At 43.5% G+C, this 144,179-nt stretch overlaps 1 protein-coding gene across 1 annotated transcript; it reads right to left on the bottom strand.

The window, feature by feature from the left end:
* Positions 1-55,975: 55,975 nt before the first annotated feature.
* On the bottom strand, positions 55,976-116,078 carry LOC126204295 (uncharacterized). The gene is made up of 4 exons (XM_049938683.1): positions 116,008-116,078; positions 76,593-76,698; positions 73,336-73,562; positions 55,976-56,194 (listed from the first exon to the last, which is right to left on the bottom strand). The coding sequence occupies exons 1-4, from the start codon at positions 116,053-116,055 to the stop codon at positions 55,976-55,978; spliced, it is 600 nt and encodes a 199-aa protein (XP_049794640.1). The 5' UTR covers positions 116,056-116,078.
* Positions 116,079-144,179: the final 28,101 nt, after the last annotated feature.

Raw genomic sequence — 144,179 nt, 5'->3', positions numbered from 1 at the left:
AAAGGTCCCCAGATCTGTGATGTGATTGTGAAGTGAAAATTCGAAGCATCAACCATAGCTAAACCAAGACCAATGTACTGGCGGACAGGGACCATTGAGCATTGCAGAGGGTGGTTGTAAAAGATCGTATAAAGTCAGTGGAAGAAATCAGTCATGAGTTCATAACTGCTATCTGCAGTCCAGCTAGCACAATGACAGTGGGCAGTGAGTGAAAAACAATAGGATACAACGCTCGAGTAGCTCCTCATAATTTTTTGTAGTGAAGGAAGGCGACGCTTGAGGTAGTGTAAAGAGTGACCCTAAAGGACAGTGGATGACTGGAAGCGAATGATTTGCAAATCGATGGAAGGGTTTGGCTTTGGCGAATGTCTGGAGGACGTTATCTGCCGTTAGTGAAGTACAGAGGATATGGTGTTGTGGTATGGCATTGTTTACTTGTTTGGATATGGCCTCCTTATTGCGCTTAAGCAAATGCTGAATGTAGAGCGACATCAACTCATTTTGTGGCAGTGCGTACTGCGTATAGTAGTGGAACATTTCGGAGACAATGGCTGTTTGTACCAGCATGACATGCACCCTTCCATAAAGCAGCATCTGTGAAGGAGACGTCTGTGAGGCAATGGTTTGTCGACAATAACGTTTCTGGAACGGACTGGCCTGCCCAGAGTACCAACCTGGTACTGCAGTGCGTCTCCCTATTGCATGTTCCATGGTGCGTTACGTGTTAACACTTCCCACCAGACGAGGGTACATAATGCACCCAGCAGCACTGTTGAACATGATCATTTCGGCGAGCCCAATGTTATGGCTGGGAAGTCAGTACGTCCCATGAGCGTACTGACTACCAGGTCTTTGAAAAAGGTGCACTCATCGGTTAGCATTACAGTTACGCTGTAACCCATGAACATCTTTCCAGGAATTCATTCGGGCCTGACTTCATTTTTATGGATAACAACGCGCGATCGCATAGGTCTGCGCATTTGTAGGAGCTCTTCGAGCGAGGGAGTATTCGACGAATGGACTAGCCTGCCCGTTCTCCCGACCTAAATCCTATAGAGCAGGTGTGGAATACGATGGGCAGCCGTACTGCAGCCCGTCCGCGTGCATTATAACCATCTAGAATTTTTCATTCGTGCTGGTGGAAAAAATGGAACGCCCTTACCCAACAATTCCTTACCAACATTGTAGCTATTACGGGAGTAAGTTGCAGAGCGTCCACTGCCGTCTGCGGTGACCACACTCGTCATTAAGAACTATCTCCCCATCTTGTAATATCAATGGGCTCCATTATAAATCGCGGTGACTTCAGTGTAACTATTGTCTTTGTGTGAAAGTGTCTTTTCTGTTCATCACATTGTGAATTCTTTCATTTTTCTTCTGTTCCATAGCAGTTCCTTTTTTTTTTTTTTTGTATATTCCAAGTTTCATCGAGCTATGCATTTTACTAGTACTAGTTACTAGGTAATGGTGCGCCACTGAATCAAAGACTTTCCGAAAGTCAAAAAATGCGGCTGCAGCCTGAACCCCTCTGTCTTTGGGCTTCTCATTAAGGAGAAGAACAACCTAAGTTTCACCCTACTGCGATTAGTTAAAACCCAGCTGATTCCTACACATGAGATTTTCGTGGCGTGTACTCGGAAACGGCAGAGTAATGTTCCCCAAAACGTTTTGTTGCAGAGCGTCAGACGTGGTGGTACAGTGGTAAAGGACGTACCTAGAAACCGACAGATCGAGAATTCGAATACCGTTTGAGAAACGTATAATTCAGACGTACTTTAACCTAGTCTTCACCTCTCAATGGCGTATTGATCACCCAGGAACAACAGGTGGTTCGGATTCCACCTTAAAATGTGGGTCCCCTTTTATCCGGTCGCGTTAAAGCAGTAGATTAGGGACACCCAAGTCACCAAAGTGGCAACCAATTGAAGGACTCTCATCATCCTGGTCAACCATACGCAATTATCATTATATCTATAGTAGGGCGTTTTCACAACTGCCAATGACGTTTTGGGACTGCATACTTTACCAGCAAGAGTTCAAAAAATGTCGTTCCTGTAAAACACAGCTGGCTTTATTCCCACAAAGTAATGAGTATTATCGGATCTAAAATTGATTCTGTATTACTAGTTGTCCAGGAGGTTTTTGAGACAGTTCTTACAATCGACTTCCAGTCGAGCTGTGTCCCTACGGAATATCGCCTGAGTATTGCTACTTGATTCGTTATTTCCTGCTAGAAAGGTCACAGTTAGTAGTAGCTGACGGAAAGTTATCGAGTAAAACGAAAGTATTATTTGACGCTCCCCACAGAAACGTTGTAGGCCCTCTGCTGTAAGTAACGTTCGTAAACTACACACATGTTCAGAAAATAAATAGAACACCCCGAACGACTAGGTATAGGACGTTCACATTCACAGAACATGTACATTAGGATGTTCTGCAAAAACGATTAGCATTTGAACCATGTCGGCCAGCGGATTTGAGGTCAACATTGATATCGCGGCGCAACAGCACCCACAGGTAAAATGTGGCTTCAGCTCTTGTTGTCGCTGTAAACCGAAGGTAATGGATCAGTGTGACATGGGTTACGTGTTTTTATCCATTTCTCCACCTACACGCAGTACAATACACTTCCTAAACCAATCTGTTACGTGTCACATCTCTGTTCATATATCTACATCTACATCTACATACATACTCCGCAATCCACCATACGGTGCATAGTGGAGGGTACCTCGTACGACAACTAGCATCTTCTCTCCCTGTTCCACTCCCAAACAGAACGAGGGAAAAATGACTACCTATATGCATCCGTACGAGCACTAATCTATCTTACCTTATTTTTGTGATCTTTCCGCGAAATGTAAGTTGGCGGCAGTAAAACTGTACTGCAGTCAGCCTCAAATGCTGGTTCTCTAAATTTCCTGAGTAGCGATTCACGGAAAGAACGCCTCCTTTCCTCTAGAGACTCCCACCCGAGTTTCTGAAGCATTTCCGTAATGCTCGCGTGATGATCAAACCTACCAGTAACAAATCTAGCAGTCTGCCTCTGAATTGCTTCTATGTCCTCCCTCAATCCGACCTGATAGGGATCCAAAACGCTCGAGCAGTACTCAAGAATAGGTCGTATTAGTGTTTTATAAGCGGTCTCCTTTACAGATGAACCACATCTTCCCAAAATTCTACCAATGAACCGAAGACGACTATCCGCCTTCCCCACAACTGACATTACATGCTTGTCCCACTTCATATCGCTCTGCAATGTTACGGCCAAATATTTAATCGACGTGACTGTGTTAAGCGCTACACTACTAATGGAGTATTCAAACATTACGGGATTCTTTTTCCTATTCATCTGCATTAATTTACATTTATCTATATTTAGAGTTAGCTGCCATTCTTTACACCAATCACAAATCCTGTCAAAGTCATCTTGTATCCTCCTACATTCACTCAACGACGACACCTTCCCGTACACCACAACATCATCAGCAAACAGACGCACATTGCTATCCACCCTATCCAAAAGATCATTTATGTAGATAGAAAACTACAGCGGACCTACCACACTTCCCTGGGGCACTCCAGATGATACCTTCACCTCCGATGAACGCTCACCATCGAGGACAACGTACTGGGTTCTATTACTTAAGAAGTCATATGTCTTTATGGGCTTTCTTGTTAACAATATTGAATCCTTCAGACGGAAGTGCAGCTTATATTGAGCGAACACTATACGGAAAAATAATTTACTCTTGGGTGATACTCCCTTAACGTTGTAAAGTAAAGTGCAAGTGTCCAGTAAGCTTTATTTCCAATATGCTTCTAGCAGGGCAATGAAACCTGAGTGATAAAAATCCAAGCATTCAAATCCAAGTTCAAAGGTTTCCTTGTGGCACGTTAATTCTATTCTGTACGAGAACTCCTCGCAGTAGTTCAGGACTCTCCTCTGCAACGTGCTGTTTGCTTGTATACTACTTCGCAATTCTTTTTTCGTTCTGTAAACTGTGAATCGACTCGTTCCATGGAGAAGTATCACTGGCTTGCATGATCCCACGGAAACGAAAGAAATAAAAATAAAATATATAGGAAACATGATATCAACTTGAGCACCAGTATACTGGTTGGTCAAACCAATGTGACAACCTATTTCATAGCGTGCGCCAACGGCCTTTCCGTAGTAGTAACACCGGTTCCCGTCAGATCACCGGAGTTAATCGCTGTTTGGCTTGGCTGCCACGTGTATGGGTCACCGTCCGGGTCTGCCGAGTGCTGCTGACAACCGGGCTGCACATAGGCCTTGTGAGGCCAATTGTGGAGTTACTTGATGGAGAAGCAGCAGCATCGGTCACGAAAACTGTCAATGGCTGGGAGAACGGTGTACTGACCACATACCCCTTCGTATCGGCATCTGACACCTAGAGGTGAGGATGTTACGGCGGCCGGTCGGTATCCTTGGGCCTTCAAGGCCTATTTGAACGGTATTTGTTTGTTTTATTTAACAGCGTGTTTGTCTACTGCAGCGACTCGACCTTTGCACGAATTCAATAAGGCCTCGGTACTTTTCGATGGGATGAAGCTCCCAGTGTCTATGCACTGGTCGCACAAATCTCTTAAATTACAAACAAATGTTTTGTGGGCGAGGAGGTTGTGTCCATGAGTGTCTCCGATGTGTTCCGTCGTGTTCAGATCAGGCGAATTTGTTGGCCAAGACGGCAGTTCACAATCAAGTTCCTCAAAACTATGTGGCACGATTCTGGTTTAGTGAGGCGCACAGTGATCCTGCTGACGCCATTCCTATCACGTGGTCCGCAATAATGTTCACGTAGTCCACAGCTCTCATGATGCATTCGGCGAGTACCACAGGTCCCATGTGAGCCCAGCATAACAGTGCTCCCACTGGCTTGCGTCCCTGGCGCTGAGCATGTTTCTGTATTCGATACGATCTTGCAGTGTCTGTGTTATTCTGTTACGATGCAAAGTTCTTTACATTAAATGTATTCGCAATTACGAATATGGAGAACCATCAACTGTAGAATGGAATCACGACAGTGAAAATTTGTGCCAGGCCTCTACGTTCTGTGATTAGGCGTGGGCGTCTAAAGGCCTACTCCCGTTTCACTGCCTTTCAGACAATTGGACAAAGTCCGTCCCCGGTAGCTGAGTGGTCAGCGCGAGTCTGTCAATCCTAAGGGCCCGGGTTCGATTCCCGGCTGGGTCGGAGATTTTCTCCGCTCAGGGACTGGGTGTTGTGTTGTCCTAATCATCATCATTTCATCCCCATCGGCGCGCAAGTCGCCGAAGTGGCGTCACGTCGAAAGACTTGCACCAGGCGAGCGGTCTACCCGACGGGAGGCCCTCGTCACACGACATTATAATTGGACAAAGAATGTAGTGCTTGTTTGTCACAATATTTATTAAAGCCGCTGCCCTCGCATATTGAAGTTGCCCGCCAGTTGCAGTGAGTGCTCAAGCTACAGTGGGCACCACAACATCCTGAACAAGATCCCAGCAGGGAGTTGTAAACGTTGATTGAAGAGATATGGCGCGTTCTAGCAACCCAGCTTATAGAATGACATGATGTAACAAGATATAAGAGTCGATAGGCAAATTCAACATTCTAAACAGAATTTAAAAGAGCTTTGGAAGACTTAGGATCAAATAAATCAGAACGTGTAGATAACATTCCACCGGAATTTCTAATATCGTTGGGGGAAGTGACAACAAAACGATTATTCACATTGGTGTGTAGAATGTTTGAGACGGGTGATATACCATGAGACTTACGAAAAACGTTATTCACACAATTGTGAAGACTGAAAGAGCCGAGAAGTGCGAGCATTATCATACAACCAGCTTAACAGCGCATGAATCCAAGTTACTCACAAGAACAATATACATACGAATGGAAAAGAAAATTATGGATGATCATCTTGGCTTTAGGGGAAATGAAGACACCAGAGAGGCAGTTCTGACATTGTGGTTGACAATGGAAACAAGACTGAAGGAAAGTCAAAACACATTCATAGAATTTGTCGGAGTATTTCATCTAGTAACAGCGAATACTATGTTCAAGAGTAACAAGAGGAGGAGATATACTTGGAAAAGACCGGAAGATACAAGAAGACTTCAGTTAGATTACATCATCGTCAGACAGTAGTTCCGAAATCAGATACTGGATTGTATGGCGCACCCAGAAGCAGTCATAGATACAGATCACAATTTAGGTGATGAAGTGTAGGCTGAAGTTTAAGTGTGTAGTCATTAAGAATCGGTGGTCAAAGAAGTGGAATACGGAAATACTAAGGAATGAAGAGATACACTTAAAGTTCTCTAAGGCTATAGATATTGCGATAATGAATAGCTCTGTAGGCAGTTCAGTTGAAGAGGAATGGACAACTCTAAAATGGGCAATGACAAAAGTCGGAAAGTAAAACTGTAGGTAGAAAGAAGGTAACTATGAGGGAACCATGGGTAACAGGAGAAATACCTCGGTTGATCGAGGAAGGAAGGAAGCACAAAAATGTTCAGGGAAATTCAAGAATACAAAAATACATGTCTCTGAGGTGAAGCAAATCGGTAGTGCAGGGAAGGTAAGAAATCGAAAAAGAAATCATTGTCGGAAGCACTGGCTCAGCATATAGAAATGTCACAATAGGAATTCCACAGTTAAATGAACAGGAGATAGCTGATAGGTGGGAAGAGCACATTGCAGGACTTTATGAAGGGGAAGGCTTGTTTCATGAAATGATAGAGGAAGAAACAGGAGTCGATGTAGAAGAACGACGGGATCCAGTATTAGAATCATAATTTCAATGAGCTTTGGAAGACTTAAATTGAAATAAGGCAGCAAGGATAGATAACATCCCATCACAATTTCTAAAAGCACTGGGAGAAGCGGCAACAAAACGATTATTCACGTTGGTGTGAAGAGTCTGGAAGTATACCATATATTAACATCCACATAGTTCTGAAGATTGCAAGAGCCTACAGGTACGAGATTTACCGCACAACCAGCTTAACAGCTCATGCATCCAAGTTCCTGAAAAGAATTTACGGAAAAGTACACTGAGGATGTGTTATATAACGATTACTTTGGATTTAGGACAGATAAGGACACCAGAAAGTTAGTTCTGACGTTGAGGTTGGTAACGGAAGCAAGACTAGAGAAAAAATCAAGACTCGTTCGAAGGATTTGTCGACCTGGAAAAAGCGTCCGTCGATGTAAAATGGTGCAAGATGTGCGAAATTCTCAGAAAAATAATGGTAATCTACAGGGAAAGACAGGTAATATACACTTGTGCAAAAGCCGAAACAGAACTGTAAAAGTGGAAACCCAAGAAAGAATTGCTCGGATTAAGATGGGTGTAAGGCAGGGATGTAATCTTTCGCCCCTACTGTTCAATCTGTACCTCGAAGTAGCAATGACGGAAATGAAAGAAAGGTTGAACAAATTCAATTGAAAGAATAGCATTGATAAGATTTGCTGATGATATTGCTATCTTCAGTGAAAGTGAAAAAGAATTTCTAATCCGTACAGAATATGGACTGAGAGTAAATCGAACAAAGACGAAAGTAATGAGAATTAACAGAAATGACAACTGCGGAAAACCGAACACCATAACTGGTGATCACGAAACACATGAAATTAAGCACTTCTGCTGCCAGCGAAATAAACCAAGACGGCAACGACATAAAAAGCAGATTAGCACTCGAAAAATGGGCAAGTGCATTCCTGCCCAAGAAAAGTCTAGAATCAAACATAGACCTTGTATGTATGTATATATTGACCTGGGGACCTAGAACAACGGAGAGGCTCCGTTCCCGCTGTAGCCCTCAGTGTTGCACAACCCAACAACAGGCAACAGGCTGCAGCAGTCCACTCACCCCATCCCCACCCACACCGAATAGAGGGTTATTGTGCGATTCGGTCCCCAGTTTTTATATATTAAAATATGCCAAAATGTTGATAAAAAAGTATTGTTGGCAAATTAATTTAGGATACTCACTAAATGTTTATCGGAGGCATTTTGTCTTTACTCTCTGAGAAACTTCTATTTTACCCCTAGTTTAGGCCCACGGCGTCAGCACTCCACCACTTGCGACGTGTGGCCGCAATATCGCATAGTAACCCTGTCAACGAAAAAAAAAAAAAAAAAAAAAAAGTCGGCTGGTAGAAGAAAATTCGTGCAGTCAGATGTTGTTGACTGTGGTAGGGAGGGGGAATGTCATGAACAACATACCAAAAATCCTGACCTGTGTGGTGTGGGAATGGTGGGCGGAGGGTGTGTAAAGAACAGTTTTTTTAAGGTTTTCCTTGAATCTCTCGAAAACCACGGCATCTAGAGAAACTGTTTCACGCTACAAAACTACACTAAACACACCACATTTAATGGTATACAATTCGGGATTATTTGTAACTGAAGGGTATTAAGAACAAATGTTAAATGAACACTGACGAACCAAAACATTATGACTACCTGCTTAATCACTTGCTTGTCCGTCTTTGGAACGAAATACTCAACTGATTCTGAGTATCAGAGTTCCGACAGTATGTTGGCAGGTTTCTGGAGGTACGTGGTATTAGGTGTCTACGCAAAGGTCATATAATTCGCGTAAATAACGGGCCGCTGATTTGCATGCGAGATGATGGCGCTCAATAACGACCCAGTTGAATTCCATAGGATTTGCATAAGACGAATTTGGTCACCAAGACATGAACGTGAATTCACGATAATGTTCCTCAAACCATTGCAGCACTGTTCTGGCTCCGATACGAGGACAATTATACTGCTGAAAGATGACATTGTCGTCGTGAAGACATCAACCATGAAGGGACGCAAGTCCTGTCAGCGTGTTTTCGATTACTACCATAGGTCCCATGCAAGCGCAGGGGAATGTCTCCCACAGCATAATACTGCTCCCAACACTTTCCGTCCGTGGACCGGAACATATTTCGAGTCGCCGTTAATCTCGATGGCACCGTTTGTGGAGACGACCATTTACCTAGTGTAGTAAAAACGTGATTCACCCGAAGAACCGACTCATTTCCATTGCTTGATGGTCGAATCCCGACGGTCCCGTGCCCACTGCAATGGTAATGGACGATATCGTTGGGTCAGCCTGTGAGCACGTAGCGGTAGTCAGCTGCAGAGCTCCATGTTCCACAAGATATGATGAACGGTGTGCTCCGAAACACTTGTGCGTGCACTAGCATTGTGCTCTTTAGGCAGAGATGCCACAGGTCACCGTCTATCCTACTGTACAGAGGATAAAAGCCTCAGAACCTCACTTTCGGTGAAGAGTCGTGGGCGTCCAACCATTTTGCGCCTAGTGGTAATTTCGCTGTCCTTCTACATCTTTCGGTAGACGGTCAGTACATGAACATTCGACCAGCTTCGTGATTTTCGAGATACTCGTACACAGGCTGTGCGTAATAAGAATCTGCCCTTTGTCAAACTCGTTCATCTCAATGGTTTTCTTCATTTGTAGCCCATATCTTCGCTAGAGTTGTCCCTCGTTCGTGTCTGCTCCGCTTACACACTCTTGTTACGCATCACGCAACGTTATCAGTCGGCAAGTAATGTCGCGGTGGGCATTGGACGTAATTGTTTGACTGTTCAGTGTATGTACCACACGTAAGTAGAGCAGAAACATATTAAGAGGTATTCCATGCAGTGTTGACGCACTTTGTGGAAAATAAATACCCTCTTGCATGTCCGCAAACTGCGTCGTGAGTGCTTCATAAGGCGAATTGTGCCGGCGCGCAGTGGCCGCGAGGTAAGTGGCGCAATGTCATGGATTGCGTGGTTCCTCCCGCCGGAGGTTCGAGTCCTCCCTCGGGCATGGATGTCTATGTTGTTCTTAGCATAAGTAAGTTTGAGTAGTGTGTATGTCTAGGGACCGATGACATCAGCAGATTGGTCTCTTAGAAATTCACACACATTTGAAAACAAGGTGAATTGCGGATGGGTAGGTATAACTTTGTGAAACACCCAGTAGTTGCTCTATGTGATGTAGTGCGGTAGAGAGAGCTAGGAATTGCCTTTTCGCATTTCATTTTGTAGATCTATGAAGGAGGGAAGTGTATGACAACAATTCAGCAACCTACGCTTCTAACCTCCACCGTAGCGTTTCCATCATGTTACCCTCAGAACACAATTAATCCCTTAATACTGTTCTACTGAACTTAGATCTGATAGAAATATTTGTTCTTAGCCTGTGTTATATAACAATGTACATTAATGTACAGTCAACAATATACATTAATTTTGTACAATTGAAATATGGTTTTAATAATTTACGATTCCTACACCACTATTTGTCTTGAAGCAAAAATGCGTATGATTTGACTTTTAGGAAATTTAATGTAGTTTAATTTTATACTGTCTCGCTCCATCTCCCCCCCCCCCCCCCCCCCCCCCCCCCCCGTGATCCAACACCATACTGGCTAGCATTTTTATGACGTTACTTAATTGCTTGTTCCATAGATCATTTGAACGATTCCTTAATCGGAACGATATGGGTGAGTTTACAGGATGTGTGTTAACATTAGCGAACACGTTATTATTTTCAATTCTATTCCTGCAACTACAACCACACTTTCTTTGCTGGGTATCAGTTTTTAGGCAGTAATTCGTCGATGGAATAGAATGATTTGCCCAAGAGAAATAACTTTAAATCTGACTAAAAGTCTGCTCCGCTGTCAGACATTTTATGTTATTCGGCTAATAATCGAGATTTTTTTTTTTTGCTGGATATTGAACTCTTTTCTGAGCCATTGACAGCTTTAAGAGTGGGTAATAAACGTCATTTTTCCGTCTAATGTTGTAGGTATTGACATCAATGTTGTTGTCAAATTGTGATGAATAATTTATAACAAATTTCATTAGCGAAATACGTGCTGTGAAGATACGATTAAATGTCTAGCTCCTTGAAGAGGTACCTACATGACATCCATGGGTGGACACGAAATATTATTCTTACTGCTAGCTTTTGTGCAATCAATACTTCCTTTCTAAGTGATGCATTATCCAGAAAATTATTCTTTAAGACATTATTGAGTGGAAATATGCAAAATATGCCAAGAATTCGATATGTTTGTTTCGAAGATTAGCGTTTATGACGTTAATAGTTTCAGAAGCTCAGTAATGGACTTCTCCCAGTTCAAAGTTTCATGAGTATATACACTCTACGTTTTTTAGTATTCTACCCTGTTTACTGGCTCCTGTCCATGTGCTACATCAATTTTTGGTATTACTATTTGTTGTACAGATCTGAATGTGATGTTTTTGTTTCAAAATTCTGGGAGTGTCCAGTTTGTGAGAAACACTTAATAATTCATAATTCTCTGGAAAATATTACATACCAAGTTTTCTGTGGAGATTTATTATAAAATTAGTATCGCCTGCAAAAAGTACCAATTTTCTTTGAATGATAAGTGGAAGGTCAGTCACATATATAAGGGATGTGAGTGGACCCAAAACTGAAGCTTGTGGGACTCTTTTCTTCCACTAGCCACTAAATTTTCTACCTTTCCGACTTTGTCTGAATTATTCGCCACAACATTTTGCATCCTGTTCCTTATGTATGATCAAACCAGTTGTGTGTAAAACCATTAATTCCGTAAAACCTGAGTTTTCTAGGAGAGTAACGTGATCTACACAGTCAAACGCCTTGGAAGATAACAAAAATTCCAGCTGATGATATGTGATTGTGTAATGCTTGTACTGTTTGATGAGTGAATGTATAAATAGTATTCTCAGTCGAGTAACCCTTCTGGGATTCAAACTGTGATATGCAAACTAAATTGTTCCCACCTAAGTGCGTGATTACTATTGAGTACATTACTTTTATGTTATTCCTTACTCTCCCCCACCCAATGTACAAAAATTTTCGACTGCACGAATTTTTCCTTAATTGTCCTTCCTTGGCTGGACTATTGCGGACTGATTAAGGCTGCTGATGCGCAGCACTTGGCGTCTCGTGTGCGACTGACTGCTTTTATATCGACCAGCAGAGCGGCGCGCCTGAAGATGCGGCTGGCGGTCTTTGCGTGCCGAACAAACGATCCCTTTGCACGCGACCCGCCGAAATAGCCGGACCAAGGTCGCCCTCTGAAGGCGATGCTATAAGGCGCGATACATGGACCCACGATGGTGGCGCTCCGATCCTCAGCAGGCAATCCACCACCCAGGACCGTGCAGAGGTTGTCTTACGTCCATAGGAGACACGCCAAAGCTGCACCTCCGCCCCACTTACAACGGGATTTAAGAGAACTGTAACCCATATTTGAAGTCGTGACTGGTAGATACTACGTGTTTTGATCGTGCAGCCACTATGAATCAAGGCACAAAGACATTAGCTGCCAATGGGCTTTGATTTATATCAGTGAGGCAATTTGAAAAATTGTTGCACACTGAGTTTCTAGCCCGGGCCTTTTGCTTGCTAGGCAGATGCACTGACCACTATGCCATTTAGACACAGTGGTCACCTCAACCGCATGGAGTATCTTAGCATCCTATCCATCAGACCCAAATTTACAGTGGCTGCAGGATCAAAATTGTATTTGTTCTTTCGGACATCTCCGAAACTACAGAAACTACACATATATGACGATGATTAAGGCCAATGATCCCTTCACTGCAGATGCACACCAAGTTCGAACTATTACGGGAGTTAGCGAGATGCCGTGAGTAATGAGTCCAATGAGCAGAGGCACTACATCAGTAATCAATAGTGTGTGGTTTAAGCTGACAGTTTGACGGACAGGAGGCATGCTAGGGTAGTCTGTGTGGTTGTGGTGACCACTGTGTCCGGATGGTGTGGCGGTCAGCTTTCATCACGTATCCTGTTTCAGACTTAACGCCAGTCGGCGTGTGTGTACGCGTGCCTTTCGGTTACCCGTCACTGTGGACTGGCTGCCTTGTCAGTCCACTACAGCTGGTGATAGATCATTAAAACATATCGCCTCAACAAAAAACGCCTTTATTTTCTTGATTGGCACCTCCACTCCCTTATCATATCGGTGACAGTCGCTACCCTTCTTCGTGGTAATATGAAGTTCTTTCGACTTTTTCCATGTCCTCCGTCAGTCCTAGCTGGTAAGTATCTCAAACCGCAAAAGTATAACAGAGGGCGGAAAAGTCCAGCGTAGGCAGTGTCTTTAGTAGATTTTCTGCGTCTTGTAAGTGTTCTGCCAAGAAAACGCAGTCTTTGATATATCTTCCCCAACAGTATTATCTATGTGACGCTTCCAGTTTAAGTTGTCCGTAGTTGCAATACTTAGGTTTATAGGTGAACTGATAGCCTTTACAATTGTGTGATTTGTGGCGTAACCGAAATTTAATGGTATCTTTTGGTTCTCATATGGATGACCTCACAGTTTTCCTTATTCATTTTGATCTTCTGATGTTTTTAACATATGGTAAGTGGCAGCGTCATCTGCAGACAATCTAAAATGGCTACTCAGATTGCCTCCTAAATCGTTTATCTTGGCCAGGAACAGCAGAGAACCTATAATACTACCTTGGGGATCGCTGAATAGCACTTCTGTTTTATTTTATTGTCGATTACTGGGTACTGTCAACCTCTCTGACAGCAAATGAAGAATCCAGTAACAGAACTGAAGGGATAATTTACAGGCATGCAATTTCACTAGAAGTCTCTAGTGAGGAACGGCGTCAAAACTCTTCCGGAACTATAGAACTGTGGAATCAGTTTGATATGCCTGTCGATAGCACTCATAACTTCGTGAGAATAAAGAGCAGGTTGTCCTCCACAAGAACAATATCTTCTGAAACCGTCCTGGGTGTCAGTAGGCCGTTTTCGTCAAAATAATTCATAATGTTCGAACACAGTGTATGTTCCCTACTCCTACTACAAATTGATGTCGGTGATATGAGTCTGTAATTCAACGGATTACTTCTACTTCCTTTCTTGACTGTTGGTGTGACCTGTGAAACTTTCCAGTCTTTTGGGGACGGGTCTTCGTCGAGTGATTGTATGGAGCACGATCCGAAAGAAGCCTTTTTATTATGCTATCTGGACAGGAAGATTTGTCTTTATTAAGGTCTTTTTGCTTCTTCGTTACACCGAGGACTTCTAACTTCTGAGTTACTCATGTTGGCAGCTGTTGTCGATTCGAATTCTGAAATATTTACTTCGTCTCTTTCGCTGGACGAATTTAGGAAAACTGTGTGTGTGTGTGAGGTCACCGATTGTACTAGCACTGGTAACCCTCAGCGAATTTATTGATTGTGTACTTTGCATACGACCAGTCTCTCTTTGGATTTTATGTCAGATTTCCAGAGAGAGTTTCATTGTGAAAGCTATTAAAAGCTTCTCGCATTGAAGTCTGTGATAAGTAAACAGCTCCAGTCTTAGAGATTTGGTCTTCTTTTACAGTGGGCGTGCTTTTTTCATTGCTTCTGCAACAGTGTTCTGACCTGTTTTGTGTACCATTGTTTGCCAGTTCCACCTCTTATTGATTTATTTGGTATAAGTCTCTCAACTGCCGTCGATACTGTTTCTTTCAGTTTAAACGACCTGGTGTGTGTTTACATGGTTCGGAAGAAGTGGAGACTGTCCCTTAGGAAGGCGTCAAGCGAATTTCCATCTCGTTTTTTAAATAGATATATTTTGCGTTTATTTCAGGTGTGTTTGGATGTCACGGTAAGCAGTCTTGCTACAGTAATGTTGTAGTTACTAATCCCTGCGTCCAACATGATACCCCGTGTGTACTCAGGATTATTTCGTGCCAAGAGGTCAAATACACTCCTGGAAATGGAAAAAAGAACACATTGACACCGGTGTGTCAGACCCACCATACTTGCTCCGGACACTGAGAGAGGGCTGTACAAGCAATGATCACACGCACGGCACAGCGGACACACCAGGACCCGCGGTGTTGGCCGTCGAATGGCGCTAGCTGCGCAGCATTTGTGCACCGCCGCCGTCAGTGTCAGCCAGTTTGCCGTGGCATACGGAGCTCCATCGCAGTCTTTAACACTGGTAGCATGCCGCGACAGCGTGGACGTGAACCGTATGTGCAGTTGACGGACTTTGAGCGAGGGCGTATAGTGGGCATGCGGGAGGCCGGGTGGACGTACCGCCGAATTGCTCAACACGTGGGGCGTGAGGTCTCCACAGTACATCGATGTTGTCGCCAGTGGTCGGCGGAAGGTGCACGTGCCCGTCGACCTGGGACCGGACCGCAGCGACGCACGGATGCACGCCAAGACCGTAGGATCCTACGCAGTGCCGTAGGGGACCGCACCGCCACTTCCCAGCAAATTAGGGACACTGTTGCTCCTGGGGTATCGGCGAGGACCATTCGCAACCGTCTCCATGAAGCTGGGCTACGGTCCCGCACACCGTTAGGCCGTCTTCCGCTCACGCCCCAACATCGTGCAGCCCGCCTCCAGTGGTGTCGCGACAGGCGTGAATGGAGGGACGAATGGAGACGTGTCGTCTTCAGCGATGAGAGTCGCTTCTGCCTTGGTGCCAATGATGGTCGTATGCGTGTTTGGCGCCGTGCAGGTGAGCGCCACAATCAGGACTGCATACGACCGAGGCACACAGGGCCAACACCCGGCATCATGGTGTGGGGAGCGATCTCCTACACTGGCCGTACACCACTGGTGATCGTCGAGGGGACACTGAATAGTGCACGGTACATCCAAACCGTCATCGAACCCATCGTTCTACCATTCCTAGACCGGCAAGGGAACTTGCTGTTCCAACAGGACAATGCACGTCTGCATGTATCCCGTGCCACCCAACGTGCTCTAGAAGGTGTAAGTCAACTACCCTGGCCAGCAAGATCTTCGGATCTGTCCCCCATTGAGCATGTTTGGGACTGGATGAAGCGTCGTCTCACGCGGTCTGCACGTCCAGCACGAACGCTGGTCCAACTGAGGCGCCAGGTGGAAATGGCATGGCAAGCCGTTCCACAGGACTACATCCAGCATCTCTACGATCGTCTCCATGGGAGAATAGCAGCCTGCATTGCTGCGAAAGGTGGATATACACTGTACTAGTGCCGACATTGTGCATGCTCTGTTGCCTGTGTCTATGTGCCTGTGGTTCTGTCAGTGTGATCATGTGATGTATCTGACCCCAGGAATGTGTCAATAAAGTTTCCCCTTCCTGGGACAATGAATTCACGGTGTTCTTATTTCAATTTCCAGGAGTGTATTTATCATAACCATTTACCCTTCGAGTGGGCTCCTGAGCTAACTGCTGATCAGTATCACAGTACCATAGTACTTAAATCACAAGTGACAATAAACGTTGGCCTTGGAAGTATGCTCTGGTAGCCTAAAGTTAATGTGATTTAGTGAAAAAGAGAAGAGAAGAATAAATCTACGCTTGAGTAATGTTTCATACTGACTGATACTTTTCAGGACAGGAGCTCATGTGGAGTGGAATAGAAAAACAGTGTAGCGGAGAAGTTTTATTGGGAAAACCCAGGGCAGAGGTCGCGCAAAGTAACACTCAGCCGCAGTCACAGAAAAGCATTCTTGTCCTGGGCGATGCACGTGTCTATCCCTGTGTTCGGAAGGGGCGGCCAGCTCAGTCGGCCCTCGCCAGTCGATCAGCGTTCTGGCTGCCGCCTCTCTGCCACACAGCGCGGCACAGCAGTCTTCGACCACCAAAGCTCCTCACAAGGTCTTCCATAATCAGGCATGTGTGGTTATATGCAACAACACCAAGAGGCAAAGAGGCAAACGAAGAAGCAAAAATCTCATTAAACAGGAAAAGGGCTGCATGAACCGCTGACTTTCAATCTCACAGTAAAGAGAATAAAGAAGGAGGCGTAAAAACATAGGTACAGGTACTTCCCAAGATTCACTGCTTCAGGAAAGACGCCGAAGAAGGAGGAAAAAAAGTTTCATATTTTGGTATCACTGATGAACAGGATGTCGGGGCACCAGATCACAATTTACATCTGACATTTTCCTTATTACATCGTCACTATCGTTGTAAGCGACTTTGTCAGCCACGAATCGTTTTCTTTACCCCTTTCTTGTTTAATGTTTACCCCTTTCTTACGTAAAGCATATTTAGGTTTGCAAAACTGGAAGAGGAAATGTCGTGTAATGGAAGTTCCTATAGAACAAGAAATGACTGTACTCTGATCTTCGCTGATCAACACATGGAATACATAGTTGCGAATAAAGATAAGCGGGAATATTTGGATATACGATCCTGCCAAATTAAATATGTCTGTATTTTAAAAGTCTGGGCTTCACTTTTACAACACAGAGAGGAATTACACAATCACTAAAAGCGAAGCAAAAAAAAAAAGTGTAATTGGCCAGTTTGATTCTATGGTGTGGAGTGTCAACATCGCAATGAAGGTCTTGCTATGCAAGTCAGTCGCAGAGAGTATCACTACAGCGATGAAATATGGGAGCTACCCAAACAGGAGGAAAATAAACTGATGTCCTTTGAGATAGATTTATGGCGAAGCAGTTATATCTCCACATTAGAACACGCCAGAAATGAAACAGTACGGGAAATTATAGGTCAAAAAGACACTATTCTGGATGCCATAGATGGTAAAATAACTTGGAGCGACCATCTCCAACGAACGGATGATAATAAATGGCCGAAAAAGATCTATGAATGGACATCAGCTGAGCAAAGGAAACGTGGAATAGCATATTGAAGACAGATGCATGACGTTAATGATGCGATGAAGTCAAGCGGTTTTCAGGAAGAAGACTAGACAGATAGGAAACTATGAAAGTTAAGGATCCGAAGATGGCGGCCCTCGTAAACAATATGTATCGTACGGGCTAAACATACAATAATATAAAATGTAAGAACTTGAGACGTACTGAGATATTTATTTATTGGCGGTTTGCTACTACATGTTTGATAACTCGGATTTCATGGTCGAGCGGCTGCTCATAAGGCCACATCACGCCAGTAAGTGCCAAAGGACGCCTTGCTTGGTGTAAGGAGCGTAAACATTGGACGATTGAACAGTGGAAAAACATTGTATGGAGTGACGAATAACGGTACATAATGTGGCGATCCGATGGCAGGGTGTGGTTATGGCGAAATCCCGGTGAACGTCATATGACAGCGTGTGTAGTGACAACAGTACAATTCGGAGGCGGTGGTGTGGTCGTGTTTTTCGTGGAGGGGGCTTGCATCCCTTGTTGTTTTGTGTGGCATTATCAGAACACAGGCCTACATTGATGTTTTAAGCTCGTTCTCGCTTCTCACTGTTGAAGAGCAATTCGGGGATGACGACTGCATAATTCAACACGATCGAGCACCTGTTCATAATGCAAGGCCTGTGGCGGAGTGTGTTACACCACAATAACATTCCTGTAACGGACTGGCCTGCACAGAGTCCTAACCTGAATCCTGTGGAACACCTTTTGGGATGTTTCGTGCCAAGCCTCACCGATAGTGCAGCTCCCCGTGAAGAATGTTTTTTTTTTTTTTTTTTTTTCTTTATTGTATTTCAATTCCCCTTCGGGGCAGGCTGGCAGCAGCATATGCGCTGCACTTCAGCCGAAAGACATATGACAAACAATAGAAGACATTTAAAAATTACAAAGGAGAGAATATGGTGAACATAGATATAAAAAAGGGGGAACATCATGGAAGGCAATAGACAATAAGCGGGGTGACTGTAAAATGGAGATAAAAAACTGTTTAAAAGTAGCACACACAAAAAGCTACACACTGCGACAATTGAAAGAACACAAGGCACAGTATGACTGGAGCATAAAAGGTATCGACAGATGGCGTAGCACATAACACTGACGGTGAACCTCAAGGCAGTACACAATTAAAATCACACCTCTTGATGCACAGGAGAAACAGCACTAAACACAACACTGATGTGGCACACTGACAATGATCAAAACGGAGGATCTTCCAGACGCAAGTAGATGAGGGAGACCGGAAGAAGGGAGGGAGGGGGGGGAGATGAGCGGGGGGGGGGGGCGCTGAAGAGAGCCAGGCCAGGTAGGGAGGGATGTGGGAAGGAAAGAGGCAAGTATGGGGTGCAGGGTCTCAGGGGGGGGGGGGAGGAGGAAAATCTGCTCTGGGAGAAGGAGTGGAGAGGAAAAACGGGGCCCTGGGGAGGGGGGGGGGAACAAGGCCAGGTTATAGTTGGAAGGAAGGGTAGATGACACGGTGAAGTTCGTCATCTGGGAGGGGGAGGCGTTGGAAATTGCCCTGATGAAGGTGGGTGTGGAGGTGGAGAGAGGGAGGGATACAGCGATAGAGGCGCGGCAATGGGTGGGGGGGTGGAGAGGAAGGAGGAAACCAGAGGGTGGGGGGGATCAAGCCTGCGGACAATGTAAAGGATGCGGAGATGTTGGAGGAATAGGAGGAGGTGGGGGAAGGGGATCACTTCATACAGGAGCCGTTTGGGGGAAGGAAGGCAGATACGGAAGGCAAGGCAGAGCGCATGGCATTCAAGGATTTGGAGGGCCCTGTAAAAGCGGGTGGGGCGTGGAGATCGCTGGCATAACAGAGGATAGGACGGATGAGGGATTTGTAGGTGTGGAGGATGGTAGAAGGATGCAATCCCCATGTCTGGCCAGAGAGGAGTTTCAGAAGGCGGAGGCGGGAATGGGCTTTCTGCTGGACGGTCTGGAGATGAAGGGTCCAGGTGAGGTGTCGGTCGAGGGTGAGGCCAAGGTATTTCAGGGTGGGAGTGAGCTGGATGGGACGACCATAAAGGGTGAGGTAGAAATCATGGAGGCGAAAGGAGCGAGTGGTGCGGCCTATGATGATTGGCTGGGATTTGGAAGGGTTGAGATGGAGGAAGCACTGGTTACACCAAGTGGTGAACTGGTTAAGGTGGGTTTGGAGGGTACGTTGGGACCATTGAAGGGTAGGATAGAGAACCAGGAAGGCGGTGTCATCAGCATACTGGAGAAGGTGGACTGGTGGGGGTGGCTTGGGCATATCAGCTGTATACAAGAGATAAAGGAGAGGGGAGAGGACAGAACCCTGGGGGACGCCAGCCGTGGGATAAAAGATACGGGAGTTGGTGTTGTTGAGGGTGACATAGGAAGGACAGTGCGAGAGGAACGAAGCGACCACACGGACAAAATTGATAGCCAGGGCGTAGGTTTGGAGTTTAAAGAGGAGACCAGGATGCCATACACGGTCATAGGCATTTTGGAGGTCAAGGGAAACAAATATGGCAGAGCGATGGGAGTTGAGCTGGAGGGACAGAAGGTGAACGAGGTTGAGGAGTTGGTCTTCAGCAGAGAAGGAGGGTCGGAAGCCACACTGGGTAAGGGGGAGGAGGTGGTGTTGAGCAAGGTGCTGATGGATGTGGTGGGAGAGGATAGATTCAAAGACCTTACTGAAGACGGAGGTTAGGCAGATGGGACGATAGGAAGAGGCGGCAGAAGGGGGTTTGTTAGTTTTGAGGAATAAGAGGACGCGGGAGGTCTTCCACAGGTCAGGGTAGAAGCCAGTAGAGAGGATGACATTATAGAGATGGGCGAGGACAGTCAGGAAGGAATAGGGGCTTTCTCGAAGGTGACAGTAGGTGACACAGTCGTGACCAGGGGCTGTGTTGCGTTTGGACCGGAGGATAAGTTTTGTGCTGTGATGGGAGTGTTTATGTTGGAGGGAGGCAACTGCCCCAAGTACTGGAGACTACGAGCAAGTGGAGCGACCAAGGTATTGGCACGTTCCATGACAGTGGGGAAAAGAGAATAATCAAAGTGGGGATCATCGGGGATGGAGAAGACCTCGGAAAGGTGGGAAGCGAAGTGGTTGGCTTTACTGAGGTTGTCAGGAATGGGGCGATCGTTATGGAGAAGTGGGTAGTGGGGAGCGGAAAGGGAACCAGTAAGGCGATGGGAGGCGGACCAGTACTTGGAGGAGTTGATAGGGAGGGTGGCGTTGAGTCGTGTGCAGGTCTGGCGCCAGTCTCGGCGTTTCGTTGCTGTAATAAGGTTCCGTACGTGTCGCTGTATTTGCCGGTGGCGTTGGAGTGTATCTCTGTCGCGAGTGCGCAGGAAGGAGCGATAGAGGCGGCGGGATTCACGGAGGAGGAGGACAGCGCAAGGTGTGGGTGGATGGTTTTAGTAGGAACATGGGTCTCCACGGCGTCAGTAATTACCTTCTGAAGGAAGGACGAGGTGTGGATGATGTCGTCAGGATGGCGATAGGTAGGAGGGTGGCTTTCGAAAATGGTTCAAATGGCTCTGAGCACTATGGGACTTAACATCTATGGTCATCAGTCCCCTAGAACTTAGAACTACTTAAACCTAACTAACCTAAGGACATCACACACAACACCCAGCCATCACGAGGCAGAGAAAATCCCTGAACCCGCCGGGAATCGAGCCCGGGAACCCGGGTGTGAGAGGTGGCTTTCGTCCTGGGTGGAGATGGAGACCCGGTAGGCATCCCAGTTGGCACGGTGATAGTCATGGACGACCTTGGGAGGGGGTGCAGGGTGCGGAGCCGGAGGGGGGCAGTGAGCAGAGGTTATGGTGAGAAGGACAGGGAGGTGATCGCTACCTGTGGGGTCAAGGACGGCGACAGTGATACGCCCAAGGATGTTGGCGGAGGCAATGACAACATTGGGGATGGTGTCACTTTCAGGTCGGGTGTGCTGGGTAAGGGGAACAAGGTCACCTTGGATCGTGGAGAGGAACTGATGCCACCGCCGTAGGGCAGCAGGAGTGCAGCTATGGATGTTGAGGTCGGCGGCAATCACATAGGTGGAGAAGGTGCGGTCAATGTGCGAGATGAAGTCATAAGGAAGAGGAGCAGTGGAGCGGACATAGATGGTGGCACAGGTAATGGTGAAGGAGGGGAAGAAGACGCTAAGGATAAGGTGTTCAGTGGGGTCATTGAGGAGAGGTTGTGGCCGGACGGGGATATGCTTAAGGTGGCCAATCACGACTCCACACTGCGCACGAGGACCAGGAGCGTCAGTGCGGTGGAGGATATAGGGAGAGGTGTGGACAGAATGGTGGGACTTGAGAAAGGTTTCGTTCAAGAGGAAGGTGTCGACCTGGTGGTGGGAGAGGGTGTTCATGAGGAGGTATTTGTTGGAGCAGAAGGAGCGAATGTTCTGGAAGAGGATGCGATACTCGTGCCGCTCCATGGCGGGAAGGAGGGGGGGGGGAAGAGAGGGAAGGGAAGAGACTTAAACTACGGTGTCGAGGCGGGTGAAGGTGAAGTGGGCTTGGTTGTGGGAGAAAGTGGCGAAGGTGTTCAGGTGGAAAACGGTGCGAGCGGGGGCGCTGAAGAGGGTGAATGTTTTGGAGTACAACGGTAAGGAACCGGATGATGTCCTCGGCCGTGGGGGGTGGACGGAGGGAATTGTTGGGATGGACAGGGGGATCGACGGGACGAACTGGGACTGTAAGCTCAGGGGTGGCTGAAGGGGGTTTAGCTTTACACTTGTGGGAGTAGGTGGGATGGGAGCCATTGCAGGTATTACAGGAAGGATCAAGGCTAAGGGTGGGCCAACACCATATTTAATTCCAGCATTACCGGTGGAGGGCGCCAAGAACTTGTAAGAAATTTTCTGCCAGGTGTTTGGATACTTTCTGTGGCGTCGATGGTTACGATGGAACAACGTAGGTGCACGTTCTCGTAAGTTGGCACTACGAGAGAAGACCAACTACGCCGACCACAGCGCCCTCTGGCCGACGCTGTGGAGCTCATGGAGTGCCATGTCGGCCTCATTTCAGCAAGAGCAGACGGCCTGGAAATATGGCTTCTACTACCGAGTGGGTTAGCTTGCTCTTGAGACTTTGTATTACTTACGTTCAGTTAAAGTTTGGACAGCAAGGAGTATTTGCTAGTTTTGAGGTTATACAGAAGTCATCCTAACTTCAAAGAATTAGACATTGACTACGACTTCACACCTACGTGTGCCAAATTTATGTATGCATTTGATATTTACTTGTGTTTTTGACTCTATTAAAAGCGTTAAAGTTACAGGCAACACCGAAGTGCTTCACCTCTCCTGCTCCTACTCGCTTCCTTCACTCTCGGCCTATATTACAGAAGCAGTTCACAGGAGCAGACCCACGCGTCGCCTGTCCAGGCGGGATACAAATATTTTGATCACATAGTGTATATTTAATCCGGACAGCCTGTATATTGTTCATATTGACATAACCTGTTAAGACGGGTTGCCGTCTTGCTAACTGTATCTTACAAGTTAAGCGAGATATACACTGGCCATTAATATTGCTACACCACGAAGATGACGTGCTACAGACGTGAAATTTAACCGACAGAAAGAAGATGCTGTGATATGCAAATTATTAGCTTTTCAGAGCATTCACATAAGGTTGGCGCCGGTGGCGACATCTACAACTTGCTGACATGAGGAAAGTTTCCAACCGATTTCTCATACACAAACAGCAGTTGACCGGCGTTGCCTGGTGAAACGTTGTTGTGATGACTCGTGTAAGGAGGAGAAATGCGTACCATCACGTTTCCGACTTTGATAAAGGTCGGATTGTAGTCTATCGCGATGGCGATTTGACGTATCGTGACACTGCTACTCGCGTTAGTCGAGATCCAATGACTGTTAGCAGAATATGGAATCGGTGGGTTCAGGAGGATAATACGGAACGCCGTGCCGGATCCCAACGGCCTCGTATCACTAGCAGTCGAGATGACAGGCATCTTATCCGCATGGCTGTAACGGATCGTGCAGCCATGTCTTGATCCCTGAGTCAGCAGATGGGGACGTTTGCAAGACAAGAACCATTTGCAGAACAGTTCGACGACGTTTGCAGTAGTATGGACTATCAGCTCGGAGACCATGGCTGCGGTTACCCTTGACGCTACATCACAGACAGGAGCACCTGCGATGATGTATTCAACCTGGGTGCACGAATGGCAAAACGTCATTTTTTCGGATGAATCCAGGTTCTGTTTACAGCATCATGATATTCGCATCCGTGAATGGCGACATCGCGGTGAACGCACAATGGAAGCGTGTATTCGTCATCGCCATACTGGCGTATCAACCGGCGTGATGGTATGGGGTGCCACTGGTTACACGTCTCGGTCACCTATTGTTCGCATTGACGGCACTTTGAACAGTGGACGTTACATTTCAGACGTGTTACGACCCGTGGCTCTACCCTCTCATTCGATCCCTGCGAAACCATACATTTGAGCAGGATAATGCACGACGGCATGTTGCAGGTCCTGTACAGGCCTTTCTGGATACAGAAAATGTTCGACTGCTGCCCTGGCCAGCACATTCTCCAGATCTCTCACCAATTGAAATCGTCACAATACGCCAGTCACTACTCTTGATGAACTGTGGTATTGTGTTGAAGCTGCATGGGCAGCTGTACCTGTACACGCCATCCAAGCTCTGTTTGACTCAATGCCCAGGCGTACCAAGGCCGTTATTACGGCCAGAGGTGGTTGTTCTGGGTACTGATTTCTCAGGATCTATGCACCCAAATTGCGTGTAAATGTAATCACGTGTCAGTTCTAGTATAATATATTTGTCCACTGAGGACCCGTGTATCATCTGCATTTCTTCTTGGTTTAGCAATTTTAATGGCCAGTAGTGTACATTTCTGCTTATGCTTCAGCTGTCGAATTGCACGTTTCCTAACTGGTGGTGGCCGTTCACAACGGAGTCCCCACCGCTACCACTCCGTCTGAGCAATTATGGGCCAAGTTATTCTGTTATACATTGCGCACAGGCTCAGCAAAGTGTAGTGTATTCTTCAGTGTATGTCCTGCTGGGGCATTCAATGTTACCTCGAGTCGTGTTCTGGGTGTTGTGTAGGCGTTGCTGGGAGCGGCAGTCGGCGTGCCCCATCCAGAGGGAGAGATGACGCCGTCGCTGGAGCTAACAGTGACGGCGATGCTGCCAGTGGGGGCAGCTCGCGGGGGCGGCGTGCAGGAAGCAGAGCGGGGCCAGGTGCTGGAGCTGCTGGCCGGAGCGCTCGCCCCCCGCCTCTCCGAGGCTCTCCACCGGGGGCGGCACGGCTGCGGCGGCAACTACACGGCGGCCGCGCTGGAGGCGGCCATGAAGGCTCTGCTGCCCCCGGAGGCAGAGGACGCCGAGGCAGGCGGCTGGACGCAGGAGGCGGCGCCGGCCGGCTGGCGGCGGCTCGTCACGCACCGCCTGGTGCGGCTCAGCCCCTCCGCCGCCGACGGCAGGCTGTTCTTCGACGACATGGACCTCTCCTACCAGTCCATCATCACCCTCATCGTCGAGATGTTCGCCTCCATGGTGGGCCTCGGTTGGGGCGCCTTCTCCACCTTCGCCAGCGGCTAGGTGTGGCCGCCGACGCGGGCATCGGATTCGTGTAGCATCGCCTCCACTCTCCCTGTCATGTATCTACCATCTCTAAACGACAGTTATTTCCACTACCAGCCGTTAACTACATCATATTCCCAGTTTATTGCCAGTATCACCAGTTAACCTGTTACTCGGCTGACCTATGACTCGAGGTTCCTCCGTGTTCGTCGTGCTTATTTCGTTTGCTGGTCACATTCTAAAGGCTGCCTACCAAATATTTGCTCTCTGTAAGATGCGCCCAACTGAAAACGAGACTACAGATAAACGTAAAAAAACATTTTAATTGCAGATGATTATACATACGTGTATCATTATATCATCATGAAAATCCCCATCTAGCGATCAGAGTCCTTGGTGATCCCCTCTACCGATGTAGTCGGTCCTTTTAGTTTTCTGAAACACCCGTTTGGGTTAAGAACCTCTTCCAGCTTATGCCGACAACGCAAGTGGGCGCGTTTTCAGTCGGTTTCCTTCTCTGCCACTTGGCAGGCACACTGGATTCGTATGCTTCTCTCGTTATTCCTAATACAACACGCAGATATTGCATCATATAGTTCTGGATCGTTCGTTGCTCTGCAAACTCCAGTCTCGAGGAGGTCCGAAGATACATTTCATCACCCTTCTTTCCAACTTTCTTTCTGCCCAAAGGCACAGAGTACAGATGAGCGAAAGATGTTTTACAGACTTTTTCTGTATTACAACAATTGGTTTCTGAAGCAGATCACATTGGGTAAATTACAGAGTAGATAAATGAAAGGAAGACAATATTTGGCGAACAAACCAAAGACCTTCTAGATATACAGAACTCATGCGGCGAAATAGCTGACAAGTGTTTTTCAGTACCAAAGCATTGTACGATTTACTGATGTACAGTGCAATTCCTTGGCAGTCATGTATGGAACAACACGTCTGGTAAAAGGTCGCCAAGCCACACGCGTGATCTCCTGGAAGAAATGCTCAGTTACAGCTTTGCATGAACCTCGTGGTACTACGTTGATACAGCGTTCAACTTCAGCCTTTAATGTTTGTGTGGTCGTGGACTCGTTGACGTAAATCCGAGACATCACAAAAAGCCAGAGGAATAAGTCCATATATCTTTAACCGCGAGATCGAGGCGGCCAGTTACGGTCACTAAAATTCTTGTACAACCGTTAATATTTTACGAGCGACGAGGCAATAAAACCATTCTGTTGAAACCACATGTCTTCATGAGCGCTACTATATGTCTACAAGAGCACTTCCAATTGAGTTACAAAGATGCCTCTATGATACGTTTCTGAAGAAGACTCGCCTCCTGCTATAAAAAAGAGTAACAACTTTTTGTGCTACTATCGAGGAATCCATCATGCATTCATCCAGGGACATCAGCTTTCCATTAATGCAGAATACGAGGCGAAATCGTTCACTATTCGTGCTTAGTTGGGCATAACGGCACGTGGTCTGTCGGGATGTACATTAACTGACAGCGATTACGTGGTGCAACGCCGGAACAGAAAATGTCTCCTTCTCACTTGGGTGCGCATTGAGTGCTGCAGTATCACACATTTAGTACGGCACTTTTTTCAGCGCTGGCAAGGCGGAGTCATCAGTATCTCAGAATGTAAAACCTTAGCTCCTCTCGGTATCTCGTTTTTGTACTTCATATTTATTCGTGAACATAAGTGACTGTGCAGTAACTATGACACCTGGGACATATCACTAATCATTCTTTTGAGTAATTGTCTACCTCAAATAGGCACCTTTGCCGAAAAACGTTAATTTATTGTAGAATTAATCTTTTGTGTCTGACACCTTTCTTTGTCCAGTGACATACTGTTTCATGATGTTAAATCTGTTATGCAAATGTGAAATAAATAACTGTCCAAAAATGTTTATTTTCTTTCTTCACGTCGCTCCTACGCACATGAATATCAATGTGATTTAAGCGTACAATCCACGCTGGAAGCTCTACCGCTCTTTGCACAGCATGTAAAACGTAACTGACTAAAATCTAAAATTGTTAGCAAAGTTCGTAGAATTTCATCACAGGTTCATTTTCCTCGTAGCAAGTCACCCAGATTAGTGTGGGTATATACTTAACCAAATTTCATATTAGACGCATTATCGCTCAAAAGTATTTTGTAGTTGAACTAGTAGGTTTTGTAGGCGCGTTTATCTATACACGGAATCAAAACAAACCGGTCGTTCAGACAGAAGACCGCTTGATCTAGTCGCGCTTACACGTACCGATTTTTGGGGGTAGGTAAGTATAGACTTTAGCTGTAAAGAATGTTTCGAAAGCGTTCATAAATAGTTTGTGGAATGGAAAGGCTGCAACAAACCCAACTACATCAAGAAAATATAACTCTAATACCTTTATTTACTTATAGCACTGTCTGAAACTAAAGAGTATACAATAGATATCACACAAGCTACCTTAAACAGCACTGAGTCAAGGCCAAACTCAATCCTTCATTTCGAAGGTGTTTGGCATCTGACAACAGCGTGTGAGTGCCTCACCTTCAGCAGGGGTGCGTTACAGAAGAATCATGTCCATTATAACTATCCAGGCTGTTATGCCGTGGTCGGTTGATGAATTTTGTCTCAGTTTCCAATGTTTCGTCTCCGACTGCGGGAGACATCTTCAAGGGGGTCCGTAGATCGATGGAAGGTCCAACACACCCACTGGCTCGCTACTGACTGTCATTAGCGTGCGAGTGGGTGTGTTGGACCTTCCATCGAGCTACAGACCCCCTTGAAGATTGCAGAGGACTGACAGTCAGTAGCGAGAGAGTGGGTGTGTTGGACCTTTCATCGAGCTACAGATCCCCTTGAAGATGTCCTCTGCAGACGGGGACGAAACATTGGGAATTGACACAGAATTCATCAACCGACCACAGCATAACAGCCCGGATAATTATAATGGACATGATATTTCCGGCCGTGAAAGTCTACATGTTACAGAAGAATGTCTGACCGGGAGATACGAGATCATCTACAGGTAGCCACGGGCTGAAAGTCCATGTTTTGACAGTTAAAGATCACTTAGCAGGTGTAGATCTGAATGGCAGGCGACCTTCTCGAAAACCTGTAACAAGTGTGAAAAATAGGAAGGCCAGATAACAATTTGCTAAGCAGTACGCATCATGGGCCACTGGAGACTGGTAAAAAATTCTATGGAGTGATGGAAACAATTTTAATGTCTTGTCATTAGGCGGGGTACTGTACGTTCGCCGGCCGAAAAACAAGAGGAATGACAGAGTACCAAGTACACATTATGAAGAAACGGAAGTGGTGCACCATGGTATGCGGCTGTTCCTCACGAAGTGATGTAGGTCCTCTCAACGGAATTCATGGGGTAATGGGTAGTATGAATGATGCATGGTGAAATACGAACAGACTATATGATACCTCACCGAAGACCTCTAAGTGACAGTTCCATTATGACAACGGCCCGAAGCACGCTTATGGCCGTGTGAAGACACTTCTGAAGCAGAACGAAATATAAGTTGGAATGGCCATGCCAAAGTCCAAATAGAGCATCATCTAAGCGAGCTGGATAGATGTGTTTTCCAACAAGCAAGGAGGCTTTTTACAACGAAGTGTGTGAACAATGGAAAGGTATATCCCTCAGACACTCGTGGATTCTGTGCCATCCAAGGATGCTGCAGTCGTAGAAGCAAAGGGCTGTGCAACGAAGAATTAAGACAAGAAAATAATGGGTCGAGGCCCCATTGTTTGTCTTCTGATTAAAAAAAAATACTTTTGAGCTCATGTAATTTGTTCATTTGTGTATTATTATTGACGCAAAGGTTAGAATTGTACGAGAAAATAAAGTGGACTCTGTAAAAATTTGGTAACTAAGCTCTTTCGTTTAAATTTTCTCCTAAAGAATTTGATTTCCAAGTTTATTTCCTCTGCAAAATACTTCTGAGCGATACTGTAGCTAAAGGGAAAAAAATCATGCATGATTAAACTTACGTATTTAGTAAATGTGTAAACATAGTACACTAATGAAAAAGTTCTTACCCAAATGCGTTGTAATGGCAATTTTACACAAACTATATTATGTATAATTATGAGGTAATTATTTAAGTATAAGAATAAATATATTCTTCGGCGAATTTATCCCCAAGGAAGGAGCATGAAGTTGTGAAGTGTCACGGAACTGCCACCTATCAGCGTACCAAGACTAAAAAACTATGAGTTTAAGGCTAATGTAGTTAGCTTCCAATTGAGTTTGCATGCCACCTTTTCCCTGTCTCCGCTTCATCTCCTAACGGAGCTATCTACCTTTGCTCCTAGATAGTACGCTATATATGTCCCATATTTCTACAAGCGTTCCAGAGTTATGCTCACGTTCCACTCTCTTCTCTTTCTTATCCCCATCCCTACCACTAGGAGAGCTGTGGATGTATCAGTCGAATAATTTAGTTTTCAGACAAAAAATCATATATGTGTACCCCCAAATTTGGGTGAGCTTGCTGAAAGCGTTCCTGAGTTACGCTTTGATATCACCTGTTCACCACCAACTTCAGCAACTATGGGTTTAACACCAATATGGTCCATGTTTGGTAATGTTTACGTGTCACCAGCCCACTTCCGTAGCTGAGAGATCAATGCAGCCGACTGACATGCAAGGGATCCGGCTTTGATTCCCAGTATTGCCAGGAACTTTTACTTGGTATGAGGACTATAACGGGATGCATTCAGCCTTGTGATGCCATCTGAGGAGCTACTTTACCGAGTGGTAATGACTATGGATCACGAAAACTGCTAACGGCTGGGAGAGCAGTGTGCTGACCTGACGCTACTTAACACCGTTTCTAATGATGCCATTGACGCAGGATGACACGGCGGTCCGTCGGTAGCTATGGGCCCACCAGGGTCTGTGGACAGAGTTAACGTTTATGATACGGTAAGCGACGGTTCTCTCTCTTGTAGCGTTTATTTTCTACAAGCCACGAACTTAGGTCATGTACTGCACTATTTGAAACCGAGCCAGAGTTGCACACAACATCCTTTACTACCAAGCTAGTGTTATCAGCAAACAGAAATATTTAAGAGTTACCCGTAATACTAGAGGGCATATCATTTATATATATAAGGAACAGCGAAAGACGTAATATGTCTACTATTCTGTGGGACCGACAGTTCCCAGATATTGCCATCATCATAGCACAGCCCACAAACAAAGTGTGCGATTATTCTCAAATTTCGTCTGCCGTAGGCTTCCTACTTTACTAAATGTCTCCTCGGCTGTCCTCAGATTCGCCTTTTGTGGATTTGATGTCGCACAGGCCCTGTCTTGACGACGGTTAATCCCTTGTTGTCACTACAAGAGCAGGGAAACTGAAGTATGCTTCGAATGAAAGAAAAGTAGGAAGTGGTAACCAGAGACCTCAATCGGAAAATATACTAGTAGTAACATTAGGGCACAAAGATTACTTGCAAGTATCATCTACGACACAGCTAAGTTCAAAAACTGGTTACTTGGCCCTTACTGGGCGATCAGCCAGCACCTAATTTAGAGTAGCATGTAAAGTAGGGATGAAGGAACAAAGGAAATAGTAGTGTAAGTAATGAATGTTAGGATGCCTTCGTCGTTACCAGCGCATCGGTCTCTTCCTCTTACGGAAGCTCTGATGCTCTGTATATAGCTTTGTGGGTTGCTGTGCCGCAGTTCTGCAACATTAGCTGCAATGTTCTCTGCTGTACCGACGCCTTTCAATATTGCATGGACCACTTCCATTTATTGGCACGATGAATGTTTTACTATGGAAGCTTTCAAATCTCCCACATCGCTGTTACTGCTGAATTATTAACGTGTTTTGAAAATACGACATGGCGACATGTCTAGCGGCTGCTGCGCACTTTCACTTCGAAATGGCGGGTGATATAGATGATCTAAAAAGTTGTCGATAAAACAATTTCTACGAAAAACGAAAAATATCAAAGACCATTTTGAATACGTAATTAACTAGCCAGTGCGAAAATGTATGTGACGGCTTAATGATGACTGCTCTTTCACACCGTACTATGTACACAAACACTTCGTGATATTCCGGCAGGAGGTGAAAACGCTTCGACGCAGATGCAAAGAGCTTGATGATATAGAGAGACTTAATTACATAATGCGAGTGCGTATCATTATTTAAATGTGAGCATCAAATGTTGTTTGGACAAAGTAATCATTTGCTCCTATAAACTGCGAGCTTCAGTAAGTGCTGTGGAAGAAAGATTCAGAGAAAACTTCGAAAATATCGCCGGTAATATTTCTGATTATTCTACTGTGATGAGGGGAGGTTTCAACTTGCCGTCGATACCAGATTCGAATTTTGATTAATGTAGAAAAAGGAATCATGAGTGTTATAGGATCAACGAGGACGTCAGTTGATGGGTGGGAAGATATATCTGCTTTGAATTTTTTAGAGGAAATAGATTTTCGAACGGAAAACTTAATAACTTAACACCTGTCTACTATAGGGTTTTTGTAAGCCAGTGTACATTTATGATTCACAGATTCATGATGGAAGCTTCCGTTTGTCTGCATGGACCTTCATTACGATGTCAATATGCCAGAAACTCCAATCTGCGAATTGTGTTGATTTATTTTATGTACAGCATTACGATGAACATTGTAATGACGGAATCATGAAGGGTTGGTTGCCAAGGAAAGAAATAAATAAAAAGAAAGGAAAAATAAACATCTAAGTATGAATATTAACAGTAAGGCTTGTAACCTAGATAAAGACGTACAATGCAAGCCGCTTTCGTCAGCTCATTAAGAGATAATACACACTGCGAAACCGCTGGTTTCATGCTAAATGATCGCGAATTGGAGGTAAAAAGCAATGCAGTCACGTCCCATCTGTAAGGAAACAGACCCAAACGCAGTAAACAGAGTCCTTCCGCGCCAAGTAGGCAGAGTTAGAGAGAACGAGAGTTCGAAAGTCCAGTGATCAGAAGAGTTCAGCATGGGATGAGCGAAAGATACAACGGATACCACTTGCGTGAGCATTGTACTCAGTTAAGCCTGTACACTAAGAAGGACTTGCAAAGCTTGCCTGCACGTACCTCGGCGCTAGGGTTGTTGGTTTCCATCGCATATTTGTCTACGTGTAGCTACGCCTGCATGGCACTTCGCCGGCCGTGGTGGTCTCGCGGTTCTAGGCGCGCAGTCCGGAACCGTGGGACTGCTACGGTCGCAGGTTCGAATCCTGCCTCGGGCATGGATGTGTGTGATGTCCTTAGGTTAGTTAGGTTTAAGTAGTTCTAAGTTCTAGGGGACTGATCACCACAGCAGTTGAGTCCCATAGTGCTCAGAGCCATTTGAACCATTTGAACTGCATGGCACTTCCATTCTGATGAGTTGTTGAGCCTAAGGACTGATTAGGGAATAGAATCTGGTACTTCCATGATTCGTGGTCTGTAGTACGATATGTTACTACATATTCCTGAATCGTAATGAAGTTATAGGCCGAAGCGGTCTTTTGTTCTGGCAGTTTACTGGATAATCCAATAAGCCTCATCTTTGTTTTACACATGCTGTTGTTATAAACTAGTGCCTGTGTTCTTCTGCATGTCCACTGAAACACGTGAATAAGCAATAAAAAGCAGACTAGTAAGCCAAACCTATCCACCACATCGACATCCTTAGCCTAAGGCCGAAGTCGGTCTGTTCCCGTCGCCGTTTCAGTCCTACACGCAGCTGCTCGTGTAGCGAGAAACGGATAACAAATCCCGCGTCACCTCTGATCTGAGCATGGAACTCTAAAGTATGTATACATCGACCCCCGTCGGTTTATGACAATGTACAAAGTTTCTTAAGCTCTTTTAAGAATAAATATAATGCAAGAAATACACTGAAAGGACTTGTAGTGTTCCTAGTCACGCATTAGGAACCTGCACTCTTCTAATATGTAACATTCGCTAAGGCTGACTGATAATACTTTACGGCTGTCATTTCAAATCCAGAGTTGGCTATGAATGAATAACAGTGTTAAGCTTGTCTTGTCCTACAGCCTCAATAATAGGTTGCTTTGGATACAGGAAATATGGTAGGTTTTTCCACATAAAAACTTTTTTGGGACAGATCTGTGTTCCATTGTGGATTTTCATGTGCATAGGCGAGATGGTTTCCGCCGTTGCCATTGTTCAATGTTGACTGCATTCCTACACAAACACGATATCATCTTAGAACTGTAGTTCCCAGCCTACAGGTAAATACCCCTTCAGGGAATAAAATTAAACTTTTTTAGGGGTAAAAGCAACAGAATACAATAATATTTCGATAACGAAACGGAATTGTTTATTAAAGGTCATTACTATTGTCGCTATTCTGTTAGAATGCAGTACTGATTCCATAAGTTAATAATAACTTTCCGAGGGGTAAAAGCAACAGACTACAATAATATTTCGATGACGAAACTAAATTGTTTATTAAAGATCATTATTATTATCGCTATTCTGTTAGAATGCAGTACTGATTCCAAAAGTTAATAATAACTTGTTCCAAAACTGTACTTTGTACTTCGTGCTAAACATCTGTGATGGTGGGACTGAGATACGTAACTCAGTTGCTGAAATGCCTCATGAACATGCCTTCTTCGAGTTATAGACAGTTTCGGAAACACACTAGAAATCTCGTTATTAGTGACTTCGCAACCATAAGTGATCTAAAAGTCCAACATGACAGGAACTATGTAATGGGTATTACACTGCGGTGTGGCCTACACAGTACTATTATTATAAGTTCAGTTGTTATTATTTTAACTACTGTTATTACTATTATCAGCATTGCTATTATTACTATTATTGTTGTTGTTATTACTACCACTATTGTTGTTATTAATGTCAGTGATCAGGCTCAAAGCATAGGCAGACTGAAGTCTCCAGTTTTAAGAACAGTGTATGCATTTTCACTTGGATTATTTGAAATGTGGGTGCAGGATGTGGATGAAGCAAGTGTCGCTATGGAGAGGAGTGTTGGTGAGGAGGCATATTTTATAACAAATGTCCGCCCTCACTATGGATAGTTAACTTTCTTTTTTGAGAAGAATTGTAGGTAACACTCGCGATTCACCGCGAATTGTTTCACCGTTTTATATAAAAAAAGGTTGTTAGAAATAAGCAGTAGCAATTATGTCACTGACTCATTAGTTGGTGGTTACATAAGACAACTAACTATCATTTATCTTCCGTAATTTTAAAAATGATAGTATAAAAGTAAATTATTTTCTTTCTAAAGTTTAGTTACGTGCTAGTGTATTTAATAATGAGAGGAGGGAAAGGAGGGGAGGGAGTACTAGCTAGTATCTGATTGCACTTGGGGGTAATGGCATCAGAAACGATGGGAACCACTGCCTTAGAAGCTATTGTGTTCTGTAAAAGATACCGAAGTATAGGAATCGGCAAATACCGTAAGGTTGCCACTCCCTTAGAACCTGAGTTCATAAGATTATGAACTCGCTTTGTGCTCTGGAATATACTCCAGTAATGAATGAAAATCATTAGCAGCGTAACATGACTTCAAATTTTAAGTTTAGAAGATGATGAAACTTACACAAAGTGAAAACGAGATTATTCGGATATAAAGTCTTAGATTAGAATTAGAGTATTGACAGCAAGCATCATACTACAGTAGTGGAAATCGGTGTGAAGGCAGGGTTCCACGAAAGTAAGAATTTCTGAAGCATACATGCATCGAATTTACTATGAAGTAGTAGACACGTATAAGACATAAACACTACGACGAAATTACATAGTTTCTTTCATAACACTACTAACAAAATAAAGCGTTTGCATTTACTGGGAGGAAACTGGTATAAAGGCACATTCAGTCCTGTTATGTTATTGCATTGTTGTTTCTTTGTCAAACCTCCGTTCTTCTTAATTAAATGAAAAATTCGATGTTGATTTTATTAAGCTTTGTAGTTCTCGCCGTGAAATTGCCGCCCACTCTTTTCACATAAGGCTTCTCATTGCCTCATATTACGATAAACAAACCTAGCACGTATTCCTCAAAGGTTTCCCCCGGCGTTCAAATCCGGGCCAAGTGCAGGCCAGCGCAAGATATCGTTACCTTCAAATCGCTCTTTAGTTGTAGCAGAAAGATACACAGATGCAGCATATTATTGAAACATTGGACTTAAGCTCCCAAGTCCTCACACATTCTAATCAATTCTGTCTCTAGCATCTCAGTGTAATATTACAGTTCATTCTAGTTTTCAGCCAAGCAATACATGACTTATCTTTAGAGCAGAAGGCTGCCCAAATCATAACACGTCCACCATCAAAATTTCTGTCCATTCTTATCTGTTGCTCTGTTTTCAGATCATGCCAATAATACTGAAATCCGACCTGCTCATCTAAATTAAACTTCTTCTTATTATCACTGAATATTGCTTCATCCCATTCTAAAGTTCATGACAGGCATATGTTTTTCAGCTTACTCCTGCCTCGACTGTTTCCGTTTGGGTGTTAATGAGCAGTGTTTCTGCAGTCGTTTCTTGAATGCAAGATGTTTGTCATGTGACAAAATTTGTAGTACACGTCTGACGATTACTGACAACTCTAAATCATCAAGAAGTTGACAAGAATAAAGGTTTGTGGGCCTTGCTTTGCCAGAAACTAACGCTGATAATGCCTAAGGTAATTTTCCACTCTGCCCGTTCTGTCCACATCGTGCGACCCCTCTAACGAAATTATCAATCACTGTACTTGAACAACTAAACTTCTTGGTAGTTCGACAACTAGAGTGTCTCATTTCCACGTATCGTACCGATTTTTTTTCTTTTTCATCACGTAACTGTTTTCCGCGACGCAATGTTACAATCGCTTTTTGTGTACACAACACGCTCTGTCACTAACGGTGCATGGTTCATATTTGCAGTAAGGGCAGGTACGAACACACGATCAAGTATACATGCATTACTGAGCCGACTTTATACTGAGGCCAGACTCTACCACCTGAACCGTTGATGTCTTGTTGTATACTGTACTACTGACATCAAATGTTACACCATTTCACTGCATTTGTCGGTATACTGGATTTCGTGCTACTGCATATACTATACAATGCGCACAGCTATTTCGGCCGACAATATTTTTCCTGTAAATATCCATGCCTTTATATTGCTTTCCACTGCTGTGCACTGCTTTAATGTGTTAAAATAGAGCCTCGTGGGCTCAGTGCGTGCAGGGCAAATTTATTTGTCATCTGTGTACTACACTACCTAATAACGTGTAACGGAGAGCTTGTGTGTGGAAGCACTGATTTAAAATGACACCGTCTCTGCCGCTGTATATCTCGAAGCACTACATTTGCTCTCCTTACCTGAATTGCTGTAATGTTCTTATGGAAGATAATGGTAAGCGGCGATTACACGTACATTGTAGCCCCTGCGCAAAGTTCATCGTAAGTGACTGAGGCTAAACTGAAATATTCACACGTGTAGTTAAAATACACATAGTGGGAAAAGGTGTAGTAAACCCCTATCTCACGAAGTGTGGTCCTCTACATCGCACGAGAATATTTTCGAACTCATACGCTAATGTCTGCTTCTGCATGCCACGTACCCTCCTCAGTCGCCAACTCAACACTGTATTATTGTCAGTTGCATTCTCACCTTGTTTGTATGTTGTCGCCACGAGCTGCTGACACGCGTTGGGACTTCTAGACCACGCTTCGTGAACTAAGTACAGTAGAGTACAAAATGTCCTCGCAGTTATGCGTCAGTTTGAACGATCCTAAGTTTGTATGGAGGAAGATGTAAGTGATATAGCTCAAGAAATAGACGAAAAAAGATGATGGTTTTGCAACAGCGAGTAATCACAAATCTGCTAGCGAGAAGAGCTCGTTCAGAAGAAGAACTTCAGAGCAATGGTTAAGGGGACCATCCTGTTTCACCAATGACATACTTAAAGAGATAGTTAAATCAAAATGTGTTCTGGGTGGTCGTAAAGCGAAATTTAGATCCCTGAACTGAATATCAATTTTGCACACTTTCTTTCTGTACCTGCTGAGTGAAATTTTTATGTACAAGTTTAAGGTATGGAGTTTTGTTTAGTGTGAAAATTTACTTTTACAGAGATGCTACTATTTTTCGGAATGTAAAATTCAGTTCTCTAACAGTTCGTTTATGTGTACTATTTAAAAAAACCGCACAAATGTACTTCTATAAGGAATGAAATATTGCTGGCTTTATCTACTGAAATAAAATCTACAAAGAGTTCCCACTCACTCACTCACACTCACTCACTGGCCATACCGGACTAGGGAGTTCATTACCGCAGCAACGTATTTTCGCCGTCTGTCCCTGTCTTGGGCTATTTCCTTCCATTCACCATCAAGACCTAGGCTTCTCAAATCAGCCTTCACATTGTCCTCCCATCTACGCCTCGGTCTCGCCAGAGGACGTTTTCCCTGTAAGTGCCCTACCAGTACTCTGCGCGCTGCCCTGCCCTCATCCATTCGAGCTACGTGACCCGCCCATCGCAGCCTATGTGATTTAATGATACTGATTATGTCAGAGCTTGAATAGAGTTCGTGAACCTCTTTCGTTATGCAGTTTTCGCCACTCTCCGCTAATGTTATCCCTTTTTGCTCTGAAAATTTTCCTCCAAACTTTTTTTTTCAAATACTCGAAACGGCTTTTCATTTTGCACAGTGAGAGACCAAGTCTCACACCAATACAGCATAACTGGTAGAATAATAGTTTTGTATATTCTAATCTTTAAATTCCTAGACAATATCCGTGATGAAAGTAATCTATTCAGTGAGAAGTAGCACGCATTTCCCGCCCGTTCTCTCTTCTTCAGTTCGGATTCAGTCTCATTTCTCGAAGTGATGTCCACGCCTAGATACTTAAATGTGTTCACTTTTTCAAACTGCATGTCTCCAACTCTTAACATTTCCTGATCTACTGCTGTTGGCATTCTAGTAGTAACCAGGTATTTAGTTTTGTCTTCACTTATCCTTAGACCTACATCTTCACTAGCCTTGATTAACGCATTCGCATTTGCTGTTACAGATTCTTTCCTATCGCTAATGATGTTCAGATCATCTGCATACCCTAATATATTAATATTTCCACTTAGCTCCACCCCCTTTGACTTATCTGCTGCCATTCGTACAATATATTCTAGGACTAAATTAAAAACTAACGGAGATAGGGCATCTCCCTGCTGAAGTGCGTTCTTTATTACAAATTCTTCTGACTCCAATTTCCCCACGCGTACTCTATTCTTTGTGTTTTTCAAACTCGCTTCTATAAGTCTAACATATTTCTTTGGTATTCAAAGTTCCAAAGGAATTCTGTACAATTTTGATTGCAATACTGAATCTTATGCTTTTGTAAAACCTGTGAAAAGATTATGAACTGGTTTATTGTATTCCCATTTCTTTTCCAAAATTTGACGCAGGGTGAATATTTGGTCTATAGTTGATCTTGCTTGGCAATCCCCCACAATTTCATCTGCATATGGTGTGAGCCTGCTTAGCAGAACCATTATCATCAATAGAGTTCCAGAGGTTTTATTATCACACGACCGGTTTCGGGCTCTCAGAAGCCCATCCTCAGGTGTCGAGCTTGATGCAGTGGCCCCCGAGCACCGCGGTGGACGTGTATAGGCGCCGTGTCCAACATATGAGTGCAGAACTCCCTGAAATCTCCGACATCGCTGCGGCCGGAAAAAGATCCTGCAAGAAGGGGACCAACGACGGCTGAAGGCAGAAATTGCAAATTGCTTCAGATTTCAATGCTGGGCTGTCAACAAGTGTCAGCGTGCAAACCATTCAACGAAACATCATCGATGTTTCGTTGAAGGCGCATTTGTGAACCCTTGATGACTACACGGCACAAAGCTTTACGACTACATTAGACTGTTGATGACTTGTCGGATGAGTCTCGTTTCAAATTGCATCGAGCGGATGGGTGTGTACGAGTATGGAGAAAACCTATTGAATCTATGGTCCCTGCATGTCAGCAGGTGACTGTTCAAGCTGGTGGAGGCTCTGTAATGGTAAGGGGCGTGTGCAGCTGGAGTAATACGGGACCCCTGATACATCTGGATACGACTCTGACAGGTGACACGTACGTAAGCATCCTGTCTGATAACCTCCATGCATTCATGTCCATTGTGTGTTTCAACGGACTTGGGCTATTCCAGCAGGACAATGCGATGCCGCACACGTCCAGAGATGCCTTGCAACGTTCTATTAACAAGAGATCTCCACGACCTCGTTCTCTTAGGGAATTATGGACAGCCCTGCAGTAATCATGGTCTCAATTCCCTCGAGTTATGAGGTAGGTGTACCAATTTATTTGGCTCTTCAGTGTATACGTGCCATGTGTATATACGGGTAGAGCCACAGGTAAAACGTTCATCCTAAACCCCTGGAACAATTTCCATCAAATTCGGCACGCATGTTAGATACAATATGGAAAGAAATACTGTAGGGGTAAGAACCACCAACCTCCTATTTGGATGAGCGTAATAACGTGTAGAGAGATGGGAGAGGAGAACATGGATATCAGAAAGGAGAAAGGAGGATATAGGCACAGAGAGGAGGAGATGTTCAGAGAAAGGGGAGGGGGAAATGGACAGAGAGAGGGAAGAGGAGATTAAAAGAGGCAGAGGAGGAGATGGACAGATAAAGGTAAGAATATTAGGTGGACAGAGAGAGGGGTGAAGAGGAGATGTACATGGAGAAGCGATGAACAGGGAGAGGGAAAAAGAGGGGATGGACAGATATAGTGGTAGGAGGAGATGGAGAGAGAGGGAACTGGAGAAAGAGAGGGGGGAGATACGGACATAGTGGGAAGGAGTAGACGGAGAGAGAGGTGAGGTGCAGATTGACAGAGAGGTAGAAGGAGGAGATGGACAGGTAGAGGGGCAGGAGGAGATAGACAGAGAACAAGGGGGCTAGGAGGTGGACAGAGAGAGGGCCAGTGAGGAGGTGAATGAGAAGATGGACGAAAACAGGAGGAAGGAGGAGATGGACTAATAGTAGCAACACCATGAACTCAGCTAGTCCACTATAAATGTAAAGTAGAGGCTGTGCACACATAATGTCTGCATACATAATGTCTGCCAGCCTCTTGTACATGGAAGGCCGATAGGTACGGAAACTCTGCACGTGCTAGTTGAAGAACTACATACTGCTAAATGAATAATGTTTCCTACTACTTCCACATTCCACTGACTTGCACGTTTGGTGAAATGTTACAGTTTAGTCGAAACTCGGGTAAGCGCTTCTGAATCTTCTACCTTTTGCCTTTTCCCGTTTCTCTGCCGGGCCATTATTATTATATAATAGTTCTGACAGTGTTAGTGGAATGTGGTGAACGACTGATGTTCCTGACGCCACCACTCCTTCTGAGAAGGAAACGGAACACCCTATCTCTCTGTGTATAGTGTAGATTACAAGCTGATGCAAGAAAATATTTTCTAAATTTTATGTGGCATGTATCTTAGACGGGAGGAGGGTAGCAGCCTGGTATTCACCTAGTGGGATATGGGAAATCGCCTGAACGCCACATCCAGGCTGGCTGGCATACCAGTCCTCATCATTAATTCAGTCGGGAGCCAGTTCGTCGCCCCGTGTAAGCGCTCTCAGCTATCCAGACAGGTTTTGAGTTCGGTACTGTACCGTTCAAAATCATCTACCGTACTCATTACAAGCAGTAGCAATGTTTCTATTATAAAACTCATACACAAGGACCATATTAACATTCCCAGCATTTATAAATAGGTGTGGCGTGTTTAAATGATACAACAGAATTGGCCAACAATCACAGTTGAAAACTGCAAATATGTAAACAGAAACACATCTTCAAAATTTTTTAAGTTTTAAAACAAAAATGACAGGATAAAAATCACATAGGAATAGGACTATCAATACACGAAAAAAAACCTCACCTCCGTAGAGGTTGGTCGCACGTGTTATTCAAATTAGCTCCTACTTCAACCTATTAAAATATTTACGATTCCTTCGAAACACCCTGCATAAGGAGTGATAGAAATAGCTCTGAGGGTCCTTTTCACATATAGAAAGGTTAAAGAGCTCCACGTAAACGTTTATTTGAAACTAATTTATTTTTTGGGTTATGAATGTTCTCCAGCGAGAAATTATAGAAAATGTTCCGCATTTGTTTCTGCATATCCTGTCACTCGTCAGTCATCGACTGTTCCACACCATTCGTTACACAAATAAAATTATATGAACTTTATTACAATCAGAAAATTCCTGATTACATCACCAAGTTCCTTGACACTATAAAAATTAACAGGGCGTTAAAAAAGCCAGTTGAATTTCAGAAGAATAAATTTCTACTCCTACGTCACCGGTTAACCGGGACGCTTCACATGCTAGACTGGTCAAGGAACTCAGGCTCCATCTCTTTCTAAAACGCAGGAGTAAAACAACCTTGAAATGCATGAAGTAACAAAAGACCACATTAAACATATTAACTAGTTAGCAAGTAGTTGAGAAGGGAAATTAAATGTGCACAAAGATTAACAGCAAATGTCCCTGCAATTTGGGACTATACATGCGCTCGAACAACACGCACTTATGAAGTGTGAGAGTAATCTCGCCAAGACGAGTGCTGTAACTTGGGCTCAACAGTGGGTAACTCTGGTCGCCATGGACTTCATGTCAATGCCACACAGATATTACTGCGGTATCAACTGTTGTTCCTTGTGTGCACTGATCGGTAGTCTTCACTGTTCCTTCTTCGAGGGTCATACAAGAACAGCGATTTCTCTGTGCAGGTTCCTGAGTTGGTGAGTGGAGCTGATAGTATGTACACCCAGGCTTGACTTCTGTTGGATCAATTGAGTGCTGACTAACAGAAGTCTGTTTCTGTTTGTCAGCATGGGGTGTTTGGTTCCTGAGTATAGCCTTGGCCGAAGCAAGACTCCCTGAATGTGAAACTGAAATAAAACTGAGTGAAGACTCCTGCCTTAGATTTCTGTGTTGGAATCTCTGTTCGAATCATTTGTTTGGTTTTACAGGGGACTGATCTTAGGTTTGTGGTCGTGAATACTGATGAAAAGGCTATTAAATTTGCTGATATCTCTTACACAAGGCACCACGAGGTCATACCTGGGCCTCGAGTGATGATCACACCAGCTGTTGACTGACGTCGACGTCCAGATCCTACTCCAGTAACGGATGTCGTACCAGAGCCAAAGGATGTGTATTTCATTAGCAATATCTAATAACGTGAGTGTTAGGTAAAATCTGACTTCTGTGTATCATCGGTGCCGTAATGTGATCATGCATACATGCATACATTAACTTTTGTTCCACAGATCATGAAAACGACGTTTCGTAATGATGTGGAACGAGTCACTTTAAGATAAATTTCTTTACACAAAATAATTAATTAATTATTTTTTAATTTTTTTACAGTTAATTGTTCATATCTAAGAATTCAGCTATTGAGTAGAATGAGTTGTCATCCAGAAATTCTTTTAATTTGCTTTTAAATGTTGGTTGGCTATCTGTCAGGTTTTTAATATTATTTGGCAAATGACCAAAGGTTTTTGTGGCAGCATAGTTCACCCCTTTCTGTGCCAAAGTGAGGTTTAATCCAGAATAGTGAAGATCATCCTTTCTTCTAGTGTTGTAGCTATGCACTTCGCTGTTATTTTTGAATTGGGATGGATTATTAATGACAAATTTCATAAGAGAATATATGTATTGCGAAGGTACTCTGAATATTCCGAGTTCCTTAAATAAATGTCTGCAAGATGATTTTGGGTGATCTCCAGCTATTCTTCTGGTTACACGTTTTTGAACAATGAATACTTTCTCTTTTAATGACGAATTGCCCCAAAATATGATGCCATATCGAAGCAGTGAATGAAAATAGGCGTAGTAGGTTAATTTACTGATATATTTATCACCAAAATTTGCGATCACCCTAATAGAATAAGAAGCTGAACTTAAGAATTTCAGCAGATCATCGATGAGTTTCCTCCAATTCAATTTCTCATCAATGCACTCACCAAGAAATTTTGAGTATTCTGCCTTAGCAACAGACTTCTAGTTCATAGTCTATATTTATCAATGGTGTTGTGCCATTTACTGTACATAATTGTATAAACTGTGTTTTCTCAAAATTTAGTTAGGGTCCATTTGCAGAGAACCACTTAATAATTTTCTGAATGACATTATTTGCAATTTCCTCAGCTGATTATAGCTTGTTGGGTGTGGTTACTATACTTGTATCATCAGCAAAAAGAACTAGCTTTGCATCTTCATGAATATAGAGTGGCAAGCCCTTAATATATACTAAGAACAATAAGGGACCCATGACTGAACCCTGTAGGACACCATTCTTGATACCTTCCCAGTTAGAGGGCTCAGCTGATTTTTGGAGACTATCTATACTGTTAACTTCAACCTTCTGCAATCTGTCAGTTAAGTATGAATCAAACCATTTGTGTACTGTCCTACTCATACCTTAATACTTAAGGTTTTCTATGAGAATTTCATGATTCACACAATCAAAATACTATTGTAAAGTGATTTTGTGTCTGATGATGCATGGTTACAATAACCAAAGAATTATCATATGCACCTCAGTGTACTGAACATTTATATGTTTTGTGACAGTTTTGCTATTAACTTTTGAATGAAACTATGTTTAAGACTACTTCGACTTATTCCACAAACAAACCATTTCACAAACAATCTGTGGAAAGAACACTGACATTCCTCTTTTTTGATAAATATGTGACATTTATTTTTGTTTCGTGACATATTCTCCATCCATGGTGATGTCCTCGCTAGGTGTAAGAGAACAAAAATTGTATCTTGACTAATCATAAGTAAATTCGCCAGTCAGTTTATGAAATACTAATCTATCACGAGAAAATTTCAAATGCTGAAACACTGATGTGTCTCTGATTATCATATTCTGAAATATCTCCATGTCTGACAATACTATGAAAAGAGCAGACTGCTACTCACCATATAGCGAAGACATTGCTTCACAGATAGGCACAACAAAAAACGGTAAAACAGGTAGGCTTTCGGCCATAAATGCCTTCATCCGAATTAGACAACAAACACAAACACACACACACACACACACACACACACACACACACACGGATACAAACGCACGTACACACACACACACACACACACACACACACACACACACACGTGACCATAGTCTCTCCCTGCGGAGGCCAGACTTACGTCCACGTATATCACAGTCAGCCATTGACGCATGATTAATTATCTTGGAGTCTGATCGCATAATGTCTTTACAGTATACGGAGGGACTTCAGTGAGTAAGTTACATGAGTAGTCCCAGGCTAAGACCATTGCGCAACAAGAGCAGCGCATTGTTAGAAGACAGTACAGGTTCCTGGTGTCTTGCAGACACAATTCCACAGCGGAACGGACAACAGATGCATCACAATTCTGGTGTGGAATGGCTCTGGAAAGGTACTCCGAAGTTGAACTACGCAGGACAGTATGATTCTTGCGGGCAAATCATATAAATTTCACAACGATCCACCTTGAAAATCTGGCGGTATACGGACTAAATGTAATGTCGCTTCCATCCATAGGCAAATAATGCCAATAATATGACCAAGGGCGCACAGACGTGAGTGATGGTGATAGGGAAGGAAGGCATCGAGGTTGACCTTATGCGATACTGTCAGGAAGTCGAGGGACTGATCCAGAGCCACGGCAGAGCGACTATCGCGCACATTGCTCAGCAGATGCGCGCCTCTGTAATCCGTGTTGATTCAACCCTTCGAGGCCGTCTGCAGTATCGATGACAAATTTGGAAACATCCGTCTGCAAATGTTCGAATGCGTGTGAATTCCTAAGGGACCAAACTGCTGAGGTCATCGGTCCCTAGACTTGCAAACTATTTCAACTAACTTATGCTAAGAATAACACACACACACACATCCATTCCGGAGGGAAGACTCGAACCTCCCGCGAGAGGAGCCGCGCAACCCGTAACATGGCGCCCCTAACCGCTCGGCCACAACGCCGCGGCTCCTGCGACTTCAGTACAGAACTTGTACCATGCTATTTCCATCCAGTCGGTAAGCTGAAAGAAAAATGTGAGGGAAAAGATATTTTCCAACGACGAGGACGTTCATACAGATGTTCTCGGATGGCTCCGCGACCAAGGAGCGGATTTGTTCTTCCAAAGAACTGAACGATTGATAGAACGTTCCGAATACTTGGTGACTGTGTTGATAAACAGTGTCGTTTTGAAGAGCACTGCAGCCTCCAGTAAAAGTTACTTGGCCTGCAGTAATGTGTAACTTTTCGGAGTCTGTTCATATCAGTTTCTGTCTCTTAATTTTCGAAGTCAGTTCATATCACTTTCTGTCACTCAAATCATTATTATATTTCGCGAGAGTCAGTAACGCTAGAGCACACTATATATTTCCTAGACAACTCAGTATCCATTTTGGTAACTTTGGTCGCCAGAATGTTGTTGCTAGTCACAGCAACCTTAGCTATCAAACAATACTTTGTATACTTCCATTTTTAAATCAGTTTTGGATGCTGTGCTGCGCAGTGTGATTATTTATGCTGAAATGAACGATGAAGTGGTTGCTGGGCAATCTTGGGTGCTACCTGTGGCTTTCCCAGGAAATAATTGGCTTGGCTTGGTTCAAATGGCCCTGAGCACTATGCGACTTAACTTCTGAGGTCATCAGTCGCCTAGAACTTAGAACTAATTAAACCTAACTAACCTAAGGACATCACACACATCCATGCCCGAGGCAGGATGCGAACCTGCGACTGTAGCGGTCGCTCGGCTCCAGACTGTAGCGCCTAGAATCGCACGGCCACTCCCACCGGCAGGAAATAATTCACAGTACATTTGTTCTGATAGGAATATAAAAATCACTTAACAGCTTTTTTATACTCTATGAAACGCCTTACGAAGATTATTACGTTAACTTTCGCAGACGATTGACGCAAAGCACAAGACAGCGGCAGCTGACCTGCAGCTGGAAGGTGGAGCTTGCTCCCTTCACACCGCTACCCTTGGTATGACGGTCTGAGGGCTGGGCAAGAGCTTGCTTCCTCAGATCTCACGGATCCCTCTATCACGCACCAAGAGAAAATGTGCGTATAGTGAGGACATCTCACTTAGTGAGTTAGTACAGAAAATCAAAACCTTACTTTTTTTTATCAATCATCGTGTGACAGACATATCAAGTTTTAAATTTTGTACCATGTAGTTAATCACCACCGTACTTAAGTTCCACCGTACTTAAACTAACCGTGTATGCAGAGTTGTAAACAAACTTATAAGAGACAGTCAAGTGAAAACGAGGCAGATGGGAAAAAGTTAGTAAACTGTTTATTATTTGAAAAGTAAACGCCATAGCTGTTAATGCAATGTGAGACTAGACCGTCGGTGCATTCATGGAAAAAGGTTTTGGTTGCCCACAGAACCACCGAACGAGGTGGCGCAGTGGTTAGCACAGTGGCTTTCGGGAGAACAACCCGTCTCCGGCCATCCCGATTTAGGATTTCCGGATTTCCCAGATCACTTCAAGCAAATATCGAGATGTTTCTTTTAAAAAGAAACGGCCGATTACCTTCCTCTTCCTTTACTAATACGAGACTGCACTCTGACTCAAGTCGACGCCCCTGTATGTCTTTCTATAGGGCTTCAAAACTATGGAAATCACATTGGGAGAGATCGGGACCCACCTGTTCCCACGTTTTTTTTTCGACTATGCTCAGTGGGACAATGTATTAATAGTTACAGTGATTGCTTCTTAAATAATAAGCAGTTTACATACTTTTTTCCACATGCCTCATTTTCATTTGATTGTCCATTGTACCAGGTGGTTATAATTAAAGTGTAGCTACTCACAGAGGTCCAGTGTGGGCTCTGATTATCGTATGACAACGAAACTTCGTAGATATTCTAATTCATTAATGAGGAACCGATTTGCACTGGGAAAAAAACTGTTCCAGTTTGGCTAACAGGTGCAAACACGACGTTGTGAACGCAAAAAAGAAATATAAAAATATTTCCAGATGTAATGGATTAGGAAAAGGGATGTGGTCAGAAAAGATAAAAAAAGTCAGAAAGGCATAATATTGATTTTATTATTAGCTGCCGATTACACAGTTTGTTCAGTATGAGTACCGGAGGCATCGACGAGATGCTGCACAGCGCAAGATTTGCATCTGGTGGCCAAAATGATAACTAATTTTTTCCAGAGTAAATCGGTGCACATAAACGCATTAGCCTATCTATCGAGTTTCGCCACTACATGATAATTACAGCCCACAAAGGACTACCGTGAACAGCTGCACTTTAATTATAACCACCCACTGCATAGGACAGTTAGCTCAGATGATGAATTGATCTATTGTGTTCCGTAATTACAGATTATTGAGAAATGGATTTATGCTCACAATTATTCTATATTTTGCTACATACATTGTGTCTACAGCATGGTCCGATCGGCAACAAATGTTTTGAAGCAGAGTTAATTGTTGTAGATATTGTTATTGTCCGTGTTTAAACGATCTCCATCGAACATCCAACACCATATTTCACTAATCATTATTATAGTCGTACAGAAACATAGTTACCCATGTCCTGAAGCGTATTTATCTTGTATATTAATAGCGGTTTTTCTCGTTAAGAGGAATATTGCGCTTAACTCTTTCAATGTTAATTTTTGTATATATACGTAGAGGAAACTTGTGAAATTTTTGTGCAGAATTGTGTGAATGTAAAAGTTGTTATAGTTAATACTATTATTATTTGTACGTTATTACTATTATGCTGTAGTAGCCCAGAGAGAAAAGACGCGCGTTATTAAAAATCAACTGCGATATTAATTGAGTTTTGTGGGATTGATTCTGATAAACCTTCTTAAAAGGCAGTCTACCTCTTTTTTTTTTCACTTTCTCTGCAATTGGCTCTTTTGACTTTGTCAATGTGTGTGTGTTATTCAGCAACGCCAAACTTTGCTACTGAGGTAACCTATGTTTCCTTATCTTAGGCGTATATTCCTTCGTGGTCGCTGGAAACAACTGTTATAGTACCCTACATTTCCCTTACAATAAATAGTGGTTCTAACCATGCCATCGATGTATTCAGCGCTGTACAGACCAGGCGGCGACTTTGAAAAATGTCCTGTTAATTGTTCCATAAAATGTAATGAGCCCTCAACACTCTATTATCAGTTTTACTCATCTCATTGCTACTAAATTATGAGAGTCACAATGTGAAGTTCGGGTTTAACAGAGCACCATTTACGAGTACTTTCGTAGTTGTACCACCAAACTGAATTCATTCGTAACTCGCAAGTATACTCTATCATAAATTTCAACTATTTGGTAGTAAGTATTTGTAATTCGCTTAAAGAATTTAAAAAACCTCCTACACAAAAACACATCCGAAAAGAAATTGCATGGGAGGTTAAATTGAAATAATAGGAAATAAGGAGTATGGTTGCAAAAATGCAGATAGCTGCGTAAATTTGGGAAGAAACGTGTTTAATGTACACAAAATACAATTCTGAGATCTGTCTTAATTTCACCTCTTAAAAGTACTGCTTATTAAAGACGGAACAAATAACATGGTTCGACAAGAAATCTCTTATGTTCATTAATCTTAGAATAAATTTCTAAAACAATTATTTTGTGATTCGTTTTATATTCATCTATTTGCGTAAGTCACAAATCTAAACTTCGCTCTCAGCGTCTGCGTAATCAAGATGCGTTTTATGGAATATCAAGTGCTCCACATCGTCCGACACACCAACTTGCACTTTACAACATAACGACAGAACCAAATGCATTCTTAGCGCCGCACGGGGTAGCTGCGTGATCTAGTGTGCGTTGTCACCGTTCGCTCAGCTGCCCCTTCGGAAGTTCGAATCCTCCCTCGGGCATGGGTATGTGTGTGTGTGTGTGTGTGTAGGTCTTAGTGTAAGTTAGGTTAAGTAGTGCGTAAGCTTAGGGGCCGATGACCTCAGCAGTTTGGTATCATAAGATCTTATAACAAATTTCCAAGTTTTGCATCCGTAGCCAACCCGAATAATAGATAACGATCTGCTATTCTTTTAATTAATAAATTAATTTTAATCTAGGGTACTTTCTAATAATTATTGCACATTATGGAAAACTTACCTCCAAAAATTTTGTCAAACTAGAAATCAGTTTTTCTGCTCAGTAACTCACACGACGTCCGGAGACGAGAAGGACTCGAACATTTTTAAACAGTTCATGCTTGTCCTGCTGCGGTACTCCACTTAAAGGAAAATAAATTGCGGTATTCCGTATGCCCGACTATTCCGAAGTACCTGACGTTTACCTTCTTCCTTTTGGTGACACTTCACATTTTATTTCGCCAAGAGAAAACAGTTATTTAACCTACTAACTTCCCTGTAAATATTCCTCCTGATTACTGTTTCATAGGAGACAAAAGCAGTCATCAAATGTCCACAGAAATTTTCCAGTACAAACGAAGCATGCTGAATATGCTAGCGCTGAACGCGGATAGTCGGGTCCTTCATTTCAGGAGCTGATTTTAATGTGATAACACATTTATTTGGAAAAGAAATTCAAAACGTTTTACGAAATTACCTTTTCAGTTTATACCTAACAAACAAACGTCAAAATTTCGTTATTCCATCTTGAGCTTTCCAAAACCATTTTCTCTCTGTCGTCAAAGGTTTTACTAATCACTGTTTCTTGTAATGGAGTAGTGTTTTACGTCTGGAAAATGTGCACCAAAGTGAGACGTTTCATGCAGTGTACATCGCTTTGCGTAATCTTTAGCAAAATTACAGACTGAATGAACCGATTTTTCTGTTTCTATTTTTGTGTTTTATGAGTGTGAAACGGAGAGAAAGGAAAGGAACATCAGAAACGAATTATGAAGAAGATTAAACAGACCGAAGATCTTCCATAGAATGATTAACATCTGAGAGGAAAAGTATTAAAAGTACCTCCAGCTCTGAACCTCGCAGTTAAATGAGACGATTTGTAACTTCTTAAGCAAAGCTTGGGCCTGCTTTGCTAGTGCCCCGTCTCTAAAGAGAAAAGCGGTGCAGTCAGCCACAAAGTTCTTTAACAAACGAAAACCAGAGCAGCCAGCCACAAATTCATCTAACAAACAATTTACGCAGACGTATTTCAGTTTCGCGCTGCAGCTTCATACTGCTGCTCACGTGTTTTTTTGGAAAAAATGCGTACTGTTACTCCAAATGTGTTTATACATAAAAATACCTCTGCTTTATCGAAACGCTAGAGTACTGTTAAAGTGTACCGTGTTATGTCTTAATGGTGGCTACCATGGTTGATAAATTTGCATTACTTGTGCGCCTACACAGTCACTGTATTGTATGGTCGATACCTGCGACAGTTTGTAATTACTTGTGATCGTGTCAATGAACAAACAATTTTGAAAATACCCTATCTCTCGCGAGCAGGGATTACTAGTATACTTCCTTTGATCGCCAGTATAATTTATTTTTTAAGCGTTTATCAGCTCGGGATACGTTTCGTGATAACCTTATCATCAGATCTGTGCTATGACAAATACAATATAAGACAAGATACTAAAAGCCATATATTGCACCAAAGCAGTTTAACCGTGAAACAAGTCAATACAAAGTTCTTGTCACTTTAAATCAATTCCGAAACGCCATCTGTGCCAAAACTGGCTAGCTAGTACGGTATGGCACGTGGTACAGTTGGAGGCGATAGTGGTAGTATGCTTATGATAATTGACAAAACTTTTAAATATTGAACACAGCAGAATAAACACAAAACTTAGAAACGAAGAAGGAAGGGATCGGAGACACTTATTACGATTGCGAGGAACCACAGCCAGTTGGTGGCCTGGTGGCCGGTAATGCTGTCACTAACGCCACCTAAAGCAAAATGTACGTTGTACCACGTCGAACTGCCTACGTCAGTTTGGGAATCGACTGTGTTACGGAATGTTGTAGCAACCGACAAGAACCTCGTACTGATTTTAAGAGGTACTTTTTCAGCTTGATTGTGTTGTTGCAATGTATGATTTTTAACTTCTGATCTTATATTGTTTGTTTCATACCACAGAACTGAAGATGGGGTTATCTCGAAAAGCGTTATGGGATGATAAAATAAACAAAAATTATATTTGCGACCAGGATAAGTGTTTTAAGATTCATTGCCAAAAATGATGGCATCTCTCGTGAGAGACCTTTTGTGGAAAGTGATAAAGCGGAGAGTAGCATTTTTAGAATAACACGGAGTAGAGAATACGTTAGGTGCATCGTACTCACTATCCTGCCTGTATGTGTTTGTAGTCTGAACACATAGTTCATTCGACGAAATAGTAATTGACTCCTTTCTCATTACCTTGGTTACAATTCCAAAAGGTCAGAGAGTCCACCAGATATTGGAGACAAAATAACATCGCGTCACATGTTTATTCGTCCTCTTGCATATATGTACACTACTGGCCATTAAAACTGCTACACCACGAAGATGACTTTCTACAGACGTGAAATTTAACCGACAGGAAGAAGATGCTGTGATATGCAAATGATTAGTTTTTCAGAGCATTCACACAAGGTTGGCGCCGGTGGTGACACCTACAACGTACTCACATGAGGAAAGTTTCCAACAGATTTCTCATGCACAAACAGCAGTTGACCGGCGTTACGTGATGAAACGTTGTTGTGATGCCTCGTGTAAGGAGAATTGCGTACCATCACGTTTGAGACTTTGACAAAAGTCGGACTGTAGCCTATCGCGATTGCGGTTTATCGTATTGCGACATTGTTGCTCGCGTTGGTCGAGATCCAATGACTGTTAGCAGAAAATCGAATCGGTGGGTTCAGGAGGTTAATACGGAACGCCGTGCTGGATCCCAACGGCCTCGTATCACTAGCAGTCGAAATGACAGGCATCTTATCAGCATGGCTGTAACGGATCGTGCAACCATGCCTCGATCCCTGAGTCAACAGATTGGGACGTTTGCAAGACAACAACCACCTGCACGAACAGTTCGACAACGTTTGCAGCAGCATGGACTATCAGCTCGGAGACTATGGCTGCGGTTACCCTTGACGCTGCATCACAGACAGGACCGCCTTGCGATGGTGTACTCAATGACGAACCTGGGTGCACGAATGGTATAACGTCATTTTTTCGGATGAATGCAGGTTCTGTTTACAGTATGATGATGGTCGCATCCGTGTTTGGCGACACCGCCGCAAACGCACATTAGAAGGGTGTATTCGTCATCGCCATACTGGCGTATCACCCGGCGTGATGGTATGGGGTGCCATTGGTTACACGTCTCGGTCACCTCTTGTTCGCATTGACGGTACTTTGTACAGTGGACGTCACTTTTCAGATGTGTTACGACCCGTGACTCTAGCCTTAGTTCGATCCCTGCGAAACCCTACATTTCAGCAGGATAATGCACGACTGCATGTTGCAGGTCCTGTACCGGTCTTTCTAGATACAGAAAATGTTCGACTGCTGCCCTGGCCAGCACATTCTCCAGATCTCTCATCAACTGAAAACGTCTGGTCAATGGTGACCGAGCAACTGGCTCATCACGATAAGCCAGTCACTACTCTTGATGAACTGTGGTATCGTGTTGAAACTGCATGGGCAGCTGTACCTGTACACGCCATCCAAGCTCTGTTTGACTCAATGCCCAGGCGTATCAACGCCGTTCTTACGGCCAGAGGTAGTTGTTCTGGGTACTGATTTCTCAGGATCTATGCACCTAAATTACGTGAAAATGTAATCACATGTCAGTTCTAGTATAATATGTTTGTCCAATGAATACCCATTTATAATCTGTATTTCTTATTATTGTAGCATGTTTTAATGGCCAGTAGTGTAGTAATAAGGCCGTTTATGTTCCTGCTATCAAGGAGACCGTAGTTCACTCATATTCACTGTTTCCGTGCAGAGAATTATTTTATTTTCTTTGAACGTTACAGCTCAGCCCAGAGGGAGTGCTAGTGATCGTTAGTGAGAAAAATTACGATGGAATGAGAACGGAAGAAATGTTACAAGTCGTTGGAGTCGGAGCACTTGCACCTCTCGCCAAGTATGGGGAAGGAATTGTACTGCCTTACTTCGAATTATTTCGTTATTATTTTCGAGTTTTCGTTCCGAATAGATATTGACACTGAGTGGATAGTTGTGCAGTCGCCACTTCAAAAGTGAGCACTTCACCACCTCACTCTGTGTTGGGCAGGCAGATTCATTTATTCAGCTTTAGGTAGTTAATGAATCAGTGATGCAACATTTATTTGTACAATATCAGAAAATCTAATAAAGGATATAGTAATCCTATTATTTTGTTCAGACAGTGGCTGGAGGCCCTTGGTGTTCTGAATTTTGTACATGGTCCTGTGTAGCAGTGTCCTCGGCTAGATACCTGAGATCTCAAAGTTAGTAACTGGCTGGAAAACAACTAAAATGTTGCCTTGAAGAGCGCATCATCCATGTGACGAAGACAGTCCAGGAACTGATCAGACGAATGGTCCCCTTGCATAGAACCCTTTGGCTTTTCAGATGAAGACTTTGGGTCTCTTGTATAGTAGTAGCTAATTGTTGAACTGGGCCTTCTGAAGCACGGCTGGTTGAGACCTGAAATCATTTTATAGACTTTCCAAAATGCGGTGAGATCACTTTTCTTCAGGGTAGTAGTTGAATGAGTTATCTGGATTTGTTCTTATTAACTGAACCTCACCAGCTAGCATCACTTACCGGAATCTCGAGCTGCATACTATATAGGCTGCAAGTTCGACAAAAAATACTGGCCCCAAATTTTGAATGGGCGCAATGAAGATGATTTGTTTGATCCAGTTGAGTATCAGCTGATGAAAGATAAACAGTTATATAGATTTACGATTGAGAAGCATGCTACCTTGTTGTGTGTTCATTGGAGACAAGGAGAGGGTAATCAGTAAAGGCAACAAAGTCGCTGGGCTCCAGGTTCATTTGTACTCCCACCCTAAGATTTTTTACTGGGTTATGTGTACTAAAGTAACCCTCAAACGTTAAGAAAGCTACACCAGGACACTGGAAACACTGCTGCTCCCGTCTCTCAAGCAGATATGTCACGCACGCCTCACAAATTGATAAATCACAAATCACACCAGGTGCAGTCATTTCCAGCATAGTACGAGAGGCTTTCAATAAGCAATACGACACAATTTTTTTCGGCCAATTTCTGTAGAAAAATTACGTATTTCGTTGTGGGGCATCTTGGAGTATTCCCTTCTCAGCCCCTGTAATTTCATGAAGTTCCAATTGGTGGCGACGCTACATTTAACCTTCGAAATGGCGTCTGTAAGGAGGTGAGTTCCAAGGAGAGAGCTGGCATTCATTTCGGTGGAAAACCAGAGTACCGTAGATATTCGTAGGCGCTTGCAGGCTGTCTACGGAGACCTAACAGTGAACAAAAGCACGATGAGCCGTTGGGCGAGGCGTCTGTCTTCATCGCAACGAGGTCGCGCAAACCTGTCCCATCTCCCGCGTGCTGGTCGACCACATACACCTAAGACTGGTGCAATGTTGGAAACAGCGGACACTCTCATTCGAGGTGACCATGAAACACCTCGCTGCAGAACTGGACGTCTCTGTTGGTGGTGCTGAGAAAGTCGGCAACCAGTGGGGGTTATGTTACGTTATGTTACGTTAACCGGGGACCTAGAAACGACGGAGAGGCTCCGTTCCAACCGCATCCGCAGTGGTCCGCAACCCCACGACGACTACCGCAGTCCACTTCACTCCTCCACCGCCTCACACCGAATCCAGGGTTAATGTGCGGTTCGGCCCCCGGTGGACTCCCCAAAGGAACGTCTCACACCAGACGAGTGTAACCCCTATGTTTGCGTGGTAGAGTAATGGTGCTGTACGCGTACGTGGAGAACTTGTTTGCGCAGGAATCGCCGACATAGTGTAGCTGAGGCGGAATTAGGGGACCCAGCCCACATTTGCCGAGGCAGATGGGAAACTGCCCAAAAACCATCCACAGACTGGCCGGCTCACTGGACGTCGACAAAAATCCGCCGGGCGGATTAGTGCCGGGAACCGGCGCTCCTTCCCACCCGGAAAGCCGTGCGTTAGACCGCACGGCCAAGCGGGCGGGCAACCAGTGGTGGTACTCAAACGTGTGTGTCCTTCTGGTTCCTCGCCGCCTAGCAGGAGACGGATTTCGCGCCATCCGACTTACATCTATTTGGCCGAATGACGAATGCTCTCCGTGGGAAGCAGTAAGTGGATGCTGAGAAAGTTATTGATGAAGCGTTGGCTCTGACGTCGACTAGTGGAGTGGTACCACTTGAGCCTACAGAACATCCCAGTAGCATGCCGTATAGCATCGCATTGAACGGAGCCTATATTGAAAAATAGGTATTGTAGCCAAAAGAGTGGTGTAGCCAAAAGAGTTGAGAATAATATGGTGTTCTTGAATCCTGAATAAAACCAAACTGCTTTCAGAAAACATGTGGTGCATTACATATTGAAATTGCTTCGTATATAAGGAGCCCTTTCTTAGGAAATTTTATATATATATATATATATATATATATATATATATATATATATATATATATATATATTACATAGTGTCACTTGTAAACTTTTTTCAGGAGCTTTATTTGGACCACACTGTGGATTTACGGCAGCTACTGGGTGTAGCGGAGCGTCTGCAGCGTGGCCACTTCCTGGCTGAAGTCGCTCTCCGGGTTCTCTAGCAGGTGGACGGCGTCCTCGACGAGGCGACGGCTGGCGTCACGACGCGCCTCGCCCTTCTCCAGAACCTTCTCCAGCACCGCCCGCAGCTGCTCCGCCGCGTTCAGCTGCGACGTCCCCTCCAACCAGCGTATCATCGCGTCAGAGAAACCCTGCGGCCACAGACATTGTCATTGAGCCAGTGTGCAGCCGTGAACGTTAACGGAAAGTCACGCAAGAGAACTTTGACTGTCGAAGATATACATCACATTCATAGAAGACTGGAATGTTACTATGTACTAGATGGGTATTGCTGAACTCCGTGGGTATTGTTATACAAATACTGCTCAGGGAAACGTTTTTTTTTTTTCTTTCTTATTGTCGACTTTTCAATCAGGCCCATATACTGCGCGAGTATTTGTTCAGTTAGTGGCATTTTATATGATGTATGAATGACTTTATACACACGAGGTGTGACAGATATAAGAGCAGACATTTTGACATGTGGTACCTTAATACATGCACACATCACTGTGTTGTTTGTTGTTTCTCTGTTTCTGGAAGATACTTGGTCGCTGAATGCATGTCTGATTTCAGAATATCTGTATCGGCCTCAGCTTCCGTATGATACTGGTTCCTGTAAATACTTACGTCAGCCTGTGTATTAAGGCATTATATATGTATGGCAAAAGAGAGCAAAAACATCTATGTTAGTACACAAATTAATCAAAGAATTGAGCCACGTAAGAGTAACGAAAAGTTAATAAACAAGTGTAACGGTCTTTTCTGCCCGTTTTCCTGCAATACTTCGCCTCAGGGACGTCTCTTCATTAGGTTTAGCATTAGTAGGACAATAAGAAAGATAGCCATTCTATTTTTTCACTACCACACAACGAATCAAAGAAATGTTCATCAGCCATTAATTCCTTTATTTGCTGTCCTACAAATATTCCTTCCTTAGTTTTTGCTTCACTGATCCTTGGAAACGTATCACGCAAATACGTGAATCCATTGCTTTATCTAAGGCTTTGATAAAAGCCAACTTTATTCGTAGCGGAGGCAGACGCATATTTTTCGCGTCAGCAGGTGGAATCTTCTTCTCTCCAGGTAGCAGTTTTTTCCTAGCAGTCCATTTTTTCGAAGAAGAGAGGTTTTTACCTGCTCCTTCCGTCCCATTCGCATATAAAGCAGCAATACTTTGTGTAGCTGAGCTACAAGTCGAGCACAATTGCAATAACCTCACGATCTCCACCTATGCCATTTGTATTTCTCGAGTATGTGTGAACAGCAGTTTAAAGTTCTCAGCTCTGCTTCATGTTAACGGTATGAACCATCGGAAAGGAAGGAAATTTGTTACCATTGTGGAGAAGTATTGCTTTCAGACTACAAACAATAAACACTCACTCTCGTATCAGGAAGTAGATTCCTTTCTTTTAATCGTGAAGCTAGAAGATCAGCCTTTTGCTTAGACACTATTAAATCACGAAGAAGGTCGTTGAGATCCCTCGAGAAAAAATGTGGCTCATTTGATTCAAAGAGAGGGTGTGTGTGCAATTGTGAGTTTACATACCCTATGGATGTGATCCCAGATTATTTGGTTCACAAAAATTACAGTCTGTTGTGTGATCCGTTGGTTCGCCCTCATCATGGAGACACCAAAGGACATGTGACGTGATTCTGTTAACTAGCCGGACGGGAGTGTAACACATGTCAAACAGCCTGTATCGGAGGCCCATTTTTTGTCTGCTTCGCCAACCTTGCAACCAAAATAAAGTTCATTGCATTATGTACTTTAGAGGGTTATGTTTTCGTTTTTGTGATTTCAGAGTTAACTCACCACAGATATAACGAAATGAATTTGAGTTATTTATACAGGTACTAGGCATTTCTTCTTTTAAATTCACGCATCACACAAACCTTCAGCTTACAAGGGCAGAGCTCCTCACTACTGAGGCTGCTGCGACAAACACAACGCGTTGCAGTGCAATGTGAACATCATTCATCGGCCTCTTTCGTATCCTAGTGGTCACTGTCGGAAATGTGGATCATGTATGGAATTCCTTGCATATACAGGGTGCTACAAAAAGGTACGGCCAAACTTTCAGGAAACATTCCTCACACACAAAGAAAGAAAATACGTTATGTGGACATGTGTCCGGAAACTCTTACTTTCCATGTTAGAGCTCATTTTATTACTTCTCTTCAAATCACATTAATCATGGAATGGAAACACACAGCAACAGAACGTACCAGCGTGACTTCAAACACTTTGTTACAGGATATGTTCAAAATGTCCTCCGTCAGCGAGGATACATACATCCACCCTCCGTCGCATGGAATCCCTGATGCGCTGATGCAGCCCTGGAGAATGGCGTATTGTATCACAGCCGTCCACAATACGAGCACGAAGAGTCTCTACATTTGGTACCGGGGTTGCGTAGACAACAACTTTCAAATACCCCCATAAATGAAAGTCAAGAGGGTTGAGGTCAGGAGAGCGTGGAGGCCATGGAATTGGTCCGCCTCTACCAATACATCGGTCACCGAATCTGTTGTTGAGAAGCGTACGAACACTTCGACTGAAATGTGCAGGAGCTCCATCGTGCATGAACCACATGTTGTGCGTACTTGTAAAGGCACATGTTCTAGCAGCATAGGTAGAGTATCCCGTATGAAATCATGATAACGTGCTCCATTGAGCGTAAGTGGAAGAACATGGGGCCCAGTCAAGACATCACCAACAATGCCTGCCCAAACGTTCACAGAAAATCTGTGTTGATGATGTGATTACACAATTGCGTGCGGATTCTCGTCAGACCACACATGTTGATTGTGAAAATTTACAATTTGATCACGTTGGAATGAAGCCTCATCCGTAAAGAGAACATTTGCACTGAAATGAGGATTGACACATTGTTGGATGAACCATTCACAGAAGTGTACCCGTGGAGGCCAATCAGCTGCTGATAGTGCCTGCACACGCTGTACATGGTACGGAAACAACTGGTTCTCCCGTAACACTCTCCATGACAACTTCTCTGACGCTGACATTAGGGTTATCGTCAACTGCACGAAGAATTGCCTCGTCCATTGCAGGTGTCCTCGTCGTTCTAGGTCTTCGCTAATCTCGAGTCATAGGCTGGAATGTTCCGTGCTCCCTAAGACGCCGATCAATTGCTTCGAACGTCTTCCTGTCGGGACACCTTCGTTCAGGAAATCTGTCTCGATACAAACGTACCGCGCCACGGCTATTGCCCCGTGCTAATCCATACATCAAATGGGCATTTGCCAACTCCGCATTTGTAAACATTGCATTGACTGCAAAACCACGTTCGTGATGAACACTAACCTGTTGATGCCACGTACTGATGTGCTTGATGATAGTACTGTAGAGCAACGAGTCGCATGTCAACACAACAGCGAAGTCAATATTACCTTCCTTCAATTGGGCCAACTGGCGGTGAATCGAGGAAGTACAGTACATACTGATGAAACTAAAATGAGCTCTAACATGGAAATTAAGCGTTTCCGGACAAATGTCCACATACCATCTTTTGTTTATTTGTGTGTGAGGAATGTTTCCTGAAAGTTTGGCCGTACCTTTTTGTAACACCGTGTGTATACACTACTGGCCATTAAAATTACGACACCAAGAAGAAATGCAGATGATAAATGGGTATTCATTGGACAAATATATTATACTAGAACTGACTTGTGATTACATTTTCAAACATTTGGTTGCATAGATCCTGAGAAATCAGTACCCTGAACAACCATCTCTGGCCGTAATAACTACTTGATACGCCTGGGCATTGAGTCAAACAGAGCTTGGATGGCGCGTACATGTACAGCTGCCCATGCAGCTTCAACACAATACCACAGTTCACCAAGAGTAGTGACTGGCGTATTGTGACGAGCCAGTTGCTCGGCCACCATTGACCAGGCGTTTTCAATTGGTGAGAGATCTGGAGAATGTGCTGGCCAGGGCAACAGTCGAACATTTTCTGTATCCAGAAAGGCCCGTACAGGACCTGTGACATGCGGTCGTGCATTATCCTGCTGAAATGTAGGGTTTCGCAGCGATCGAATGGAGGGTTGAGCCACGGGTCGTAACACATCTGAAATGTAACGTCCACTGTTCAAAGTGCCGTGAATTCGAACAAGATTTGACCGAGACGTGTAACCAAGGGCACCCCTTACCATCACGCCGGGTGATACACCAGTATGGCGATGACGAGTACACACTTCCAATGTGCGTTCACCGCCATGTCGCCAAACACGGATGCGACCATCATGATGCTGTAAACAGAACCCGGATTCACCCGAAAAAATAACGTTTTGCCATTCGTGCACCCAGGTTCGTCGTTGAGTACACCATCACAGGCGCTCCTGTCTGTGATGCAGCGGCAAGGGTAACCGCAGCCATGGTCTCTGAGCTGATAGTCCATGCTGCTGCAAACGTCGTCGAACTGTTCGTGGAGATGGTTGTTGTCTTGGAAACATCCCCATCTGTTGACTCAGGGATAGAGACGTGGCTGCACGATCCGTTATAGCCATGCGGATTCGATGCCTGTCATCTCGAATGCTAGTGATACGAGGCCGTTGGGATCCAGCACGGCGTTCCGTATTACCCTCCTGAACCCACCGATTCCATATTCTGCTAACAGTCACTGAATCTCGACCAACGCGAGCAGCAATGTCGCGATACGATAAACCGCATTCGCGATTAACTACAATCGACCTTAATCAAAGTCGGAAACGTGATGGTACGCAATTCTCCTCCTTACACGAGGCATCACATCAACGTTTCACGAGGCAACGCCGGTCAACTGCTTTTTGTGTATGAGAAATCGGTTGGAAACCTTCCTCATTTCAGCACTTTGTTGGTATCTCCACCGGCGCCAACCTTGTGTGAATGCTCTGAAAAGCTAATTATTTGCATATAACAGCATCTTCTTCCTGTCGCTAAATTTCGAGTCTGAAGCACGTCATCTTCGTGGTGTAGCAATTTTAATGGCCAGTAGGATATATATGCCATCAAGAAACTATCTACCCGTTCATCCCCCCTTATAGCAAAAACTGAAAGGAAAACGATGAACATTCACTCTTGGAGATAACTACTTTGCTAACAATGATACGTGCATGTAAGTAGCACAATGAAAAGTGTTCGATGGGCCCATCGTTCGGTGTCGTCAGACGCACATAGTAAGCTGTAGTGTCAAAGTTGCGTGCTGAAGTTGCAGTTTCCGTTGGTAGCCCCGAGAGCCGATTACGTCAGCATATTCCCTCACACGTCTGCGCTAGCCGCATAAAACTAATCTTGGCCTTTTAGATTATGATGATCTTTTCCAGCAACTGTTTATGAACAGTGCTGATGTGAAGAAATAGCACACTAGTTGCATTAAAAATTAGTTTTTACAGCAGCTGGTGTGCTATTTCTCCCCATCGTACATCTTGTATTTCCATTCACACAGGCAACCCAAGTTCAGTCGGACTTATTTTTTGTGCCACCTATTCTTGCTTCACACAAAGAGAAAGATTGACTTCACGGGAGCGCAAAAGGTAGTAAATCCCCTTCACACAGAAGAAGTAAAATTATCTTCTACTTCAATTTCAAAGAACAATTTCATGTATTTACCGAAAATCGCGAAAAAATATAATAAAAATGTTGGCGCTCAATATTGCCATTTCGAAATCGATATATAGGGGAAACAGGCATCGCCGATATACTGCAAGCTGTCGCTTGCGTTTATCATAAATATATGGCCGAGTAATGGTAAATGTTATTATATTTAAAGAAAAGCATTATCTTCTCAATAACTTCAAATCATGAGCTACAGCCTCAATTTTTGTATATGAAATTAGTGAATTTTTGTTGCCTGTGTCTGAGGTCACTTTCAGAACTCAAATTAACAATCAAATTAACTGAAATGATAACACTGTACCTTGAATTGTTGGTGTGCTCATGTATCACCACAATAAAATAAAAACAGTGAATAATTGCGAACAGTGGCGTACATAAGTTTACAAAAAATTACAAGTTTTTTCTTTTGTGATTACAGTTAGCTGACGTATCTTACAAAAAGAGCGAGAAACACAAATCAGAAAAGAGATGGTGCTTTTTTTGGCAAAACAGTCATTGTGGTACAAGCTATACAAATTCTCCCGTGAGTTAATCCCCTTTACAACGCAATTTCACTTTCCACTGCGAGATCCAATTCTATTGAAATGGAATCCACTACAAACTATGGTTTCCTGGAGGACAGGGAACCGTGAATGTCATTTAACAACCCTACGCCTGTGCGGCAATGCTTTACCCTTTGACCTGGATTCAGGTGACAGCGGCAATGTGGGCGAGAAGCGACGCGCTGCGGCAGCTGCAATGTTCTGACTCGTCCACTGAAGTTTGCAGACTACGTGGGCTTGCGTTATTAATAGAAGGTGGTGAACTTCCGTGTCAGAGCCCTGAAATCCCGACAGATTTTGGTGCGACGTGCACCCGTTCGGTGCTCTGGCAAAACCAATTTGACTCACAGGCACGATGGTGCATGCTGGAATTGTCAAGTGTCAGACGGCCAACTCAGGATGAATAAGTTCACCCTTGTGAAACACGATATGTCCGAGATGATATAATTTCCAAAATTCATAGATGCCTCCTGAGAAACTTGCGGACCAGCATTCGTAGAACAAAGGGTCTTGAAGAGAGAAGACCTAGCAACAACCTGGGTGATGTTTCCATAATCATTTTCACTCTACAGTAGAGGGAGAGCTGATATCAAACGGCCTGGCAGATTAAAACTGTGTGCCGGACGGACACTCGAATTCATGACCTTATCGTGCTTGGGTAGCTCAGTTGATAAACCACTTGAAACTTCCTGGCAGATTAAAACTGTGTGCCGGGCCGAGACTCGAAATCGGGACCTTTGCCTTTCGCCGGCAAGTGCTCTACCAACTGAGCTACCCAAGCACGACTCACGTCCCGTCCTCACAGCTTTACTTCTGCCAGTACCTCGTCTCCTACGTTCCAAACTTTACAGAAGCTCTCCTGCGAACCTTGCAGAACTAGCACTCCTGAAAGAAAGGATATTGCGGAGGCATGGCTTAGCCACAGCCTGGGGGATGTTTCTAGAATGAGATTTTCACTCTGCAGCGGAGTGTGCGCTGATATGAAACTTGCTGGCAGATTAAAACTGTGTGCCCGACCGAGACTCGCACTCTGGGCCTTTGCCTTTCGCGGGCAAGTGCTCTACCAACTTGGGTAGCTCAGTTGGTAGAGCACTTGCACAAGTAAAGCTGTGAGAACGGTGCGTGAGTCGTGCTTGGGTAGCTCAGTTGGTGGAGCACTTGCCCGCGAAAGGCAAAGGTCCCGAGTTCGAGTCTCAAGATTGAAAATCTCATTCTGATAAACCACTTCATCGCGAAAGATGAAGGTCCCCAGTTCGAGTCGTGGTCCAGCACACAGTTTTAATCCACCAGGAAGTTTCACATCAATGCTCACTCCGCTGCAGAGTGAAAAATTCATTCTGGCCCCGTTGACTAACAAAATTTGGTTAAATACATATTTTCGACAGGAAATGGACCTCAAAGAAATGTGTATTCGTTCTGCGATACAAACGTGTGTTGTCCAGTCATTTCAGTCTGTATATGTGGTGCCTAGTCATTGCAGTGAGTAGAATTTAGCATTACAACACCGAATTCTAGTGTTCGAGTCAGGGTCATGGTGAATTCTTCTTTTGTTGTTTTCTAATACTGGCCTGCCCAATAATATTGTAGTACCGGTACATTGTTTATTAAAGGGCACATATCCTTCAATTGCAGTTGTTTTAACGCTGGAAATAATAATTATTGATCAGACATGGTACAAATAGTTATAAGCAGTTTAAAATAATGATCAGAAAACCAGAAGACCCTGAAGACTGGAGATAGGACCTTCTTGTTCACAGGACATGTACATTAGTATGTTCCGCAGAAACGATTAGCATTTGAACCCAGCTCAACATCGATATTGCGGCGCAACACCAGCTACTGGTAAAATGTGCCTGCGGCTCTCGTTGTCGCTACAAGCCGAAGGTAACAGATCAGTGTGACTTGAGCAAGCGTGCAGGCGTAAGCGTGGACCGTAGCGTCAAATCAGTGATTTTGAAAAAGTTCGCATTACTGGCACGAGAGAATGTGATACATCCATCCGCGAAACTGCCGCTCATGTGGGTCTAAATGTTTCGACAGTGCAACGGGTGCGTGCAGAATGGTTCTCGGAAGGCCGTGGACCACAACGAAATGGGTCAGATAGCACCAACCAGACCCCCCCCCCCCCCCCCCCCCCCGAGAAGATAAACATCTCATCCTGACAGTCCGTCGCCATTTACTACGGCATGGTTTACGTGGGGATCGTCCTACCCTTGACGAACGTGCAGAAACATACTACACGGCAATGGTGTATGGAAAGACTTCACTGGGGACAGGAATGCATCAAATAGTGGCTTGGACGAATCCAGTTTCCGTTTGTTTGAAAATGATGACCGCATTTTGGTTTGCCCAAAACAGGGGGAGCGGCATCACGGTGACTGTATTCGCACAAGACATAAAGCACCAAATCAAGGCCTTATGATGTGGGGTGCTATTGGGTACAACCACAAACCTGTGACCACCGTGACCTACGTGAACGACATCCTGCGACAAGTAGCCATACAGTTTCTGCACAATACCTTAGACGCCATTTTTCAGTAAGACACCGCACGATCACATGTTCCTGCACGAACTCTGGCCTTCTTGGTGTCACAGGATGTCAGCTTTTCGTCCTGACCCACCAGATCACCAGGCTTATGGCCAGTAGAAAATGTAATGTAGTGTAACGGGGGGTGCTGCACTGCGACCCAAGGCCAACCACCAGTGATGAATTTTGGAACCAGTTGGAAACAGCATAGACGGCTACGCTTTATACCCGTCGATGCCACCGCGCACGGAACAAGTTATCAGGGTCCTTGGCGGACCCTGTGCCTACAAGGAAAAAGGCACATAGTTAACTATGAAATGCTAATCATTTCTGCAGAACATAGTAATGTCCTTGTCCTAGGAGTAAGAATGTCCCATCTCTACTCGTTCAGGATATTGTTTTTTTCTGAACATGAGTGGAAATCGTCTCCCATGAGACAGAAAAAGACTGTTTCAATGCACATATGTTAAAAACACGTACTGCATTCAGTGTGTCTAGAACTTCATTCACTTTTTCATGTCTTCTTCGCGGGGGGCGGGGGTGGGGGGGGGGGGGAGAACAAGTGAAGAAAAGGAAAGCTATGGTGACAACTGAGTGGAAAGCATGGAGTTATGTAGTGCGTGGAGGAGTAGACAGCAAACGTTTAAAACCCAAATATCATTAAAAGTGAAGTGTGAAGTGATAAAAACAATTGTACTCCCAATTCTGTGACGTCCGAGTATGCCAGTTTTCGTGTGTACATACAAAGGACAACAGCACTTCTGTCACAACGAACGTGAAATTTTCGTTAGCTGAGAATTACTGAACTCTAGAATGAAATCTGATTGAGACTGTCGGGCTCCGTTTTCGTGATACGTTATCCTCTATCTATAAAAGAACTTGAAAATGCTGCTCATTGATTACTTTGGTATTGCTTTATTAATTTGCATTCATTTATTGCAGATGTAATTGTTAATAAAACAGAAATGATGACTAAAATACACTGCTGGCCACCGTAAATGCAACACCAAGAAAGACAAGAGGTAGCACAAAAAAATTTATTTTGTAGATAACATGTTGACCAAGTATCAAATGATTACGTTTACAGTCGTCTGTGACATGTGGTTCCTGCCAGAATCAGTAGCCAGAGTAGCCGCCATTGTTGGAGATCACCGCTGCCACACGTCTCGGCATTGAGTCAAAGAGACGTTGGATGTGTTCCTGGGGTACAGCAGCCCAAGCAGCTTCCACACGTTGCCAAAGATCATCTGGTGTGGCAGCTGGGGATGTAATCTGGGTCACTCGTTGAGCAACCATGGACCACATGTTTTCTATCGGCGAAAGATCCGGAGAGCGAGCCGGCCAGGGAAGCGATTCAATCTGGTTATTGACGAAGAACCTTTGGACAATGCGTGCCACATGTGGTCGCGCATTATCCTGTTGAAATATGGCTGTGGCCGAGCCCTGAAGGTAAGGAAGGACAACTGGATCCAGCACCTCGGATATGTAGCGCCGGCTATTTAAAGTACCGGCAATGCGTACTAGAGGCGTGCGAGAGTAATATCCAATACCGCCCCATACCATAATACCCGGTGCAAGACCAGTGTGGCGGTGCATAATGCAGCTGTCCAGCATCCTCTCTCCACGGTGTCTCCACACTCGAATCTGACCATCGTGGTGCTGCAGACAGAATCGTGCCTCGTCAGTAAAGACAACGTCATTCCATTCTGCCGTCCACATCCGTCTGTCATCACACCATTGGCGACGGAGACGTCTGTGGTTCTGCGTCAACGGTAGACGAAGCAATGGACGTCTTGCGGACAGACCACTCTGCTGTAAACGGCGTCGAATGGTACGCGCAGACACTGGATGATGCGTTACAGACGCAATGTGCTGTGCTATGGTTCGGGATGTCACTGAGCGATCCGTCACTGCCTTGCGCACAATATGCCTATCAGCACGTGCAGTGGTGCACCGAGGTGAATGCGATCGACCACGTCGGTCCGTCGTACCCTCCTGCATCCAACGGTCACATATCCGCATTACAGTTGTTTGGTTTCGTCCAACACGACTAGCGATTTCTCTGTATGATAATCCACAATCTCGGTAAGCCACTATCCTTCCTCTGTCGAACTCGGATACTTGATCAAACGATGTTCGCTGTTGTGTACGAGGCATAACAGATCGTCTTGTGAAACAACCACAAGGTAAACACACGTGCCGAACGTACACTCGTCGAAATCGCCAAGCCTTAAATGGCGCTATGAGGTGGCGCCACAGGCGCGCGTGATGTGCGTCTGCGCTGAAATTCTAATCTGCTGCATATCTCATCGCTGCAAACGCATGGTGTAAATTTCACTTGATTCGGATGCTTCCTTCAGGGTGTTGCATTTACGGTGGCCAGCAGTGTATGTATAATTTTTTTGTTTGTTTTTAGTCATCAGTCTTCTGACTGGTTTTATGCGGCCCGCCAGAATTCCTCTCCTATGCCAATCTCTTCACCTCAGCGTAGCAGTTGTGCGGGGTAGCCGGGAGGTTTGGGGAACCTTGCCACGGTTTGCACCGCTCCCCTACCCCCTTCGCCCCCCCCCCCCCCCCCCCTCGGAGGGTCGAGTCCTCCCACCGGCTTGCGTATGTGTGTTGTCTTTAGCGTAAGTTAGTTTAAGTTAGATTAAGTATGTTTAAGCCTAGGGACAGATGACCTCAGCAGTGTGGTCCCACAGGAACTTAGCGCCAAATTAGTGTAGCACTTGCAACCTACGTCCTCAATTATTTGTTTCTACAGTTTTTGCCTCTACAGTTCCCTCTAGTACCATGGAAGTCATTACCTGATGCCTTAACAAATGTCCTATCATCCTGCCCCTTCCTCTTGTCAGTGTTTTCTACATATCCCTTTCCTCCCTGATTCTGCGAAGAACCTCCTCATTCCTTACCTTATGAGTTCACCTGATTTTCAACATTCGCCTGTAGCACCACATCTCAACTGCTTCGATTCTCTTATGCTCCAGTTTTCCGACAGTTCACTACCCTACAATGCTGTGCTGCAAACGTACACTCTCAGAAATTTCTTCCTCAAATTAAGGTCTACGTTTGATACTAAGGGACTTCTCTCGGCCAGGAATGCCCTTTTATCCAGTGCTATTCTGCATTTGTTGTCCTCCTTGCTCCGTCCGTTATTGATTATTTTGCACGCTTTCTTAACGTCATCTACTTGGTAACCGTCAGTCATGATGTTAACTTTCTCACTGTTCCCATTTCTGCTGCTTCTCATTACTTTCGTCTTTCTTCAATTTACTCTCAATTCATTTCCTGTATACATTATAGTTTGCTTCCTATTCAAGAGAGATGTAATTCTTCTTCACTTTCATTCAGGATAGCAATGTCATCAGCGAATCGTATCATTGATATCCGTTCACCCTGAATTTTAATCGCACTCCTGAATCTTTCTTTTATTTCCGTCATTTGTTGATGTACAGAACGTCTAATAAAAAATCAATGTTGACTTTTTCGAAATATCGGTGGTGGATAATGATACTTTTTTAAATATCGACTTAGCAGATTCACTATATTTTTTAAAAATATCAATAGTTCTAGAATATGAATGAAACTTTCCTCCAGATTAAAACTGATCTTAAGACTGGGATTCGAAACTCAATTTTCGTTACGCACATATAAACATCAAATCATTCCACAGATGGTATTTCCTGTGGGACTGAACGTTCCCAGAACTTGCTGTATTACCTGATCCGTGATTTGGGGAGAGTGGAGTGCATTTTTTTAACCATCTCTTTGCATGTTGTGCTAACCATATCATATCTAGATAACCTTCTATAAAGTGTTTCGTATATTTAGTCGTTGTGTTTACCTATTGTCAGTTTTACTGCTCCTGCCAGTGTTAATTAATCCTTGGTGCAGTAGCAGACGCCCACTAAACTGTCCATTTTTGTGATAAAGGTCCTTCACAGGCATCCTTCCTCACCTATTATGTTTTGTACTTTTTCATACGTCCACTTAATTTTAAAATTTCTTAGATAGAAGCAAATTTGAAGAAATTCCGTTTTTTTTTCTAACCACGCCTCACAGTTATAGAGCGCTGTGCCCTATACGTACACGTTCAGAAACGTCTTACTCGTCCCCAGTGTCATTAGAGCGATCACTGATTCTTCACCTCTGCTCACCTATAAGTGATCCTTGCTTTGGCCATTCTCTGTAGTGTTACTTCCTATTTATGATAATTTTTCATTTCGCCCACTACTGAGTTGATATTAAGAAATTTGTCACTCTCTTTTGTGCTGAACATCATAACTTTCGTCTTACTTTGCTTAATAGACTGACTGACAAAAATGTGAAGCATCCAAAACGGGAGGAGGAAACGTTGCTTGACGGATTGAGCGGCTATATGAGTCCACATGTCATTACAATATCGCACCCAGTCTGTCATTAATGCATGTTCTGATTCGGTTGGTGAGAATGTTTTAAGGCCGTCATGTGCTCTGCTGAGACAAGCTGGCCAACAAATGTTGTAAGTGGTCCTTGATGTCCTGGATACTGGCAATGGGGCAGAGCTGACGTCCAAGCTGGTCATACATTTTCCAGCGGGGGCAGATCTGGGGAGCCACCAAGACCATGGGAGTGCCTCAACATCACGTATACAGTTCATTAAGATGCATATCAAGTATGGGAAAGCGCTGTCCTCTTGCAAAATGTCACGACGATACTACAGTCTTAGAGGTAATATGTGAAGACGCAGCATGTCCCTGACGTGCTGTTGTACCGTCGGCGTTCCCTCAGTCACTAAGTCATGACCTGAAACCATAACCGATTGCTACTCAGACCATGATGCCATGAGTAACACTGCGGTGCCTCTACAGACATTGGAAGAACTTGTCCCCACCCCGGATAACTGCCATAATCGCTGATGATATCCAAGGACTACGATTCTTGGCTAAACACAACGCAACGCCATTAACCGGCAGTCCATGCTTCCCGCTTAAGGCACCACGCAAAATGCTGACGTTTTTGTGGTGATGTTAACGGAACTCTAAGCACAGGACAATCAATCCTTAGTCCGGCTACTGATCGTTTACGAACAGTGGTGTCTATTACTTATTCTCAGATGGCAGGCACAGATGCGACGGGCTTACGATGTGCTTAGGACATAAAACGATGATCCTCCCTTAGGTGGTCAAATGTTGTTGTTGTTGTGGTCTTCAGTCCTGAGACTGGTTTGATGCAGCTCTCCATGCTACTCTATCCTGTGCAAGCTTCTTCATCTCCCAGTACCTACTGCAGCCTACATCCCTCTGAATCTGCTTAGTGTATTCATCTCTTGGTCTCCCTCTACGATTTTTACCCTCCACAGTGCCCTCCAATGCTAAATTTGTGATCCCTTAATGCCTCAAAACATGTCCTACCAACCGATCCCTTCTTCTAGTCAAGTTGTGCCACAAACTTCTCTTCTCCCCAATCCTATTCAATACCTCCTCATTAGTTACGTGATCTACCCACCTTATCTTCAGCATTCTTCTGTAGCACCACATTTCGAATGCTTCTATTCTCTTCTTGTCCAAACTAGTTATCGTCCATGTTTCACTTCCATACATGGCTACACTCCATACAAATACTTTCAGAAACGACTTCCTGACACTTAAATCTATACCTGATGTTAACAAATTTCTCTTCTTCAGAAACGATTTCCTTGCCATTGCCAGTCTACATTTTATATCCTCTCTACTTCGACCATCATCAGTTATTTTACTCCCCAAATAGTAAAACTCCTTTACTACTTTAAGTGTCTCATTTCCTAATCTAATTTCCTCAGCATCACCCGATTTAATTTGACTACATTCCATTATCCTCGTTTTGCGTTTGTTGATGTTCATCTTATATCTTCCTTTCAAGACACTGTCCATTCCGTTCAACTGCTCTTCCAAGTCCTTTGCTATCTCTGACAGAATTACAATGTCATCGGCGAACCTCAAAGTTTTTACTTCTTCTCCATGAATTTTAATACCTACTCCGAATTTATCTTTTGTTTCCTTTACTGCTTGCTCAATATACATTTTGAATAACATCGGGGAGAGGCTACAACCCTGTCTCACTCCTTTCCCAACCACTGCTTCCCTTTCATGCCCCTCGACTCTTATAACTGCCATCTGGTTTCTGTACAAATTGTAAATAGCCTTTCGCTCCCTGTATTTTACCCCTGCCACCTTCAGAATTTGAAAGAGAGTATTCCAGTTAACATTGTCAAAAGCTTTCTCTAAGTCTACAAATGCTAGAAACGTAGGTTTGCCTTTTCTTAATCTTTCTTCTAAGATAAGTCGTAAGGTTAGTATTGCCTCACGTGTTCCAACATTTCTACGGAATCCAAACTGATCTTCCCCGAGGTCCGCTTCTACTAGTTTTTCCATTCGTCAAATGTGGTCGACCGGAAACTTGACGAGTATGAGTACCAAAATGTTCCCGTTCAGTCTAGCATCGGACCGTTGTAACATTCAAACGCTCCACAAATCTGGATACTGCACTATTCGACTACCCGACTAAACAGACCCACAACGAGGTCCGTTTCAAACTCTGTCAGTTACTGATAACTCTGTATGTATGTACGAGTATGTGGAATATCCATGTCCTTCGCAGTATGCACTCTGACGCAGTTCACGCCACTTATACTAGATGTGATCAAAAAGTAACTCGAATTTTTTTTTTTAAATCCTTTGTTTATTCATCAGCATCAAATTTGCCCCCTTCAAAGTAATCCCGTTCAGATATAATACACTCATGCCAGCGCTTTTTCCAATCCTGGAAGCACTTCTGGAACTCACTTTCCGTTATGATATTCAGCTCTTTCAGCGATTCTTTTTTTATTTCATCGATGTTGGCAAAACGACATTCTGTCATGGTTCTCTGCGGCCTCGGGAACACAAAGAAGCCGCAGGTGATCACATCCGGAGGATACGGTCGCGGAGGCAACAATGGTTTCTCTCTCTTTTTTGTCCTCCCCTAAAAACCACGAACAAGCATTGAGGTGTGAGCGGGAGCATTAACGTGATGCAATTTCCAGGTTAGGCATTGCCACAGTTCTGGTCATTTTCTTCGGATAGCTTTACGCAAACGCCACATAAGTTCCAAATAGTACTCCATATTGACTACAGGACGATATGAGGCAGGAACTGGTGATACACTACCCCGTTGTAATTGATGAAAACTGTGAGAAGAATCTTCACACTAGATCTAACTTGTCGGATTTTCTTCTCTCTTGGCTCTCTAGGCAATTTCCATTGAGACGATTTCGACGTCATACCCGTATACTCATGTTTCGTCACCTGTTACATACTGCTCTGAGGTTCTGTATCGCTGTCAACTTCATTCAGCAATTGCTGACCGATGTCTACTCGATGTCGTTACCGGTCGAAATTGAACAGTTTCGGAACAAACTTCGCTACTACACGTTTATTGCCCAAAACATAAAAAACAAATTGCTTGGCATAAGCCAAAGGATAAGCCAGCATCATCAGCAATCATTTTCCTTACTTCTTTCACATTGTGATCAGTAACTGGTGTGCTAGGGCGTTCAGGGCGGTCTTCTAGACCCTCTTTGGAGCGTATATACCACTCGTTAACTTTCTTCCTGACAGTAGATTCGCTAAAAGCGACAGTCAACATTCCGAATGCGCTGCTGCACTTTGATCCATTTTTGAAGTAAAATGTAGAGCAAATACTTTAATCCCTCTTTTCCGAAAGTAAAATTCCCGTCGAAAACTCGAGCCCAGCCGCTGTGGTCGAGCAATTCTAGGCGTTTCAGTCCGGAACTGCGCTGCTGCTACGATCGCAGGTTCGAATCCTGCCTCGGGTGTGGATGTGTGTGCTGTCCTTAGGTTAGTTACGTTTAAGTAGTTGTAAGTCTAGGGGACTGATGACCTCAGATGTTATGTCCCATAGAGCTTAGAGCCATTTGAACCATTCGAAAACTCGAAAACATATGTAACCTTTTATACTGTCAACATAAAACTATATATTCGAGACAGACGAGAATGCAAAAATTCGCCAGGAGCTTATGTACCAAAGGGGAAAAAATATTTTGAAAATAGGATGTACAAATTCCGCGAAATTAAAAGATTGGATTGGATTGTTTGGGGGAAGAGACCAAACATCTGGGTCATCGGTCTCATCGGATTAGGGGAGGACGGGGTACGAAGTCGGCCGTGCCCTTTCAAAGGAACCATCCCGGCATTTGCCTGGAGCGATTTGGAAAACCTAAATCAAGATGGCCCGACACGGGATTGAACCGTCGTCCTCCCGAATGCGAGTCCAGTGTGCTAACCACTGCGCCACCTCGCTCGAGTCCTGTTACTTTTTTATCACAACTTGTACACCCTGCCAGGCGTTCCAACAACAGTAAATACGAACGACGCTAATGCATATATGTGACTTTTCTACCTGTCAAAGGGATTTGCAGCTCTGTACATGTACGAAGGTACACTGACATCCGCCCATTTCTTGTCGATGCTTCACTTCGTTTTATGGGTAGTGTATAAATGTGATGTGGCATGCTGAGCTAATATGAGGATGTGTGTCAGTGAGAGGTGCAAGTGAGCAGGGAGTGCGGAGCCAGCGGCTGACCTCCGCCTTGGCGACGCTCTGCCGGCGCGCCTCGCCGCTCAGCACGCCGTGCAGCTCCTGCAGCCGCTTCCTGGCCGCGGACTCCTTCTGCCTGTGCGCCGCCCCCGCGCTCTGAGCAGAGCCTGCCGGCGGTGGGAGGCCGGCGCCGGCGGGGCCGCGTGGCAGCAGGCTCACTCCCTCAGACAGCGGGGCCGGCGAGGCGGGGGCGGTCGCCTCTGTCGTTGCACCTGCAGGACACACAAGGCCTCTTTCATACTGACAGCACAGCCGCGGCGGTTCTGCCGCTCGGTGGAACAACTGAAATATGACAAGTGCTGGAATGTGACAATCGTGTGGCTGAAATACGCAACTGTGGTGTCTTCGTACATCCATATTCAAACAGGATGAAGGTGGGACACAGCTGGCATAATTTTTGTTAAAAATTAAATTCCTCCAGCTGTGCTTGAGAGTTTTTATTTACTTCGCTACTAGTTTCGACGTAGCGTCAACGCCATCTTCAGGCCCGTACACTTTTATGAAATCAGTTGTGTGTGGCTCAGTCTAGAAGTCCGCGGTGAGGTAGTAAAACCTATATTTCACCCGCTAGTTTAAACTTCACACTAGTTACTGCCCGCCATCCATGTGGAGCACATGTTGATCTCACCGCGGACTTCTAGACTGAGCCAACTATTAGCGAACTACATAAAAAATCTCATGTACAGCTGGAGGAATTTCATTTTTACTAAAAACAACTGTCGTAGGACTGAACCGCTGAAATACGTGACTATTGTACGGTTGACCTACTGAAATACGTTGTTATGTGGCTGATCCGCGGAAATACGTAACAGTCGCTGGGTTGAGCTGCTGAAATACGAGACTATTATACAGTTGTCCTGTGCAGTGGAGCTGCAAATTTGTGACTATCGTCCACCTGAGCTGCTGAAATATGTAAATATCTTGTAATTGAGCCATTGAAATTAGCGTATTGTTGAGCTGCTGTAGTACTTGACTATGGTGATCCTGAGCCACTGGAATAAGTGAGCTCATGTGGAGGCTCCGAGCGATTGACTGCTCACATCTGATGATTGTGCAGTTTATCCATTGAAATATGCGTTTATTGTGTGGTTGAGCCACTGAAATAAGTGATTATGGTGCGGTTGAGCCACTGAAATACATGACACGCAGTTGTCCCATGCAGTTGAGCAAATATGTGACTATCGCGCAGTTGAGATGCTGAGATACGTAACTGTCATGAGGTTGGGACACTGAAATAAGCGACTATCGTCTGGTTCAGCTGCTCTACTACCTGACTACTGTGATTCTGATCTGCTGATAGAAGTGAGTTTGAAGTGGAGGTCCTATGCAGTAGAGTTCCTGAAATATGTGATGACTGCGTAGTTTGCCCATCAAAATATGTGGTCACTCTGCAGTTGATCTACTGATAAACATGACTATCATGGAGTCGCCATGAGCAGTTGAACCGCTGAAATATGTGACTGTCACGCATTTGAGCTGCTGAAATACATAACCATCATGGTGTTGGTCTACTGAAACACTATCGCTTGTGTGAGCTGCTAGAGTGCGTGGCTGCTGTGACTGTGAACCGCTCGGATAAAAGACTATCATGTGGTGGTTCTGTGCGGTGGAGCTGTTGAAATATGTGATGAGTGTGCAGTTTAGACATTGAAATATGTGACTGTTGCGCAGTTGAGCAACTGAAATGCATGAAAATCATGCAATTAAACTGCCAACAAGCGGTTGCCCTGAGAACCCCAACTAAAAACTACAGAAGAGGATTAAAACTTGGCTTGATCCCTACAATCACTGTTATTAAACTTGGATAAAAAATAAGCTGACTGATCTAAACCTATCCTTAATCAATGATTAACTCAGTCTGCTTATTAGAATTGAGAGCAGTGTCAGGTAAGGAAAGACTTGACGTTTCTCAAGGATTGACACTGACAACCTGATAATTTATTTCTTTCCCCCTTTCACACAATCACAAAGCTTTCACTTATGACCAATTTTGGTCAATATCAGCAATCTTCAGAAACTACGAGGAAACATGGGAATCATATTACAAACATGGAAATTAAAGATCGTACCTATTCTGCTCGACAAAGCTTAACTTTGTAACAATAGTAACGTAAAACATGGTTAATACTCGTGAATCAGCCTGTAGTACATGTAATGCACATAAGAAGCATTGTCATATTAACTAGAAGACTAGTACTATGCGTGCTTATAACTGACATAAGCTGTACATCGCCCCTCTCCCCACTCCCAGCGTCAATAATGCACTCGTCCTCTATATGTGGCTTCAAAATATGAAAACAATTTTCTTTGCAATTATAATACTGCATATCATTGTCAATATTCCTATTCATAACGAATCATATGCCCGTACACCACTTTCCGCTGCCCTATATTCCGAAATCCTCATCTTCTTTCGTTTAACTTAACTGACAAGCCCTGTTTCTAGACTGTATGTCCGTTTTCAGATTTTCCAGTTTCTCTTTGGAAAGGATACTGTCGACTTCTTTCCCTATCACTTCGTAATCCGAGCTTGTGTTCTGACTCTAATGACGTTGCTATTGACCGGACATTAAACTCTAATCTCCCTTCCTTCATTCCTTGCTAGTTTTCTTACAACGTTCATTCCACACTCCCACTCGTAGAATGTTAACCTTTCGTTCGTTATTCAGTTTATTTTCTCATTGTTGCCTCCCTCTCGGCAGTCCCCTCACACAGATCTGAATGAGGGACTAATCTGGAATCTTTTGTCAATGGAGAGATCATTACGAAACTTTTGCAAATTACAGGCACCATCTCCCTGGGATACACGTTGTGTGTCTAATGGATTGGTCTCCAGTGCCATATGCATCCTCATGCCGTTGATCATTGGCCATTCTTTCACCATTTAGTGGCAGTTTCCCACCTCAAGGGCAAGAGGTTGGTCGAAACTCTGCCCGATACCCTGCCCTCTTTGACAAGGCCATTGGCAGGAGTGGGGTGGCTCCTTACGCTGGGAGTCTTCGACTGTCATGATTGATTATTTTAATTTTACATTTTTAACAGGTGTGGGTTCTCTAATCCGCATCGGTCACAAAAATTGTACAGTGTATAGTTCGTCGGCGTGGACCCTTATCAAGTGGTATTGACGGAACAGATAGAAATGATTCAAAGATTTGCAGAATGAGTCAGAAAAATATAGAACAGGCGCTAAAAATACAATTTAAAGGGAGTGGACTATGAGCAGATGGCAGATTTTGTTGTACCTGGTCCGTGAGTGTAGTGGTACTGGTCCAGCAGGTTGAAAATAATCTGGTCAGCCGCCGCTAGGTACGAGTCCGAGTAGGCGCGCTGCTCCATTGAAACCAGCGCCTGCAACACACACGGTAAACGTATGTTGTGAAGCCTAGTTTACACGACGACACTGAGTTGTGACAATGTCATTTGTCCTGGACTGAAACTCTGAACGTGCCAAAGAAGATTGCTTTTTCATTTTCATTTGTTAAGAAGCGGATGACTGCCCGTACTTTTGTGGAAAATCAATCACGAGAAACTGCTTCAAAAATGCAAACACAAATGAAAGTCTTGAGAAGTGACGGTTGGCGATTACAGTTGTAAGAATTTGCCATTTATATACATAGCGTCTCTCTTAAGAGTCGTCAGGTGCATTGTGTCTGGTGTTTCGGCAGATGCCTGTAGCTCCGTTTTTTAAATGTGTGACTGGAGTTAATCTAAACAAATGCTGCTCATCACGTGTCTCATGCGACGTTCTGTGTGGGCGGAAAGCGTCGCTTCTTTCAGTTGCAAACAAAATGATTTTGAAAACGGGTTTTACGTGCCCACTCGATAGAGAGGTGCCAAATTAGCCTAGTGCGATAGTCGTGTTATCGATACGCTTTAACAGGTATCGTAAATCCGACAGCGACTGAGCAGTACTGCTACTGCATAGCGTTGGCAGTTAGCGCTGCCCAGGGCAAAAAAAAAAAAAAAAAAAAAAAAAAAAAATATATATATATATATATATATATATATATATTTGAATGTATGTTTGTGTATGTATATGTATGTTCCACATCTCCTCCTAAAACACCGGACCGATTTCAACCGACTTGGTTCACGTATACTGTGGGTATGAAAAAGAAGCCTAGCCAGCGACGCGTGAGTTCGCAGTATTTGAGAAAGAGAGACTTAGGGACTCGTTACAAACCTTGCACATAATTTCAAAACCCTTACGAAATTTTTTCTCTCTGGCAATCCCTGCGAAACGATGAAAAGAAGAAAGTTTATAGCTAACTACTACTGTTACTATTGAAGTACAATGAGGCATAACGCTATAATTTATTACTTCTTTACTCGTGAAATATTCTTCAGAAAGTATGCACCTATATCACTGAATGTAACTGCAAAATTCAATCATTGTACGACCATTAGTTCAGGAGACATGGCCGCATAAAACAATAAGGTGCTTGAAGAACTGCCACATCATGCATAATGTTTAACTTCATTACTTCTTTGCTATTATCTCTATTCGCAACACATTTAGGAGACATTATCCATATTTGCCGCTAAACGCACCAACAAAATTATATCAAGATACCAGGAGATGCGACGTCATAAACACTGAGGTGCTTGGAAAATGCCGCATCTTGCATGAAGTTTTACTAGGTTTATACTTTACTACTAATTGTAGGACGGTACTACAGACGACTCATGTTAAGGAAATACCTGCCGCCTGGCAGCACTTCTGACTTCCAACTGCAATGAACAACTGTCTGTAGGCGAATACAATAGCCATGTTTGGAGTTACGTATAAGTGTTGCTTCACAAACGCATACACATCAGCGCTGTAGACACGCAAAGGAGCTGCATCCAGCGTACAGAAACTGTCCAAGGTTTGGTTTCTGATAGAAAATTGGAAAAATGAATACGCAGGCACGCCGGGTTTGTCAACTATTTAAACGTTACACTTTCAGAGGGGCTATGAACATAGTTTACTGTGTTATTTTCTAAAGAGCTAAAGCAAAGATATGCATTTGTTTAAATGGAGCAATAGCTGTTTCTACGAGGTGCATTCAAGTTCTAAGGCCTCAGATTTTTTTTCTAATTAACTACTCACCCAAAATCGATGAAACTGGCGTTACTTCTCGACGTAATCCCCCTGCAGACGTACATATTTTTCACAACGCTGACGCCATGATTCCATGGCAGCGGTGAAGGCTTCTTTAGGAGTCTGTTTAGACCACTGGAAAATCGCTGAGGCAATAGCAGCACGGCTGGTGAATGTGCGGCCACGGAGAGTGTCTTTCATTGTTGGAAAAAGCCAAAAGTCACTAGGAGCCAGGTCAGGTGAGTAGGGAGCATGAGGAATCACTTCAAAGTTGTTATCACGAAGAAACTGTTGCGTAACGTTAGCTCGATGTGCGGGTGCGTTGTCTTGGTGAAACAGCACATGCACAGCCCTTCCTGGACGTTTTTGTTGCAGTGCAGGAAGGAATTTGTTCTTGAAGACATTTTCGTAGGATGCACCTGTTACCGTAGTGCCCCTTGGAACGAAATGGGTAAGGATTACGCCCTCGCTGTCCCAGAACATGGACACCATCATTTTTTCAGCACTGGCGGTTACCCGAAATATTTTGGTGGCGGTGAATCTGTGTGCTTCCATTGAGCTGACTGGTGCTTTGTTTCGGGATTGAAAAATGGCATCCACGTCTCATCCATTGTCACAACCGACGAAAAGAAAGTCCCATTTATGCTGTCGTTGTGCGTCAACATTGCTTGGCAACATGCCACACGGGCAGCCATGTGGTCGTCCGTCAGCATTCGTGGCACCCACCTGGATGACACTTTTCGCATTTTCAGGTCGTCATGCAGGATTGTGTGCACAGAACCCACAGAAATGCCAACTCTGGAGGCGATCTGTTCAACAGTCATTTGGCGATCCCCCAAAACAATTCTCTCCACTTTCTCGATCATGTCGTCAGACCGACTTGTGCGAGCCAGAGGTTATTTTGGTTTGTTGTCACACGATGTTCTGCCTTCATTAAACTGTTGCACTTTCGACACATCCATAACTCCATCTCCACATGTCTCCTTCAAGTGTCGATGAATTTCAATTGGTTTCACACCACGCAAATTCAGAAAACGAATGACTGCACACTGTTCAAGTAAGGAAACCGTCGCCATTTTAAGTATTTAAAACAGTTCTCATTCTTGCCGCTGGCGGTAAAATTCCATCTGCCGTACGGTGCTGCCATCTCTGGGACGTATTGACAATGAACGCGGCCTCATTTTAAAACAATGCGCATGTTTCTATCTCTTTCCAGTCCGGAGAAAAAAAATCGGAGGTCTTAGAAGTTGAATGTACCTCGTAATATGCACTGGGATAATTTAAACGAGCTGTGTACAAATCAGTTTAAATCACATTCCCATCAAGTTTAGTTTGGGAGCTGCAACCCTTCAAAGATACACGCTATACCTAACGCAATGTGCCTTCTAAGGCTACGGACACTCTTGTGTTTTTTGGAGCTAGGTTAGATGCTCAGCATCAAAGCTAGCCGTAGTTATAAGCAGTGTGGAGGGGGCTGGTTGCGGCCACGCAAAGCATCTTTTTCTGCCAACGTCAGACGAGAAGGCGCAACCTCAAGGTCAGACGGTGGGCGGATGGGCCGACGTCCATTTCCTACCGTCAACTGACGCTGTTCACATTGCGTCCCCACCCGAACTCAGTAGCGTGTTCAACAAATATAGTAAAGTGTGGGTAGTGTTTGTTAACTTGATACCGAACGTACTATTTTTGAAGTTCAAGCTCGACATTTTTATAGGACATTCAAAATGCATTATAAAAACAAAAAAGAAAAGATGGTTGACTAGTTTTGACATCTAGTTTTGTTGGTGAAGGTAGGGAAAAGATAGACGGAGAGGAGAAAGAAGCCTTGGGTAAGTGGTGTAAAACATTTAATTACGCTAATATAAAAAGATCAAAAATACGTGAAACTAAATATTCAAATTTTATGAAAGATATCTAAATTACATTTGCTACATCAAGTAAGTACCCTAATTCACAATATATGACCTTTATTATAGAATATCATCAATAAAGGCATGGAGACGTTTATACTGGCTGATTCCATAGACGCTGCAGGTACATATGCAGCACTTCACTGCCATGACCTGCAACAGCGTTAGTGGGTTACATGACCACGCGATCACTCAAAGAGATAACTAATATGTTTTGCCTGATGACTTATTACGATGAGGATCAACTACGAGGAAACATTTTGCAAGGTGGATACCACCTTTGATGAGTGCTGACCAAAAGCAAATGCTAAAACGAACGTTTTTACGGTTTAAGAAAGAATACAATTGATGTAGTGATCCAATGTGTAGCTGCTGGTGAGGTGGGGAAATAACCCTCCGTGGCAGAAATGATATAAACAATCAAAGTAGTTGATTTCAGGCTTTGTCGGCGTATTACAATGATAAAATCTTCTCGATTGATCACCCGAGAAGACTTTATCACTTAAAAAAGCAGTTTTCTGAATGTTTATCGACTGAAATTCCTGGTATGCAAAAGTATATCTTCTAATTGGCTACGCACGGCATACACTATATAATTTCTGCAGACAAACTCGAAGAGAATATCAGTATGTACCCTCACCTGCAAAAGAAACAGCTGTCTCTGATGAGGACACTGTATACATCCTAAGTTACTTGAAGAAAATGGCAAACAGTGAATTTTTTAAAAGTTTTTTTATGTCAAGAAGCATTTGGACTTTCAGTCACTTTCATTAACAGTTTCATCCAAACAACATTTTTGTCGACTATGTTTTTGACGCTGCAAATGGCTTGTACAAGATAATAGTTTCTTAAGATCTGTATTATGCAATACAGAGCTGTAACCATATATTTTATTATAGACGATGGATTTCTGTCGAGGATCAGCCCATCATCGGGTCCGAAAACCATCTCAGCTACGCATTTGTGTAACTAGAGTAACAGTTATGAAACGTACATTGCTCTTAACATTCATTAAACCTGTACAACACTACCTTGATACAATATTTTCAAATAATCGTTCATTTAGGTACCACGTTGCCGACCTTAAATGTCTGTGATATTATTTCCTATACCTAGAACACAGCGTATCGGTGTTGTAACATTCAGTGTAGTTAACATACCCTGCTGGTCGGTCACTACTTTATTAGGCAGATAACAATGCTCGCTAGCTGCTAAAATAGCTATTTTACGTGATTAATCTGAATGAACCGTTACTTGTAAAAAACATAACACGACTCATTACTGTACCTACAACGTACTGCATATTAAGCATGTATAAGCCACTAATCAGTTCGTTTTTAGCCATAAGTGTGCACTCTGAAAGTTTTAAGTTTACAAGTACACTATTTGGTCACATGGCAAACGTTGCGCTGCATCGGAGAAACTAAAAGAGTTTGTGCTATTCATAAAAATGTGAAAAAAGGAGTTACAAGTTACAGAATAACCGCATGTAAACACGTTAATCACACGTAAGTACATAGATCGGAAAATTTAGTAACTACATAGAGCATCGTAAATGGAATATACACTGCTGGAAATGGAAAAAAGAACACATTGACACCGGTGTGTCAGACCCACCATACTTGCTCCGGACACTGCGAGTGGGCTGTACAAGCAATGATGACACGCACGGCACAGCGGACACACCAGGAACCGCGGTGTTGGCCGTCGAATGGCGCTAGCTGCGCAGCATTTGTGCACCGCCGCCGTCAGTGTCAGCCAGTTTGCCGTGGCATACGGAGCTCCATCGCAGTCTTTAACACTGGTAGCATGCCGCGACAGCGTGGACGTGAACCGTATGTGCAGTTGACGGACTTTGAGCGAGGGCGTATAGTGGGCATGCGGGAGGCCGGGTGGACGTACCGCCGAATTGCTCGACACGTGGGGCGTGAGGTCTCCACAGTACATCGATGTTGTCGCCAGTGGTCGGCGGAAGGTGCACGTGCCCGTCGACCTGGGACCGGACCGCAGCGACGCACGGATGCACGCCAAGACCGTAGGATCCTACGCAGTGCCGTAGGGGACCGCACCGCCACTTCCCAGCAAATTAGGAACACTGTTGCTCCTGGGGTATCGGCGAGGACCATTCGCAACCGTCTCCATGAAGCTGGGCTACGGTCCCGCACACCGTTAGGCCGTCTTCCGCTCACGCCCCAACATCGTGCAGCCCGCCTCCAGTGGTGTCGCGACAGGCGTGAATGGAGGGACGAATGGAGACGTGTCGTCTTCAGCGATGAGAGTCGCTTCTGCCTTGGTGCCAATGATGGTCGTATGCGTGTTTGGCGCCGTGCAGGTGAGTGCCACAATCAGGACTGCATACGACCGAGGCACACAGGGCCAACACCTGGCATCATGGTGTGGGGAGCGATCTCCTACACTGGCCGTACACCACTGGTGATCGTCGAGGGGACACTGAATAGTGCACGGTACATCCAAACCGTCATCGAACCCATAGTTCTACCATTCCTAGACCGGCAAGGGAACTTGCTGTTCCAACAGGACAATGCACGTCCGCATGTATCCCGTGCCACCCAACGTGCTCTAGAAGGTGTAAGTCAACTACCCTGGCCAGCAAGATCTCCGGATCTGTCCCCCATTGAGCATGTCTGGGACTGGATGAAGCGTCGTCTCACGCGGTCTGCACGTCCAGCACGAACGCTGGTCCAACTGAGGCGCCAGGTGGAAATGGCATGGCAAGCCGTTCCACAGAACTACATCCAGCATCTCTACGATCGTCTCCATGGGAGAATAGCAGCCTGCATTGCTGCGAAAGGTGGATATACACTGTACTAGTGCCGACATTGTGCATGCTCTGTTGCCTGTGTCTATGTGCCTGTGGTTCTGTCAGTGTGATCATGTGATGTATCTGACCCCAGGAATGTGTCAATAAAGTTTCCCCTTCCTGGGACAATGAATTCACAGTGTTCTTATTTCAATTTCCAGGAGTGTATTTCCGACACTAGTTGTTCTTGTGTTTCATTTACTTTTTATTGTACGCCATCTCGGTGGTGTAGATATTTTCAAGCAAAACATTTAAACTGATAACTAAGTGTATTTAAGGTTGCAGTCACATAATTGCATTGTCTGTACATGCTTGGTTGGGCATGAGTGCTGCAGCCATGATATTCAGTTCGGTACAAGCAATAGCACACAACCAAGCCTTGTGCTCCCAGTACTTACTGCAACCTACATCCTTCTGAATCTGCCCTCCAATGCTAAATTTGTGATCCCTTGATGCCTCAGAACATGTCCTACCAACGGGTCCCTTCTTCTTGTCAAGTTGCGCCACAAACTCCTCTTCTCCCCAATTCTATTCAATACCTCCTTAATAGTTATGTAATCTACCCATCTAATCTTCAGCAGTCTTCTGTAGCACCACATTTCGAAAGCTTCTATTCTCTTCTTGTCCAAACTACTTATAGTCCATGTTTCACTTCCATACATGGCTACACTCCATACAAATACTTTCAGAAACGACAACCTGACACTTAAATCTATACTCGATGTTAACAAATTTCTCTTCTTCGGAAACGCTCTCCTTCCATTGCCAGTCTACATTTTATATCCTCTCTACTTCGACAATCATCAGTTATTTTGCTTCCCAAATAGCAAAACTCCTTTACTACGAGTACTTTATCTGTCTCATTTCCTAATCTAATTCCTTTAGCATCACCTGGCTTCTTTCGACTACATTCCATTATCCTCGTTTTGCTTTTGTTGATATTCATCTTATATCCTCCTTTCAAGACACTGTCAATTCCGTTCAACTGCTTTTCCAAGTCCTTTGCTGTCTCTGCCGGAATTACAATGTCATCGGCGAACCTTAAAGTTTTTATTTCTTCCCCATGGATTTTAATACCTACTCCGAATTTTTCTTTTGTTTCCTTTACTGCTTGCTCAATATACAGATTGAACAACGTCGGGGAGAGGCTACAACCCTCTCTCACTCCCTTCACAACCACTGCTTCCCTTTCATGTCCCTCGACTCTTGTAACTGCCATCTGGTTTCTGTACAAATTGTAAATAGCCTTTCGCTCCCTGTATTTTACCCCTGCCACCTTCAGAATTTGAAAGAGAGTATTCCAGTCAACAATGTCAAAAGCTTTCTCTAAGTCCACAAATGCTAGAAATGTAGGTTTGCCTTTCCTTAATCTATTTTCTAAGATAAGTCGTAGGGTCAGTATTGCCTCACGTGTTCCAACATTTCTGCGTTATCCAAACTGATCTTCGCCGAGGTCGGCTTCTATCAGTTTTTCCATTCGTCTGTAAAGAATTCGTGTTAGTGTTTTGCAGCTGTGACTTATTAAACTGATAGTTCGGTAATTTTCACATCTGTCAACACCTGCTTTCTTTGGGATTGGAATTATTACATTCTACTCGAAGTCTGAGGGTATTTCGCCAGTCTCATACATCTTGCTCACCAGATGGTAGAGTTTTGTCATGACTGGCTCTCCCAAGGCCATCAGTAGTTCTAATGGAATGTTGTCTACTCCCGGGGCCTTGTTTCGACTCAGGTCTTTCAGTGCTCTGTCAAACTCTTCACGCAGTATCTTATCTCCCATTTCGTCTTCATCTACATCCTCTTCCATTTCCATAATATTGTCCTCAAGCACATCGCCCTTGTACAAACCCTCCATGTACTCCTTCCACCTTTCTGCCTTCCCTTCTTTGCTTAGAACTGGGTTTCAATCTGAGTTCTTGATATTCATACAAGTGGATCTCTTTTCTCCAAAGGTCTCTTTAATTTTCTTGTAGGCAGTATCTATCTTACCCCTAGTGAGATAAGCCTCTACATCCTTACATTTGTCCTCTAGCTGTCCCTGCTTAGCCATTTTGGACTTCCTGTCGATCTCATTTTTGAGACGTTTGTAGTCCCTTTTGCCTGCTTCATTTACTGAGTTTTTATATTTTCTCCTTTCATCAATTAAATTCAATATTTATTCTGTTACCCAAGGATTTCTTCTAGCCCACGTCTTTTTACCTACTTGATCCTCTGCTGCCTTCACTACTTCATCCCTCAGAGCTACCCATTCTTCTTCTACTGTATTTCTTTCCCCCATTCCTGTCAATTGTTCCCTTATGGTCTCCTTGAAACTCTGTAAAACCTCTGGTTTATCCAGGTCCAATCTCCTTAAATTCCCACCTTTTTGCAGTTTGTTCAGTTTTAATCTACAGTTCATAACCAATAGATTGTGGTCAGAGTCCATATCTGCCCCTGGAAATGTCTTACAATTTAAAACCTGGTTCCTAAATCTCTGTCTTACCATTATATAATCTGTCTGATAACTTCTAGTATCTCCAGGATTCTTCCATGTATACAACCTTCTTTTATGATTCTTGAACCAAGTGTTAGCTATGATTAAGTTATGCTTTGTGCAAAATTCTACCAGACGGCTTCCTCTTTCATTTCTCTCCCCCAATCCATATTTACCAACTATGTTTCCATCTCTCCCTTTTCCTACTCTCGAATTCCAGTCACCCATGACATTTTCGTCTCCCTTCACTACCTGAATAATTTCTTTTATCTCACCATACATTTCATCAATTTCTTCATCATCTGCAGAGCTAGTTGGCATATAAACTTGTACTACTGTAGTAGGCATGAGCTTCGTGTCTATCTTGGCCACAATATTGCGTTCAATATGCTGTTGGTAGTAGCTTACCCGCACTCCTATTTTTTTATTCATTATTAAACCTACTCCTGCATTACCCCTATTTGATTTTGTATTTATAACCCTGTATTCACCTGACCAAAAGTCTTGTTCCTCCTGCCACCGAACTTCAGTAATTCCCACTATATCTAACTTCAACCTACCCATTTCCCTTTTTAAATTTTCTAACCTACCTGCCCGATTATGGGATCTGACATTCCACGCTCCGATCCGTAGAACACCAGTTTTCTTTCTCCTGATAACGACGTCCTCTTGAGTAGTCCCCGACCGGAGATCCGAATGGGGGACCATTTAACCTCCGGAATATTTTACCCAATTTTTTTTTAAAAAAAGCACGAAATAGGCGTACTTGTTGGACATGAAATTCGTAAAATGATGTTCGACAGTGTATGAGAGGAGGAAGTCTTGTTTATGATTTAGAGAGATAGTTACTGAGTCTTAGGCAACGAAATACAAGGGCACACATTCTATTAGCGAGCTGCAGAAGTTTAATGAGTTAGTTTTTTAAGGTTCTCATATGTTTTCTGCTATTGTAAATAGTTCACCGTTACTGTTATGGGACAAACACAAATCAGCGCACTCCACGAGCAGTGAATAAGATTCTTTACTCTGTTCAATTTTGTCCGTGGTTAATTTGCTAGTCAGTGTGTTGCGCAGTTTCTCAGGGAATGAAATCTGTTATCGTGAATCTGGGAGAAGCTACGTGAAATGCTTTATTTTGGAGATGGAAATTCATTTAATAATGTCTTATTATTTATGTTAATAGAAAGATTTGAGGGGAAGTTTAAATGTATGTTTGTAGTTTCTTTGCAATGTGAAAATTTTGTAATTTTTGGAGTCTTCTTATGTTATGCGGTAATTTTGTCAGAAATCACAGTTCGATTTCTCAAAAACTGTTTTCTTTAGAGAAAACCTACCTTCGTGATTCATACTAAAGTTTTGAATTTTTATCGTGTGAGAAATGCATCTTGCGCCACACGAAACAGCAGATTGTTTCTGATAAAAGACGTTTAGAGTAGATTATCTTTACCTGCTGCATCTACTGATTTGTATTTGCTTTCGAGAGCGTCAATATTCCAAATTCACAGAAACAGCTTGTTGAGCAAGAGATAAGTCACATTTATTTCGGGGCATATCTCATATTTGATTCTTGTGCAAGCAGTGTGTAGCCAGGATTGCCAGTAAGTACGTTAATTTTTAGTGAACGTTGTTGCTAATTTCAAACAGGTATTTCCTTCCGAGTAGAGCAGTATTTTAATTTTAAGGATATTCTTAGTCTAACATTGCACTTCATGTTACACATAGTTCATAATGTGTTTCGGTACTGAGTTTTAGTTATACAGTTTTCACTGAGCACACTAGTAGTTTCTTTGGCATTTAATTAGAGTCATTTTATTTATTTCAAATTTTGTGTTTCACTAAGTTTGAAGTTTTATTTCACAACTCTGTTTACATGCGCACACAGAACCATCCAACTGTCAGTTTTGCTAAGCAGTTGAATACGATACCCAACGTACGTGTTATAAGAGGAGAAAGTTTTCGAAGTCAGCGTGTTTGGTTCTCTCACAAACAGACAAAATTTTATGGAATGCTTACAGATTCAAGACTCGCTTTTGGAACCAACACATTACCTTTCTTCTGGTAATTTGGTTAATGTCAATATAAAAATCGGGCACTTTGATCATAATATATAAGTGATGTGCAAACTATGCCAGGACCACTGAAATATCAACGTCATGGGAGACTACGGTTGCTTACTTGAGACGTACGACAGACAATCCATGGGAGAAAAGCTGTATTATCTATTAAATACAGTTTTTTGTGTAATCCATCACAACAGAAATTTATTCTTTTTTATGTTATTTTTATTTTTCCACGACTAGTTTCTAGAATGGATGTTTTCAAGTGGTACCTGTATAACAAAAATGGTTCGAATGGCTCTGAGCACTATGGGACTTAACATCCGAGGTCATCGGTCCCATAGAACTACTTAAACCTAACCAACCTAAGGACATCACACACATCCATGCCCGAAGCAGGATTCGAACCTGCGACCGTAGCGGTCGCGCGGTTCTAGGCGCTTCAGTCTGACTGAAGCGCCTAGACCCGCTCGGCCACACCGGCTGGTGGTACGTGCATAAAATCAAGTCATTATGAATGGAACGTATATAAATACAGATGCGTAGGCTGGGTAAATATGATTTATTTACATTTATGCGGTCTTAAATATTATTTATGGATTCGGATGTTATTTTGCTTTGTCGTATTGTAGCGTAGGATATAGGTGGAGAGAGGTTCGGGCTGGGGTTTGTGCAGGCATCGACAGTCAATAATGTTTACAGTTAGCTATCAAAAAGTAGTAGGACTGACTTTCTGTAGGCCAGACAAACCAACGCATAGGAGGCCGACCGGATGGGCGCCGTGGGGAGGGATTTTCACGAACAAAGCGCGACTTCCCGTAGTCGCGTGCGGGTCTGTGGAGAGTGATCACGCTGTTTCTCGTGAACCGCTATGAAGTAGTGTCATCAGGCGAAGCATGTAACGGAACCTCAAGCAGCAATTTTTCGACAACATTGTTACCAGAGACGAAATCTGTTGTTTCCGGTACGATCCGGAGACGAAACGCCGCAGTTCGGAATGTCACAAGAACACGTCTCCTCGTCCTAAGAAGTCCAGGGTGTACACAATACTTCTACACAACTAGTATTTTTGTATCACCGTGGCGTCACTATTGGGAATCTGTACTCCTGGGAAGACCAAGAACGCACAGTTTTACGCGGAAGTGCTTGAAGGTTGCGAAAACGAGTCAACAGTGTGCAACCGGACATCCCCATTCCTGGAAGCTCTAACGCGACGAAAAATCACCGTGACACATAGCGCTGTTGGTACGGGAATGGCTGGCTCAGTACGGCGTTTCCACATTGCCCCACCCCGCCTAAAGCTCAGCCTAAAGCTCTCTTCCTTGGCCTGAAACAATACATGAAGGGACTACGTGTTGATTACCAACCGCCCTCTCCATCAATTAGTCGCTGCTAGCGTTATTGCTACCAACGAACTAAATTACTAATTATGCAAAATCAGCAATTTTGGTTACACTCACACCGTAATGATTACAAATTACATTTATGTAGCACTCACTTTGATCAAACAAATGGAAATCCAAAGTACAGGCAATCACAGTTGACCTCAAGTCACTGCAAAGTGCATACGGTCCTTCCGTGTGGAATATAACTGCAAAATCGTTATACTCAGGGAACATCGCTTGCACACTTCACTATATGCTGCACATAGGTTGAATAAATTCAGCCATCTCTCCAGTCGGTCATCTTCTGGAATCGACGTCTTCTCTTCTGGGAAAAACACCAACTGCCCTCCTGGCACATTGTGTCCATACTCTGTGGTCAGTCCCGCATTTACTGCTGGCGGATTCCAAGTATTAGCTCCTTACTGCACCAGCTTTGCAATAGACTTTGTCCTCATTGCCTGTCCCCCGTCTGATCACCAGTTACATACCCACAGCAGCCACTGCGACGCCTTTGGCCTGCTACGCCATTTCAGAGCCACGCGGGGTGGCCACACGGTTGTAGGCGCCATGTCACGGTTTGCGTGGCCCCTCACGCAGGAGGTTCGGATCCTCCCTCGGGGCTGTGTGTGTGTACGTGTGTGTGTACGTGTGTGTGTGTTATTCTTAGCGTGATTTAATTTAAGTAGTTTGTAAGTCTAGGGACCGATGAACCTAGCAGTGTTTGGTCCCTTAGGAATTTACACACATTTGAACATTTGCCACTTCATACAAGTCAGACAAACTACCCAGTTCAGGCTCGGCGTCACCCGTCGACTCGTCATCCACTTTCACCACAGTTACAGACAGAGGCTTTCCGTGATCTCACTCCATCTCCTGCTTTGCTGTCCACACCTCTAAGCACAGTCCACTTCCATCAGCCTCTGTCACCATCACCACCACCACCACCACCCAGCACAGCCACCCATCGCTTAGACTGCCAACGACACACTGCAGACCTCTTGAGTGCTTCCTGTGGTCATCGCGCTGGCTTCCAGAGATGTTTCACACAGCGAGTAGAGCGGGTGACTGGCTCAATAGTTCGTGCTGTGGAAGCTCACCTCGACGCTAGCTTTGCTAGTCCCTGGCAAAAGACATGCTCTAGAGCAAAGTCACTGTGGTTGGCAGGGTGGCCAAGAAGTGCGACGAATGTTAAATTCACGACACAGTATATTTTAGGTAATGATACAACAATAATTTAGATATTTTATATGTGAGAGACATTCCCTATGGTTACATTTTACTATCTTCAGGCTGTTTTCAGAATAATTTATGAACTGAAAAGAATTTTGTGCGTCAGCAAGTTTTTTTGTTATTTTGATCTTCGATTTGTTTTATAAAATGTTAGTTGGATATTTTTGTGAAATATGTGCAGATCTCTATTTGCTCAAGAGTGATCATGCTGCTACCTTTTCCTTCTAGGGCCACTTTAAAGGTCATTGCTTATTTTTACTGGCTTCTAAGATGTATAAAGCAGTAGCTCTGGTGGAAAAGATACACAAAAATGCTCTTCATGCACCTTCTTCGTCTTCTTCTTCAGCTGCGCTACAGGCCTTGGTGAGCCTTGGCTTCTAATCCATCTTCTTCTAGGTCTCCCTTGTCACCTAGCTGAATGGATCACACCTTTCATCATTTTCTTTGGAATTCTATCCTCTGACATTCTCTCCAAGTGTCCTAGCCATCGTATTCGTTGTCATTTCACAAACTTTACTATGCCCGGATCTTGTATTAACTCTAGTAATTCGGCATTCTTCCTCCTTTTTGGCCCATAGATTTTGCTTTGTATTTTCCGCTCATGGGTTGTTAGTGCCTTTTTATCATTTTCTGTCATCGTCCATTCCTCTGACCCGTATGTGATAACTGGGCGGACTATGGAATTATATATTAGCAGTTTTGTTTTTCTTGTAACAAGGCTGTTTCTGAAAAGTTGCATATTTGCAAAGTAAGCTTTGGTTCTTCCTTGTATTCTTTCCCTTATAGACTTTCCAACACTTATCATTTGTCATTAGGGCTCCCAAGTAGTTGAGCATTTCCCACTGATGTTTAGGATTTTAGAGGTTCTTCTGGCCTCAGACTGTGAAATTACCATGTATTTTGTTTTGTTTTTATTTACTATGAGACCAAGCTTTAAGGCTTTTGTTTCCATTGCCCGGTATGTTTCTCGGAGTGTATTGAAATTCCTTCCTACTATAGCAATGCCATCAGCTTATGCACATATCTGGCTAGTTTTTGTAAATATGGTGCCTCTTTTGTTGATGTTATTTACCTCACTATGCTATATTGAGTTGGACAGAGGAGAGACTATCACCATGCTTCACGCCTTTATTAAAGTCAAAGCCATCACTTGTTCTGCTAAGGATCTTTACTTTTGCTCTTGTCTCTCTCATTGTCATTCTGATTAGTCGTATTAGTATAGCACATATAGCAACTTCTTCCAGTACTATGTATAGTTCTTGCCGGTCTATCCCGTCAGAGGCTTGTATTTGAAGTCGATGAATAGGAAATGCAGATCTATGTCATATTCACAGAACTTTTTCATCATTTGTCTTATCCCAAATATTTGATCAATTGTTCCTCTGTCTGGTCGCAAGCCACACTGGTATTCCCCTAGTATGCATTCTGCACACTTCTGTATCCTTTTGTTTAGTATACTTGTGAAGATCTTACAAGCTGTGCTTAGGAGTGTTATACCTCTACAGTTTTCACATGCTATGCTCTCCCCTTTCTTATAAATGGTGATTATTATTCCAGGTTTCCAATTATCTGGCATAGTTTCTGTTCCCCATCTATCTGGCATTAATGTGTACAGTTCCTTTATTACAGCCTCACCACCAGTGTTTGTTAATTCAGCGATTATGCTGCGTTTTCCAGGGGCTCGATAGTTTCTTGTGCACAGCCTGGGAGACCTCTTGTAGCGTTGGCTTTCTTGCCTCATTGATATTGTCTACTTCCAGCTCCATTCTTTCCTCCTGTGCAGCTGTCTCTTCATCTTCTAGGCTGGTGCTTAGTGCATCTTGGAAATACTCTGTCCATCTTCCCACAATCTGTTCCTCCTCCCTTATCATTTTCCCATCTTTACTGGAACAGGCCATTGTTTTTGGGTGGAATATATTCTTTATTTTGCCTACAGCATGATAGAACTTTACTATCTCACTCTGTTCCTTTAATTCCTGTATTTCTTAAAATTTCTTCTTAATCTACTCTCTTTTCTTTCTCATGCACAGTATGTTAACTCTTCTCCATAATTCTCTATATAGTTCCGCATTAGTTCTTGTTTCTCTCTGTAGCACTTTTGTTCTTGCCCTGTTCTTTTCCTCTGTTGTTGATCTGCAATCTTCATCAAATCATTTCTGTATTCTTCTGTTCCTTCATATGCCTATTATTTCCTCGGCAGCATTTTTAATGGCTTTTTCAGTACTGTTCCATCTTTCGTCTACTCCTACTGCGGTCTCTCCATTGCTCAACTTTCTGCCTAGTGTTACTTGATTTTTTTTTCATCAGAGTTTTTCAGTTTGTCTGTAACCCATTTAATCATCTTTCCTATTCTGTTGTCATTTGTCAGTGACAGTTTCTCTCTCAAGACTGATTTTATCACAAAGTGGTCTGAGTCACTTTTTGGTCCTGTGCAGCTCCGTACACCCGTAACTGACGTGGAGTGGCGTGCAGTACCTACAATATTGTCGATCTAATTGATGGATCCTTTTGTGTGGGAAGCAGGTACTTTTAATAATCATATTATTCCTTGCTGCGAATTTGCATAGTAAGTCTCCGTTCTCGTTGTTTCCTTCGTGTAGTGAATATTTTCCAGAAACTCCGTATGGATGTTCATTTCTCCCTATTTTTGCATTAACATCTCCTATTTCTAGTATCAGGTCACATTTAAGTACTGCGCAGCATACTTTTTCCAAGTCTTCGTAGAATTCTTCTCTGATTATATCCTCTTCTTCCTCTGTTGGATCACGTGCATTCACTATTGATATATTCTTAAATTTCCCTCTGAGTCTGAGTCTGCACATACTTTCATTTATGGGTTCAAATTCCAGTAGGCTTTTCCTAGCTTGCCTAGTTATTATAAGCCCTCTTGCAAGTTGGCCTGTTCTTTCTTCTGGTCCACTATATACTAATGAGTACTCAGGTTTATCCCTTGCCCATTCCCTTGCTCTTAATTCCTGTAGCACTGCGGACATAATATTTAGATTTTAAAATTTCATTGGCTATTTCTTTCATTTTTCTAGGCTGAAGCATTGTCCTCACATTCCATGATGCTCCTGTCAGATCGTTTCCTTTGCGGGGGTCGTGATACATGTTTTCTATCCACTTTCCAAGGCTACTGTTGAATTTCCGTAATATTTTTTTCGGTATGGGGATATTAGCCCCATGCCCAACCCCCAACATGGAGGACCAGGATTTGTATTAGGTTTACTCCTCTAGGGAAGCTGGCTTCACTACGCTTCACTATGCATCTACAGCCCTACTTGCCCTACGTTGTGTTCGGCTCCTCAGTCGAGACCAATCCGGCTTGGATGACCCTGCCAGTAGCTATGCTATCACGCGCATAGATCTTGACTTCAACGAAGTACGCAAACCTTCCCGCCCGATACTGAAGGTACCTACTATAAGTCGGATGTTTTAAAAGACAAAAGAAATGTAAGTCTGTGTACTGGAATACTCCCGCCAGCAGACACTTTCGCCGCCTCCCAATGCAAGCATTCCAGGAAAGTCAGACCTCATGCAGTGACTGCCATAAATGCAGGAATGGGAGCGTTCTACACCCACGTAAGGGGTATACTTGCGTGGCGTCGGCTTGTTTAAGAACAGACACCTGGCAAAGGGCGAGGCAGGCAAAGAGAAGCGTGCCAATAATTCGTGGACCCCTGCAGTCACTGACACCGAGCATGGACACAAGAGTGTCAAAAAAGCGCACGTGGAGGCATGTGAAACTCCTAGGTTAATGCAGCAGTTTTCGCTTCCCGTAAAAAGCGAGAAGTGGTCGATCATGAATTCCTGGAGTCATGAGATGGAGCATGGATATAAAAGCCTGGGCTGTATGTTATATTACAGACAATAAAGTTTGTCCTACCCGAGAACCATCCTTATCTATCCCGTCACCATTAATCTTTATTTTACAATTTCCATTACCAACTTTAGCCCAGATAAACAGGTATTCATCTGCATTCAATTTCTTCTTCCTTCTAGTACTCAACACAAATGGCATACTTGGAACAAGTGTACCATACGGCTGTTTTGCCAAAAGTCCTGTCGTCTCTGCTATACTCCACGTCTTCCATGTAAGAATATTTGCATCTGGAAATGCTTCAAGGCCACCATAATCACAATGATTGCCCCATACTACTGCAAGTGTAAGCCATGTACTACCTCCAAACACAGCTTGTACATCACATGTAAAGTTCAAGCGGAGTCCTCGAAATACATTTGGACCTCCAATTAGTTGTTGTTTATTAAACTGTCCAGCAAGATCAATGTCTATCGCCTTCAAAGAACGATAAACAGGGAAGCAGGTGAAATAGTAGAACAGTAGTGGGAGAATGAGCCCTCTTCAAAAAAATGGTTGCTGGAAGTACGAAGGTAAATCCGAACGCCAGCAGCTACTTAGACGAATCACAAACGTAAAACTGTCTATGCCTCACACAGAGCCATTACTCATTGGTCCCTGCAGACAAGGAGATGGAGTATAGACTGAGTGTAGACTCAAAAGCGCCAAGGAAGTACATAGGGAGTCAGGTGGAACTGTGGATCAGCAGAAAAAGAATCACCCCGCTTAAGAAGGTTGCTGATAGCTCCTAAAGACAGCAGATTCTTGGACGAAGCACAAACATAAGACTGCCCAGACCTCACACAGAGACAGCCGTTATAAAGAAGTGTTGTGCGGTTGCTTTCATAGCAGCAAAGGAATGTCGAAAAACACCAGAAAATGTGCTGGATTCGATATAACAAACGCTGGGAATATCCTGGACAGACAACACGTGACGAAAACGCCAGTTGCAGAGTCACATAGCAGCCCACGCAAGATATAAAATTTCCACGTTGCACTGAGAGACGTGGTCACAAAATGGCGATCAATCAGTGTTTAGCAGTGGAAATTTAGTCCGCTACTCACAACAGCGAGAGGAAGAAAGAGCTAAGGAGAGTCATAAGAGGTGAAAGGACAGCTGGGGGACCACGCGAAAGCAAGAGAACATGAAATATCTGCCACTCACCGCCTTCCTTGTCTACTACTTTGATTTTGATCTTTACACACTTCCTCAAGTTCACTGTCACTTTGCGACTTACTATTTTCCTGAAAAACTTTAAATGGACGTATATTTGTGGTCCATTATTTGGGAATGAAGCACTTGACCAAGGATTACAGGTTCCTTGCCTAACATCCACCTTCAGATATCATGATAATGTTGCCTCGGCAACACAATCCACGGCGAGCAGTAAACACGGAGGCCGTTCTGGCGCCTTGCTGCAATGCTTTGGAACACCGATGAGGTCTGCTGACTGACTGACGAACAGCTCCGATCGACGAAGCGCCTGCTACTGATGTCAACACATGTCAGATGACCACTACAAAGAATGGTGAAATCATTTAATACCCCCACCCCCTTAAAAACAGACGCGTGTGCGCACACTGCCAAACCACCCCTGTGATTTGTATAAAAGATACTTTAATAAAAGCATACCGTTCATCTTTTAACCATTCAGTTAATCGTCAATGTCAATGAAGTTCACCAGCAGCCGTGCAGCTTAAGATGTTGCTTTATTATGTTTTGAACTCTACACGTATCAGCATTTTAATATGCCAATTTCAGGCCCCATATGCAACTCTCCAAAAGAACGAATAGAACCATAAATCCCTGAATGTCGTGAATTCAATTGTTACACTAACGCTTAATTCTAAGACTTCATAGCCTGATAAGCTGTTGGCGAATTTCATTGACAACTACTCAACCTACCGATGTCCCATGTCCCTGATGGACCAACAGAGCTCTAGTTAATCTGCTCGATTTGCATATGAATCCCCTTAATCTCACGACCTTTCGCTGTTTTATTTCACTGTACGAATACAGTAGCTGATTAATTGTTGGCTTGCTGGGTGAAACAACCTCATTCGTAATCTACATGTCATGTCATGCCTGAGTAGATAGCGCGAGTTCACTACAGTACACACAGTTTCTGCCCGATAAACAGAGACTATACTTCAATGAAACGATTGATGTTGTTGTTGTGGTCTTCAGTCCTGAGACTGGTTTGATGCAGCTCTCCACGCTACTCTATTCTGTGCAAGCTTCTTCATCTCCCTACTGCAGCCTGCATCCTTCTGAATCTGCTTAGTTCATTCATCTCTTGGTCTCCCTCTACGATTTTTACCCTCCACGCTGCCCTACAGTACTAAATTGGTGATCCCTTGATGCCTCAGAACATGTCCTACCAACCGATCCCTTCTTCTAGTCAAGTTGTGCCACAAACTGCTCTTCTCCCCAATCCTATTCAGTACCTTCTCGTTAGTTATGTGATCTACCCATCTAATCTTCAGCATTCTTCTGTAGCACCACGTTTCGAAAGCTTCTATTCTTGTCCAAACTATTTATCGTCCATGTTTCACTTCCATACATGGCTACACTCCATACATATACTTTCAGAAACAACTTCCTGACATTTAAATCTATACTCGATGTTAACAAATTTCTCTTCTTAAGAAACACTTTCCTTACCATTGACAGTCTACATTTTATATCCTCTCTTCCATCATTAGTTATTTTGCTCCCCAAATAGCAAAACTACTTTACTGCTTTAAGTGTCTCATTTCCTAATCTAATTCCCTCAGCATCACCCGGCTTCATTCGACTACATTCCATTATCCTCGTTTTGCTTTTGTTGATATTCATCTTATATCCTCCTTTCAAGACACTGTCAATTCCGTTCAACTGCTTTTCCAAGTCCTTTGCTGTCTCAGCCGGAATTACAATGTCATCGGCGAACCTTAAAGTTTTTATTTCTTCCCCGTGGATTTTAATACGTACTCCGAGCCGGCCGCGGTGGTCTCGCGGTTCTAGGGCGCAGTCCGGAACTGCGCGACTGCTACGGTCGCAGGTTCGAATCCTGCCTCGGGCATGGATGTGTGTGATGTCCTTAGGTTAGTTAGGTTTAAGTAGTTCTAAGTTCTAGGGGACTGATGACCACAGCTGTTAAGTCCCATAGTGCTCAGAGCCATTTGAACCATTTTTGAACCTACTCCGAATTTTTCTTTTGTTTCCTTTACTGCTTGCTCAATATACAGATTGAACAACATCGCGGAGAGGCTACAACCCTCTCTCACTCTCTTCCCAACCACTGCTTCCCTTTCATGTCCCTCGACTCTTATAACTGCCATCTGGTTTCTGTAGAAATTGTAAATAGCCTTTCGCTCCCTGTATTTTACTCCTGATACCTTCACAATTTGAAAGAGAGTGTTCCAGTCAACATTGCCAAAAGGTTTCTCTAAGTCTACAAATGATAGAATCGTAGGTCTGCCTTTTCTTAATCTAGATTCTAAAATAAGTCGTAGGGTCAGTATTGCCTCACGTGTTCCCATATTTCTACGGACTCCAAACTGATCTTCCCCAAGGTCGGCTTCTACCAGTTTTTCCATTCGTCTGTAAAGAATTCGCGTTAGTATTTTAGTATATTAATATGAAACGATTAATATTGAAAAATTAAATTATTTTTATTGTAATTAGATTTCTTTTTCTAATGCTCTAGTTTGAACGAAGCGACAAAAGTACAGGAGTTAAAAAATAAATATGAGGTTAGATGTGTATTCAGTGCTCAAACCGCCATAAAATTAAGGTATTATCTAACAAAATTAAGCAAAAACACGTTTTCGTTGTTCCATTAACCAGTGTAATTACTGTGAATGGGCGGTTAAAATGCTTAACTCATTGAAGTGTGCCGGTTTCCCGCAAATTTAGAATTCGCCACGTGGAAGAACGGCTGTTGGAAACCCGGTTCCGCGCCATTTGGCGGGAATGGCCATCTTCTGGGCACCAGCACATCAGAGTCGTGCGGGGCAGCAGAGAGGAACAGAGAGGTGGACCGTCGACCTGGTCTGCAGGCGCGCGGGGACATGAACGTACGCTAAAAAACTGAAAACTAACAGCAGGGCCGTGGTACGGCTGGTGCAGTCTCGTTGCCGTACTGATGATGATGACTGATTTGTGGGGCGCTCAACTGCGTGCTCATTAGCGCCTGTTGCCGCACCGGGTGTACGCCGTAGCAAAGCAGAGCGCGTGGACGGGTAATTGTGGTTGTTTGAAACTACGTGGTCGACGTGAAGTGTTTGAAGCAGGGAGAAATAAGGCACTGTACCGTGTCTGCGCTCTTATTATGGGGGAGGCCTGTAAATGCCACTATACTTTGGATACGCGACCGAGCTCCAACTGTATTTGTGGTGTGGGAGTCAGATGTCGAAGTCAGTTACCAGCCCTCCTCCACTTGAAAGTACCGCGGCGCCCCTTTAAAACTGATCGCAGTACGCAAGAGTGATGTGAGCGAGGGAGTATTGTCGTGTTATAATTTTGTCAAATGTTTTTTATTGCAGTCTTTGATCACATTATCAGTTCTTTTGACGATGACCGGTTTCAGTCAGTAATGACCATCTTCAGATGTTTTGTACATCATGTTCTACAGCGATAAGGCCGTAATGGTATCGTCAGAACATATAAATATGCTCAGTACACCATGGTCACGTAGATGTAAAATAAGGTGTAGAATAGGCCACATCGTCCACACAGTCATCTTACAACTGGCTACTGAAGTAAAGTAGATACCAGAGATTTTCTGAGTAGTTGTCTGTGGTATTTGATGCATGCTTCTACTTCGTGACGTGTGACGAATTTGTTTGCTGCATCGTGTCTGACTGCAACTGAACCGGTTCGCCACACGAGGCGAAGCCTTCGGATATTCCTTGTTATTCTGGGATATTTACTTATGGCCGCGCGGGATTAGCCGAGCGGTCTAGGGCGCTGCAGTCATGGGCTGTGTGGCTGGTCCCGGCGGAGGTTCGAGTCCACCCTCGCGCATGGGTGTGTGTGTTTGTCCTTAGGATAATTTAGAGTAAGTAGGGTATAAGCTTAGGGACTGATGACCTTACCAGTTAAGTCCCATAAGATTTCACACACACATTTATTTATGCCTTACCTTTTGATAAGGCTTTCTCCAAAAGTGTGCAGATGATTCAAAGAAAAACAAGATTAAATTAATGGTTCGTTTTATGAAGAAAATACAAAGGTCAGTTTTAATGTGTTACCTTTGGGAGAATTGGGAGAGATATTAAGACTGAACCGAATTTCCTACTTTGATCAGACTGAGTTTTATCGTCTGGATTAGATAGTAGTAATATCGAGTATAGATTTAAGTGTCAGAAAGTCGTTTCTGGAAGTATTTGTATAGAGTGTAGCCATGTATGGAAGTGAAACGTGGACGATAAACAGTTTAGACAAGAAGAGAATAGAAGCTTTCGAAATGTGGTGCTACAGAAGAACGCTGAAGATTAGATGGGTAGATCACATAACTAATGAGGAGGTATTGAATAGGGGAGAACAGAAATTTGTGGCACAACTTTACTACAAGAAGGGATCGGTTGGTAGGACATGTTTTGAGGCATCAAGGGATCACAAATTTAGCATTGGAGGGCAGCGTGGAGGGTAAAAATCGTAGAGGGAGACCAAGAGATGAATACACTAAACAAATTCAGAAGGATGTAGGTTGCAGTAGGTACTGCGAGATGAAAAAGCTTTCACAGGATAGAGTATCATGGAGAGCCGCATCAAACCAGTCTCTGGTCTGAAGACCACAACATCCACAACAGCATTTTATTGTTGGGTTACATTTAAGTTCACCTGTCCTCTTTAAAAGAACTGAGAAATTTTCAATAAAAGTGCATTTCCTTAAGTAAATTTCCTCTAGTTATGTACAACTTCATGGCAGGGGTGACGTATGAAAACTGGACAGGAGCATATATGATTACCTAACAAATTAACGCAATAAATAGAAAATGTACTTAACTTGCATTTCTCTGTGTGTAAGAGAATCATTAGAAATAATGCAGCAAGAAACAGAGACCAGATCATAAGGTAGCAACTAGGATGGTGCTCATTGTACTAAGTACAAACGATGGTGTCTTAGTGATGCGCCTCCAAGTGCAAGCAAGGTGTGAATGGCTGCTACCGGCCCTCGTATATTGCGGCAGCAAGAGGGCGCTAGTAGTCTAGAGCCACTGGAGGTGTCGCTCAGCAGGCGCACACCATTGGCTCCGCCACACCCCGCGCGACTGCTTTCGGCGTCAGACGGAAACTTGCAGTTCCGTTACCAACTACACAGGGTGATATTTTACGCTGTGTAAAAGCTCTAGACGATATGGAACAAAAAAGCTCTACTGAATGTATGTCTGGAAAGGCATGGTTTCCATGCTGGAGACCATTTATTCAACCATATATTATTACAGAAAATGTGCTCTAATACCATCTGTATCATGTAGCCACAATTACAGCATGCGTTGAAAATAGTTTCCATGTGCCTCTCAATTCACGAGTGTACGTGCCATAGCATGTTCTGTCTCACATGATCACGTTAGCTGGGCTGTGTCTGAACAGTGTTAAAGGCAGCATGAATACGCTGCTCCAGTGTCTCCACATCAGGAATGGGCTCTGCATACACGATACTTTTGAGATGGCCCCATAACCAGAAACTGCATGGGTTGAGTGAACAAGAAGGCCATGCACCTGGACCCCCTCAACCAATCCACCGACCAGGGAAGAAAATACTGAGATGCGTCTGGACGTTAACTGCGAAGTGGGCTGGGGCGCCATCCTGAAGCAACCACAGATGTCTCTGAGCACTATGGGACTAAACTTCTGAGGTCATCAGTCCCCTACAACTTACAACTAATTAAACCTAACTAACCTAAGGACATCACACAAATCTATGCCCGAGGCAGGATTCGAACCTGCGACCGTAGCGATCGCTCGGTTCCAGACTGTAGCTCCTAGAACCGAACGGTCACTCCGGCCGGCAAGTAACCACACAACCTTTCGAATCAGCAATGTCACTTCTTGAGCATGGAAGACAAAGTCAACCCCAAGAAACGCCGATAGTTCCGGCCTGTTAGACGTGTAAGGAGGACTGCACCGATGCTGACGATTCGCTGTCATCATATCATGGGACTTATGCAGTAGTTGATCACTCCATGTAAAGCTGGCCTCATCTATGAATAGGATGGATGGCATAAAGCCCAGAGGTGTAGGTGCTTGGTGAAGAAACCAGTAAAAAATCTGTTCCTGATGTGGGAACTCTGTCGCTAGTAAGTACTGTATTGCTCCAAGTGATAAGGGTAGTAACAATTATGGAGAACGTTCCACAGAGTCGTCTGGTTTATCCTCTACTGGCGGGGCAACTGCCTTGTACTGCCGGTGGTCGCCTACCACAGTGTTATTCACACATTTTCCTCCAACTCTAGTGTGCGTACATTTCGGGTACGTCCTTCGTGATTTCCTGCTTCCTGAAACGACCCTTAAACAAACGACGAAAAACTGTTGCAGACATTGAAAGCTGTGTTCAGTGGGGATAGGTCTCATGATACAACCTTGTTGCCAGCCGCCCGTGGCTATTTGCCTTCCCGAACGTAAACACCTTGTCGGCAAGCTATCTGTTCGAATACAGAACCATTGTGTACAATGCTCTATCACATCCTCTACAAAATGAGTGAAGAAGAGAAGCGAATCAGATACAACATTACCAATTACTACGGCAGGAGGTGGCGCTAGGGCATGACGTATGAGGAGCAGTACCAGCCTCAAGGAGGAAACCATGCACACTAACAGTGGGAGCATGGTAAAGCACGTATTACAACGCAGTCTCTCTAACAAAGTATGATTTAATAAATCGTATCTAGCACAGAAACCATGTTTTTCTGGACATATCTTCATTAGACAATTTCTGTTCCGTATCCACTCGTCGATCCGTTCCCAGAGTTTGTGCACGGTGGGAAAAACTCCCCACTCGAACACCAATGGGGTGGCACTCATGCGTGATAAAACAGCTCTCGTTGAGGTAGTGAGTTAATGCATGTGGTATAAAAAGAACTGTCTTGTAAGTTTTGTTAAGAGTATTGCTTACGAATAAGTGGACAGAATAAGATGCAACCGGTATGTGTGAATCTGTTCAGTCCACCACTCCATCCTTTTCAGATAATTTCTATGTTTTGTTTGAATATCAAAAAGTGTAAGTTTACGGATTATTACAAAAGAGAAAGTTACAAAACGACTTCGAGTGAGCACTGCTGTGTCCCAGGTACGAACTACTAAATGGAAAGTAGGAATTAATTACAACTTAGAAGATTTGTTCCGAAAACAAGGTGAAACATAATTCATCGTAATCACTCGTTTCCAGGTCCGTGCCGAAGTTCATCTTCCGTAAACACTATCACAGTAACAGCGTCGCGACTGAGAGGAGACCTGCGCCGTACTCAAAGAGGCTCACCAGACCACCCCCGTTGCGGGCCACGACGACGAGATTTAGACAGGTGGGGTTGCATCCTGACTGTCTCCGTCGACTCCAGCAGTAAGACTGCTCTATTTCTTGAGGCGTCCACACTGTGAGCGCTTTGAAGTGTTTCGCGCTTTTGCCACTGGTGCTAGGGAAGGCGGTGGCCTCGCCTTACGGGCGGCGACCGCGCTGTATGAACGCACGGCACAACAAGCACCATATATTAGCCTCACTGCTCGGTTTTGTGGTTCATATCAGAAATCAGCCTTGGGAGAGCCAGTCCTGACAAAACTCTACCACCTGGTGAGGAAGATGTACGAGACAGGTGAAATACCCTCAGACTTCAAGAAGAAAATAATAATTGCAATCCCAAAGAAAGAAGGTGTTGACAGATGTGAAAATTATCGAATCAGTTTAATGTCACAGCTGCAAAATACTAACGCGAATTCATTACAGACGAATGGAAAAACTGGTAGAAGCCGACCACGTGGAAGATCAGTTTGGAGTCCGTAGCAATATTGGAACACGTGAGGCAGTACTGACCCTACGACTTATTTTAGAAGCTAGATTAAGAAAAGGCCAACCTACGTTCCTAGCATTTGTAGACTTAGAGAAAGCTTTTGACAATGTTGACTGGAATACTCTCTTTCAAATTCTAAAGTTGGCAGGGGTAAAATACAGGGAGCGAAAGGCCATTTACAATTTGTACAGAAGCCAGATGGCAGTTGTAAGAGTCGAGGGGCACGAAAGGGAAGCAGTGGTTGGGAAGGGAGTGAGACAGGGTTGTTGCTCTCCCCGATGTTATTCACTCTGTATATTGAGCAAGCAGTAAAGGAAAAGAAAAAGAAAAATTCAGAGTAGGTAATAAAATCCATGGAGAAGAAATAAAAACTTTGAGGTCCCGGATGACATTGTAACTCCGTCAGAGACAGCAAAGGACTTGGAAGAGCAGTTGAACGGAATGTACAGTGCCTTGAAAGGAGGATATGATCATCAACAAAAGCAAAACGAGGATAATGGAATGTAGTCGAATTAAGTCGGGCGACGCTGAGGGAATTAGATGAGGAAATGAGACACTTAAAGTAGTCAAGGAGTTTTGCTATTTGGGGAGGAAAATAACTGATGATGATCGTAGTAGAGAAGATATAAAATGTACACTGGCAATGGCAAGGAAAAATTTGTTAACATCGAGTATAGATTTAAATGTCAGGAAATCGTTTCTGAAAGTATTTGTATGGAGTGTAGCCATGTATGGAAATGAAACGTCGGAGATAAATAGACAAGAAGAGAATAGAAGCTTTCGAAATGTGGTGCTACAGAAGAATACTGAAGATTAGATGGATAGATCACATTACTAATGAGGAATCATTGAATAGAATTGGGTAGAAGAGGAGTTTGTGGAATAACTTGACAAGAAGAAGGGACCCGTTGGTAGGACATGTTCTGAGGCATCAAGGGATCACCAATTTAGTATTGGAGGGCTGCGTGGAGGGTAAAAATCGTAGAGGGAGATCAAGAGATGAATACACTAAGCAGATTCAGAAGGATGTAGGTTGCAGTAGTTGCTCAGAGATGAAGAAGCTTACACAGGATGGAATAGCATGGAGAGCTGCATCAAAGCAGTCTCAAGACTGAAGAACACAACAACAACATCTGAAATCAGCACCAGAAATCAGCAACTGTTGCCGTAATTAAACCAAAAAGAAGGAGAAAAATACAAATTATTGTCAGTTATCAAAAAACAGTAATTGCGCTACACTTCTACAGATGAACACGTGGAGATCACGGTACGCAGTGTGTTCTCCTGACAGCAGGCGCTGCGTCGGCCCATTGGCCGGTTCTGCAGTTTGACAGTCATTTGCCCGCCCGGCGAGTGGACTACCGGCCGGCGTGCATTATTCATGGCCCAGCGCTGTGACCGGCACTGCCCGTGCTGACAGCTGCGGCGCCTGGCTTCTACTGCACCAGGGGACAGCGCATTTGCTGTGTGCACTGTGCAAGCACTCACATCAAGTTACACTCAGCCACATACTGTGGAACATTGCTAATTGACATGGAATCCCATATTCGACTTTGCGTCAAAACTCTTCCCAATACCGCTTCAACAATTTCTTTCTTTTTTTCTTTTTTTTCCCATCCTTCTCGGATAGGACAAATATTGGGAATTTGCCAGTTGTAAGTCATCATTCGTTGCTCTTTTCTTTTGTCCCAGTAATGAGAGTGTTCGAACATAGAGGATTGTGTACAAAGCAACATACGAGTGTTTTTTGGTCGGTAATTCAGTCTGATTTTATAATCACGTGAAGGAATGCACACTACGTATCGCCACAAGGAGTTTCCACCGTTTTCTACAGTTTTCGTTGTTGTTAGACGTGAAGTTGTGTTTAGAGCAGCGATTGTAAACATTTAGAGTTCTTTGCATTCAATTGCTGTACGATATCTTAAGGCTGTTTGTAACATACTGTTAATGCTGGCCGGCCGGAGTGGCCGTGCGGTTCTAGGCGCTACAGTCTGGAGCCGAGCGGCCGCTACGGTCGCATGCTCGAATCCTGCTTCGGGCATTGATGTGTGTGATGTCCTTAGGTTAGTTAGGTTGAATTAGTTCTAAGTTCTAGGCGACTGATGACCTCAGAAGTTGTCGCATAGTACTCAGAGCCATTTGAACCATTTTTGTTAATGCTGCATGTACAGAATGTTGGATTGTAGTGAGTAAAATGCTATATTTCTTTTGCAGATAGTTCTATAAAATGTGGATGGTTAATTCGTACTCAGTCTGTCGCGCACAGTCTTGTAGCTCGAATGACAACGTGTCTTTTACCACAGAACACGTGATACTTGTAAAAGAACTGAGTTTCTTTAATGTCTTAACAATTTTATCTGACCTGAAAATTAAATAGCTTAAATTTAAAAATGTATTTAAGGTGTAACTGGCTTTTGATAATACTTCTGTGTATTACGTCTCACGTACTATTTGTACGAAGTAGAGTAATAATTTAATAAATAGATCACTGAATCACGTATTGACGAGATTTTCTCTACTGCAACGCTTTTAAATTTGAGTCGAATGTTTGTCCCCATGTAAATGACCAAATTGTAGCTTGCAATATGTTTCGACGTAAAGAAAGGATCTTAAATTTGTGCAGTAGCTTTTGTAATTTCATGAAAAGACTGAAGCACATAAAAAGTAAATGCTCTCATTTGGAAATGGAATAACGAAAATTATTAAATTTTGGTTTCAGGGCTGGCTAGAGACGAAAATCAGATAACTGTTCCAAGGTACAACACTGGCCCCTACTCTTTCACCTGTACATTATGTTTCTTTCTTCCTCACCTCTGACCACTTCAGACCAGTTTTACTGAGTCTCACAACTTGGAATCCTTCCACGTTAGATACGTTTCCCTGATGGTTGTTTCTTCAGCTATTGTATTATTCTATTTCTTTTCCCAAATACTCGTTTATTCCGACGATCCTACCTATTATTGACTTTCCGCCATAGAAATATTTGAAGATATTTCTGGTTATCTAGTGTCTGCCGTTCGATATAAATGTTCAAGAAATACCATGTTTTTTTTTTCTTTACTTACGATACGTTTACCGTGTTTCGATAAATTTCATCGTTACTTCGTAATGTTCATCCTTCCATAATTTTTCGTGGAGCTAATATTCCCATAATGATTCACTTTTCCAGTATCCCTAATTTACCTGAATTGTAAAAAAATGGTTCAAATGGCTCTGAGCACTATGGGACTTAACATCTGAGGTCATCAGTCCCCTATAACTTAGAACTACTTAAACCTAACTAGCCTAAGAACATCACACACATATATGCCCAAGGCGGGATTCGAACCTGCGACCGTAGCGGTCGCGCGGTTCCAGGCTGAAGCGCCTAGAACCACTCGGCCACACCGGCCGGCTCTGAATTGTAGTTTAACGGCAGACATTCGCTTGGATATACACATTTTGGAGTCAATATAGTGTTATAATTCGTTATTTTTGTGTATTTAGGCAGGTATTTTTTATTCTATAGGTCTCTAGTTATAGAACATACCCTTCCGTTTTATGAATCCTCACTTCTATAGCAGTCTCTTCCGAACCATTTTCTTTAATTATCTTCTCAAGATACTAATTTTTTTAACCTTCTCTTTTGACCAATATCTGTTATCATAAATTTCGGTGCAATTTGACGTTAGCTAAACTTTTTTCTGCACAATTTCTTAAGTCGCCCCTAATGGCCGTTTCTTCTAAAACGCTACAGAAAGTGTTACATTTTTAGAAAATATACCGAAGTCATATGCAAGTGTGAGACAATATGTCTGTTTTCTCTTCCCAACCTTCTTATATTTATTCAATTTTTCCTTCTAATTTCTGTTTTTTTTCTATAACACAATTTAAAAGAAAACTTGGGGATAGACCATTATTATGCAGTATACCAGTTTTTGCTTTGAAGAGCTGAAAATTTCCACCTATAAAATCTTTTACTTTTTTGATTTTCTGAGACAATCACATCAGCATTTCACAGTGCCGTTGCGGCTTTCGACAAGCCAGTGGTCATCTTCATGTTGAAGGCTGCAAGCGATCTCCTTCGCATTGCCAGCTGTCGTGTTATCGATATGTTTTATGTAAGAGATATACTCTGTGATTAGATTTTATTAGCTTTCATGAAAGTTCATTTTTACTGAATGCAAAATTTAGAATTGTCTTTTATTCTGAATTATTTATCTACTGAGAAGAACACAGTAAAAAGATCAAAGTTTTGAGAACGCAACAACGACCTGTTGCTGCATCTGTCTCTAGTACGAAGGTGACCAATAGCTGCTCGAAACTTGTAGCGGCAACGTCAAATATTTACATGACTGTGACAAAATAATATAAAAATAAAATAATACATAAATAATATTAATGTAAATTAAAATTAAGTAATATAAAAACCGTTACAGCCAGTCGCCCTCTGACCCAGTGATCTTACATGTGGAGTATGGTAGCTTTCTTCTAAATTCTATCCTTCGCTGTGAGGGATCACTGTGAATGCGGTGTGTGTGTGATTTTGATAAGCCAGTTCTTGACTGTTACGGAATGATTTACCAACATGTAGTTTCCCCTCTACTTTTACAACAACATACTACACGGCAGTATTGGCTAAACGCCGGCCGGTGTGACCGAGCGGTTCTAGGCGCTTCAGTCTGGAACCGCGCGACCGCTACGGTCGCAGGTAATTTAGCAGACTTGCCCTCACACGTTTCGGTTCAGTTGTTGTATAATATACTAGGTGTTGAGATTCGACCGCCAACATTCCAAGTAACTGTGTTTTTCACTTGACATCTGTGAGTGTGTTGCTTTTAATGACGAAGTAAATACTAATTATTGCTAAATTCGTTGCTGTCATATCTCACAGCGCCATTCCGCTACCTAGTCTGGATTCTTAAGATCAGTCAGTCTGCACTTCTTCTCAATTATCTCCAATGAAATTTGTTATGATTGTTGTATATCCAAAATATGAATCGATGTTTTTTTTTTTTTTTTGTAATACATCAAACGATGTGTGTGGTGGCGTCTTTTTATCAGTTTAATTAATTAATGTTCAACTCAATTTGGCCCATTAATTACAAATTTTGTGTGTGGTACTCTTTCAAGGCAAGCGTACGTAGCGTACTTGCATAGTCATTCTTGGGATTTAGGAAATCAGAAGAAAGATATTTCGCGAAGCTCATCCTACCAGTTGCTTGCAGTAGTAAAAGACGATAGGTATCATTCAAAGTCATGTCACATTATTGACTCTTAAGCTAACTCCATCTGAACAGGCATTGGATGGCCCAACTGTACCGATTGGCCGCCGTGTCATCCTCAGACCACATGCTTCACTGGATGCGGATGTGGAGGGCCATGTGGTCAGCACACCGCTCTCCCACCCGTATGTCAGTCTACGAGACCGTAGCAGCTGCTTCTCAATCAAGTATCTCCTCAGTTTGCCTCACAAGGGCTGAGTGCACTGCGCTTGCCAACAGCGCTGGGCAGACCGGATGGTCACCCATCCAAGTGCTAGCCCATCCCGACAGCGCTTAACTTCGGTGATGCGACGGGAACTGGTGTTACCATTGCGGCAAGTCGGTCAGCCAATTCTTGACTGTTACGGAATGATTTACCAAAATGTAGTTTCCCCTCACACTACTTTTACAACAACATACTACACGGCAGTATTGGCTAAACGCCGGCCGGTGTGACCGAGCTGTTCTAGGCGCTTCAGTCTGGAACCGCGCGACCGCTACGGTCGCAGGTTCGAATTCTGCCTCGGGCATGGATGTATGTGACGTCCTTTGGTTAGTTAGGTTTAAGTGGTTCTAGGTTCTAGAGAACTGATGACCATAGATGTTAAGTCCTATAGTGCTCAGAGCCATTTGAACCATTTTTATGGGCTAAACTGAGGCAACATATTGCAAGGAAACGACCAGAACATTCTCGGAATGGGTGACGACTTCATCATGAGAATGTGCGACCTCACGTCGCTAAACAAGTCATGGACTTTGTGGCTCCATTCTACATTATCTGAGTACCTTACAGTACCGATCTTGATCCCTGTGAAGTTTTTCATTCCCGTTAATAAAGGCAAAGCTTTGGAGCATTCAGTCTGAGAACTCTTACGTAGTGCTCAAGAAATGTCAGGTGATTCTCAAAGACCTGACAAAGAATGGCCTGCACCATGTGTTCGAGGACTGGGAGAGGTGCATTCAAGTAGATGTGAATACTTTGAAAAAGTCATACAAACATTTCTGATAAAAATTTAGCCTCACGTTTTGGTGACCAGCCATCGTAGTATACAGAGGATTTCTCGTGAGTCATGGCAGTTGGTTTGCGAAGTTTGTCTATGAGTGTAATTCCGTTAGGCATCGACACCAAGCAGAAGAATGTTTCCATTTTTTGTCAAGTGTAATTCAATTAGGCATCGACACCAAGCCGAAGACTGTTTGCAGCAGAGAAGCGACTGCGTAAATAGGAATGCTCCAGGAGAAAAAATTTGTACGAGTGTACAATAGCTGTGACGTAGCTGTTATTGTTGTAGTCTCAAACATGAAGCGTGTCCCTTATTTCGATTAACAATGAAGGTTACAGTATTGTGTGTCTTCACAATGGAAGCACGTGCAGTGACAGGCGTACTGCGCTCCGCAACACACGGTGGTGTACAGCTGCGCCCGACACCCGGTAGCCCTCACAACACTCCCACCCCCTCCGCTGCTCGAGGCTATCTGCCCTCTTTCCTCTGCCGCCGCCTGCTGGTAACAAAGTTGCGCTCTCGGCGCGGCACGACGCCCCCTAACGCCATTATCCAGACCAATACCCGCCGGGGGCCTTCTAGCCGCTGTTAACGCTGTGCACCCACGTCACTGGCGAGACAGCACTTCATCGCCTCCCACTTCCTGTTGTAATCTCGACGTGACGACACTCGTTTCGTGGCTCATCTCTAGGTCTTTAAAACCACATTAGAACCTGAGGAATGATTCAGCCGCCTCTCGATAACAAAGGAATAGCGAAGCTAGTCTTCTAATCCACACTGTAATCCAATTAGGTCCCTTTAGGAGGATGCCGACGAACGGCTCCATTTTTAGCAATCAAACGAGGTGCGTCCTGAAAGTTCGCGTTGTTGGATATCCTCATAATTACTGGAGATGAGACCTGGCGCTACCAATAGGATTCAGAGGCCAAGCCACTGTAAATGACATTGCGTTCATTGTTCCCCGTGTCCCAAAACCGTCGGCTGACAACAACAACGCGCGAGCACGATGCTTAGAGCGATTCCATAATAAGCGTTTCTGATAGTTTCAAAAAGCTGTAGAGCCGGTGTCAGATGTGTGTTGTAGGTAATGGTGATTACCTTGAAGGCCATCAAAGGTATTTTGTTTGTAAATCTTTTTTTTATTTTCTGACTGCATTCAGTGAACTTTTCAGACGCATCTTGTATATACAAACCATTCGCTAAACGCAAGATCCACGCATAAACACTGGAAAATTAGACACGTCACACTGATAGACAAAAAAGGTAACAGAGCAATCAGCTGAGTTATAGGCCCATATCACTGACATTGACTTGTAGGCTTCTGGAAATTACGAAATAACTTAAAGAAAGCGGTATATTGACACTCAGCCGGTGCAGAGTCAGAAAATAATGCTTTTCAAACACAGCACGCGAAGTAATGAGTCCTATAAACAGGGGACCGAAAGATCATTCCATATTTCTGGATTGCCAGAAGACTTCTAGATCCCTTCCTTGTAAGCGGTGTCTAGTCATCTTGCGGCTTATGGAGTATCGTCTCAATTTCGCGACCGTATTCGTGATTTCCTGTCAGAAAGTTCAGAGTTCGTGGTAATTACTGGGAAGTCGTCTACTGAAGTAAGTGTTGTACGACCTCCGCTGTTCTTAATCTATACAAACGATTTAGGAGACAATATGAGCAGCTCTCCTAAATTTTTTGCAGATTACGCTGTCGCGTACAGTCTAGTACAGTCATTAGAAGATCAAAACGAAATGGAAAAATGATTTAGACGTCTGAATGATGCGGAAAGTATCGGTTGACTCTGAACTATAAAATGTGTGGAGCCTTGCACTTAAAAACTTCCCTATAATTTCGGTTACATGATAAATCACAAAAATTTAAAAGTTCGTTTCATTGGCAGAACGCTGATAGGAGGGAAAAACTCTACCGTTTATACTACGCTTGTCCGTCTTCTGGAGTATTGCTGCGTGATGTGAGATCCTTACCAGATAGGATTACCGAGGACAAAAAGAAAGTTCAAAGACGGAGAAACTTCTTTTGTATTATCCTGAAATAGGGGAAAGAGCGTCACGAGTGTGATGAGTGAGTAGGAGCGGCAACCATCATAACAAAGGCTTCCTTTATAGCGCCGACAGTTCTTCCACGAAATTTCTGTCACCAATTTTCTCCTGCGAATGGAAAAATATTTCATTGATTCTTACACCTGCAGAGTGAAAAACCAACGTCCTAATAAAATAAGAGAAGTTGGAGCTCGTACGGAAAGCTTTAACTGATTTTACAATGTGCTAATCCACAGTGAATCAGTTGAAGAATAGCCAGATAGTGGTTCTATGAGCCCTCGTCCAAAGCATGGGTGTGAATTGCAGAGTAGCCAGGTCAATGCCAGGTTCACAAATTGTAGCAGTGACGATCCTTTCTGATCAGCATTCAACCATTCGTTCTGGAATATCATAGTGCGCCTACGCGAAGTCAGTATTGTGTTCTCCCAATTGACTGAGATCGAAGACACACATACCTCGCCATCCCGCGCCATGCCAGTCCTTTTTCGTACAGCTGTAACTCTGCGAGGCTCTCAGGCCCGTCTGGCGTTTTTGTGTCCGGTTCAATCTTCGACTAACAGCGGCTTGGGTTCTCTAGAACATACGGTTTTCAGGAAGAAATTTGTATCAGGATCAAGTTAATGTTACCGGATAAAGTGCCGAACGAGAGTGATACCTCGGGCTATTCCTGTCACTGCGCTGTCACAGTAAATTTAGGAGGGCCGTCATCGGAATCTTTAACCAGTCTCTATCGCTGTGGGGTTAAAAGCTAATGGGGGGAAACTGATATGGATTGCGGCCTCAACTACGCCGCACTTCGCTGGTTAGTGATTCCCGGTGGAAGAGACGTATACCGTGCAGCGACATGGCATAGCCAGAAAGCACTCTTCACTTTACGCTCAGGTACACAAGCGCTGGGATCATCGGAAGCGACAAAGGAAGCCCATAATGCTTGGTACGAAGCCTTTGTACTAGTTATGGAACCAAATCGACTCCGGGGAATTGGAGGCAAGTTTTGTCGATTCATAGCTGAAAGAAACAAAAGGAAAAAGAAAGAGAGAATCAGGTGTCAGTGCGACTAGGACTGAGGCACTTAGGATTGCCTACAAACTTTAATTACGTATACAGACAGTTCATGCGTTTTTGGAATCGGGGATCTCGACGATTTTTGCCTATTGTCGATATTCGCTCCCAGGGATTCCAAGTCGTTATTGTGATCCAATTAAAAAAAAAGTTTTGCTTCTTTCCCTTTACTTGTACTGTGGAACCATTCTTCTTGCCGATTTTCATGATTAGACCACAAGGGGGAAGTATTCCAAAGGTTTTAGTGAGAAAGTTTGCGAGTATCGAAATATGCCACATATATGGCCGTGTATTTTGACTGCATTGACTAACGTGTATTATACCGCCAAGGGACCATAGACCTCAGTGTGTGACGTAAATATCGACTTGATATATCTATCCGTTCCTGAGGAAAAAAGAGTTCTAACAGGTGGACGGACAGGCAGACAGTGTGACAAAAAATTGGCAATTTTTTTTTCCAAGTAATGTAATCACACATCAAATATTTTCTGATTTATTTCCATTGTTGATACTTTGAAACTTAGCTGTTTAGCAAAGTTCATAATTGTAGGTCAACGGAAAGAACCCAGTAGCTTTGATGAGTGAGTTTGCGAGTATCAAAATATGTGACAAATTCTGATTGGTTTGACTTAGAAGATTCACTTTATTTAAGCGGCAAAATGACCTTAGACCTTAATATGGGACGTAAACTTCACGTTTATACGTCTACCCGTTCGGGAGAAAAATCGTTTTTAACAGCTGAGCAGACAGACAGACAGATAGGCAAGCAGACAACAAAGTGATCCTACAAGGGTCCTGTTTCTTACCGTTTGAGATACGGAACCATAAAAAAATACTTTTGAAGCCTAATATAATTAGTTAGTGTGTTCGGGAGGTATTTGTATGGAGTGTAGGCTTGTATAGAATTGGAAACTGGAAAATAATCACTTCTGACAAGAAGAAAATAGAATCGTTTCAAATGTCCTGCTACAGAAGAGTGTTGAACCCTCCCGGACAGCCGTGATTTTTTAAAATACTGGGGATGCGTCGGCCCTGACCCGGCAGATTAACGACGAGGATCGGAGCGCCGGGCAGAGTGGACATAATTTTTAGGCCGTTTTCCAGATCCTGCTGGGTGAATACCGGGCTGGTACCCAAATAAAACCTCAGTTACACGATTCTCAAAGATTTAGGAAACTTTCGGTCACTTTCACATGGATAATACTCCACGATGTAGGTTACGGTACACCACACTTTCCATCCGCAGGAAAGTGGGGGGAGGATAACAGCGTGCCGACATGAATGGCATACGGCCACCCCTAAATTGACCTGTTAACAATCATGCCGACCCTCTGCCGATGACCAAAAATCCAAAATAAAATGGTGACGCCTGAAGAATGCTGAAAATTAGACGCGTAGGTCGAACAGCGAATGAGCGGCTACTGAATCGCATTGTGGGGGAACAAATTTATCGTACACCTTGAGTAAAAGTAGAAATTGGTTTATAGGGCACATCCTGAGGCATATCAGCTTACATGGAGAGCTGCATGAAACCATTCCTCGGAGTGAAGCATCAGAACAACAACAACACACAGTAGTGCGGTATAGCCACGATTATGTAGCGCTACTGTTCAATCGACGAAGATGGCTGCTCTGCAGGTGCTTTTCACACAATACAATTAATAACGCATCGCTTCGATGTCTTCACAGGCAGTTTCTAAACCGCAGTTAGTGGGAAAATTGTAATTCTTAATCCTTTTTTATATATCAACTGGCTGAGTAACTGGCGTTACCCGGGTAAGTATTTATGCCCGATATCTATTAACCTCCTCCTCCCCCCCCCTCTCCCTGTTAATCGCACTCTCCTTTCTTGGATCTCCTGATCATCCCTCTCTCTGTCCATCTCCTCTTCTTTCCTTCCTCTGTCAATTTGCTCCTCCCACTGTCTCAGTTCATCTCCTCCTCCTCCATCTCTTTGCTTATTTCTTCCTCCTCCTGTCTCTCAACTGTTCACTTCTCCTTAGCCCATCCATCTCTTATTCTCCTCTCTCTGTCCATTTCACTCTCCCCCTGTCTGTGTCCATCTCCTCCCTTCCCTCGCTGTCATTCCATCTCCTCCTCTCTCCACTTTAACATGCTCACACCAATAGGAGGCCTGTGGTTCTTACCCCTAACAGTATTTTTATCCAGATCGTAACTAATATGTGTGGGAAATATGGTTTAAATCGTTCGAGGGTTTAGGATGACCTTTCTACCCGTGGCTTTTTCCGCGTATACACATGTCAAATACATGTTCTTATCCCTCAAAATATTTTTATCCATATCGTAACCAATATGTGTACCAAATCTGGTTGGAATCGTTGAAGGGTTTAGCATGAGCTTTTTACCCGTGCCTTTGCCCGCGTATACAGATGTCAAATATATTTCACATGTATTTAACATATTTTAGACGTATTTGTAAACATATTTCACATACTCTAGCCACTTTCACTCTAAAATTTCATTTTCCGCATATCAATGTTTATGACGTCGTATTTCCTGAACTATGTGCTGCACAGTGGTATAAGTTTGCAGATACATCAAATGATACATATGGCTACTGCACGCGAAATGTATTGTGAGCAGATTTAGTAGTAAGGTGCTAATAAATTAAAACGTCATACACGAGGCCGCAGATTTTCACGTATCTTAGTATTTGACATTGTATCTCCTGAACTATGCGCAGTGGAAAAATATATAGAATGTATTTTTGTAGGTACATTCAGCGACATATGTAGGCACTGTATGCGAATAGAGTTGGTGGTAATGAAGTGATAAATTAAAGTGTCATTCTTGATAAGGCAGTTTAATGCATGAAAACGGAAATGTAGTAAGTCATACTTTTTCTTCCTTTCATCATTTTCTGTGGGGGGGCGGGGGAGGGGGGACTTCCGGCGAGAAAAAGTTTCGTAATGGTTTGATATTACATGTAAAGTTTGTTGCACGTCATTGAGTGCTCTCATTCGCTAATATTGAATGACTAAAACACGTGTATTCGCGCGCCGTGGGCTACACTGCTTAAGTGATATGTATACCAAGTTGAAATCGGTCCAGTGGTTTAAGAAGAGATGTGGAAAACAAAGGTGTATACGTACATCCATTTTTACGGTAAAATATGTATGGGTTTTGCTAAGGGGTACTTTAATCGATCAGGAAAAAGACTGCACCTGAGAGGAGCAAAAGGCAGGTGACGCTGTGCAACACTAATATAGTGTCCCCTAATCTCCATGAGTCTACCATACGTATACGTGTGGTTTTAGTGTCATTCGACAAGGATCAGAAATTCTCGAACCGATGTTTAGAAAAAGTCCTACGTAGGTCTGACGTGGGGCCTGTGGAAATTTCGGCTACACTTTGTTCGGCTACACTGTCGGACAATTCTCCTACGATACCAGGGTACCTATCAATTATGCCTTCGCCTTATCCTGAAACCACTTTGTACTACAGTACAACAGCTTACCACAGGGAACAGTAAAAGCAGCGACACCAGGAGTCCGTGGGCAGCCATGGCGATTCCTCCACCTGCTGTGTCCCCCAATACTGGACTGTCGGCTGGCGGGCCGCAGGGCCTTCTTAAGAGACGCCCACGCCCCTCCAGCAGTTGTCCCTCCCTCCCTCCCACACCTGTACCTCTCACGCCCCTTCGAACCGCCAGTATCGGTAAAGTCTTTTAGAAAACCAGGTTACTCGAAGAGAGAGAGAGCGGAGAGGCGCGGAGCACGAGGGACTGCTCAGGCACTGACTACTAATTACAGACCTGTCCCTAAAGCCGTCGTCAGAGCTAGCGTTCAGTCGAACGTCTACTTTGAGCGTACCGCGTAAAAAGCACACTGCAGAGTCTTTCCGAGCGTGAAGAGGAATGTAAAGTACGTCAGATATTCTGAACATGCATTTGAACGCAGACAAATGAGACCGAAGAACGCCACCTACATCACATCCCATTTGAGTACAAAATTGGGTGGCGTCATGTTGTATTTTAATTAAAGGCATTATTTGATGTATTTTATATTATAACTTACGTCCCCTGATTGTAGGCCATTTCAAAGCACCAGCTGATTGAGGAGCTCTTGGAAACACGTCATTACTGGTACGATTTGTTGTAATAAAGTGATAGGGAAACGTGATATTGGCCTTAAATAATATTCGTATTATAACTTACGTGATAAGAAAGTAGTTATTTCAAGGCATCAGCGCATTGAAGGCCCAACAAAAGTGCCTTTTTGTTAAATAACATTGACGATTAACGCCTACAGCAAATGGTAACATACATGATTGCTTGTTATGGAAGTTGAGTATACCGTAATGAACAGAGACTCAAAGGTAAGAATTGATATGAAATTGGTTTGTGTCTTATTAAATCCATTTTATTTATTTAGCTTTGAATTTTCTAAAACGGGCTGGGGGTTTCTGAGTAATTTATTGGAAGTATGTTCTATAATATTCGACGTTATATAAATACACTGTCCAGTCAAAACTCTAAATAACCACCCCTTTGCAGTAGGGACCGATGGAAGTCATGCAAAAAGAGTGTTATTGAGGTTCTGAAGGGTAGCGATAGGGATGTGGAGCCATGCCCCCCCCCTCCCCCCTCACCCCTAGTGCGATAAGTTTCTCGGGTGAGGATCAATGGCACGAACGAAGTGGTCCTGAAGATCCTCAGTTCAATTTAAATTCGGGAAGTTTCGTGACCACGGGAGTACGGTAAACTCATCCTGATGCCCTTCGAACCTCACATGTAGACTGCGAGGTATGTGATGCGTTGCATTGTCATACTGGTAGATGCCTTTGTGGCGAGGAAAATTAAATAGAATGTAGCCCAGGGCATGGTTCATAAGAATAGATGTATGGTTTGTTTATAAATAACTCATCTGCTAGCAGTCACGATTTTCTTTACTTTATTTTTCTCGAAACGCTTTTCGGGAAATGATTCCCGTTTTCATGTGCGTTTTTTGTGTTTGTTACGCCGTTTCTATGTGATACTGTCGATGCGTGAGAGTCTGCTTCATTTCGATGACTTTAAGTTTCCGTGTGGTCCATTTAGCATAACAAACACAAAACACGCACTTGAAAAAGGGAATCATTTCCTGAAACGCGTCGTGCGAAAAATAAAATAAAGGAAATCATGACTGGTAGCAGATGATACTAAAATGTAGACTTTCACAGCCGGAAATGTCATGTCCATTATAATTATCCGGGCTGTTATGCCGTGGTCGGTTGATGAATTCTGTGTCAATTCCCAACGTTTCGTCCCCGTCTGCGGAGGACATCTTCAAGGGGGTCTGTAGCTCGATAAGAGGTCCTATACAACCACTGGCTGGCTTCTGACAGTCAGTAGCGAGCGAGTGGGTGTGTTGGACCTTCCATCGAGCTACAGACCCCCTTGAAGATGTCCTCCGCAGACGGGGACGAAAAGTTGGGAATTGACACAGAATTCATCAACCGACCACGGCATAACAGCCCGGATAATTATAATGGACATGGTAGCAGATGAGTTATCCATAAACAAACCTATTGTTTTCACAGTCGCAGGCTTTCAGAACCATTTATAATGGATCAAATCAGATAGATGTAGGGTTGGGTTGATCAATTGTGCCTTCCAGAATGATGAGATCACCCAGGGAATGCCATATGGCCTGGAACCTTCCGATGACTATTGCAGGATGTTTGATTTCAGACCTTTCACGGCCTACAGGCCAACGACCATCTGTCTGATGGAGCCCAAAACGTGGTTAACATGAAAAGGCCACCTGCTGCCATTCGGTGGACGTCGCGTAGCGGTACTGGCTTGCAAACTCCAGATTTTTTTCGCCGATGAACAGTAGTCAGCGTGGGTGCTTGAACAAGGTGCTTGTTGCGGACGCTCATTCGCAGCAAAGTTCGCTGAACGATCGCTAGTGAGACGCCGTCGGTAGCCCCTTGGTTCATCTGGACGGCCAATTGCTCAACAGATGTACGTCTATTCGCCCGAACACATACCGCAGCAGTCGTCCACATGATATATATCGCCCGTGCGACACCACAGTTGCCTCGGCGCCGATTTTGCAGAGCACCATTTCGTCATCCACGGTAGCCTTTAACCACGGCGGCACGCAAACAATTTAAAAACTTAATCGATTCGGCAACAACTCCACCCTTAGCCTGGAAGACAATGTTGCTGTTTTGGACGTCAAATACAGTACTGGCCTATAAATTGCTACACTACGAAGATGACGTGCTACAGACGCGAAATTTAACCGACTGGAAGAAGATGCTGTGATATGCAAATGATTAGCTTTTCAGAGCATTCACACACGGTTGGCGCCGGTGGCGACACCTGCAACGTGCTGATATGAGGAAAGTTTCCAAACGATTTCGCATACACAAACAGCAGTTGACCGGCGTTGCCTGGTGAAACGTTGTTGTGAGGAGGAGAAATGCGTACCATAAGGTTTTGACTGACAAAGGTCGGATTATAACATATCGCGATTGCGGTTTATCGTATCGCGACATTGCTGCTCGCGTTGGTCGAGATCCAATCACTGTTAGCAGAATATGGAATCGGTGGGTTCAAGAGGGTAATACCGAACGCCGTGCTGGATCCCAACGGCCTCGTATCACTAGCAGTCGCGATGACAGGCATCTTATCCGCACGGTTGTAACGAAACGTGCAGCCACTTCTCGATCCCTGAGTCAACAGATGAGGACGTTTGCAAGACAACAACCATCTGCACGAACAGTTGGACGACGCTTGCAGCAGCATGGAATATCAGCCCGGAGACCATGGCTGCGGTTACCCTCGACGCTGCATCACAGACAGGAGCGCCTGCGATTGTGTACTCAACGACGAACATGGGTGCACGAATGGTAAAACATTTTTTCCAGGTTCTGTTTACAGCATCATGATGGTCGCATCCGTCTTTGGCGACATCGTGGTGAAGGCACATTGGAAACGTGTATTCGTCATCGCAGTACTGGCGTATCACCCTGCTTGATGGTATGGGGTGCCATTGGTCACACGTCTCTGTCACCTCTTGTTTGTATTGACGGCACTTTGAACAGTTGACGTTACATTTCAGATGTGGTACGACCCGTGACTCTACCCTTCGTTCGATCCCTTCGAAACCCTACATTTCAGCAGGATAATGCACGACCGCATGTTGCAGGTCCTGTACGGGCCTTTCTGGATACAGAAAATGTTCGACTGCTGTGCTGGCCAGCACATTCTCCAGATCTCTCTCCAACTGAAAACGTCTGGTCAATGGTGGCCGAGCAACTGGCTCGTCACAATACGCCAGTTACTACTCTTGATGAACTGTGGTATCGTGTTGAAGCTGCGGGGGAGATGTACCTGTACATCCCATCCAAGCTCTGTTTGACTCAATGCCCAGGCGTATCAAGGCCGTTATTACTGGGTACTGATTTCTCAGGATCTATGCACCCAAATTGCGTGAAAATGTAATCACATGTTAGTTCTAGTATAATATATTTTTCCAATGAATACCCGTTTATCATTTGCATTTCTTCTTGGTGTAGCAGTTTTAATGGCCAGCAGTGTAAATCGCTCCGTCCCCACATTAAAGCAACGACTTCACTCTGTCCACCCCCTCCCTCCCTCTACCCTTAATACACCCTTCACGGCTAGTGCTGTCACATGCCATCTATCAGTTGTTATACTACTTCGACGTCCAACGTGGGCGCTGATCATTAATGTTACTGGACCTTGTATGTGTGTACTCTCTCTGTTTCAGCACTGAGTTTCTTCGACAGACTTGATCTATAAGCTACTGGCAGCTACTTTGCACTTCCTTGCTACAAGTCCAACATTTCACATGTTCTATAGATTCTACTGCCGAACAGAAACAGTGACCAAGTACGGATGAGCTTTCGGTGTAAATAAAAAGTGAGAATGATGAAATAATTTTTTACTATCGTGGAAGATTACTGGAACTTTAAGTCGCACTATTTGTAATGCATTTTTTTAAAATTGGTCTCGTTACTGACAGCACATGAAACTTTCCTTTCTGTATTATGACACGTACGCGGACACTGATGTTTTTATCTGTGTAGACTAGAGGCAGAATAACATGAATAGCATGTGGAGGAAATATGCGTTTTAACGCAGCTAACAAAGGAATTATACGCCCATCCACTTCGGAAACAAACGGTATAATCTGCGAGCTAGATACCGCTGCCAACCGCAACTGGAGAGCGCTGCAGTCGCACATTCTCGACGTACAAAAGCAAATCTCGTTAACCAGTACGTCGAATGCGACGCGGTCTCTGTCTCTTGTTTACTTGGTTGTAGCGTTTGCGGTCACACCGACGTCAGCAACCCCGACCCGAGTGAGGACGGCTCCGGAGCTACAGCAGCTAGTTTGCCCTGGTCCATTCCAAGAACACATGTGAACTCTGTAGTTCGCGCGTATCACTTGTAACCCCGGTTTGCCGCTAGAGCGCGCTGCGGTCGCGTATACCACTCTGAGGCACACGTATCGTAAGCAGAAGCCGGGTTGTTCCTTTGCGTTCAGCAGCACGCAGGGGATCACGTGAGCACGTTGCACGCTGAATGCCGTCGGCACGGTAGTTCAGCGTGTTCGGTCAGAGGGTTAGATGCCCTCTGTAATAAAAAAAAACTGAGTTAATCGATCAACAACGAACTTAAACGGGTGTCTTACGACGTCCACCCCGAGCAGATGAAACAAACGAAAGCGACCAAAATGAGAAAAATGCCGGAACGGTAGCTCAGCGTGTTCGGTCAGAGGGTTTAGCTCCCCTCCGAAAAAAAAAAAAAACCCTGAGTGAACGGATGAAGAAACAACCTGAACGAGTGTCATCGGATGTCCTCCACGAACAAACTCAACGAACAATATAGAACAAAATGAGATTAAAAAAGACCACGTGTAGCCATGTGCTTACAGAAGCTACCCGCGGTGAATTGACTTCCGCGAGTTTCGTCGACTTGCAGAAGTAGCATCCGCAACTTGGTGGAAACAGATTTTTGCATCATACTGCAAGAGATGTTCCTAAGAGTTTTTCTTGTCTTTGCAGAATGTTTGTGTGCTCAATAAAGGCATAAAAATGTCTTTGTCGAAAACGAGATTGCGCAGTGACAGATGGTCCGAAAGATATGTACCATTGTAGCCCCTAACAAGTATAATTGGTTACCGTCAGCCAAGTGCAAATGAATTTACCGATTACTTTGTTTCACCTGAACGGGAAGTACAATGGGAGAACAGACATCCGTAAATTGCAGCTTGTAATAAAAGTAATAAATACCGTTTGCAAAAATAGAAGGGTAATTAAAAGCGATATCTCGATTATATAGCATACTGCATTTTTGCACCGTTAGCCGGCCGGAGTCGCCGAGCGGTTCCAGGCGCTTCAGTCTGGAACCGCGCGACCGCTACGGTCGCAGGTTCGAATCCTGCCTCGGGCATGGATGTGTGTGATGTCCTTAGGTTAGTTAGGTTTAAGTATTTCTAAGTTATAGGGGACTGATGACCTCAGGTGTTAAGTCCCATAGTGCTCAGAACCATTTGAACTGTTCATTAATATTTGATTTTACAGCAGAAAAGAGATGTTAGCAATGTGAATACGACATTGTTAAAACTTTTTAATCTGAGTGAAATTCTCTCATTTCAGTTCATTCAATAGAGTTTCTTGGCAAATATCTAGACCTCTGTGTCCATTTCCTCACCCAAACTTGTCTTTTTTCGTCACGATTCTTCTTCAGCGATATTAGCGCCACAGCGGTAGCGGCTGATCTGGTTTTGAAGCACGACACTGTAAATTTCCACTTCCCTAGCTCACGACGCGACACTAGCGGAAACGCTTCTGCAAGTACTAGCAGCAAGTTACAGAAATTAACTTGGCCAAGTGACTTGCAGAAGCAACCTTCCGGAAGTTTTATGTTTTTAATATCAACACCTAAACAAGTGCTTATGGAAGCCACTTACAGAAGTTACTTCCTATTGGACACACGGCTCTATACAGCAGGCAGCAGGGGCTTGATCCCCTTCGCCTCCCCCACCCTCACCCCACCATCCTCAAAATTGCCAATGCTGTAGGGCGTAAACAGCAACGATTCCGTATCAGGTGAGAGCTAACCTGGAATTCTTCTAGTGCTTGGGAAGTGACTCAGGTTCAAAAATTGTGTTAACTGTATAAAGTTCGATACGTGTAAGCCGGCCGTTGTGACCGAGCGGTTTTAGGCGCTTCAGTCCGGAACCGCGCTGCTGCTACGGTCACAGGTTCGAATCCTGCCTCGCGCATGGATGTCCTTAGGTTAGTTAGGTTTATGTAGTTCTAAGTCTAGGGGACTAGTACTCAGAGCCATTTGAACCATATGTGTTAGAATAGGTTCACCTATTTCCAAGACGTCGATACATAATTGTTTTAGGGATTCCTTCTTCTCATGGCAATAATTTCTGATTCTTTGGCACTTTAAGACGTTTTCTATCCTAAGGGCAAGACGGTTTCCCGTACCTCTTTCCTATCATCTGCCCTCTTTGACATCATCTTTTGCGGATAGTAGATGACTCTTTCTACTGGAAATTTCCACCGTCAGTGCTGATGGTTTACAATCACTACTTAAATGGTCACTGGAATCGAACACGGATCCAGATCGTATTGTTTAGCCCTCATAGACTATGGTGACCATTTATAGAATTTTGATAAAATCGAATAACGTGTCTACTGTGGCTTGGAATCACCGGGGCAATCGCAATGCTTCTAGCTTTCCATAGAACGGAAAGAGTCAGAGCATTTAGTTGCAGCTTTCCTATTTCATTCAAAAAGATAGCCTTAGAGCGTATTTAGCATCTTCAGTGTCGTCAAAACGATGACTCTGCAGGTGTTCCTTCACTTTAGGAAATTGGTGCTCGTCTCAAGGCAGTAGCTGAGGAGATAACGGGTACATGATCAACCAATTGGAAACGCATGGAATTCAATTTGGCAGCCTCAGCATCAGACGTGCGTGGAGGGGCATTTTCCTGCAACAAAAGGATTCACTGACCAAGTATCCATCGTGATTTTTCCAAATTCCTCCCTCAGTCGGTTGAGGAGACGTGTAGATCTCTGGTTATACAACAGCTGTCAGGCAATTTATTGACCGACAGGAAACTTCCACGCATAAACGAGCTCTTCGCCAGGTCGTGACGGTCCAGGGGATGTGTATCGGCCTCCGTGTCATCCTCTGTCCTGGGGTGTTATACGGATGCGGTATTGAAGGGCATGTGGTCAGCACACCGCTCTCCTGTTCGTGTTGCAGGCTACGCAAACCCTGTACCAGAAGTTCCACCCAGGAAAAGTCCTTGACAGTACCGGGAATTGAACCTGTATCCTCCTCAGGGCGGTCATCTACGCTGACCACACCGCTAAGGAGGCGGACAACCTTTCATTTATCTACGATATTAATAATAAACCAATACGCACCAGGAATTTCCTGTAACTCGGCTATCCCTTAGGAGGATATTCACTGGTCTTCAGTGTGGTATCGATAGCAACGATGCCACGGCGTAGGTGCAAGTTCATAAGTTGGCACTACGAGACACCGACGACAGCGCCCTCTAGCCGGCGAAGTGGAGATCTACGAGCGCCGTTCCGGATTCAGCCCACTTGATTCCGAGGAGACGACCTAGCAACATTGTTTCTATGTCACAGTGGGCGAAGCACTACTTGTACGCAAAGTTAAGTAAAGGTGATTTTAGTTCACACTTCTGTATCGAGAATCTTACCTCACCTGCTCCTACTCGCTTCCTACATTCGGCCAACCTTTCAGTTTTCAGGAGCAGACCCACGCGCCGCCTTCCACGTGGGATACAAAACTCAGGAATCATCTTATTGATAACATCGCTTGCTGATGTTGATGTTGCGGGGCGCCCACTTCAACGATGAATTGCACGGTCTCCAGGTGAGTCACCTAGGTGACAGTGCTATAGGAATTACGGCTCTCTTTAGTGTTCTTTAGTATTGCAGTGCGTACGTCCCTTGCAGATTTGCCCGCATCTCGTGGTCGTACGGTAGCGTTCTCGCTTCCCACGCCCGGGTTCCCGGGTTCGATTCCCGGCGGGGTCAGGGATTTTCTCTGCCTCGTGATGGCTGGGTGTTGTGTGCTGTCCTTAGGTTAGTTAGGTTTAAGTAGTTCTAAGTTCTAGGGGACTGATGACCATAGATGTTAAGTCCCATAGTGCTCAGAGCCATTTGAACCATTTGAACCTTGCAGATTTATCCTGGAGAAACAAAAACTTTTCGGCGCCTCGAAGCTCCACAGATTGTGGCGGTATGATTATCGGGAGGTGAACGTTAGAATTTTCTTAGATTGGCGGCCAAGCTTAACACTTTTCCCATCCTGGACCAGCAATAACTATTAAGTTCGATCAAGGTGCGACCGTAAGGAAAAGGGGCCTAAAATACACTCCTGGAAATGGAAAAAAGAACACATTGACACCGGTGTGTCAGACCCACCATACTTGCTCCGGACACTGCGAGAGGGCTGTACAAGCAATGATCACACGCACGGCACAGCGGACACACCAGGAACCGCGGTGTTGGCCGTCGAATGGCGCTAGCTGCGCAGCATTTGTGCACCGCCGCCGTCAGTGTCAGCCAGTTTGCAGTGGCATACGGAGCTCCATCGCAGTCTTTAACACTGGTAGCATGCCGCGACAGCGTGGACGTGAACCGTATGTGCAGTTGACGGACTTTGAGCGAGGGCGTATAGTGGGCATGCGGGAGGCCGGGTGGACGTACCGCCGAATTGCTCAACACGTGGGGCGTGAGGTCTCCACAGTACATCGATGTTGTCGCCAGTGGTCGGCGGAAGGTGCACGTGCCCGTCGACCTGGGACCGGACCGCAGCGACGCACGGATGCACGCCAAGACCGTAGGATCCTACGCAGTGCCGTAGGGGACCGCACCGCCACTTCCCAGCAAATTAGGGACACTGTTGCTCCTGGGGTATCGGCGAGGACCATTCGCAACCGTCTCCATGAAGCTGGGCTACGGTCCCGCACACCGTTAGGCCGTCTTCCGCTCACGCCCCAACATCGTGCAGCCCGCCTCCAGTGGTGTCGCGACAGGCGTGAATGGAGGGACGAATGGAGACGTGTCGTCTTCAGCGATGAGAGTCGCTTCTGCCTTGGTGCCAATGATGGTCGTATACGTGTTTGGCGCCGTGCAGGTGAGCGCCACAATCAGGACTGCATACGACCGAGGCACACAGGGCCAACACCCGGCATCATGGTGTGGGGAGCGATCTCCTACACTGGCCGTACACCACTGGTGATCGTCGAGGGGACACTGAATAGTGCACGGTACATCCAAACCGTCATCGAACCCATCGTTCTACCATTCCTAGACCGGCAAGGGAACTTGCTGTTCCAACAGGACAATGCACGTCCGCATGTATCCCGTGCCACCCAACGTGCTCTAGAAGGTGTAAGTCAACTACCCTGGCCAGCAAGATCTCCGGATCTGTCCCCCATTGAGCATGTTTGGGACTGGATGAAGCGTCGTCTCACGCGGTCTGCACGTCCAGCACGAACGCTGGTCCAACTGAGGCGCCAGGTGGAAATGGCATGGCAAGCCGTTCCACAGGACTACATCCAGCATCTCTACGATCGTCTCCATGGGAGAATAGCAGCCTGCATTGCTGCGAAAGGTGGATATACACTGTACTAGTGCCGACATTGTGCATGCTCTGTTGCCTGTGTCTATGTGCCTGTGGTTCTGTCAGTGTGATCATGTGATGTATCTGACCCCAGGAATGTGTCAATAAAGTTTCCCCTTCCTGGGACGATGAATTCACGGTGTTCTTATTTCAATTTCCAGGAGTGTATATCCGCAGTAAATGCGTAGTTGAGGCGATAAACTGAATAAAACTATCGTCAGACTAATATATCTCCATCTGCATATACATCTACATGGGTACTCTGCAATTCACACTTAAGTGCCTGGCAGAGGGTTCATCGAACCATTTTCATAGTACTTCTCTACCATTACACTCTCGAATGGCGCGTGGGGAAAAGGAACAGCAAAATCTTTCCGTTCGAGCTCTGATTTCTTTTATTTTATTATGATGATCATTTCTCCCTACGTAGGTGGGTGTCAACAGAATATTTTCGCATTCGGAAGAGAAAGTTGGTAATTTAAATTTCGTAAATAGATCTCGCCGCAAAGAAAATCGCCTTTGTTTCAGTGACTGCCACCCTAACTAGCGTATCACATCAGTGACACTCTCACCCCTATTGCGCGATAACACGAAACGGGCTGCCCTTCTTTGCACTTTTTCGATGTCCTCCGTCAATCCTACCTGGTAAGGATCCTATACCGTGCCGCAATATTCCAGCAGCGGACGGACAAGAGTAATGTAGGCTGTCTCTTTAGTTGGCTTGTCGCATCTTCGAAGTGTTCTGCCAACGAAGTGCAGTCTTTGTTTCGCCTTCCCCACAATATTATCTATGTGGTCTTTCCAATTTAAGTTGCTCGTAATTGAAACTACTAGGTATTCAGTGGAATTGACAGCCCTTAGATTTGTGTGATTTACCGTAAACCCAAAATTTATTGGATTTCTTGTAGTACGCATGCGGATGACCTCGCACTTTTCTTTGTTTAGTGCCAATTGCCACTTTTCGCACCATACAGAAATTTTCTCTAGACCATTTTGTAATTGGAATTCATCGTCTGATGATTTTACTAGACGGTAAATCAGTGTCACCTGCAAACAATCCAAGGGGGCTGCTCAGATTATCACCTACATCATTTATGTAAATCAGGAACAGCAGAGGGCCTACGGCACTACCTTTCGGAACGCCAGATATCACTTCTGTTCTACTCGATGATTAACTGTCTATCACTACGAACTGTGACCCCTCTGAGAGGGAATCACGAATCCAGTCACACAGCTGAGACGATACTCCATATGCACGTAATTTGATTAATAATCGCTTGTGAGGAACGGTATCAAAAGCCTTCTGGAAATCTACGAATATGGAATCGATCTGAGATCCCTTGTCGACAGCACTCATTACTTCATTCTTTCGTCACTGCATGTGATCTGTGAAATTTTTAATGGAAATTTTCTGTACAAATAAAGTAGAAATTGACTGGTACTTCCAGTTTCGTTACAGTTCTCACTTTAACTAAATCTGTTCAAACTGATAGGCTTCAGAATTCTTAAATACCACTAAATTACTTTCACATCAGTGTATTCCAAGCTATCAATCACAAAAACAAATCTTTTATGTATTCCTAGAGCATCATACAAGTAGTGCACCTTCAAAATTCCTAACCACTTCAGATTTACATTGATGTCAAGCAATAATGTTTGTCTCCTGCAGTAACCGGTCACGAATACGGTCCACCAAACGAATACACAAAATCTGATTTCTTTACCGTTTTCATTTTGTAGCCAAGGCGTAAGGATATTCTTTGAAGACCGGTGTATTCTCTCAACTGTCGTCGTTCACGCATTTAGGTGCCGGGAATTCATCGTCCTCAGCTTCTCCAGTTTACTGCGTTACCGGATATAAATGATCGCTTCTGTAACATAATTTCACAAATATTAGCACAAATACGTCCCCCCCCCCCTCCGCCCTTATAGTTTGCTTATAGTTCTATTCAGCAATACACGTCTTCAAAAATCTGCCACTTTGATGACAAACTCTCAAACTCGAGGGTTAAAATTTGAACTGACGGTCGCACTAGGTTAAATGTCACAAGGTATAAAACTTGCATGTGCCGCTACCATCTCACGTTACACTTTAAATTAAAATCAGTTATAAGAACATATAAGATATATTGTTTTCACCGCTACATAACAAGACATCAAGCTTTTATACGGTGATAAACGCGATTTCCAAATCCAACTGGAGGAGGCCAAATGTATCAATTTTTCAGCACCTCTTATAGCAATATTTAGAAGCTAAACATGTATACAACATTTCGACAAAATTCATGCAAATTATCAACTGAAAACGACTACCGTGGTTTGGAATAGGGTTTGTGCGCAGTCGCTATCAGGACGGAACCCGAATAAACAGCATAGAGGACGCCATTCAGGTCACGTGTCTAGACTGTCGGCCCATCGCGAGGCGCCATATTATCTGTCGGGGGACCGCGGCAGTAGCATACCAAGCACGCTGCAGCCAGAAAAGCCGTCTGCAAACCGTCAAACTCTGCCAGGCTCTTCCGTCATGAGCAGACATCCGACACTGTGTGCACAGACACAACAAACACAAACTTCGGTAACAGAAACGGACGAAAATAGCATCGAAGGTGCTCAAAGGAAGCGTAAAAGGACTTTTGATGTTCTGAATGTACTCTACATATCACATAGATTCATCAGCAGTATCGTCTTCATCTCTTATTCAGTACCACCTCCAAGTACCGAAAGGGTTCTACGATCTCTCTTGAAATATCTTTTCACCGAACAAATCCTGGTTCACTAATCCGCAACATGGGAAAGTGTCTAAGGGATTAGATGAAACGCTCTCTGACGAAAAACCAATGCCACATCAACAAAAAGCAACATTAAAAGATGATATTAATGCTGAATTGCTAAAATACGGAGGAACGATACTACATTGACGACTGCTACATCTTTTGAATAAATATTGAAGAGCAAGAGTATCCCAATAGAATGGGAGATTGCTCGAGTGATATCACTATTTACAAAAGGGATAAGACCTATGCAGTACCTACAGAGGAGTAAGTTTACTAGGCTCAGTACACAAGGTGTACACTGAGGAGGCAAAAGTCACGGGACGGAGATATGCACTTATACAAATGGCGGCAACATCGTGTACACAAGGTGTAAAAGCACAGTGCAATGGCGGAGCTGTCGTTTGTACTCAGGTGATTCATGTGGAAAAGTTTCCGTTGTAATTATGGCTACACTATGGTAAGTAACAGACTTCGAACGCGGAAGAGCAGCTAGATGCATGGAACTTTCCATTTCGTGCTGAGAATATAAAATTTCCAGCATCACCCAGCAACGAGGACAGCGCAGTGGCCGACAACCTACACTTACAAGGGGAGGCCGCCAATTGTGAAATTCAGATTCGATTCATACTGCGTATAATAAAAGCTCATGGCCAGAGGTGTAATGTGGCAAAGCACCAAGATGCACTTCTCAGCCGTTGTCGAGAAAATCGACAGTTAATAGAAACCGTTGCGGTGAAATACTCTCTACGATGTAGAACTTCCTATAGCGTCGTGGCGCAGCGGTAAGTGCTTGGGTTCGTAACTCAAAGGTCGCCGGATCGAATCTCGCGCCATGCAATTTTTTTTAGTATTTGTTTTTTGTAATTCATACACACACACACACACACACACACACACACACACATATATATATATATATATATATATATATATATATATATATATATATATATATATATATATATATATATATCATGGGGTCTCTAACTCGAACGTTTGACTTACACTATACGTATTCGTTTCGGAATATCGTTTCTACGTCTTCCGTTAACTACACGTGTAAACATTATGAAGACAATTAATAACATTTGTGAAATACGACTTTCAACAACTTATTAAATTCATAACTGTTGCAACTGATTGCCGGGAGTTTATATATTACAAATAACAAATACTAAAAAAAACGTTGTATGGCGCCAGATTCGTGCCGGCGACCTTCGGATTACGAACCCGAGCGCTTACCGCTGCGCCACGACGCTGTAGGAAGTTACAAATCGTAGAGAGTATTTCACCTGAACGGTTTCTTTTAACTGTCGATTTTCTCGACAACGGCTGAGAAGTGCATCTTGGTGCTTTGCCACATTACACCTCTGGCTATGAGCTTTTATTATGCGCAATATGAATCGAATCTGAATTTCACAATTGGCGGCCTCCCCTTGTTAATAACAGAGTCCAACGGCGTAGAATTGTCAGTTTTCACACACAAGCGACATACGACGAACGTATGTTACGACAGAAATTTGGCACCAATGGGCTATGGCAGCAGACAATCGACGTTAGAGTCTTTGTTAAGAGCAGGACATCGGCTGTAGTGCCTCTCCTAGGCTCGTGGCCACATCTGTTAGACCCTAGAGCAATTGGTAAACCGTGACAATTTCAGACGAATCCCAATTTCAGTTGGTAGGAGCTGCTGGTAGGCTTCGAGTTGTCAACAACGTACCGTGCAATCTGGCTCCATAATAGTGTGGGATATGTCTACATGTAATGTACTGGGTCACCTGCCGGCCGCAGTGGTCGAGCGTTGCTAGGCGCTTCAGTCTGGAACCGTGCGACCGCTACGGTCGCAGGTTCGAATCCTGCCTCGGGCATGGATGTGTGTGATGTCCTTAGGTTAGTTAGGTTTAAGTAGTTATAAGTTCTAGAGGACTGATGACCTCAGACGTTAAGTCCCATAGTGCTCAGAGCCATTTGGGTCATCTGGTCCAACTTAACCCATCATTATCTGGAAATGGTTATTTTCCGCTACTTGGAGACCATTAGCACCCATTCATGGACTTCCCAAACGACGATGAAATTTTTGTGGATGACAATGTCCCATTCACATGCCACAATTGTTCGTGATTGATTTGAAGATCATTCTGGAAAAATCGAGAGAATGATTTGGCCTTCCATCCATTATTTACGGGACACAATCAAGAGGTTGCAGTTTTGCGCCCTAAAACCAAAATAATAAAAAAAAAAAACAATCAAGAGGTCAGTTCGGCCACAAAATCTTGCGCTGGTAACACTTTCGCAAATATGGACGTCTATGGAAGCAGCATGGCTCAATATTTCTAAAAAAGATCCGACGCGATGTTTGAACATGTCCTATGACTTTTGTCACCGCAGTGTATGCTAAAATTTTCAACGCAAGGCTTGAAAGCTGCACGACTCAGCAAAAGGGTAAATGCAAAAATTTTAAACGCAAGTCTTGAAGGGCGCATGAACACGGTGTATGAAGTTTGTATACTACATCAAATGATAGTAAAACTCACGGGATACAATAAAGAAGTACAAGTTGCCATTATTTTCAATTACCTTTTGACAATGGCAATAGAAAGAAGCTCCGAGTGATAGTGACGAATCGTGGATATCTGTAACATCTGATAAGCATGAAAAAAGTTTATATTAGAACGCGACTATCACTCTAGAGCTCAACGGTAACCCCAGCAATGAGATACCAGCTTTGTTCAGCATTTACATAGGGCCTACATGGACTAATGCACACACAAAACAAAATTTCAAAAAGATGTGTACCTATGCTGCAGAACTCTTTTAAATAACTTGCTATATGCTGACAATGCAGTGATCCTAACAGATGCAGAAGAGGACCTCCAGAAAGATGTTTACTTATTGAAACAAGTGCGAAATTTAACATGGATGTCTCAACAAAAAAATAAGGCAATACCCTTAATGGGTAAAAACACATCACAATCAAAATAGTTACCGATCAGAAGATTTTAGAGCAAGTAAACCACTTCAGTTACTTAGGATGTGAGGTGACGTATGGCTACAGCAAATGTATGGAAATTAAGCGTAGTACACTCAGCCGGTTGTGTGGAACAATTAACAGAAACGTTGAAAAGGAAACTATGAAAGGTATTCAAATTAAATTCTAGAAAACTGTTGCAGTCCTCATGCTGCTCCATGGAAACGAGACTTGGGTGGTTACCAAAAAGCAAGAAAGTCATAGCCGGTCACAAGAAATGAAATTCCGGAGAAGAATTAAAAGTTGCGCAGTTGGAGACAGGCTAAGAAATCAAGATGTTAGAGAAGGACTAACATTTTTTATTCTAAATGATGTTCTACGTGTTAGTAGAAAATGGAATGAACAGCCGGAAACAGTGAGAAGTGAGGGACACACTGAAAGACTACAACTTATAAGTGCCAAGGAAGAACAAATAGAGAACTACCCGGGAAACATGGGTCCCGTAACGGGCAATTTTGCCTAATACATGAAGAGGAGGAGGAAGACGAGGAGCGGGAAGAGAAGAGGAAGAAGTGCTTAAGCACAATTCGAGAACGCACTTTCTAATACTTTGTATGCTTTTCATAGCGGAAAAGTGACTTCGATGAACGCGAATAATCACGAACTTTAGACGACTGAAATGATAAACACTTTAAAACACAAAATATTCCCCAGACCACCCAAGACTTGCAGTTGTTGTAACTGACGTCAAGGAACCTTGCTGCAACCTGATGTAATGGTATCCGTCACTAGACGACAGTCACATGGTCAACAATAGTTGTCGGTAGATAAACACACATTACAGCATTTTGTGGATTCCTGGCGCCGTTCTTTAAATAAATGTGAAAAATCACTGCTGTTCTTGGGATGAGCTCAGTGTTGTTGATAGATTTCATTCTCATCAGAAATACTCATCGCCAAGTTGTGTTTTGGTCTTCGAGGGATCCGAGTAAAGTGCAGTGGAGCAACGTATACCAAAACCCATTTCGAATCCTTTCTGCGTAAATCACTTGTACTGTGAAGTCATTACTAATCGGCAGATAGATTACACGAAAAGATGTACAACGTAGTGTCTGAATAATTGGATGACTGCCTTTTCCTGTGGAGATTGTTGCAAATGTGTACCAAAGTTCACCGGCGTGGCAGTTTATTGAGCTCTTCTACAACAAAGTTGTAATTAAATTGTTAACTAGAACTATTTAGTATGTCGTTATCGTTATTTAGCGTACAGCATACAAGTGTGAGGAAAGTAATTTACATCTCCGGGTTTCGGTGTCAAGCTACTATTATTACGCTGTCGGTTTATGTCCTCCATAAACACGCTCTCAAAAAGCATGAAAGTACGTGTGTGTGAAGGGTTGAATGTACTCGTAGACAGCCATATGATGGGAGTTTGACTCTCGAAACGAGTAGCTGTGGATTACATTCGTCACATACGTGTACATACGCTAAATAACGATAACGACTGTCTTCAAGACCTGTACTTCCAGTCCATAATATGGATAGTATTAGAATTTGGTCCATTCTTAGTGTGGCTAATGCTTCCATCATTCAAATTATTACCAGCCACAATATCACGACTTACTATTTTAGTTCCTTATGTTGGTGCAACTTGTATTTGATGTATATGAAAAGTATACAAAAAAAAGGACAAATGAAGTTTTAAGTTATGTGTAACAAGAGTGTGAGTTAAATAGGATAGGAGTATGTGAACGATCTTCTAAGGAACGTTTTGTTGAATTACTTTCTCTTTTTTATCTTTTTAATCAGATTCGTCTCTGAGTAAATTTAGAATGAGCACTGACAACTGCGATATTTTCGCCCGAAATTAACAGTCAACATCATAATTATCATCCTGTAAGGCAATCTGTTTGTGCCCATCCTGTAAATACCACATAAAAATGTCGATCTGTGTTGACTGGTTTCACAGAACATCTTCAAACTCTCTATAGGGTAATTTCAAATCGATAAATTATCCCTTATCGCAGCCTGATGTACTCTCGATAATTTGATGCTCGATAATTTGAAACGCTCAATAATTTGAAATTTTTTCTTCGTACTTTTAAAAACACTCGATAAATTGAAAAAGAAAATGTCCATTTGTCCCCTTGGTAAATTGACATTGTCGTGGGGAAGGTTGTGGACAGGCACTGGAGGGAAATGGCAAGTACTGTTGTCTGAAATGTAAAACCACGACAGTGAATTGGACAATGAAACATGTCTAACTAAAAACCGTGTAAAAAAGGTGAGATAGACAAGTGATAAAATGTGTATTTTTTAAAAATAAAGTCTCATAACTTTCAAAATGCTTTTATTGACGCTCATAGAGCGTAATGATATTTGCGACGATATAAGACGTTGATTTCAGTTAACAACTTAAAACAGTATAAAATGTCAGACCTTTAGTAGTGCAGTAGCGTCTATGCAATGTGTGTAAGATATTTTTGAGTCAGACTGTACCTGCTATGGCCCACCAACAGTGTGTGCTACGTCGCTGGTTCCTTTGCGTCACGCAGGAATGTTTATAAACAGTGCTGATGAAAACAAAGTATCACGACGGACACCACAAAAACTAACCGGTGCTATGTCGTTTATGAAATATTATAAATAATTAGTGGATCACTACATTGAATTGAGAGGACTGTGTTATGATTCCAGGACATATACTGAGTTGTATATCGAGTGAATCTGCGCGTGTGAAAGTGCACCCAAATCTAACCGTTCTTTTGAAGATCACCACCGATATATGACACATACACTAACACTAATTTTCGAATTTCATGTACCCTTCGTGAACGAGCTGTAAATGGGAGGCGGCAATCCTGACCTGTTCCAGTGCAGCATCTGGTCCAGCAGCAGATCCAGACTTCGATGCAGCCCCACCTGCCGACGTTCTCGAGACTCGACACGGTGGAAGACCTTGTCATCATAGGGACGACGACAGACGATTTTAATGGCTTATGTCAATCAGAAATTTTTAATATTGTTGTAGAAATGAGTTCCTATTAACTGGTCACAGAAATTTTCGTAAGAAATAGCCATATAATTGTAATATGAACTTATTGTCAACAAATGTTTGTTAATACTACAAGCGTCTATACCAGACTCTGAAAGTAAGTAGTTATGGGTGCCTTGAAGCGTCTTGGACGGTTTTATTCCGAGATTTCCGTATCCAGAGAACCAGAGAATAAGGGAGGGGGGGAGGGGGGGAGGGGGGGGAGGGGGGGAGGAATCTGAGTAGTCTGTGCCGCTATTCCCGAGGCATCTTTAACTACCGAAGTAAACCTATTATAAAAGCGCTTATTGTTAAATGTATAGATCCATCTAATATACATATTAATAACAACATCGAAACTATTATGAGTCTAATTAGACTATCAGAAACCTGAACAGTGAATAATTATGACTAAAACGAGCGCATGTCGTGGTTGTTGTGGACTGTTAAAATCAATTTTGTCACTAAATTCTTTTTTAAGAGCCAGAGGAAAGTATAGCGTCCACGTCCCTATTTTATAATCGATGAAATATATTTTTTATTATTTTTTTTAAATATGTGATACCGTAAGAGACAAGTGTGTTGTCAGAGAAACAGTTTGGTTTTACTAGTGCAGACACAGTGTAACAGTATCTTCACAAGCCACAGAAAATATCTTTTAAGTATAGGAACAATTATTACTATCACTGAGTATTTGTTGCATTCTTTCTTCTCGTTCGAGTAGCCATGACGCTAGCAAGACGCACTTTAATCTGCCGCCTATGATAAGGTCTGGTGTTATTACTGTTATGTAAACTGCCTATTGTAAATTATTGGAGAAAAATAGAGAATAACGTTATTCAAGCTTATCTCGTATTTTCTGTAAGAATATTATTAATCTTGATGCTCTGCATTCCATCATTGCTTAGCTGCGGACGAGCTACAACGCCGCCATAATCGGTAATATAATTATATGATGTTAGTGGCAAGAGTTATAGTTTTATTTCAGATTGAAAATGCTGAGAATAATTATTTAATGCTGATTAATGTTTTTTTGAAATCGAATTCAGTCAGTTATTTTCATGTAATCGGAACAGACCGATTCTGTGATACATCAATATTCATTTATCTTCCGCCATTTCATGAAAGCCTTACGCGGCGAGTTTAAATTGCTGAATAATTGAAACATATATATTTGCCATTGTAAAAAAGGATCCACGTAAAGGTATATTGATTGTATATCAACATCTATGCTATGAGAAACTATTTTAACTTCTACCGTTCTTTGCTGGTGTCGGAGCATAAAACTTTCTCAGGTAAAGCTCAGAAATCCTTTCAGTAGAATTCGCCGATTCCAGTGTTGTGTGTCTCCGTGTTATAAAAGTGAAGTGATATTCAAGAGTGAACTAAGTTTGTATGAAAGTAGTCAACGAAATTAATTGAATAATTTTAAACTGATACACTTCTTTACAGACAACGTATGAAAACGGTTGTGTATTTCAATTTAATTCACATTCACATTCATGCTCATGTCATATTCTAGCCGGGTAATGCAGTAATTGAATGACAATTTAGAACTGTAGACGTATTTAAATATTTATGTTGACGCTGCTAAATTTACGCATTCACAACACGGTTTAAAAGACAGCACACAATTCATTCTGCCTAGGTGACTGCGTTGTGCCTGTGATGGGATCTCCTACTGAAGGGCCATATTTTTTCGAGGAGATGAATGCTCAAACTCCTATAACCTGTACTGTCACTGGGAAACAATATGAGAGTCTCTTGTGCGCCAAAATCATTCCAACTCTTCAACAGTACAGACGTCTGGGTAGTATTATTTTTATGGCGCTCGTTCTCAGCTAGAATTAACAGCTATCATTACCCTACAGCCAGGCTGTCCAGACCACCTGATCTTAAGGCACATTACTTCTGACTGCAGCGTCATCTGAAAGATGTCCAGGCTCCGGTTAAGGCATGCATCGTGCAACACATTCTGAACATGACCTCTGGGACACTATGATCTGTTACGGAACAGCTTGTTCCCTGATTTCAACTAGTGCCAGAGACGGTGGATAGAATATTCGACATGTCTTGTGGCAGTCTCACAGGAATTACAAACTGTTGTCATTTTGCTATTTATACTGATTTTGGCTCCAAGACAAGTAAAAACCGATGTCCTTTCCCTTTTTTTGTGGTTTCTGACTCAGGAAAATTAATATCCGATGTGGCACGACCTTGCCGCAATGGGTAGGCTTATCTAACTAACAGTAACACAACTGTTGACTGTCAAACTTACAATTACACGTTTCATCTCTCATTTGTAGCTGGCTTCATTTACATTAAGATGCTTACATTGGCATCTACTGGCAAAAAATTCGTTAAACATTTTTTTTGTTCCATGGCATGTCCTCCTACAGTATTGACATACTGTTCGAAATGGATGTCATTCTCTTTCTACACCCTGTGTTTTATAATTTCGGATAGTCTACCATCAGAGACATTCCATGCTGCATATTAGTGTGCACGTCGATAGACATTTGATTTGGTCGCCGATCTGTAGTCACTTACCCATCTGCTGGGCTAGTGCATCTATGGGTGGAAACCGTAAATTATGTCCTAGCAAGTCGTACAAGCTTTGATGGAACTAATCAAATAGCGAAGCATGGAGGCAGAATCAGTTCCTGTGGCCTTGTGGCCGGCAGTCTCACTCCTGCTTGCTGCTGTGATATCAATGTGCCGGTACTACTGACTTCATTCTAGATTATGATCACATGGTGGTTGACTGGCATACTTACGCTGCATTTACGTGATTCGTTACATAGTTTACCAGACTGTAGAACATTTTTTTTTTTCGTATAAATTTTCCAGTCAAGCATAATATGGAAAATATCTTTTTGCACATTCAGCTTTCCAGAACACGTTGGATCACTAGATATTGTATTATTTAGGCTACAAACAAACCTCCACTATCGGCTTTCAAGCTATCTTTCCTATGTAAGTTCAAATCGGAATTCAGAATTTTATTGCTATTAAAATCTGATTTCAGCAGACTTTTCTCCCCTATGGCCGTGTGGGTATCAGTACCGTTTATAAGCAAGCGTAGTTTTGGGGCCTTTACATTGACGATCGTGCGATTAAGACTGTCGTATGAAGAAAACCGTTCGGATCGCTTATTACAATTACCTTATTTACGTCGCTGCTTCGGCTGTTGCCGTCATCAGATACAAAAAAGTTAAGACTTACTAAAGAAAGTTCTGCGTCAGTACCAAAACCTATACCTAACCGAGGAGCCCCGATTAGATATACGTTTTAGTACTGACACAGAAGCTTCCTGGGCAGATTAAAATAACCTGCCAAACAGGGACTCGAACCTGAACCCTTTTGCTTTGGCTGACTAGTGGTCTACCGAGTGAACTGTCCAAGCGCGACCCTCCCTCACTGCTTTATTTCCACCAGTACCTGGTGGTGCTATCACTGCACTTTCTGATCCGTCATGAATACCAGATCCAAGTTTCTTCTTCACAATTGGAATGTGAAATTTATCTTATCGCCATAGAGAATCGTCCCATTAACATTCACTGGGTTTCTGAGGACTTATAAAAGTCGTAAGAGTGAGTACATGAAAAAATGAAATAATCGTACTGGACTGATGGCCAGGACATCCCACCTGGAAAGTTCGCCCGCCGAGTTGCAAGTCTTTTCAGGTGACGCCACACTGGGCGACTTTCGTGTCGATGATGATGAAGTGATGAAGAGGATAACATGAGTCCCACTCTCCGAACGGAGAAAATCTTCGACAAGCAAGGGAATCGAACGCGGGCCCGCTGGAAGGCAGCCTGAGGCGCTGACAGTATTTCTTTTTTAAATCTCCTTTCGTTCGTTGTTGTTCATTGCAGTTTTTCCGGACGGACGTCCCATGATACCAGCTCATGTTCAGCGTTGATCCATTCATTCAGTTTTTTTTTCTTTCTTGTTTACAAAGGGCAGCTAACCTTCTGACCCAACACGTTGAGCTACCGTGCCGGCACTTACCAGGTAGGGCGACGGACAGTCTGTGAGCGGACGATTGCTTATGAGTGAGCTGCGTGCGGAATGCTTGCAGTCTTTCTTGACTATAGACCAGAAACGTTCAAGAAAAGTTCCTTTGCATAAATTAAAGCAATGTACCGAAGTGGCCCACTTGCTTTACCAACGGCTGAGCAAATATGTTCGTTTCGTCTGTTATCCTGCGGAGTGTTACACGATTCAACTGCTCTTCCAAATAGTTCCGAATTCTTCTATGAGACTATGATTGGGTGATTTACCAGGACAATCAGGAACGTTTCTTGTCTGTATATGACAGACTAACCAAACATTAATCCACTACTGCACCCGGACTAAAATCGTAACGCTGATTCCACGAAGAGAGGTATTCTTAAAAAAGTGGAAACTGTATTGTTCGTGGTAAAAGACGTGGCAGTTTTAGGGTACTTACCGAGGATCTTTACGATCGATTATTTGGAAAAGTTTATTAAGCACCAGGATGGAGCTTGAGCCGTGGCAAGTTGACTTTATGTATAACGAGTGACGAGGGACATCGTCAGTTTGACTATTTCCACATCGAATGTTACGACTGAAACAAGCACGCAGTTTAGGCAGAAACCCGAAACTAATTCTTTTCCAACCTCCGACTGGTTTGGAAATCAGATCGTGATTACTGAAAATGGTCTGCGTACGGTTTTGTTTTCCATTGTAAGCTCCATGACGGTGGAAGTGTCCACACGTTCTTCGTTTGTTTACAAATTTCTGCGTAGCATTTGACAATGTCACAATGGGCAGATACACTATTGTTGTCCATCGAAGAATATGGCTTGTAGTTTCTTTAAACGAGGAACTGTAAGGTGCGATAACATAGTTCGAAAGACGACGGTTGCACGTTTGCAAAGAGTAATGAAAAACTGGTACACTATTACGTTAAATGTTTCAATCACCATGATGATTATGATAAGAAATAATCAAAGTGTGTCGTATGTTTAATTACTTTCTTATATTCGCAGTTGTCTTAATATCCACTTCTACCTAAGTTTCTTTTTTTTTAAAAAAAGGAAAAAGAAGCTTTGCATTTATCCACCTAACAATATTCTCAATATCTGGCCATATGTTTGTTCATTTGCTCAAAGATCTTAAGGAGAAGAAACTATCGTCTAATCAGTACATTTTCTATTCCGTAAACGGATATAACGAAAAGCTGAAGAGTGTTCGTTTCTGAACGAATTAAAAAACAGTGTTCGGTAAGAATAAAATCATTCAGACGACGCAGATTATGCTCCATAATGCCGAAAACAATTTATAATTATCACACGTATCAATCCAGGCACATACTGAGTGAAGTGGACCAAGGGGTTGTGAATCTGGTCGGTGGTTTGCATGTCACTTTATTGGCCGTATCACACGTCGACTAGACTGGTTCAGACAGCTCGATATCACTGGATAGCGTCACATTTCAGATGATTCAGGTAAATTGTATTCATTCTGATGACGTCAGTTTTGAGGGGGAATTCGCAAGATGCGTACGGTGGTCCAACGCTTAAATCACTGATTACAGGCCGCAAAAGTGTAGTTATGTCACATTCTTTTAAGTTAGCCAGAGTAAGAATGGAAATTTTCTTCTACAACTACTACTGAGCTCTTTTAAGTGATTATTTAGGACAATTAAAGCAAAAGCAAAGGTTGTCTTTAAGTGGTAAAGTCTGGTTAACCAGAAAAAATCTTTTATATTTACAAAACATTTTATTTTAACCTAGAGACAGATTACAAGTAAATTTGACACTCTAGCACAGCTAAAACTGAATCATATAGATGTTATACAAATTTTAACGCTGTAACAAATATTTTGTTTTAAATCAGATCCACTGCTTGTAAAATAATATTTAAAGAGAAAACATGCCCCAATCAATACTATTTATCTCAAACTTTAACTTACTCGAATTTACATGCACTACATTTAAAGTTCAGAATGACCTGCAGAGGTGTGAGAATTTAATTTCAAGTGAAATTTGTTACAGCAACTTTAAAGTAGCAAGGTCCAGAAAAGAGCTCTCACAGGATGAAATTTCAGAACAAAACTCATTCTCTACGTTATTTTCGGTCAGTATAAAAAAAGAACGAACTTATTCTCCAGATAAACGCTTTACTATGGCAAAATTCTTTGATTTGAAGAACTTTTATAACGAAAACAAACAATGAAATGCAGAGTCAGGCTCCTCAGAATAAAATGCAAGATAGTTCTCGTCGGTACCACAACTTCCGTGTCTCTGTTAAAGGGAACAGCATCTTGACAGTGACAAACACTGACGTGAACTGGTCTTGGTACTACAACACACCACAATTCTAGCTATACAGACAGCGATCAGGTCTCGGAGGTTAGTCCCTTGCGTTGATCCATCGGTGCTGCTCCTAGCCTATCGTTTGCCAGTGCCCTTTATAATGGTCGCCTAGTCGTAGATATTGCTATAATCGCACTATTTCACTCCCATTTACGGAGATAGTTAGCACTTGATGTTAGGTTGGCGCCATTAAAACGCATTGTGGTAATCGCTGCTGCTTGCTGGATCGCTGCTGTGTCTCGATTCTGGCTCAAAATCTGGTTGTCTAGGTGTAAAAAGATGAGGTCCCGTGTTTTTGATGTGCTTTTGATGATAAATAATGAACGGAACCAACAAAGATTTAAACTTCAAATATTTATTACTCTTGTGACCATCTTAATTCCACTGTCCATCAAAGACAATGACACAGCACAAAGTAGCACTTCTTTTACATGTTCTTTGCAATTTTTATCCACCCCGAACAATAACACACATTCACTTTACCAAAGTGACATTCAGACTCCGCTCCCGGTCCCTTCTTGCTGCTTGTATTTGTAACCTTGTCAAAGAACTACTAAAAAGAGATATAGTCACATGTACATATGTTATCGTAATTTGTGCAGAAAAGTTATTAATTTATATCGAGTGACATAATTTAACGGGTTATTAAAATGACAGACAGATTTGTTGACTTGACAGAATAATTCTTTGTTACAAAAATGCCGTTTTTTAGAAGTTTGTCAATTGACTTCTCTAATTTGCATAAATAAGTAAATAACATGAATTATTAAGAATTACGTTGATTTTCGTCTAAAATAGGAGTGCTTATGCGAATACTGAGTGAAAACGGTCCTAGTGAACAAATAGGTTTCACTGGGTGATTTTTATTTAAGGAGATCCAAAATACCTAAGTTGGCCACTATTTTTCGTACTTCATATTAATTATTTAAGATGAACTTAGTGTTTTTACATGATGACATTTGCTGTATCAGCGATCAAGTGATATTAACTTTTGTGTGGGTCAGCTATTCAGTATAATTTAATGGGTTGATTGTTTATGGAGACATGATTTGTAATGATTGTTAACATACACAATAACTTTTCTATAATCATAAATACTCGTTAAACTGGTTGAATTTGGAGGGTATCACATACTTCGGTAAAGTAAAGCCTCCGTTACACCTTATACAAGCTAGAGGAGGACTCGAAGATCTTCAGAGGTGCCTTAAGCGGAAAATTTCTTTTGTAGTACTCCACAGGCAAAGTACTGTCCCACGCTAAGTGACCACAGGCGATCCATGCTTTTGTGTCTTGACCCCAACGCGTCCTGACCCTCAGAGTAGAATGCCGTGCAGTTGCAGGAGCGATTTTAGTTTCTCCCGACCACCATACTGCTGTCACGTGGTGAGCGAGGAAAAGCGTATCAAGTTCTCAGCAAAGATCTCCGATGCTAAAGTCGATTCGAGCCGACCACGGCTCAGCTGTTGTCGCCGGCCGTAGTGGCCGTGCGGTTCTAGGCGCTACAGTCTGGAACCGAGCGACCGCTACCGTCGCAGGTTCGAATCCTGCCTCGGGCATGGATGTGTGTGATGTCCTTAGGTTAGTTAGGTTTAATTAGTTCTAAGTTCTAGGCGACTGATGACCTCAGAAATTAAGTCGCATAGTGCTCAGAGCCATTTGAACCATTTGAACCAGCTGTTGTTGCAGCCGAGCGGGGAGCGCAGTAGTTAGCACAATGGACTCGCTTTCTGGAGGACGATGGCTCAAACCAGCGTCCGTCCATCCAGATTTAGGTTTACCGTGATTTCCCTAAGTCGCTCCAGGCAAATGCCGTGATGATTCGTTTGGAAGGCCACGGCCGGTTTCCTTCCCCATCCTTGACACAATTCCTGCTTGTGCACCGTCTCTAATGACCTCGATGTCGACGGGGTGTTAAACCCAATCTTCCTGCCCTGTTTAACTATCGCTGCCGCATGACGGAATTCTGCGTGTGTTGAGATAGCGCTGGCAGCGTCAGCTTGCTTATCTACGGTGACAGGTGGGGAATATTATTCGCATATTGCCCGCAGCTGTGACTGCAAACAGCACAGCGTACTTCTTCCACTGATATGCGGAACAGCGCAGTGAAGGCGGAGCAGAAAGTTGCCACGAGTCCCTCATCGGACTTTGCTGGACACACATGGCAGTAGGCTGAAATACACATTGCGTCGTTCTCTCGAATCTGTATGACTTGGCCCACACACTCGGTGGGGATTTTATATCTCTAACTAAAAAAAGGTGCAGAAGACGAAGTGCGCACATGATGTAACTACCAGTTCAGGTAAACTAGTGAAATAAGAAAAATAAAAGAATATAGGGGACAGTCGCTGTAAAACCAGTTTTGTGCTATCTTCACCAGAAAAAGTATTCCAGGCTTATATCAGGCACACTGTGACGGACCCCATCACAATATATTGTACATTTTATGATATGTTATCAGTTTAGTTCCAACAATTGTAAGTAGAAGGGGACAGTGTACCTGCCATTATACGATGTTTTTTGATCAGGTCTTCTGTCTAGCCAAAAATTAAATTTTTTTCAGCTGTACGGTACATCACTGCACTGTAATCATCGTGTAAGAGCACTTCTTGAAAATGAGGTGCTTCAATGATTGAACCAGTGGTCTCCAATAAAGACTAATGTCCTATTTTTTTGTTCTTTGTTTCTTCCTTTTCCTAAAAAAATGATGTAGCCCACCACCACCAACAACTCTCGTGTGTCATCCTGTTCATCTCAGAGCAGCTCTTGCTACTCACGTCCTCAGTTATTTGTCCCAATTATGTGTTGGATATATTAAATCCATCTTTACCTAGAGAGTTTACCCTGTACAGCTCCATCAAATA

This window comes from Schistocerca nitens, chromosome 9 (genome assembly GCF_023898315.1).
Source record: "Schistocerca nitens isolate TAMUIC-IGC-003100 chromosome 9, iqSchNite1.1, whole genome shotgun sequence".
NCBI classification, from domain to species: domain Eukaryota; kingdom Metazoa; phylum Arthropoda; class Insecta; order Orthoptera; family Acrididae; genus Schistocerca; species Schistocerca nitens.
This window is presented reverse-complemented; position numbering and strand designations above follow the sequence as displayed.

Coding starts and splice junctions, on each gene's coding strand:
- LOC126204295 (XM_049938683.1), bottom strand. CDS start 116,055: ATGGCTGCCCACGGACTCCTGGTGTCGCTGCTTTTACTGTTCCCTGTG. Junction 76,699..116,007: donor TGCTTTTACTGTTCCCTGTG/GTAAGCTGTTGT, acceptor TGTGTGTTGCAG/GCGCTGGTTTCAATGGAGCA. Junction 56,195..73,335: donor AGAGCGTCGCCAAGGCGGAG/GTCAGCCGCTGG, acceptor CTGTGGCCGCAG/GGTTTCTCTGACGCGATGAT.